The 115,344-nt window shown below is 46.5% G+C and overlaps 3 protein-coding genes across 3 annotated transcripts; 1 reads left to right on the forward strand and 2 right to left on the reverse strand.

Moving 5' to 3' along the window:
* Positions 1–12,147: 12,147 nt before the first annotated feature.
* ITM2C (integral membrane protein 2C) lies at positions 12,148–33,317 on the reverse strand (the record flags this gene model as incomplete). Its single annotated transcript, XM_084267447.1, has 6 exons — positions 12,148–12,239; positions 13,469–13,619; positions 16,958–17,068; positions 17,392–17,580; positions 19,317–19,454; positions 33,213–33,317. 6 exons carry the CDS (start codon positions 33,315–33,317, stop codon positions 12,148–12,150), a joined length of 786 nt encoding a protein of 261 aa, XP_084123573.1.
* Positions 33,318–51,833: 18,516 nt separating this feature from the next.
* Positions 51,834–94,473, reverse strand: CAB39 (calcium binding protein 39). The gene is made up of 9 exons (XM_084267094.1): positions 94,342–94,473; positions 72,793–72,949; positions 64,803–64,967; positions 60,830–60,948; positions 57,710–57,878; positions 56,953–57,012; positions 56,247–56,312; positions 55,280–55,423; positions 51,834–54,433 (listed from the first exon to the last, which is right to left on the reverse strand). Exons 2-9 carry the CDS (start codon positions 72,904–72,906, stop codon positions 54,245–54,247), a joined length of 1,026 nt encoding a protein of 341 aa, XP_084123220.1. The 5' UTR covers positions 72,907–72,949; positions 94,342–94,473; the 3' UTR covers positions 51,834–54,244.
* A 13,567-nt stretch (positions 94,474–108,040) lies between these two features.
* LOC311194199 (transcription cofactor HES-6-like) lies at positions 108,041–109,765 on the forward strand (the record flags this gene model as incomplete). The annotated part of the gene is made up of 4 exons (XM_084267226.1): positions 108,041–108,103; positions 108,551–108,646; positions 108,797–108,875; positions 109,323–109,765. The coding sequence occupies 4 exons, from the start codon at positions 108,041–108,043 to the stop codon at positions 109,763–109,765; spliced, it is 681 nt and encodes a 226-aa protein (XP_084123352.1).
* Positions 109,766–115,344: the final 5,579 nt, after the last annotated feature.

A 115,344-nucleotide genomic window follows, 5' to 3' on the forward strand; every position in this document is an offset into this window, starting at 1 on the left:
CACTTTCTGGCAATCAAAAATCCGATCCTGTAGTCACTCACTTGTAGTCAGTTGGCTTGCTTAACTTGCACCTCACAGCAGCCAGACCCCCAGGCTGAAAACTATTCTGTTTGCATGAGTTGAAGTGTTTGTTTTCCAGAACTCTCTTGTGAATGCCCAAGGATCTTATTGTCAACATTCTTCCTGGTCACACTGAGTTCACAATCCAGCTCCCACCACATGTTTACACATGCTTTAAACACAGATGTAAACACATCCACATTGGTCACCAGCCCCTCTTACCAAAGCTGTGGCAAAACTGTTCAGGGTACAAAATTATTATTATTATTATCTGGCCTAATACAAGATGTCACAGCAGCAAAGCTTGACCATCCCAACAGGGAGCTGAGAGGAAGCCCTTTGCTGCAGTTCAAGGACACCTATGAGAGACTTGTGACGTTTTGAGCACTGTTGAAGACAGCAGAAGGTGCCATTAGGCAAGTCCCTCAAATCCAACAAGATGAAGAAGTGCCACTGCAAGCCTGTGGCAGGTAACACACCAGCCATGGAGCAGAGCTGTGTCATAGGCTCCACTGGAGCAAAGGGGCAGTGGATCCGGCACCTGCAGCTCCAGGATTCACAACCCCAGGGACGAAGTGGGGCTTCAAACATGGCTGGAAACAGCACAGACAAGTTTCAGTTAACAGCTACATTTGCCCCTGGGGGGAGTCCCAGGAAGCATCCCTGTCAGAAAGAGAGTTCACTGAGGCAACTTGGATTTTCTGTACTTCTGCACTCCACTCTCCATTACAACCACGTTCACTCAACTTCTGTTGCATAGTTAATCCACCTGAAGTTGGAAACCCTTTTCTATACCACAGTCAGTTGCTGTGGAAATGAGCCTGGTATCCCAGAGGATTAGAGTCTGAAGGGTCTGATTTAATTGCACTCCCTGGACAGACTCAGACTCCAATGGTCAACGTCCAAATGAGGAATAAGTAATAGGGATGGATCAGCTCCTGACAAACAAAAGGTCCTATTTTCATGCAAATAGCATTCGTTAGGAAGAACAATGAAGGAGAAATAAAGAAAAGTCAGAGACAAAGCAGGAATCCTTCTGGCCTGGAGGTTATTTTCAAGAGGCATCAGCTGCTCTTTAATCTGTAAACAAAATTTCAGAGTGTTCTTAGATTTGGTTTTGCATCCCTAGGTGGGAGTTGGGAGATGCAACCAAAACCAAGCGTCCGATTTGCTTTAACTTTCTTTTTGTCACTTGGCTCCTATTCATACCCTTAGATGGGGACCATTTTCAACATCTGTTACCAAATGTTTAAAGGAGAAAGAAGCTTTAAGAAGGAAAGCATTAAAATGGGGGGTAGGTGGGAGCTGGAGAAAATTGCCTGAAAAAGGACAAAAAGAAGACGAATGGCAAACAGCAGCAGCTCTCCTCAGCAGGCATCGGCTGTGAAAATCTCCTTTTGAAGATCTTGCCAACAGCACCCTCGACCCAAGTGAGTGCTGATAAAGGCTAGCAGCAGGAGATCATGGAGGGCTGAGGGAGCATTGGGGGACAGGCACAGCAACAAGCAGTGGGGCAGCCACCAGCAATGCCTGCAGTGCATGGTGGGGAGAGCATCTCACGCTCTATGCAAAGCATTTCTGCATCCATGGGGAAATCACCAGTCCCACAAGGGTAAAATGCCAAGAAAAGGTATATACAGACAGAGACAATTCTCAGAATTAATCATGAGTTTTGCATGTATTTCTCTAAATGGCTTTGCCATTTGTTTCAAACCACACCACTGACATCAGAGCACAGCAAGAACAAGTCATGTCCAACATCCCTGGCAGACAGGGCTTGCTGTTGCCCAGCATCTGACTTCTACTTCTTTAATTGCATTTTTTTTTTTAAATGGCAAAGCAATGATGAACAACAAGGAAATGCCACCCTCATGGTGCTGCACATCCCTGGAGAGCAGGCTGCAGCCCCAGTCCCTTCTCCTCCTGCCACCCTCCCCCTCAGCTGGTTTGCTTTGTTTAACACAAAACCAAACCACCAAACCACCCTCCAAATACTTTACTAAATGCACCACCACACTTGGAATTTCATCTCCATGTGACTGGGGATCCTGGTTTTGTGTGACTGGGGATTCTGGTTTTGTGATGGCCCCTGACAGGAGACCAAGGGACTGTAAGGGAAAGCCCAGCTACGGGCAGGCTGTGCCTCAGCACAGATGGAGAGTTTCTCTTAAATACAAGCAGAAAAGGATTTAATTTCTTTCCCCAAAAAGCTATTTGCCAAATTCAAGAATAGTTTAAGTCAGAAAAGCAATGTTACTTCAAGAAGTTTCCTGTATCCAGGGAGGGTTTTGTGCAGGAGCACTCACAGCTCCAGTGACAAAACGCTGCCCACAAGGCCATGTTTCTATTAGGAAGCAACACGGTTTTCACCATTAAGCTTTCTGTTTAACCTTCCCCCACTCACTTGGGTGAGTGCTGGGATGTTAAAACATGAGTGAATTTAAACCCAAACATAGAAGGATGGAGGAGTGGGGCTGCCTTCCCTCAGCACTACTGTTTTGAGCACATCCTCAGCTCACAGAATCACAGAAGCCTGTTGAATGTGTGTGTGTGTGTGTGTGTGTGTGTGTGTGTGTGTCATTTGATGAGCTAATGACATGCTAATTTACACAAGCAGCCCCATATGCTATGGCACAGGTGCTGAGCAGCCCTCAGCTGCACTTGCTGCCTGGGATGGAAGCCATGGTGGCAGCAGCCACTGAGTCCCCGGAGGCAGGTGCTGAAGAGCCTTCTTCCCAAAACACTTAATTTGGCTGAACTGTTGGGCCCGGGCAGCAGCCCCCTGCCCCGTTACAGCTGCTCGGGGCTAAGGTTGCGCTGCCCGCAGGTTTCACAGCAAACGGACCGAAGGTGCTGAGAGGTGCAAACATTAGAAAGCATGAGCTGATTTTACAGCTTCTGCAAACAGCCCCTCGCGGAGCTGCCCTCCCAGCACTCATCACATAAAAGCAGCGGAGTGCTTGCTGTTAATGACAGACTTGGGGGGAGAGGTGAACCGAGCCTGGGAAGACCCACCAAGTCCCTAGGGGAAAGCACCAAGCGCCGCTCTGGCAGAGCCAGCATTTCAGGGACAGCCATGCTGGATGAATTCAAATTGCCAAGGAGATTGATACCAAATATTTACCTTTTAGTGCAATTAAACAACTTCATCAAAAGCACTGAAGGAAAGCAAAGTGCACTGCCTTTGCAAACCTCATTACAGAGGTGACATGCCTTTCTCTCCCCGCTTAACATTTCCAACAGCCAATTTGATATTTGGTACCTGCTGTTATAAAGGTAACTAGGCGTGACTCTGGTTGTTGTTTGCTCATGCATTTCATGGGCCAATGCCAAAATACTGGGGCACGGAGACAGAGTGAGCATTTATATCCATGACACCTCAACTGAATCTTTTTTTAAAGCTCTTATAAAGTCCACAGAGAGATGGTCCAAAACACTTACTGCAAACCTGCCTCATGTTTTAGAGTGGCCCAAGCTGTCACAGTCACCCATACTTGCACTGCTTGTTTTCCCTGGAAGGGTGCATCAGTTTTAAATGCCCCCATTCCAAATACTGCAAAACACTTCCCAAAGTGTTTTTGTCAGCCAAGTCCTTTTCCATCCGTGCCAAGGCGCAGCCTGCCTGCAGCGACCCAGCCTGCCCCTCCCAGCAGTGCAGGGGACCTAGGCATCCTCAACCAAACAGAGAAGAGTGACCAAAATAGGGTGGGAGAGGGAATATGCTTGATGTGCCCTCATTTCCTGGGCTCAAACAGAGGTGGGACTGATGGCTGTGCCCCCTGTGTATCCCTGAGATAGAACTAAGTGTCTGTAAAAGAGACAGACCGAGTTAAGGGCAAGGTAAGAGACAGACCTCTGCAGCATGCAACCCAGGGAGGGAGCACACAGCCAGCCAAGGCTTGGGGGCTTTGGATGAGCTCAGCGCTTGTTCCCAACAGGTCACCATCTGGCACATTGGAGGCAAATGCGAGTGTCTGCCCCAAAACAGCCTCCATCTCACTGCAGCCATCCACACAGGTCTCAGGGACTAACCGCACTTGCCCCAGGCTCCTGACTTAGGGGATGGCAGGGAAACACAGGTCATTTAAACAGTTCCTGCCAGCAGCAAAGTAGGAAATCACCGTTTGCTGTTGCCAGCCTCATCGGTGCTCGAGGGAGGAGTGGGTGAAGCCTCCTGCTCTGCGCCTGCCTGGTTTACTCTGCGGGGACCTGTGCACAAACTGCTGCGTGCAGTGCCGGGGGATTTTTCCAGCATTGCTCAGTATCTATATGGGTGTGCTGCTAGCCTTTAAGGAGGACGTTGTGCTAGCACCTCAGCAAGATGTGTGCATACTCTGTTGCATCCCAAGGGGCATTTGAAATATATATTAAAAGCTTTTCATAAGGCAGGGAGTCTCCAGCAGCACTGCGAAGGCCAAGGATGGGGAACCAGCATCCAAGCCCCCCCACACCGAGCCCCCTACTCCCTTTGCCATCTGCTAGTCTGACAGCCCAAACTCACTGCAAGATCTTGCTAAAGTCACTGCAAAAGCAAAAACAATCAGCTGCAGAACCTGCGACATGAGCAAGCCGGCAGCATGGGGCTGCCAGCCCACACAGCCTCCCCCGCTTCCCCGCAGGAGCTGGGGCTGCAGGTGGCATTGCAGAGCCAGTCACAGCGAGCTTTAAAGCCACCCCGTAGATACAGGTGTCTGTGCATAGTTTATTCCTCTCTGGAGAACAAACTGAACTTGGGCAGGTCATATAAATGGCTGCCTGAAGTGGGCTGCTTTGAGCACTCAAAACCAAACCCACAGGTCTGTCGGGTCCAAACCTTTCCCTAAAAGGTAACTCTGTTGGCCTCTATTTTCCGTTACACCCCCACAGAGAACATTAACATGGTGCTTCTGGTTTAATTACCACAAAGGCCAGGTTCATTAAGACTGAGCTGTAATTTTTTTTTGTTTCTCAAATCCAGCTTGTCAGATTTCTTCACGATGCGCATTGCTAAGCTGCGGCCTGCTCGCCCACCACCAGGCCTCCTGGGTACCAGCAGACCAGCCATGCCAGAAGAAGGTACCCAGGGGGGGAGTGGCAGGCTGCACCCCCCAAACATCTCCAAACATCTGCTTTCAGAAAGCAGCCCCATGAACCCACAGTACCAAAGCAAGTAAGCTTGTGGCCACTGCTTTGAGTTTTAACATGCAACTTCTTGTGAAGAAGGGAGGACAGATCATGAGGAATGACTGTCGTTCAAGTGACCACAAAATCATCTGAAAAGAGCAAGAAATGAGCTGGGGCCTGATCCAAAGCCTTTACTGCTACTTTACTGAGAACAAGCTGCTCCACGAATGACAAATGGACAAGCAGAGCTACATCCCAGAGAGATCTCTTTAAAAGACAACAAACTTCTGTTTGAGGGTTTTTCTTCAACATTAAGCCACCTTCTTTTTTGAAACTTCTTTTCCCCAGTCAGATCATGAGAATATTCCAATCACTGCATAACTTGATTTCAGTTTAATTCAAATACAGATCTAGAAGCTCAAGGATGAAATTACACACTTGGCCTTTTCACATTAATTAATCCAGACTGAAGGAATAACATACTGGCTTCCACTGGAGAACATCTCAGTGTGAGAGTGGTTAATTAGAGCTGGCACAAACACATTCCATGTTCACCACAAATAACAATATTCACAGTGCAAATATTCTCAGCAAACCTAATGCAACATCTGATTCTCCGTTCTTCAATCCCCCTGTTTCTTTTTAAGACTTTAGCCGGAGTGATGGAGCTGAAGAGCTGAGAATTGTAGTACTGGTCCTACACCACAGGCCTGGTGCGCCCAGCTCCAGCCCACCCTCTGACATGACCTGCCCAAGGAAGAGGTGGGTAAGCAGATACCTTCAGGCTCAGTGTTTCTGCCCGGCACTTACCTGCAGGCACAGCAAGTCAGAGCCAGCTGTGCTTCGGAGCAAGCAGGTCTCGTCCTGTCGCAGAGAAGCAGAAGCATCCAATGTCCAAAGGGCCGTGTGGATAGCAGCCAGGCAAAGCAACAGCCCCAGCCTAAAGTTGGTCTTGCTTTTAAAAATACCAGTCATTGCAAATACCTGACATGCAAGTGTGCTCGCAGTAACTCAGGAGACTACGGTGTGCAGCACTCAGGATCATCCTCTAGAGATGTCCTTACGCCCTACGAAGCAAAGGCTCCTCCTAATGCCCGTGTGACAAGTTGTATGGTCCAGACGCTGCTCCAAGCTCCAGTTCCCTTTGCAGCCACGCTGGGCCCTGCCAGCAGTAAGGCTGGGTACTAGATAGAGAATAAGGGGCTCGTCTGGTTGGGATATGGAGCAAATTTTAAAAAGAGATTCAGATCGAAACAAAATTAGGTTATGTCAGGTTTTTCCAGCGCATAAAAAACCCCCCAAAAAACAAGAAGTAATACTTTGTTGATATTTTGGTCAACATTAGATGCTTCTTTTCACAGAAAAGGCAGTGTTTTATTCCCACATTACTTGACCAATTTAATTCCACATGTCTAGATAAAAATTGCTTTGAAATGAGAACAGTAACTTAAGTAGAATCGTAGAATCATTACTGAACTAGTAAAACAAATACTTCATCTTAATATCAGGAAGTTTAGGTGCTTCTACCTACCTTTTCACAGTATGACTTATTTTTCCAGCTGGAAACATTCACGAAAGATCAACTCATATTTATTAGCAACTCTCTCAAACTCTGTTTTCCATTCATTTAATCTAGAAAACATTCCCTCCAACAAACCAGCAGCACCTCCCTGAATTTCACTGACCAAATCAGGAGTTTTACTGGCCAAAAGGACAGGAAACTGGCATTTTCCTGAGACCTGGAGCTATTTTTGGTAGATTATATAGCTTTCTTTTTTCTCTGGGCAGCTGTGACAGCACCCACAATACTTACTTTTATAACGTGGAAATCTGGATGATGGCAGCAAAATGCTCAGGAACAACTTGTGTGTGCAAAGGTAAATACAGATGAATGGCTCAGAGCAAGACCAGGCTCTCCTTAGCTGGGCACCAACATGATGTGTCAGACAGCTGTTGGTGTTGAGCTGAACAGGCGGTAGTCAGTTCCCAGCAAGGACAACAAAAAGCCTTGTACACCAGCATCAAACGGGGACTGCTCAGCTCTCAGATACATGCACTGGGGAGCCATTTCACACTTGACTGGTGTTTTCATTCTTCACAGCATAAAAGCAGCTGTACAACCCTCTTCATCCCCAAAACGGAAAGGGGATTCATGGAGAGCAGCTTCCTGCTGCCCGTACCAATGCAGGGTGGGCAGCACAGCCCTTCAGTCACCCCGGACACGCTGTGGACCAGCCACCCCACATCCATGCTGGCAGTGGGTGGCCAACCCCCAGAAGAGCTACTGTGTGGGATGCCTGTGAGCACAGCGCTTCCCATGCCTCCTGGCATTATCAGGCTGGCAGCGTACAAATGTGCCCACCGCCCATATTTGGCTGCCCCTTCCCAAGGGACCTAGCAGCCCTCCTGCCACCCACCCAATAGCATGCATGACACATCAACAAGATGCAGCCTTTTCCCCCACCAAAACCCAGCTCCCCATCCTGCTGGTGAAAACCCAGGTCCTTCAGCCCCCTTGCTGAAACCCATGTGTTCCATTGCAGCCACAACATTCCTGTCCTGGTTTCGGTCAGGATGGAGTTAATTTCTTGTGTAGCAGCAGATGGAATGCTGTGTTTGAGAGTTAAAATGAAAGCAGTGCTGATAACACCCTGATGGTTTTAGTTGTGGTCAAGCAGTCAAGGACTTTCTCAGCTCTTCATATTTCTCTATTAATGAGAAAGGAGGGGCGAAGCCAGGACAAGTGACCCAACTGGCCGAAGAGAGTATTCCATGCCAATTCTGTCCTGCTCAGTATAAAGGGGGCTGATGGGAGAGGGAGGGGCCAGCCCCAAGACGCGCAGTTTTTGGGGGACGGTCAGGTTCTGGGACGGCTCTGGGTGGCACGGCCTAAGCTGTGGGTTTGGTGAGAAACTGCATTGTGTATCAACAGTTTCATGTATTTTTCACTCTAAAGTCCTGTTGGCATTGTTAGATTTTATCTTTCTGCTATTTTAGTAAACTATCCTTATCCCAACCCATGGGCTTTCGGTTTCTTGGTTTTGGGGTTGTTATTTGCCCCTTCCTTTTCCCTTCCCTTCCCCCCCCCCCCCCCCCCCCCCACTTCTCCCCCTCCTCTTTTCCTTTAAAGAGCAGGCAGCTGCGTGGATCTCAGCTCTCAGCCGGGGTAAAACCATGACAATTCCTCATCCCAAGGCTGCAGAAATCCCAGTGGGCTGCACTTCACGGGCTGGGGCTGGGCTGTAAATGTAGATGCAGAAGACTTGTGACAAGTAAAGAGTTCGTTCACATTTTAGAAGAGCCACTGAGATCCCTCCCCTCAACTGCTAAGTTAATAGGTTTCCAGTACACTTTTAAAAAAAAAAATCTACCAGATTGGATGGTCCTGGAGTTAAACCAAACCCTCGATTCACTGAGCACTGCCTGGCACGGATACGCAGCCACAGAGGCCCGCAGCAGTATGTGGTATTAAAAGGCACAGGACACTGGGTGCTAGCTGCTATCCCAGTGACCCATATCTTGGGGGTTCAACTGCACCTCTGCCCCGCAGATGTCCCAAAGCAGGCTTTATTGCCAAGCTTTTCTGCACAGCACTGTGCAACCCCAGAAGGCAGCCTTCTGCCAGAGCGTGGGCAAAATCAGAACCGACTTACTGGAAGCCTGCTGAGAGCAAGGGGCAATGAACACAAGCTCAGGAAGTGAAAAACTGAACCAAGAGCAAACAAATGCTCAGAAGGAAATGCAGTTTCACATAACAAGCCCGTTTACTTGGCGCTGGACAAGTCTCGAGGTGGGTGACTTACTGGTAACTGGATTTACTGAAATGCATCAGTCATGCTGTTAATACCAGCATTTCAGCCTTCAAAAGGTGAATGTGTCTGAAGGGGTTGGGTTTCCCATGGGGTGATAAAGACTAGCTTCCTCAGCCCAGTGCCAATGCCAAGCCCAGCCTGGGAGAAGAGGCTTTGGCAAAAATAACTGCTGTAAAACACAGTTTTCCTTCACAGAACCCCCAAAATGTAACAAGCATCCAGATGCAGAAGAGGTACATGCAAAATGCAGCAAAAATGTGAACCTACTTGCTGGTTGACCAGAGACTAATTGGGGAAAGAGCAACAGTCGAGTTCAGGAACAATATTCTGGCACTTCCGTACCAAAAGAATGACAGAAGCAGAGCACAAGCTCAGGAGAGCACAAGCTCAGGAGAGCACTAAGGGACCACATCACCACCTGCAGTGAGGAGAGGAGGGAAGCCCTCTGAGGGGTTTCCCCGCAGAGCCACCCAGAAGGAAACAGCAAGCCTAAGCCACACGCAAACAGACCAATTTCTACCTAGAAATCACGCAGCTGGAGAAGCAAGAGCAAGCGTGAAGATCAGACACCCACTGGCCACCCAAGCAGCAGTTACCTTCCTCCTTCACAGACCTCAGCTTGGCTGGGACTTTCCCAGCATGATCTGCCCTCAGATCTCCCAGGGAAGGGCAACTACAAGGGAAAAGCCCTTCAGAGCCCACAGGTGTGGGGAGGCTCCGTGCCTCACGCCAGTTCTCCCATCACCCTCCCACTGCCTGGCAGCCCTGGCAGTCCCAGTCCCTCCAGGGCAACAGCTTCCGGGAGGGCACGCGGTGTTCATTCCAAACACACACAGGCTTTACGGATCAGAGGTAAAAGGTTTTATTATCCCATGGATTTTTCCTAAGAAGTAAGAGTCCTACCAGACAAAATATACAAAGCATCTTATGTTTTCTTTCTAGACAACTGCATTCTCATCCTATGAAGCAATGACCACATTAGTTCACCTTTAAGAGCCAAGGTTTGCCCTTACAGCTGCGGGGATGGCACAGAGTTAGCATATTCAGTGACCAGTTAATTCATGCAGAATTGGAAGGAAGGGGAGAAAGGTCTGTGTGCTCACCTGAGTGCAGGCTTAGGCTCCTAGAAACCAAGAGAAACGCAGGGCTTAAATTTACCAGTTCACAGCACTCCTGTGAAGCGAACCAATTCTCTGACCCACTTCTTGCCACCCGCTCTGCGCTGAAAGGGGAGGGCTGGCAGCAAGCTACCGCCGGGAAAGACACGACGCTAGAAAAGCAAATACCCCTCTGGCAGCGGGAAGCTTTCCTTAACAGGCTGCGTGAAGCACCTGTAATTCTTCATTTTACACCAAGCTTAGAGCAGAAGGAAACCAAAGTGCCCTCCTCTACTTGTGACAATTTAACATTTATAGTTGAGTGTGTTAATATAATGGGAAAAATCTCAGGACATACCAATTCCTACTGTAAAAACCTAATTCCTATTGACCATGTTGAGACCTTGCCTTGTTTTCACATAATTAAATCCCAGTATTGTTGCTTAAAAAGTTTAATTCTAAAATACATTCACCTTTTTTTTGGTTCTGCTGAGTTAAGGATTGTACTCACATGTACTTTATCTTCCCTCTTATAAACCAACAAGCTCATTTCAACAGATGGTGAACAAGTCCAGATTTGCTGGAAACCAATTAACAAGAACGTGCCAAGTTGAAACTCACCCCATTCTTTCAAGCCAAAAAACCGCCTGCATTTCAAGAACCTAATTAGTTTTAGCTATATTTATGGTACAGAGGGAAGAATATTTAATTACTCTGCAATTTTTTCTGCCTGATGATCAATAGAAATGCAGTTTTGTTCACACAGTTTGTCTGCAGTGTATTGATTGTTCTTGCCTTGTATCAATACCTGTACGACAACGGTGCCTGTGGATAATGTGATACACGGCTGGACTACAACAACTACTATCAAAACAGTTTTCCTCAGAGGAGTTGTACAAGAATGCACACTCTGTTTAAAAAAAAAAAGAAATTAAAAAAAAAAAATCTGCTTCTGTGCCTGCCAGTAAGTACCAGTTGTGCTGCCAGTAAGTACCAGTTGTGCTGCTTGCTACTTTGACACCCCGTCCGCACGCAGATGGAATCTCGACAACTGAGGCAGACAGACGCTGCAAACATAACTCATCTTTCCAGGCAAGCAGAGCTGGCCAGGACAGACACAGAGTTGAAGGGACCCATGCTGCCCCATCCGCTGCCATGGCCTACAGATGGGACATCAGTGGAGCTCTGGCACCTTGCATCAGCGATTCCCCTCATTATTTACTTGAGCAAAGCAGCAGCAGGTCTGTCCAGCCGCAACTGTGTGTTAGTGAACAGGACACACCACCTTGCGCTTCATCCTCTGCTTTGCACCCAGGGAGCAGGGACACACCATGTCATTGGTGTCACTCCCACCCACCTCACTGCCCCTTGCCCCGGCCTCCTGAACACCCATCAGGACACCCTGCATTGCTCAGCGGGTCACGCCGAGCCCTGCCGTGTTCAGGAGACGGGATGAAGGGTGAGTCCAGGAGCCAGGCATAAAACCAACATGCAGTGATTGCTTTCAATGTTTGAAAACAGCACACAGCAAGGTGGGACCACCACAGCACAGCTGTGCTGGAACCCTCCTGCTGAGCTTTCTGAATCACCCCATCCATCTGCGGCCTCACAACCATTCTTTTCCAAACTGCACCTGGGTACGTGGTCAATACATCAGCACGAACATGGTAACCCTTCTCTCATGCACACACCTACCAACCCGGCGCCACAGCAGCCTCAAAGCACCATATAAGCCTGAAATCGCACCCATTTCCAGCACTCCTATTTCTCCGACACCCCTTCTAGCCCAAGCCTGCTCCCAAAAAGAGCTGCCCGTCCCATAGTGTAGAAGCAGCCGATCTACTCCCAGCTTACCTCTGACCACTGTGTAAATTTAAGCCCAAACGTCTCGGGTAGGTAGCAGGGAGAGCAGAGAATTTACTGTGCGGCCCTGACGGGCCCAAGAGGTTAGAGCTGCACAAGCGGGGAGGGAGTAGAAAAAGTAAGACAGATTATCATGTCTACAGAGAGGGCTGAGAGCGCGTGTGCATGGGTGTGCAAGCAAAGCCAAGGAAGGTAATGTCTGGAGGGTGGCTTCATGACTTTTTGCAGATAACAGTTTCAACCACAAAAGTGTTTTCGAAGTGACGAATACGATGACAGTTTCCAGCCTCGCGCCGACTGATACCTAGAAGTGATTGAAAGAGAGGAGAGGGGAAATTCAGCACGTAATAAGCTGTGAGAGCTGCAGTGAGCGGGGGAAGGAGAGCAGCTGAGGCACGACCGCTGAACACTGAAACACAGGGACACCGCAGCCCATATGAAAAGCAGCATTAACCTGGACTTTGGAAGAAAGGCCACGTTCTTTAGGCCACCGTCCTGCAGCAACCATGAGCTGGGGGAGTGCCTGGAAACAGCTGGTTTCAGCTGGCAGCATCTCAGTGTTATCTTGGAGACCAGAAAGCCTCACAAAACAGGCACAAGTCACGGGCTGGTACAGAGCACAGCTCTGAATGCAGCTGAGGAGGACTGAGAGCTGCCACTGCTCTGGCTGTTGGTATCCTCAAGGGCTTGGCCTCTCTGGGAAACACATAATGCCCCTCACGCCCTTAAACCGCAAGACCTCAACTCTGGGCAGCTCTGCCAGGCAGCTGCTCCCCTCTTAGGGCAGACCTGGTGGGGCCTGGATGATGAACGGCGCAGGACCAGGGCTCCAGGAGAGCAGCAGCCAGCGTGCCAGCAGCCCCTTTGCCTTGGGAAAGCAACCACAGACTATAGCCATGGTGATTTCAGCACCCGAACGCTCTCGGCAGCCTGCAGCTTCCCCAGAGATCCAAACCCAAACTGGCTATAGGTTCATGTTCCAGGTAAGCCTTTAAGCACACTGATATCTAAAAACAAATACGTGCAAATACTGAAATTAAGGATCTTTTTTCAGGAATATTAACATTTATATACAGGACATATATTGCTGGTTTTCCTTAAATCAAATTAAGGGAGTCTAATGTTCCCTCTCCACAAGTTTTCTTCCATATTATTCAGCACTTAATTAATTAAAAGCAATTTTCAGATGTAATCTGTTATGAATAGCTGCCACTGAAGTGGGTGTCTCTATTAGGAAAAGTTTCCAAACAGTTCCCAAGAGCGCTGCAGGTAGCTGAGCCCCAGGAGTCCCACACGTGGATGAACCACTGGCTTCCTCTACGCTTTCATTAGGCTGACAGACCCAGCAACAGACAGACCCAGCACCCTTTCACAGCAGCATGACCCCAGATTTGGGTTTAGATGAATTTAGATGGGAAGCACCTCAAAAGATCCCCTGTGTGTGCTCACACCACCAGGGAAACCTCCCCTGAAGAGGCCACCAAATGACCCATGAGGCAGGGGGAAAGCGACTGAACACAGCAAGGCTCTTACGTCTCCTCGCACTCCTCCGCTTCAGCCTGTAGGTCTCCTTGCCGCTGCAGAGGCGGTAGATGAAGGAGCCGAGCTGCTCCATGTCACTGACGTGCTCGGTGGCGATCATCTCCTCTTGGATTATGTACGTCTGAGGCAGGTATGTCCCTTTCTGAAACGACAGTTTCCACCAAACTAGAACACAAATGGTGCCATGATCTCTCCTGAAACAGATCTGCCTCATGCAGAGCACCAAGGACAGGCAAACTGCAGGGAATCCACTGTTCAAAGGCTCAAACTCCACCTACCGAGGCCGGTTAGCATGCTTTCCTCTCCTTGCAGTAAAATATCCCATGAGACTAGCACGGGACACACAAAACAGTTTAGATCCAAAAACTGAAGCTTCATGTAGGGGATGAAGCCAGTGTAGGACCAGCCCAGCTATAAAGTAACCCCCATTATAAAGGAAGGTGTGTGAAGCTGTAACTCTGAGAGCACCATCTGAAGGCATCAAGGCTCAACCAAAATGCCAGGAACCCCACTGAAAATGTGCATTTCACATTTACTTCAAAAGGCAAACCCAAAAAAATGCCAGCCCTGCTCAGATCCTGTGGCCAATATAAATATAACTGGGGGAAGGCAACCAACAGCAGCACAATTTTAAGTATCACCTCTTCAGTTTCCACCATAGAACTGGTTATCTCCATAGAGATGTACCTGGAAACGTACTATCTCAACTTAGCACCATGCCGTTGGGCTGGCATAGCTTCCTGGATCGATAAAGCTCTCCTCTGATGCTGAAGGACTAGCCTATTAGTGGGAGTTTGTACTACGCTAACACAACAGTTCTGGAAGAAATTCAATTATGGATTCTCAGTGGGAGACATCAGGAGCAGGCATGTGATACGTGCCATTCCTGGCAGGGCTGTCACGTTAACACCCGGGGCTGGGGCTCGGGATCTGCCGTATCCCTGACACTGCAAGGACAGACCCACGCCCCCAGTCCTGTCTCCTCATTGTTTCAGATTTAAATAGCAGCTGAAGTAGTCAGGAGCCATCGCTCCTCCACTGCAGGACTGTGCAACGAGCACGTTATCTTCAATTCTTCACCAGGAGTTTTAAGAAAACTAGAGCATGGAGTGTCTTGGGTCACCTCCCACTGCCTGCAGCTGCATGGGGAGGAGCACCCCTCCATCCATCCCTCTCGGATACTGATACAGCCCTGGTCACTCATCTTATGCCCATACAGAACAAAGTCTGCAACAGGTAGAAGAGCTGCCATCCACAGGTGTGAAAACACACACGAGGCCTGGCAACAAGTACATCACGATGAGAGCGGGGTGTGGCATAGCCCCCATGGCAGAGCCAGTACAGGGCGTGCAGCAGCCACACTGCCAAGGTGCTCCCTGGTACCAGCTGGCCAGGGAGGAGACAGCAAAGGAGCCTCTCTCACTCCTTGTGCTGCCACCATCTGCTGCAGCAAACAGCTCCCATGCTAGGCTGGGGTTTGGTCCCAGGCTCAGGACTGAAGCCACTGAACATCTTCAAAACTAAACTTTCAGCTGGAAACTAGTCACATTCATTAGGGACACTGGAACATTGTGTCTGGTTCTGGGCCCCTCAGCTCAAGAGGGACATAGAACTCTTTTAAGGAGTCCTATGCAGGGCCACCAAGATGATGAAGGGAGTGGAACACCTTCCTTATGAGGACAGTCTGAGGGAGCTGGGCCTCTTTAGTTTGAAGAGCAGGAGACTGAGGGGTGATCTTATTAATGTTTATAAACATGCAAAGGGTGAGAGTCAGGAGGACGGAGCCAGGCTTTTCTCAGAGATGGCCGCGACAGGACAAGGGGCAGCGGGTGCAGCTGGAGCAGAGGAAGTTCCATATGAATATAAGGAGGAACTTCTTCATTGTGAGGGTGACAGAGCACTGGGTCAGGCTGCCCAGAGAGGTTGTGGAATCTCCTTCTCTGAAGACATTCAAGCCCCGCTTGGATGCATTTCTGTGTGATTTAGTCTAGGTGATCCTGCTCTGGCAAGGGTGTTGGACTAGATGATCTTTCGAGGTCCCTTCCAACTCCTAATGTTCTGTGGTTCTGTGACTTGACTGGGCTCAGAAGAGGGGAGAAGGCAAAAGAAGTGCAAGAGGCACAGTCTCCAAGTTCAAGGACCAATGCAGCTCATCCAGCATTCGAGGCAGGGACAGCTTTATCCAGTCTGGTCTTGAAAACCTCCAAGAATTACAAGGAGGCAGCACAGCCTCCCTGAGTAACCTGCTCCACCACTCCTGTCTGTTTTAACTGTATTTTTGTCCCCTTTTTATTTCAATTTCTGATAGAGAGAGCACTGCTTTCATTAGCTGTGATTTTTTATTTCTTATTTCAGGACGTGACCAGCATTCCCAATCTCAGCATTTTTTTTCTGGGGCTGGGCTGTCAGCTTGTGCAATCCTGCCCTTTCCATTTCCCTCTGCCCCAGGGACTGGTCACCTGCCCCAGTCAGAAGCTACAGTGGGTTTGGAACAAGTTGTAAGCAAACATGCTGTACCCCAGGAGGTTTCCCAGCACATTCACGAGACGGTGGCAGGGCATGGAATTGGGAGAACCGGTAGGAAACAAACTGGGAGCTTGACAAGGACTGGAGATCTGGTATCTCTCAAGACACAACCTTTTGCCTCTGAGCTTAACCCCTACAAAATTCATCACACCACATGTAGCCACAAGCGAGCAACAGGAATTGAAGAACGAATAAGCCTTGGATTGCTTTTTTTCTTTTCAATAGACCCCCACGGAAGGGAGCAAGAGTCCCAGGCTCAGTGTTCTGCTTTGCCTGCAAGGGGCCGAGCGAGATTTGTGCCTTCTGCAGTCTTAAAAACCCCAGTTTTTCCCCTGCTGCTACGATGAAATAACTCTCTCTACTCTCTATTTTAGGCAGACTGTTTTCAGTCACCACAATGGCAGCATGGGCTTCTGAACTGAACAAATCTCCTGGTACCAAACCTAGTTTAATGCCTCCTGTGAGCAAAACTGTGTGAGCCCAACTCCAGCGTTGCAACTCGCAGCGGAGCGGGGAGGGCAACACAGATTCCACCCCCCTACTGCCCCCCTCCCCCCCAAAAAAGAAGGGTGAAAGCTGAAGTCCCCCCAAGGGACATGAAGCTTTACAAATGGCAAAGCACAGCAGTAACCACAAGAGCAAAAAGAGGGAAAAACTTCTATATTTTTTTTCCTCTCCTCAATTTCTACAGGCAGACACTGGAGGGAAGGAACCTGCTGCTTCTCTGTGTCACCCTGCTAAGACCAACCCATCACACCAGCGTTACCACGCTTCCTGCAAAGCTGGTATTTCACCTAAACCCCCCAAAGCCTTTGCTCTGCATGAAGGCTCCGCTCTGTCAGGGCTGAGGCTGACTTACACACACATATGGCAGTGCTGGTTTCCTACCAGCTTCAAGCCAGCGCTTGGGAGCGCTGGAAAAGCACCACAAAATAAGCAGGATTGCAGCTGTACCTTCACGTTAACCAGCAGCTCCCACAGGTTGCGAGGGGGCATCACGATAGTGGTGTTCAGCTCGATGACGTAGCACTTATCCAGCGTTATGTCATGGTAAGCTGTCAGGCCCTGCATTCCAAGCACAGAAATTAAGGAATTGAGCCCCCTGCAATGAAATATGACTGCAAAGATGGGAAAAGAGGGAATTCGGGGCAGGCAGAAAACTGCTGCAAAGCAACAAACCCATCCAAGGACCTCCCTACCAAGCAAGATGAGCAGGTTGGAAAAAATCTCAGCTAGGGCTTTGGGAAGGGGGACAGCTCAGTAACAAGATCATCGAGATCATCGCAGATGTACATGACAACAGTGGTAGTGCTAGGCCACCAGCACCATGCCGGTGCAGCCCAGCTCAGCCCCGTGCTAAGCCAGCAATGGCCCCAAGAGCTCCTTACCCGCTGGAAATCATGGATGATATCTGCAGGGTCACTCCCGCCAAACTGGGGCACTGGGACGTTGATTTGCTCATAGTTCTCCTCAATGTAGATCTTGACATCTTCGTGCAACTCCAGCTGCCCTTTGAACGGCGAATACAGCGAGTCTTCGTAAAGGACGCCGCAGTGAAACACACTCTCGCGGGGCAGCTGTGGGGGCGAGACCCAGGTAGAGGAACAAGCACTCGAACATGGCACTAACAGCTACAGCAAACATGGGAAGAAACCTACCCACAGTGGGTAAAAATGCTCTACACTTGAGAATATTTCAAGATCAGCCTTTTTGTCAGAAACCATTCCAGGTGACGGTGGTGCGGAACACCCCTGTGAAGTGACCGCGTCTCACTCCCTGCTAGCCAGGTCCAAAAGGAGTGAAGAATTCCCTGTGGGACTGCACAAGGGGTTATTGGGAAAGGAAAACCAACTGCCTGTAGGCTCTTAAATTTCATAACCAGGCTCCTCACATCCCTCCACAGGTTCCAGCGACTGCACTTCTCTACACAAGCATACAAACTGGGGGCAAGCAGAGTATCATTTCTAAAGGCACATGCAGCTTGTAAGTGCATCAAAACAAAGCGGCTTCGCCTCACTGCAAAACAGGAGCTGCTGCTCTCCAGACTCCAGAAGCATAAGCTACAGGCAAGAGAGCCAACACAGAGCCAAGTCTGAGCATGAAGATCACAGGGACAAACTGCAGCCAAACATTGGAGACATAAAGTCCTCATCACTGCCCTGGTCCCCAGAGCGTGTCTGGCCATGTTGAAGTGGGGGTGACAATGGGTGGCCCCAAACGGGCCAGCAAGCATTTCCCAGCTCTGTTCAGCACATACTGAGAGTAGGTTATTGACCCAGTGATGGACTGAATGCTGTTCATAACCCAGTCGATAACATTCCCTCAATACCAGGGGCTGCTTCTCATAAGGAAACTCTGCAACAGGGTCCCACCCCACCAACACAGCTGTGTGTGGAAGGGCTCAGCACCTCAGTGGTTGTCACAGGGTTTCCAGAGGAACATGGGTACAAAAGTACTAACGTACCTTAAAACAAATCTTTGCAAATTAATTTCACAGCAAGAAAATTTATGGAGCAAGGGAGTGTGTAAAAAGCAGGTAAGTACCGGCTGCAGAGTCAAAGGCAGCCAGTGCTCCTAGGAGGAATGAGGGTTTTGGCACAGATTGATGCTTTGGGGTTTCTTGGCTAAACACTCCACAAGCCACATAGCTCAGCAGTTTCCTCCTTAACATGCAGTTCTGCTCTGTCTTACTCCCTGTGCTCTGACCTGCCACAGCGCTGCCAGCCCAGCGCCCCAGGTAGGCCGGGCTCTGCAAAACTGCCCAGAAGAAAAGGTGCCAAATTTAATGGTGGTTGAGGGTTCACCTTCTACACCATCTCCTCCTTTGCACTTCTTCGCTTGCTTTATTAATGGAAGCACCTATTTTTGTTACATCTACAGAGTTCTGCTGTGCTAGGCACCATAAAATCCTACTGCAAGAATCCTTTCCCTCGCCTGCACCTCCCCGCTCCCTCCAGGCCTTGCTCTGCCCTCACAAGCCATGCTTGCAGGCTGCCCTGCTCCTGACAGCAGCAACTCTGGGTGTAAGAGGTAGAACCTGCAGGATGGTTTTATGGAGTTTAAAAATGAAAAGAAAAAGGCAAAGCAAAGCCACCAAGGGAGGGAAAGAAGTGGGCTTCTGGGGAGCCCTTCCTGGCAGTCGGGGCAGAAGCAAGCTTGAGCCTACTGCTTACGCCATGCCTGGCCTGCAGTGCCCAGAGGACTGGCTCCCATGTCACCACAGCACAGGGCACTAACACCACCACTGCCGATTTGAAAGGCTGAAGCAGTTTATGTGGCCACGAGTCAGTGGTCCTTCCCGACGAGCCCCTACCTGGGTGATGAAGAAGTATCTGTACACATACATGGATGCAAAGACCAGGCCCAGGAGCAGTACGAGCAGCCCCATGGTCAGGTAGCACACCCCGCTGAGCGATGACCTCCGGCCCTGCACCGCAGGAGCCGGTTCTTCCTGTGGGAAGAAAAGTAGAGCATGGGTCAGTTGCTGCTGCAAGGGGACAGAAGCACAACAGTATTTCAAGCAAAGGCCACGCACAAGTTTTTGTTGTGTGTCCGAGGCGGCAGCACCAGCCTGCAAAGCAGACCTCAGGCCCAGTAACATCCTGGCAAAGCACTTGTGCACATTTTCCCCTCCTGCACCCCAAATACATGGGTTTTTTGGGGGGTTTTTTATGTATGTGAACACATATATATCGATCATAGAATCACAGCAGACACCACGTCAGAAGGGATCCGTAAGGATCATTGAGTCCAGCTCCATGTACATACGTCTACCCAGCAGCTGCTCAGAACAAAGCAAGCTTTGTGTCAGTGGGTGGCACAGAGGAGTCAAAAGAGAGGAAATGAGGAACTAACAGTTCCTGCTACTGAATGTGACAGCATTTATGCATTTATACTCATTTATGTATTTATACTCAAAGGGTTTCGATGAAGTGCTGCCACTCTCAGTGTTTTTCAGGGGGAATTTCTGAGGTGGGAATGACTGGTCTTGGAGAGGCACCTCTTGGCCACACCAAGCTGAGCCTTCCCAGGCAGCTTTGCAGATCTCAACTCCGTTTTCAAGCAGATTCCTGTGGGCCTTCCAGGAACGTGGTCAGAGCATCAAAAGAAAACCCATCTGCCATTTCTAGAGTGCTGCCCGTCTCTAGAGAGAGAGAAGCCGACTCACCTCATTACAGCCCTCGAAAAGGAGGGCAGCGCAAAGGCAGCGTTACCTCCTGGGGACCACTCATCTCAGCTGATGACATTCTCGTTTCTACTATCAAAATACCCTCCAAAATGTTAAGCAGGAGGCTGTGAGGCCTTTCAGAAGCAGATGAAAGAAGTGGTACAGTGATGCCCCAGTTTCTGTGCAGAAGAGCTGAAAGCTGCCCTCAGCCACGCAGGCAGCAGGGGAGAAGGGCACCTGGGAGCGCTCCTGCAGATTATCTCCCACTCCACAGTACGTGTTCCAATGTGTTTGATTAGAAAGACGCTCTCTCCACAACCAGCCAGAAACCTGTACCAGCTGGAGGAACAGATTTAATAGGTCTTTCCTGCCCCTGAGGCAAGGGCTGCCCAGCATCCCTGGGGCACCTACGAGCAGCTCTCCAGGAGGGGATCCCTCTGCACCTCCCTGGCCCCTGACTCCACCAAGGTGCACACAGAGGCAGAGCCAGGATCCCGCAACCCCTCTGCTCCCCGCACCCCACCCTGCTGACACAGACTGCTCCAGCTATCGACTTTTTCCTTTCCAGCCACAGACTGATAACCACGAAGACCAAATTGCTTTGGGAGAGATACAATTCCAGCACAGCTCCAGGAGAAATTAATCTATATTTATTTCTCCTTCATCCCAGATGCTGAAAGGTCTGCAGCACCTCTATTTACCGCCAGCTCCCTATGCTGAAGGAGCAGTGTTTGATCAATTTGCAACTGCTCCTCCAGCAAATGGAAGGATAAACAAACTGGAAAATATCACATTTTAAAGTTCACTTCCAGTATTCCCTTTCTCCTCCTTCTACAGATAGGGGCAGCAACTGTGACAAGCCACAAAGAAAAGACAAAATAAATAAAAAATAAATTTCCCATTGCCAGAGGACGTGTAAAGGCTCTCTGACATGAACTGCTAGGACAGGAAAGTTGTGCTACGTGTCAAGTGTCCCACAAAACAAGATTTCCCCAGATACTTGTTATCAGAGAGACAGTGCAGACAGCAGGGGTGAAGAGGAATGAGCAGCTCTCCCACAGCTGACACTGAAGCATGGCTGAGAAAACGTTTAATGCTCTGCCAGTGAATTTCACCCAAAAAGTGACAGGGCTCTTGTGACGGATAACGCAATGCTCATCTCCTCGGTGAGCTGCGAGTGTTAGCTCCATGGAGGGCCTGGGGAGGGGGCTCAGAAGGACACAGCAGCTCAAATAGAAAAAAATTGCTCCTGGTAAAAAGAAAAACCGTGTGGGAAGGACAAATAAATCCTTGCTGGGCTGCTCTCTGATGAGCAGGTCTCTGCTCTTCACACAACAATGCAGTGAGATACCCCACCCCTCATTGCCACAGGAGATGAACTGGGTTCCCTACAGAGCATTCCTGGCTTTGGGAAAGACACCCGAGCTTTGTGTTTCAGGAGAAGGTTGGGGAAGCAAAGCAGAGCTTTCCCTGGGAGAAATAACAGAACACCAGGAAAACCTGAAGCAACCCTCAAATTCTGGGGGAGCAAAGAAAACCTCCACAGTAGCCATTCTGATGGAGAAGAGGTTAAGGCAGCAATGTTAAAAGTGCTGCCAGGCAGCCCACGGGGAGCTATTGACCGCTGGCTGGCGAAACACTGCATAAAGATCACCGGCGCAAACCCGCACCGAGACACACATCTCCTTCCCCAGCCCGGCAGATTAAAAGGCCACCAGCCTTTGTCACGAGGAATGAATTGCAATTTAAGAGCAACCACACTTTAGCCAGCACCCGAGCTTTGGGCTGGAGGAATCCTGCATGCTGACAGCCCGTGGACAGAGCCGTGAAGGACCTGCCTTAACAGCATCTCACCCAAGACAATGACTCCTCTCTGGGCTGGAAAAACCCAGGCCGTTTCTCCACAGGCTGCTGCCCTGCTCACGCCGCAGCGTGCCTCCTTCCCCACAGGACTGTCATTCCCTGCAGTAGAAACGTGGGCATTTTAAAAGAAATGGGCACTCCCTTGCAGCTGATTTCCATCTGTTCTTGCCATAAGAATGCCTGGCTCCCCAGCAGGAGAGCAGTTTTCCCTGAGCTGACCTTACCATAACGGGAACCAGGCAGCAAGCTGCAGGAAAACCATCCCCACCAGAAAGACCCCCAGGACCAACCAGCAAATCAAACCACACACTGTGCTCATGCCACACAGCACACTGCAGTTCTGGCAGCATTCCCGAACCTCCAGGAATTTTGGTGGTGGGGAGAAGAATTCGACTTGGCAGCGGGGTGGATCGTGCCTTTTGAGACACGTGTTTCCACCGAAGGCAAAAATCAAACCGTTAACATGCAGAAATGCTGCATGTTCACCAGATGTTTCACAACATTCCCTAAGAATTCATGAGCCAGACAATCTCCTCACAACAAGCCACATGGCTAATTTTCAGCCTCCTCCAAGGGTTTTTTTGGCCAAAAGAAACGATAAAGGTTGGGGTCAAAACAATCCCCGGGCAGATGCAGGGACAGGTGTTTCAGTTCAGCAAATGGGATATTCTTTTCCTTTTTCATCAATTTAGACACAATATTCCAACAGATGGGCATATTTTACACAAAAATCAACATAAAGCCTCTCCTCCCCTCCCTGGGCTGTGCAGAGGACAAACATTCATTTGCTTCTCCATGAAAGAACACATGGAAAAGCAACAGCAGCAGAGCACAATGTCCAGGCACTACAGATGCACACGTGAGGAAGATGCACAGACAGACCCACAGCTCTGCAGGGCACCCACTGCCATCTTTAAGGTCTTTTCCAACCTTAATGATTCTGTGATTTCAGGGCAGAAAACCCTGCCTCTCCACATGACAATCCTTTCTTTGCTGCAGCACTGGACAGGGCCGGGCCAGCTCCCTTTCCAGGGAGAAAATGGGAAGAGGCAACAGGTAGAGCTCCTTCCCTGGCACAACCCCAGGGGAAGGCACAGCTCGCTCCTCCTCTGCACAGGCAGTGGGGAAAAGGACCCATCTCAAGCAGAGCATCTTCACGTCTCTGCTTTCTGCCAGGCTTCATCCTGCTCATACCCCACCCCACTGGGCAAGAGACAGAGGCAGCACCTGAGCCCAAAGAACCAGACATGCTGACTCAGCTCCAGCTCGCAGGCACAACTGCTCTGCAGACACTCAACCCAGTGCCCAAGAGCAGACAGGATAATGGAATATAGAAAGGAATTCCTTTCCTTGGATAAAACGGGCTCTTCTATATGCCTCAGCACCCTGTCTGCTCCTGGGGACAGTGCACGTACTGCACAGGCAACAGATGCCCAGATGGGAGAGAATGAAGTTATGGTAAAGAATATTTGGTAGAGGAGACTTGGAGTTAGCTTGGGGACAGGGGAATAATCCTAATTCAGTCTTTGGGGATTTTCTTCAGAATTCAGGTCTCGCTGGGGACACAATGAAAACGGCTGGTGTCCTGTTATCCCGTGTTACTCACTGTCACTCACTCTCCTACAAGTGGGTGTGTGGGACAGAAGCCTGGCTGTGCTTTACAGGTGCAACGTCTGGCCCACAGAAAACCAAGTCCAAAAGCAAGGGGAAGAGAGAGCAGGGAAACCATCAATGCCTGCCTAGCACAGCCGATGGCTGAGCAAACCACCCACACACTCCCCCCTGCCTGGCTTCACAGCACTGCAGATATGGGGGCAAGAGGAGTTTGCAGCCTGGAGTTGGGATCCCCAGTCCCAGGTCAGAAGCTCCAGCCCTGCGAGGCCAGGGAAGACGACAGCCTGAGAGCATTTGCTCCCCACTGGAGACTTCACTCCCCAGTGCCAGGAGCTGGGCTTCTGCAGCACCTCGCTCTCCCTCTGCATCCTCCCCCAGCCTGCACACAGGATCAATGCCCATGTGAGGGCTCCATGTAGGTTCCCAGTAGGACTGCCATGCCCCAGTGTACTCTGTCTTTCTGAAGAGCTTCACCTTTTAAAAAATCCACAGAAGCCCTTGGAGGTCCCAAGCCTTAGGACACACACCGCCAGCACAAGCTCTAGCAAGAACCACACCCAGTGAGGTGGTGCCTGTGGTAGGTCTCACTAGTACAGTACAGGCTTATAAAAAATAGATGTTTGATTCTATCACTTATCACCAAAGTCTTCCTGAAGATGACAGAAGCAAGGAAATTAAAGGTGTCATGTCATGCCCTGCTCCCTGCTGAATCTCATACCATCTTGGCAGAGAGGGGCTCGGCTCATGCCCTTTTCCAGCTTCTTCAGCTTTGGAAACACCTCCCATTTCACCACCATTTTTCCTGCATTTCCACAACACACAGGTCTGGAATCTTTAATTTTAGGTGTTGCAGGAGCTGATGAATAGCGGACACAGCTCGCTAAGTGCCTAAATATACACACACACACACCCCCCAAGCAGGCAAAGATGCTCCAGGCCACTAAAAACAGAAGTGATTTTGATGACTGAGAAGTGGGGAGCGAAGTGCGATGCAGACTAAATACTCCCAGGGCTGCAGCTTGGAGGGGAGTGCTATCTGAAAAGCAGCAAAACGTGTCAGCCCTCTCTGGGAGGGGGAGTTGCTTGTTTCAAGGGAGCAGCAGCCAGAGCTCTCAACATGGAAGATGCACCGATGTAACTACAGCCCCTGCCACAGGCAGCCACGGCTTTATCAAAGGAAGCAAGCTCGAAACCCGAGAAACCCACATCAGAAAAATCTAACTGATCTCACCGTTGACTCATTTCTGGTAACCAAAGGCCAATATGGACTATGGGAAGAGAAAAAAAATCAGTTCAAGGGCTCTACCTCCAGCACATCAAGTCTCCTCTTCACAGAGTCCATTACCGCTTTACAAAGCCTAAGGACGCGCGGCAGCAACACCTCAAGCCTTCATATGGAAAAACCCCACAGCCGACTGTGGGCAAGCTGTAGTTCTACCGCAGTGGGCGAAAGCCGGTACAGTCTGACCTCTCCTCTGATGCACTGGGCTTGGATTGGAGAGTCACCTCTCCAGAGAGCGACCTCCACGTCCACACAGATGCAGCCTGCTCTTCCCGCACACGAAGCCAAGCCCTCTGGTCCATCCACTCTGCAGACAGCATCCCTGCTACCTGCAGGCACTGCTGGCACTGACTGCTGCTGCTCTGCATGAGAAAAAGCAATGGAGAGTCTGAGGGGTAAGTGATAGGGCAAGGAGATCCAGACCTGCCTCCCAGAGACAGCTTCTCCAGTATTTAGGCATTCAGACCCAGGGGAGCGTGGTGATTCCCCTGGGTCTGAATGCCATTGCCACCCCCAGGGATGGCCGACCAGGGTCTGGGACTGGAGTGATTGCCAAGCTACAGCTCTGGAGAAAGGAAAAGCGAGAGGCTACAGACAGGGAAAGGGAGGAGAAGGAAGACAGGAAAGGAAAGGGGATCGGAGAGAGATCAAAGGCGGTTCATCCGTGCACCCACTGAAGCATCGCCCAAGCTCCAAAAGAGGCTCCTCTGCCAGAGCAATGGAAGAAAATAAATGTGCCCTGCTCTCAAGAGCAGTCATGCTTGGAGGGAGGAGAAATGCCAGGTGACACCAGAAGGGAACTGTGCCTGCGCCACAGCCCTGGCAGGGAGGCCAGGGGTCAGTGCTCAGCATTGGTGAGAAGCCCCTGAATGAGCCTGTCACCTGGAAGGGGTGTCCTTCTGGGCTGAAGGGTTTTAAATCAGAAAACAATGTGAGGATGCATGATGATATATATACACATACACACATATATATGGCCCTTGGTTTCCAAGGCAACTGAACTCGCAGCACTTGAGCGATGCTTGTGCAAGGCACGCAGCAGCATTTCCAAGGAGAACATGGTGGCTTCTGGACTCAAAATGTCTGAGAGCCAAAAGAGAAAAAAAAAAGGGGTGTGTGTGTGTGTGCAGAGGCTGTAATTAAGAGACTATCACAGCTGAAGGCAAAAAGGTTGCAATAAATGAATCTAATCACATCTTTAAATGACACTACCACACGTGACTAGCAACAAAGCCACCTGCCTCAGGAGTCACTTCTCAGCACTGGAAATTAGAATATCAAAACCAGCCACCGGCTAATTAAACCCCCAGCTTTGTTACTGTATGACAAAGGCAGCAGGATGTTAAAAATGCAACCTAGCATGTGGGAGCTCCTCAGCACTCAGGGATCATATTTTCTTTCTCCCCCGTCAGCAAGAGAGATATAACCCCCCCCCTCTCCTTTTTCCATCTCTTTCTGGAACAAAGGGGCTGTTTCTCCTCCCTCTTCGCACAGGGGTGAGGAATTCATTTCCATACATTTTTTTAAATTTTATTTTTTGGCAGAGGCACAACAACTTCCAGCTGGAGTTTTTCCAGCCTCCCTCTCCTCTTTCCCAGGAGTAAAACCATTCGGAGCATTAGCAGAGCCAACAGAGCCCCTTGTAAAAATAAGGCTGTTCTTACCAGCACATCGCCAGAGCCCCAAGCGTCACACTGAACAGACAGGCAGGCGGAGAGAAGACAAACAGCTGTGAGAAAGAGGCAAAAAACGTCCCAACCTGGGTGTTTAACAGCCTGACTGCCAAAACACAGCCCGGTTTCCAGAAACCAACAGGGGCTGCAGCAAGTCACCGTGAGGATGGGCAGCTCCACCACGTCTGAAGGGCTCCGGAGTGCCCGTACTGCCCTCACCTGGGGAAGGGAAGGAGCAAGCACGGCCAAGTGAAGGCCAGGGGTAGGTCTGCAACCCTGAAGTGGGACATGGCATTAGAAGAATGGGGATTTTCCCCAGAAGAAGAAAAGAGGTGAAGCGTTGGCACTGGTCTCAAAACCTACCTGGAGCGATTAAAGACAAAAGGCAGCTGAAGCAAGAGGGAAGCAGAGCAGCTGCTCTGAGAACAGGGGATGTTCTTACACTGAGGGGCTGGAAAAGTTAGAGATGCTTCTTTCAAAGGTAAAGACACATGAGGGGGCTGACACACGAGTCCTTATAAGATTTTTGACCAATGCCAAAAATATTCAAGAACACTGAGGAACTGATGCGAGGAAATGCCAACAGCTTTCAGCTTGTTCTCGGCATAGCGTCTCCCTTCTCCGCCCAGCTGAAGTGAGAGAAGCTGCTACCAGCTGCCCACAGAAACCATCCTGCTTGCTTCCCCCTTCATGTGTGGCTTCTGAAGAAGGAAGCCACAAGCCTGACTGCCCACCAAAGTGACAAGCTGGACCATGGCAGGACAATGGGACCGCACGCTTGGGAAGGAGCTGGACAGACTTCCCTTCCAACAGCCACGCATTCCCATTTCCCAGACTAAAACCACAGAGTTGCTCCAACATAAACCAAAAACCACCCACGGGCCTGTGCCAGAGGCCCAGGGAGTCCCAAGCACAAACCACGAGAGCTACCGCTTGATTCTGCAAAGGAGAGAAGGAAGGTGAGCTGTCCCAACACATTTGAAAGCAGAAAACATGCCAAGGAGAAGACCTCCGCAGACATCAAAAGGTTTCACATGATTTCACCTGAAGTTGTTCATCATCAGTGATGCCTTTGGATCCTGATGAGGCACCAGAGCAACTGTGGGGGAAGCCAGGGCACACCTGAACACTGTTCCTGGGCTCTAACCACTGCTTCCCCCAGGGAGCTCCACATACAGATAGTTTTGGGGTCAAAAAAAATGTACAACTGAAAACTACAGCACCCACGTATATGAGCTTCTATAGTCAGGCAGACAGAGATGGTCAAGAGCAAGTCACTCATCTGGGATGCCACCAAGAGCAAGCCAAGCACTGCTCCTCTGGTTGTGCCAGTTTAGCCATTGCTGTCCCACCTCACTCTTCCACTAGAGGCGACCGATTCCCAAACGGGCGGTGGAAAGGAGGACACGGCCATGTCCAAGCTGCTTGGTAGCTGGAACAGCACAGGTAGTGCCTTCTCCTGGCTCTTCAGACAAGAGAGAGCATCAGAGATATAAACCCTTACTGCTCTCTCCGAGCAGAGGGGCCGGAGTCCAGCCTTTCCTGGAGTTCACACTGAAGCATCTTAACAAGGACCCAGATTTCAGGTTATAACATCTGCCTTTTTCCTAAAAATGAGGGCTTAGTGTCACGCCATTAAATGAAGTCACTGCTCCCTTTCAGAAACGCTGGCAGTGATTACCTCTGCTCGCAGCAGCACAGGAAAATCCCAACACTTGGAAATTCACCACCAAGAAATGGTGTCTAGTTTAACAACAGCACGACAGAAAAGGTGAACTTACCCCCTCAGCTCTGCTGTTCAAACTGACTTCAGCCATGGGGGTGCAGCAGCGGGGAGGGAACTCTGCTAAGACAGAGGGATGGACCAAAAAATCCAACCCCCTCACTGTCCTCCCTCAAACGACAGTTGGGAAAAAAGCCTGGAACAACAAAACCAAAACCCAACACACCCACATTCCCACACATCACCTGGGAAGAAGACACCCACCCAGAAGTGAAAGTGCCCCTTCCATCTCCTGCGAACACATGAAGAGTGAAGCTGGGTAGCGCAAAAAGCAGGAGCTGCAGACCCACACACAATCACAACTCATCTTCCCTAGACGCTCCATCTATCCAGATCTGGAAGCGGTGCTCTGCGGCGTGGGAACTGCCCTCCCTCCTCCATGGAGACCCCTGCCAGCCACCTCTCCCCCAACATCAGGGTGCAACAATGGGGAGAAACCCAGCGTGGTGCTTATCACCACACAGCGCCGGGCTTCTTACACCCGAGCAAGGAGGGCGCCTGTCCTGCGGACGCACTGACAGTGCTGCAGTTGCAGTCTTCATATACGGAGTGCAGGCAGCAGCGCTTCTGCCTCGTAGGTACGTTTGGTTCACCTGTACCCTTTAAAACCCTCTTTGTGAAGATATTCCTTGGTTTCCTTGTTGTGCCAAAGAACTTGCTGTGCCCAAAGCAGGCAAGAACAACAGGTTCTTCCCATGCAAAGAGCATGTATGTGCAAAAGCTGCACTGGCTTCGGCTCTCCCCAGTGCAGGAAGGACGCACACCTCCAGACAGACACCACAGGTTTCTCTGTCTCCAGCTCTTCATCTCTTTGGTGAATGGGAGCTCTGCATTTCTGAATTCGGTCGCATTTATAACATATCTCCTAGAAATAGTTGCTCCCTCTCTTAATCCCCTTGCCAGTTTTAGCCAGATCTTTTGTCATACTCAGCTGGAATATCAAATATTCATGTCCAGATCCCAGCATAATGCTCAAGTCTACCATTTCACTAGAGCAGATGCCATAAGAATGTGGAGACAATTTACTGATTCAGTCCCTTCCCCCGCTTCCAGGGCTTTCCCAAACCACAGAGAACCGAGAACCAGCGACAACGCTTCCTTTGACGCTGATGACTCCATACAGAACACAAGAAGTAGTCATCACTTCAGGCCGTGCAGGATACAGGAGGGTTGGGCAAAGACCAGGAATAACCTTCTGTTACAGGACACAGCTTCCTCAAATTACTGTCTGCTGTGTTTACATCCCTACATTGAGACCTAAACACAACAAAAATACCCTCAGCTCAGGAGCATCATCAAGCCCAGACTCAAGCACGCAAACACGTCGCAGCACAATCAATCCACATGGCTGTCAGCTAGCTTTCCTGCCTCTCCGGAGTTACAGCTCGCTTTGTGGAAGACCTTGTTTAAAAGACTTTTCCTCACATCCCCTTCCCTCACTGTATTCCACCTCGGAGCATCCCACAAGGCCGGTCACTCGCAAAACCCAGCAGCAGCACAGCAGCTGCCACCAAGCTTTAGAGGGCTGGCAGAGACAACTGCACAGCCAGCACTACCACACGTGCCAGCCTGGCATGGCCTTTCCTAGGCACAGGACCACAGGTTTTTGCCTTCCGCTTCCTCTCCCCAAAGGTTTCTGTGAAAGCACCTCCTGATGCATGCAGATGTCTTCCCATCCTCTGCAAGTCCCCCCGGCCCCCACGGACACCCAATCTGCGCTGCAGCCTTTGCTGTAAGGCATGAGGAGCCTTCAGCAGAGCCCCTGGTCCCAGCAGCCAGTCCCCGATACACTTGGAGCAGAAAGGACGAGGCACCTCTTCCCCCTGGTTCTCATCATTTACCCCTCGTGAAGCAGATGTTAATGAAACCCCTTCTCAGGCTCCTGTGCTGCCTCTGCAGAACAATGAGCTGCTGGTATTAGAAGGGTTTAACAAGGCCTCAGCCAAAAGAAAAACAAGCCCAAACCAAATTGTGACTGGAGAGCTCCAGCATCAGTTTGACTTGGTTCCTGTGGATCTCAACACGCACTGCAAGCGCAGGGAGGGTATTTCACAGGGCAGCTGGAGACACGGCACACGCGTTTGCTGCCGTTTCAGACCGTACGTCTGGAGTTCAATTAAAACTCACTGAACATTATTTCACATCTGAGAAAATATTTTCCAACGAATACAACAACTTATTTTACTGCCTGTGTAACCTCAAACCACGTTCTGCTCGAGGCTGCTACATCCTCCCAGCTCCTACTAACAACCACAAGATTGTTTCTTTTATAAGCTCTTGAAATGTTGCAATTGCCTCAAAACTACGTGGATTTTTCTGACCAGAGTCCAAGCTGCATATTCCTTCCAACTCAAGCTGAGCTGCACAGGGGAGAAACACGGCTCGGCACACGTGAGCTTCCCGTCAGGACTCCTCACCTACTACTTTCGGGGACACATTAGCATCGCAGACACCTTCCTGCCTGCCACATCTTCGCGTTCATGGAGCACCTGCCAAAATTCACAGGCTGCGGAAGCTGCCGCTGAATCATTTCCCAACTCCTATCGCTGGGATTGAAGTTCTGAGATCAAAGAGGAAAGGAATGCAGAGCATCTTGTTTGCATGTCACCGATGCCATTTTGCTGCAAGGCAGCCAGAGCCAGACACACACAGACAGGAATTATTGGCAGCAGGAGCGAGCACATGGCAGGAAAGCCTGGCTCCGGAATGGCCAACCCCACCACTAGGCATTTTACAGAGCCACATGCCCCCTCAGTCCCCACCGAGCACAAACCACACCAGAGAATCCAGTCTCAGGGGTACCCTGAAAAGCAGCATCGGGATGGGGCTGCCTTCTTGTCAGGGGGTGCGCTGCTCCCTGACACCCACCTGCTGCACCCACTCAAGACCTTCTGGCAAGGGTCTTACGCTGCTTTTCTTATGTCTGCTGCAATTAACAGATGGTTGAAGGGTCTTTGTTCTAAATTCATAGGTTTAATGAAATTTGTAGCTCACGTGGGCTTAAAAGAACAACGCTGTGCCCCCCAAGGAGTCAGAGAAAGGCCCAAGGCAACATAAAGAACCCAAAATTTGTTTGCTACCTAAGCCAATTTCATTCATCTGTCAGGACATGAATCAGAGTAATTTTGATTGCTGGGATCTGGCAGCACTAGTGATGGAAATAACCTCCTGTTACTTTTTATTTTGTTGGGTTTTTAACTCCTTTTCTCACAGTGCTCATAAGAAGCAGCCAGATCCTGCCCAATCTCATGCAGGATCAGCAGAACATCCAACTTCCCGGCTGCAGAAGAACGCTGGTTTTATGGCAGCACAAGCTGCAAGTCCAGTGTCACTGTCAGCTTTCAGGGTTGGACATCAAAGGTGAGAAGAAACCTACTGCCTTCTTTTGCTCAAAATTAGGAAAGGTGAAGTCTGGAAACCACCAAGAGATCATGGTTGGCCACATCCCCCTGTTAACAGGTTTCTGCACAGCTCCTCAGCATTAGATTAATAGATGCAATGATGACAGGCTGAGCACATTCAGACACTGACAGCACAGCTGACAGCGCAAGCACACCCGTGTGTGATGCCAGAGATCATTACAACATTAGCAACTCCCCGAACTCTCTGCAAAGCCAAGCCATTTCCTAAAGCCCCTACTGCAGAGCAAGTCTCCAGGGCAGGTAATATCCATTCATTTGGTAAGGCTCGTGAGGAGGGATGCTCCTCACCGCTGCGGGAACAGAGTGGGACCACAGCTCCCTGTGGGTTTTTGAGTTGGGAGATATTAGGCTTCCATAAATGATCAAACTGCTCACACAGTCTGAAGCATTTAAGAGAAATGCAGAAATACCATTTGAGTCTCCTGCTCTGGCGCAGAAGCACAGTAACGAGGCAGACTTGGTGCTGTGGGTCAAGCCCACCTCCCCAGACAACACTCTCCCACTCACTATGCAACACCAGATTTACCCCAGCAGCTCCTCCCTCGCAGAGGAGCTTGCAAGCTGGGGCTTCTCTAACAGGAGATTTCAGATGCACCCAGCTCCTGGCCAAATACCACAGCACTATGAAATCACCTTCCCCTCCTCAGGAGGGACACCAGCGCTGCCTGCCAGTGACTCGGACGGCCAGGTGGGACTCATCGTAACTCTACCCCAGGGCCCCGTGTGCATCTGCCAGGACTGCCCCAACGCCTTCATTCATCTTGTGCCTGGCAGCCCCAAGCTCTGCAGGCACAACCACTTGCTCCCCTCTGACAGCCATCACCTGAAGCCATCACAGCATGTCAACTCCAATCTTGACACCCACAAAGCACCCAGAGCTGCGTGTGCTCCTATCCCCCTCACTTCTTGTCTTGCTCCAGCACCAGTCGCCTTGTTCCTCTCGCCTCTCTGCCATGCCAGCCCTAAGCCTTCAGAGATGCTACAATTTGAAAGCCACCCGTGAATGATCAATCCCAAATTACGCTGCCCCACACAATGCCACCCAGTCCAAAGAGATGGGTTCCGACACCGCTCGCCCGTGCTGCCAATTTTCTTCAGTGCCCAGGGACGGTCACTCCCCGCAACGGCACCAGCACCCCGTAACCCCGGCTTGTCCCCCCTACTTCTCCCAACTCCGAGTGCGACGCAGCCTCAGGGCCAGAGCTACCCCTCCGTACAACCAGGCACCTTCCCCCTGCCCAGGGCGCAGCTCGGGGCGGGCGCCCAGCCCCATGCCCGCCGCCCTCAGCCCTAACTTCGCGGGTAGCGGTACGCCCGGTGCCAAGGGCTCTCCCGCCGACGGCACCCGGGTCGCGCAGCCCGGGCCGCGGCGCCCGCCCGCCCCCGCCCCAGCCCCGCACTCACAGCGCCCGGGGGCAGCGGCACAGCGCCCGCCACCCCATCGCCCCCCGCCTTCTCCTTCTCCGGCTTGAGCGCCGACGACGGCTGCTGGACGCCGATCTTCACCATGGCCCCGCGCCGCCGCCGCTGCCCCGCGCCGCCGCCGGCACCGCCCCGGGGAGGGGCCGCCGCCGCCCCCGCCCCCGGCGGAGCCTCGGGGCGCTCCGCTTCCCCCGCCCGCCGGTGGTGGGAGCAGGGAGGGGATGACCACCACGTTCCCTCCCCAGCCCCGCCGAGGGCTGCGGCTGAAGGGCTGCGCCCGGCGTCGGGGGCGCGGTGCCCGGGTGGGACCGGCCGCCCCGCCCGAGGCTCGGGCGATTAAACGTGCCCTTAGGGCTCTGCGGGCCAACACCGCCCGGGGCCGCCGGGCCCGCTCGGCCCAAAGCTGGCTGCTCCCCCTGCAGCCCTGCCTCGACAGCTTTCAGCTGGAGCACCGCGCGGGTTCGGGGTGCAGCGGCAGCCCCAGGAGAGCCAGGCTGTGTGCGCTGCTAACTATCGGGTACTGCCAGTGGCACTGCTGAAATCGGGTCAGCAAATGGGACCAACACAAACAAAGCCAAAATCCAAAACACCACCAGAGCAAACTCCCCCCCAGCCTGAGGATGCACGTGTCAGCCGGCAGCTGATGCACGCAGAGGGAAGAGGTTACCGTAGGGAGGGCTGGGAAAAGCCTGGCTGCCATTTGATTCAAGGCCCAAGAGCAGAATGAGCAACCATGTGGCCTCTCCCCCAGGATCAGCTCTGGGCAGAACAGAAGGGATTACCTTCATCACAGGGACAACAAATATAGAAAAAAGCCCTCCCTGACAAAAGCAGAGCGTGGTGTGCAGAAGAGAATTGGGGAGGTGGGAGGGGGGGGAGGTGCTTTTCCGCCCCTGATTGTGGTGTTTGTGCCCCTGGATGCTGGCTGGGGCGCAGCGGGTAACAGAGCTGCCTGCAAGAGGCTGCAGACACAAACAGCAGGGCATGGCCTGGCTGCACGTGGGACTCACTGAAGCACCTGCCCAGCAAGGAGTAAAGGACACACATTGACAGCTCTGTTAAGGTAACAAAATGGAAAAAAAAAACCATTAACAAAACCCTCTCTGCCATCCCCGGGTTGTGAGGAAAGTAGCAAACTGTTAGTGGAGAAACACAGCAATACCCTTAGCATTGATTCGGTCCACTTAAACATAATATTTATTTATAATAAAGTTCTTATGAGCATTTTCTTTCGATCCAGAAGGATTCAGTATGTACTGAGTGCTTTACATCATATTATCAGCTAACTCATTGATAAATTAGTGCTAAATTTTATTTGCAAAAGGCATCTTTGGCAGGGATTCAACGTTGACTCACAACAATTGCTCATAGTGCTGACTTGCCATTGTTCAGTATCTAGAGCCGCTCAGTCCTCCTGGCGTCCCACCGTGTGGGTATAAGTTACATTGGGATTGCAAGTTTTCTCTCACACAGAGATATGGAAAAACAGCCTCTAATTTTAGGAGCTCAAACTGAGACAAGATGGTCCTGAGCTTCTGACATGAGGAGCACTTACAGCCACATCCGATGATCTCACACTCAAGTATGCAAACCAAGAGACAGAAGAGCTCGAAGGCAACTGCTCACTACTCTAATAACATTTGTCCTAAATGACACATAGGAACTGTCCAGAACAGGAGCAGAAATCCCTGAGTCCAGCCTACTCAATCCACCAGGTTATCCCACTTTCCATCCCCTTATTCACTCTTAGGCACAGATTTGGCCCTGCCCTTTTGCTCTGTATGAGAAGCACTACATTACCTCCTCCGTCTCCAGTCCAATGCCCACTGGGCAGCTCTCGCCACAGAGGAGAAATCTAAAGCCAGGATGCTAGCTGGGGAAAAGCGATATGAAATCTCTCTGTACATCTGATAAAGGGCAGGCAAAGCTTCACACAAAAACCTTCAGTTTAAGGACACAAGTTGTAAACAATAGGGGTTTGTTCTTTCCATTGTGGCCAACATGCCTCTGCCCCCCATACCCTGTTAGCCTGCGGGACTGGTGGGACACACCTGCTTTCAGCAGAGCAAAGCATCCTCTTCAAATATTTAGGTCATTTGTGCAAGATAAGGATGAGGCTCCTGATGTTCATCAGGACTCCCTGCAGAATTAGTCTATTGATTTTGTGAGCGGCCAGCAGCTCAAAAGGCAGCGTCACACCGTGCCGCGGCAGCAGCAACCTGCCAGCTACCGTCATCCCAGGGCTGCACTGGAATCCAATGGCCAACTTCCCCTTGTAAGCAGAAAGTTGCATTGATCAAATATGCGACAGTTGACATCAAATCACGTGTGCTGGGGGTGTCAGAAGCAGCTTGCTTGGATCAGTCTGGCTTTTCTCCCTCAGAAGCCCCACCTGATGGCTCACCGCCCCATCCATGCTGGTTCTACAGCTTGCACCCAGGCACGGCTTAAACAACGTCACCCTGTAAAACCTGGCCCCTAAGAGCACCCGTGGAACACAGGCTGGCCCCCAAGAGCTGGGGAATCCTGCAGGACACAGTTTGACATCGATATGCACTTTTAAAAAAGTGTGCTTTTTAAAATTACTGTGGTGGGGGTTTTTTTACCAGAAACATGCACTTGTGCCTTGAGCGACTGAATACAACTGGAATACCTGTATTAATTTTACTGTACCACAAAGTTTGCAGGACTGGGAGGAAGGCAAGTTATTCTCAGCGTAACAATGAACCCAAAACATGTATTCAAGACTTACAGGAAAACATCCAAATTATTATAAAATGGGTCAACATTACCAGTCTAAAGTTTTACACATCTTCACTTAACGTTTCACAATTTAGCATCAGTCACAGCCATGTCACTCCGAGGTATCTTCTGATTTCAATTACGTATCTGGATAAAGGGCTTTGCAAGCATTAAGAAAAATCACCCCAGTCATCATGCACCAAGTTTCAGACTAAAAGATTTTTTCCAATAAGAAATCTCCTCCAGACACAGGCCCTTTAGTCCAAGGCTTAGAGGATAAACACTGACAATGAACTTAATGTTTCTTGCTAACGCAGCTTAAAAATTGTCTCTTGCCTTGCAGCAGAGAAGCGACGGGCTGCTTATAAAACACCTTGCTCAAATCTAACATCCTTTCCATTACTAAGCAAGCAGGTTTCAGTTCAAACTTCCATCTTAACGGGTTCATTAAGCCACCCGATATTTCCCAGTCTTTGATAAGAAAGTTTCCATCTCTTGCATGTAATTAAGTTGAAACCCAGGAACAATTTACAAGACCGATCTGCCCTTATGCTTAGCAGCACCATGGCACTGCTGAAGCGATGGGTTAGACAAACTGCCTGATACTTCACCACTTTGCACCTTTCAAAAAGGTACAGCTTTATCTAGAACCTCCTCTAAATTATTAAAGGGAGAACACAAGAAAGCCGCCTTAATATATTCTGAGTCAACCAAAATGTGTTTGTCAGTCACTGAGCTGCAGCTATTTCAGCGGTCTGCCTGGTGTATTAATAGCCCCTCACTGTATCAGGCTGGGAGAAAATGTGAATTTCAGAGCCCTTAAATCATCCTGCTTTTCCGCTGCAGTTCCACTAAGGGCCTGTACCAGACAGCTGGCTGTAAAAATGAGCAGGACTCAGGAACGTGCTGAAAGTGTATTTTTATTTCCCCTTCTAATGCCACACTGGTCAGCTGGGTAGAAAGCACGAGACAGGCTGGGCTTAAAAAAAAGTTAATATAAAGTAGAAAACCAAAAAATCATAATCACTCTTAAAGGAACAGACCACAGGCACTGAGGATGCACTGATGGGGTTTGCTATTCCTTGTATCATCTACTCCTAATTACCCCAGATGATTGCACGAGGCAAAGCAATTACCTGCAGCCAAAGGTTCAGAATCAATCTGGGGGTTTCTCCACGGGAAGTTTCAGCGTTCCTCTGCAGCTGAACTGAGCTGGATCTCTTGCTGCTCCTGGGCACGCTTGCAGCACCGGCCAGGGCAACATGGCCATCCCTGCTAGAGCTACCACAGGTCGAGGCTTTTACTCCTCTGCACTTCTTTGAAACAGAACTGACAGTCGGGCAGCAGCAGGAAGTCCTGGGCCACCTAGGAAGGTAAATGGAAATCTATTACCATTATGTCCTTCAGAAATAACAAGGGAGTAATTTTCTTCTAATAGTAAGAATTATCCAGGATTAGTCTCACTCCTGGAAACTGGTGAGCTCCAGGTATCTCAGTTATCTCTGTTTTATCAACTGTCGTTATTAAAGGCCAACACCAAGCATCCTTCAGCCAGGGTTAAAAAGCATCCACATTTCAAAGCTGAGGTACAATGGATTGGACCTGACCCACAGCGTTCTGTTAACCACCGCTGGCAGGACTGCTGAAAGCCAGAGCCAGACGCTCATTCACAGCTGGCTGCCCACCGTGGCACCAAAACCCCTACAGGGGTGTGTGAAAAAAGTGGGGAGGGGCAGTGAGAAAGGGAAAGGAAACAGTGGCTTGGAGACAGCACCCCAACTACCCAATCTGTATTTTTATGTCATAGACTAAGCAGGGAGCAGACCAGAGGTGACAAAATTACCAGAACTGCTGTACAGTTTATATTTTTTATGTTGGGAACACGTTGGGGGGTCCACAAATCAAAAAACTTTTGACAGGTGCAGGCCAGGGTTCCCTGACCACAAGCTCTGCCAAAGCAGTGTCACCACCCCAAATTACTTGGTGCAGATGCTGCATAACATCAGTCTGGGATGTGGGGAGTGAAACACCCAAGAAAACATGGCTCCACTCACAGTTCTGAGCATAATGTATACTTTACTCACTGACAGAAAGGCTGAGTAGTTTCAAGAGGTGTGTATTAGCTTGTACCAGCAGCCCTCAGCAGCTCATGCCCTCCATCGTGCAAGTAACATACTGCGAGCAAATGCAGCCTCACCTTTCTCTGTATCTGTTTCCCTCTTCTCCAGGGCTTGCTAAGAGCGAGCAAGCACGCTCAGCCTCAGGAAAACGCTTTCTGGCAAGAGCAGCACACCAGCAGAGAATGGACACTGAATACCAGCATCAGTTCTCCAGCAGGTTTTATGCAGGGAGGGAGGAAAGAAAGTCTGGTCACTCTCCAAGAGTTTGACTGTCAAAGAACTGGTTTTCAAAGCTCAGAGATAATTGCTGTGGTGTTTCATGACAGCCACATCCTCTAAACAAGTCTGCTCTGTCTCTTTAATTAGCACATCTTGATGAACATCTCGGGTTTATGTAACATGCTTAGAAAACTACCATTGGCTTGAACCTGTGAGGGAAGTATGATCACAGGACACAATACTGCTACTAATCATCCTCAGGAGATGGAGAATTCAATGTTAACTGGCTGTAGGACTGATCAAAAAAGAGCCTGAAGGTCCTCCATCCCCCTCTTCTGTCTTTATTGACATTTTTGTCTGATGCTCAGTCATTGCCCAGACTGTCTGCACAGCAGGCACCCTTCCTTCTTGCCCTGGTTCCTTAGATTTGGTACTTCTTTTTGGTGCCTTGCCTTTGAACCCAGCACTGAGAACACACACCAAAAAGATGAGGAAAAAATAACAACAACAAAACCACAGCCAGCACATCAGAGAGACATGCAGACACAAATGTCCAGCTGAGAACTCAAACAACTGCTTGGACATCCTCAGTTTTGCCTTGCCTTCTTTTTGGGAGGGTGACTCAGTGAACAAGCCTTTTCTTTTGTTCAGACACTTTGTCATACCCAAACCTACTGCAAACTGGGTCACACAGAAGGAATCTGCCATCCCTCCCAGCAACACCAGGCATTCTACACATACCTGGAACTCAATTAGCACCCAACAGAATCTCAGTATCTGTAGGGCTGACAGAGTTTTCAGCGCAGGAGACAGGACAGCTTTGGTTTGTAGCATCAGCACAGAGTACACAAGTATTCAAGCAAGCTCGGTGTCAGCAACTGGCAGAAACCAACCTGGCCTTTGCTGTGTAGCTCTCCTCTGCTTTGCAACACACATGAAGTAAAAGCCAAAGCAAGTGAATTCAACCAGAGGTCCTAAATGGCATGTTCCTGCCCAGAAGATCCCAGGGACAAGGGTGGGAGGGCGGGGGGGAAATGGCATCTAAGACCACCTTCACCAAAAATTGTCTCTGTTCAAACCCTGGCCATAGGCATCTCTATCTAGGACATCTACTTCTCCACACTGGGAAGCCTCTTTCACTCCAAGGCCAGAGCCCTTACCAGCACTGAGCATGGCCTGATCGGCTCCATCTTCACACTCAGCTTCTCCCACCAGTGTGGCTGGGCTTGACCCACTCACCCATCAGCCTTTCTGGTAACCAAATGAAACTGCTTTGTGGGCAGATCTGCCACTACTCCTCAACCCTGGGAGGAAACTCAGAGAGGGAAAAGGATGCTGGTGAGTAGTGCATTTAAAGAGTTGCATTTAATGCCCACAGTGTTTTCAGGTTTCTGTTACAGCTGGAGCACTGTGAACAAACACTCTTCTCAGCCATATTCAAAATATTTGACACAACATCCTTTTGGCCAGTTTGGGTCAGCTGTTCTGCCCATGTCCCCTCCCAGCACCTTGCCCATCCCCAGTCTAGAGCTGGCGGGGGAATATTGGTGAGATGGCCCCAATACCAGCCCCCCCAGCAGCAGCCACAGCACAGGGGCCATCAGTACCTTGCTGGCTGCTGATACAGCACAGCACTGAGAGCTGCTACGGGGAGCATTAATTCCATCTCAGCCAGGTCCCACACTGCAGGACAGGAAGTTGTCAGACTCATTTTTAATCAGTCATCATCTTGATTTCATTAGTGGTTTTCCAGATTTTTATTCATCCCCTGTAAAAATTCCCAAGCAGCAGAAAGCCTAGCCAGCCAGGTCAGACTGTGAAGGATGTACCAGTTTGTGACTCCAAGAGCCATCAGGACAAATTCCCTTTGTCCTGTCCTGCTCTGCCTAGAGGAACCTAAAAACCTCTCTGGTATTAAGTATCACCATATAGGAGTTCAAAAGATCTCCTACTACCTTCACTGTCCAAGTGAGAAACCTGAGGCAGTGGGTAACGGAGGGCATGTGCTGTGGAACTCTGGAAAACACAGTCATCAAAAAGAAAAAAAAACCTTATCAGCTGATCTGCCACGCTGTGTTCATGACTTCTGAATCATCTCTCCTAGATCCTGGTGATACACACCAAAACACACTGGTGTTTGAATCCAAGAAAAACCTCTTACCCAGCAGTATGTAAGAATGTATCCCTGAATGAACGCACTACGCTGCTGATGGGATGAAAAGACCCTCAAGTACTAAAATCACTTATTTTCACAAAAAGAGAAGTTGGTGTCCCAGAAGCCAGCACAAGCCATAGACAGAATCTCCACGTGCCAGATGTGACCCTGGAACAGCAAGTGGCTGCAGGAACACCTGACAGCACAAGTGTATGAAAAGTCCATGTGGGTGCCGAACGCTACGTACTGAGATGGCTCAAACTCCTCTGGATGCAAGTCCAGATTTCAGCTTCCCCTGCGAGGCACAGTCCCAAGAGGCAAGAGTTCAGGAGGTCACAAGTAATAGCATTAATTTTCTTTAAAAATCCCCTCTATCTTAAGTTTGGTACTTGGGCATAAATATCACGTCTTTTCCAGGACACAATTTGAAAGAAAAAAATGTGGAATAAAACCTTTACCTAGAAGTCTCATTTTACAATTCCTGTAAATATTTTAAAAGGGCAACAGAGGACACAAGATACAAACACCTAAAAACCTTCCTGTTTGTTAAAATTCATGTTTGATGAGTAATGTAGCCTCCAGGTTACTATAGCAGCAAGATCCATCACCTAGGTGACCAAGTACCAATGCTGTCAACATTAACCCATCCCCACAGGCGCTCGCACGTTATCAGACTTTCATTTCTTGCAAGATGTCTTCATGGCACCAGCTGGACAGAAACAGACCATATGGGCAGTCCCCATCCTGTGTGAGCTTGCCTGACCGCATCAGCCTGCCGTGTTAAGGAGGACATCACCTGCCTGTGAGCAGGCACCTTTGGCATCCAATACGCGCCACGTGATTTACTACCAGAGTAACAAATAGTAATGGAACTTGCATAAAAGCTCTTTGGAAAAGCTGATAGCCAAAGAGGTCACTTAACATACTGCAGGGTCTGAAGGATGAAGTGGCACAAAACAGCAGGAATCTCTTGGAAAACACATTGGCAAGGTCTTCCCCCAAATCAACATTACTTTTGGGAAGTCAAACTCTCACTACAGACCACCAAACCCAATAAAATAAATACCCAATTCCATACATTTTTTATTACATGGGGACACTCTATTCCAAATAAACCTGGGCTTTCTGTCTGTGTAAGGCCTTGTAAGGACATCTTTGCTGCACCACGCAGAGAGGAGCAGCTCAGGAGCCTGTCCTGAACCAGGAGCTGGGTGAGAGACAGTAATGCAGGGTCTGGATGCCCCATAGAGCACTGTGTGGGGTGGAGGCACATGCCCACAACTGCCTGCTTTCACTGGTGCTGTTTGGCCCTGGGTATCCATGGTGTGCTCACGAGGACAGATGCTTGCTTACAACCCAGCAACGTACCACTTTGATTACAACGAAAGATTAAACCCCGGGGCAAAATCTACCGCATGTGGGTGGCTTTTATTGTTGGTAACATTACATAACTGGCAACTGCCATAGTCTAAAGGGGTTTTGGGATGGTTGGATTGACAGGAACATAATGAAATTGAGATTTGCTCCCCTTTTGTTCAAGCCTGTCTTTATATCCCATAGAGAAACTAACTGAGGCAGAAATCTCTTTCCCTACATTTCACCAAACAGAGATGACTGTTTCCTCATTTTGCTTTAAATACCTTGTCATCCTTGTGGTTTGCTTTGTTCAGCTCTTCTCTCAGCTTCACACAGCACCTGCTGCAATGATGCAGGAAGTCCTCTGTGGTGGTGGTTCTGCCCTTTCAATACATCTCTCCACAGAGCGCTCTGACTTCTAAACATCACTTACTTCACTTGCCCAGGAGATGCTTGCAACCCTCAAAGAGAGTCTGTCTTTGATCACACGTTCCTAGACAGTGAGAGATCACATTGTCTTGACAGAACCAAAAAATACACCATTACCCTTTCAAGCCTTTGCCCTTACCAAAGCAGACTTGGATTCTCAGTCTGAATTTTCACAGGTGGAGTGAGCTCTTCCAGCTTCGCTCACACGTTGGTGGGTATGGAAACCTCTTGAATCAAATTTATTTGTCTGACACCCGAGTGCTTGCATCCTTACCTTCTGACCACCTTCCACTGCCTGTTGATCCATGTTCCTATGTCCAGTAAAGACCACGGTGCCTTTTACCTGCTTATCAACACACAGGTTGAGCAAAGACTGTTGGAAGCCCAGCCCTTTGTAATTCTGCAGAGCAGGAGTAACTCTGCCCCTGATAAAGCCAGTTTTCTTGTCTGTCTCTCACTGGCTGACGATGGGATAACACCAGCAGAGGAAAACAAGATCAAACTCGTGCTGGATCTGAGAAGGGAAAAGGAAGGACAAATTTCAGAGAGAAAGGAATCTCAGGCAGAGCACAGAAACAGAAAACACATTTCTACAGCAAAGGATATTTTACACTGAAGCTAGACAGGGGCAAAAGATGCTGGGAGAACACAGGACCTCTCTGTTTCAGGAAAGAAGACATCTGCTGGCAGAGGACTACTGGGCCCTAAAAGATTCAACCTCAACACAGAAAACACTTGAACAGTGGAAAACAAAAAATAAGAGCACAAAAATGAATAAAGGTTTTATTGTTTACTGAGAACTGTACATGCTTTGTTGTAGATAAACGCAGATTAATTTTTGCAAAGCTTTTGTATCTGCTTGCCTCCAGCATGAAAACGCCCTTCAGAGATGAGGCTCTAACCAGGAATTCCCAAGGGCTCCCATCATGGTCAAAGGAGACACCAGAGCTGTCTGGGGCAGATGAGCTTCAGACGTGGTTTTTTTGCAGGTGAGTTATAAGAAACACTGTTTTCCTAGTTCATCTTCCTAACAGTCCTCTTCAGAGGGCTGTACATCCAAGGGCACTGTGTTTTTCTGGACAACTGGGTACCTTTAATGAATAACTGAACTTTAAATAGTGAATTTAATTAAAATGCATCACTTCACTAGAGAAAACAGCACTTGTGACATTATGCAACCCTGCACTCAGTGCAAAGATAAGAAATAAACAAGGAACGTTTGGGGCTTGTGTATCACCCTGAATGACTTCACTTCCTATTACTTTCTATCTTTTTCTTTGTAAATATATATTTATATATTTAGAAGAGATAACAGGCTAACTGGACATCTGCTCAGGTGGAAATCTTGCTATTATCAGATCGGAACCATGCTCAACTCTTCAGAAACAAGACTTCCTCATTAAGCGTCTGGTTGGTCTCACCTACGGGAGCAGTGAAACACCGAGTGCTTCTAACTCTGAGAAATTAAATGGGTCCTAAATCTGTGATCCTGGTCTGACTTTCAGTTTTAATTACTCTGAAAACCAAGATGCAGCAACAGGGAAAGCTAGTAGGATTTCGTCTGTTGTTTCCATGTGCAAGAGCAGCTCACAATGGCACCTGAAAGGCAGTAAAGCTTCGTATCTGACATAATGAGAAGCATTATTCATCTGTTTCTTTGTGGGGAAAGTTGACAGTAGAGAAACTCCAGAACTGGGATAGGACTGCTTGAACAAATCATGAAAGGAGACCTTCAAAGGAAGGGGCACAGACCCTTTAGACCGGTTTTTCCCTCTTTGCAATGCATAGAGGATGTGAAAGGGTAAGGGGTTTTTTAATTCTTTCTTATTCTAACAGGATTTTTTTCCCTCCTGCTTCTCTTTTAGATTACAAATTCAAGTCCTGCCTTGAATAGAAGGCTCTGAGCAAACAGCAAAGGCATACACAAGTCAGGATGAAGCACACTGGTAAGGACACCCAGTTAGTCACCAACTTGAACTGGATTCTTAATGCTGCAGCTAAAAGTCAACAAATCTGAAGATTCCAAAACCAAATATAGTTCAGCTGCAACAAATAATTTTAAAAGTGCACAAAGTTAACATCTTTAAGTGGCTAAGAATTTAGCTTTTTAAAAAAATAATGCCCTCCAAAAATTCACAGCGATCTTTGGGCAGAGGAAACCTGTCCTTCGTGCTGGAAGGGAAGTTAGTGATAACTAAAAGCCGCCTCACTGCCTTTGACAACAATTTATATTGATGGACCCTGGCTGGGTAGTTACTGCAGCTTGGTCTGCAGACAGTCTCTCTAAGTGTGCCTGGAATAGGCCCTCAAAGAAAAAGTCATCCATCTGTTCAGCCAGTAAGGCCTCCTGTGCTACCGGGACTCTGAGCAAGCAGCAGGGGGGCAGTGAGTGTAACAGCTCGGTCTCTTCTCAGGCTCCTAGAAATGCTTTAGGTTCACTTGTGCCCACATACCTTTCAGAACAGAAGCTCTGCCCCTTGTGCTGCCAGAGCAGTGTTGGGGCTGATGGCAAAGACCATGTGCTGGCCCATGACACCACATCCCCAAACCTGAACCACAGATGCCCCTTTGGCTCAGCAAAGGCAGGCAGGCACACCAGCTGTTTGCACTGGAGCTAGAAAAGCACTCCAATGTCTGGACAGGCTTAACATACACTAAAGTCCACCTCTGGGACACAAGTATTGAGATCCTTGATCACAGCCCTGAAAGATGAGCCGCAGTCATCCACACAAAACCAGAGACACCCCCATGAACACACCGTGGAAGGAGACTAAAGCCCTGCCACATCTCAAAGCACTTCACCTTTCTCCCCCCTTTTCCCTTCCCAACATGACAGTGTCTTGCACTGCTAAGCCATGCTTCCTGTCTGGAAGCCAGCTTCTTTCCCCAAGATGTGTGCTGAACTGGGCAATGCTTCCATGAATAGGCTTAAGTTACCTCCTGAGACTGGCTTGAATCCCAAATCCTTTTTCTGCTGAAGGAGACAGCATCCAGTTGGCCGGTCTCTTTTCTGAGTTAAAAGCAGCAGTAGAGCTGTGGGAGAAGGACTGGAGACTGTTCCTTCTTGGGCATCAACAGAACCAAATTCAACATTCAAGCCTGTGGTTCCTGCAAACATGGCAGATAATTTTCTCCCCTGCATATTTCTTATAGGAGGAGGAAATTTTTCTCTCAGATCGGTTGTTGTTGGAACTACCTGCTAAAAAATGCACCACCTTCTTTGTAAAGTGAACTCTTTGGGTTTGGAAGTCAGTAAAAGAAGGCAGGTATGGCACATCTGATGACATTTTGCCAGTTTATTTCTCAGGGTAGAACTGAGCTTTCAAAACTGAAAAATGATTATAACTCATTTTCCCTGTTCCTCATGTGTGTTTTTGGTGGCTTTGTCTACTGCCTGCTGAGCACCTGCTCATGTTCTCAGACTCATGTGGCTACATTGCCCCAGTTTGGATTAAATGATACATTACACCTGAGTCACCCTCTGCTAATGCCTGCTAGATGTTGGCTGGCATCAAGTTATAGCATTGGAGCTGGTTGGGAATTTTCCATTGGGAAGATCTTCTGAAAGAGAATTCTGTTTCTGAGAAAACAGGAATTTTCCATGAAGGGAAAAGAGGTTGTTTCTGCCAAAAAATTTGTTCAAAAAGGTTGGTTTGCAAAGAAGATCGAAACAGTGTTTATATGTGAATTGGCTTGGTCTAACTATAAAGCGTGCAGTGCCCCAGAGGATCTGCATCCATTTGGGATACTTTCAGGTGGAGATGGTCCTGCCAGAGAGCCCAGCCTCAGACAAAGCCGGTGGCTGTGACTTCTATTTTCAGATGTCCCTGCCTGACTGCCTCATTTTTGGTGCCTGCTGTGCAGAGCAGGGGGCAGTGTGCAATAACCCACCCCACTTACAGAGCCCTCCTTCATGGAGAGGAAAGCATCCTGATCTCTCCCATCCCTGCCCTCTCAGTTCCCATCCCTGCTCCCTCACACCTCTCATGCCCAGACTCCCACTCCAAAGTAACATACCAGCTGGCCACTGCCTCACAGCAGCTCCCTGTTGACACTGGGAATAGCTGTAGCTGTGTCCTCCTCCCCGTCCCACCTCCTTTGCTGGCTGCCTTTGCCCTACACAGGGGCACGAGCTTTGCTTAGCACCAGTAAACCAGGCAATGCCCACAGTGGTCACCTCCTCCATGCAGCTTCCCACCTGTAAGCCTGGCACAGGGAATGCGAATTGGACACAAATCCACTGAATACAGTTTCCCCCCTCCAGTCCTTTGCTCATAGAACAGACGTTTCTCTGGCAGCTGGGAGTGCTCCCAAGGCTTGGTTTTCCTTCATTTGTTTTTGCATTATAAATACCAGCACCCAACCTCCTGTACTTGGCTAAAACGCAGCTCTCTGCTGCCCACCCAGTACTCATCAGGAACACCTTGAGACCTGGACTGTCTCTGAGGCCAGCTCCAAAGCCCTCCACCAAGCCACACTAATCTTCTATATTTCAGTGAGCTCTGGATCAGGACACAATACACACAGAAACCGCCAGACCCAAAACCTGAGCCTGGTGTAACCATGATCAACCGGCATCTGGGCCTAGATCTGCTGCAGTGGCCTCTGCTGCTGTGGAGGCAAAAAGAGATAGAGAAGTATTGGCTTTGACACAGTTTTCTTTGAAGGGTCAAGAACCTCTGATCTGAACTGCCAGTACTCTGTCCGGGTAGAGATACCTTCTCACTGACCTTCTGTTTCTAGTTAAAGGCCACACTATAAGATAAGGACAATCAAATCCATCTTCTGGCTGTCACAGGACTTTTGACCACTGATCTGTTGACTTCCCCTCTGCCCTTCCTTCCACAGAAAGCAAAACTTCCCCACATGGTGAATGCAAACCTGTAGACAGTGCAGACCTCTCAGAAGCAGACCAGATGCGTCCAGAAGTTCAGCAGCTAAGGGCTGAAGGACCTCACTCCAGCAGATTGCTCCAGACAGAATTGTTTCCTTCAAACAGCTCTAAACTGCACCAGAAGATAAGGGTTTTGCACAGAAGCAGTTTCACTCAAGCAACAAGTACCAGTGAGATGGGTATCATCACCCAAGGCTCAGCAGAAGAGGCTGCAGGCCCGTCCCTTCACGTCAGGCCATGAAGCCCAACTCTAGGCAATGCTTTGAGCCCCCCCTGTCCCTTTGGTGTACCAATTTGAACATTGTTTGATTCACAATTGCCTTTCCTTATCCTGAGAATGCTAATGAACGACACACTGCAGTGGAGGGGAAAAGGATCTGGTTGGGATATTTACCCTGCGTGGAAAGCACAAGGGTCAGTCTGAACTGGGCACTAGAGGCATGGATCAGTCCTTAACCCTGTCACTTCTGGTAGCAACACAGCAAATCAGACTGCTGCAGCAGAAAAAGGACTAATGGACTGAGAGAGTAAGAAATCAAAGATCTGATCTCTGCTGAGTTCAGAAGATTCAGTGCAGACTGCTGTCTAGTCACAGAATGATACACATACCACTCGACTGTTTGGAGAGCAAGGTTCACCTGTTTCAACAACCTGCCTGAGATCAGAAGGAGCCTGTCCCAGTCACCCACCTACAGCACACAAGTGATAGGAAAGATTGCAAAAGCTCCCTAACTGCCAGAGCCCACCCTGGACACCAGAAACCCAAGCCTAAGAGCTTATACAGACAGGACAATGTTTTGAAAGCAGAGGTAAAACACCGGCTGCTTTATAAAACACCTCCAGGTATTAGGCCCAATTATTAGGCCCAAATAACTGCACTTCCTACGTGATATTTAGTAATTGCAGAATGTTTCCCAAAATATTTAGAAGAACCCCTTGTGAAAAGGACTGAAAAGACAAGCAGCAGGAGTTGGAAGGTAAGGGCAAGATAGAAACAAGGGATTTGCCAAGAGGATTGGGAGTTTCTAAGTGAAGAATCAGACTTGGTAACAGGGATTAACTAACAGAGCTGCAGAAAATACCCTTTATGGGCCTGCAAGTTCTGGAACAAGGAGCAGAAGGAAAAAAGACTTACAAGCCATCGTATCCCTGAAACAGTTCAGCTGGTGTGGCTGACTAAACCCAGTTAGCTGAGTCAAAGGCAGGTGACACAAAAGTACTGTTCACACGAATGCTGACAGCACAGCTTGCAAAACTGAGTCTTTTCTGACCCTTTGCTCCACCACCATATCTTGCTCCATGTTCTTCTTCCTGGAGGTTTTAGCTACTTTGAGAGAAATCTGTGGGGTAAGTCTCAGCCAGGAGAAGATCAGGAAGCTGATCCGCAGCAAGGGGCAGCTGTCCAGCAGCAGTGCCAGCTCTCTCCTGTGCAGGAGCTGGCAGCAGAGCCTATACAGCTGGTGGAAACCAGCTGAAACAAACCACAAGCCACACAGTAGTAGTTCACCTTGGGTGTTAACCGGCCTTAGCAGATGTTTTTCGTAACGAGTTTGCAGTTTACTAGGCCCTCTGAAGAGCCATCAGCCAGCATAAACATCAATACAATTATTAGCAATTCCTAGGTTTATTAGCAAAATAAGAAGGACTCTCTTTTTGGAACCAGGATGGCTAACACTGGGGTCAATCACTCCCCACACTCATGCATTCAGCCTACTCACTTCACACTCTGGACTCTATCACCACCCATGCACAGCTGTCAAGTGTTACCACTGACCTACTGTAACATGCACTCAAGGGAAATTTAATTTACACCAGTCAAGGCTCAAAGAAGAACCACTGCTCAGAAGAGACATTCAGCTCCGAGAAATGAACTCGTAACTTAATGCTGTAGGGAGGCTGGAATTTCTCCATGCTAGCTTTCAGTTTATTCTTGTACCAAAGCTATAAAGGAGAAGTTTTAAAACTTTAAAGCAGCAGTAAGGAATGAGATGTGCTTTTCTCTGCTATTTTAGTAGTTCCGGTTGTGTCACCATGCCTCTCCCACCTGTGGCTTTCCCCAAACTGGGTGAATACCCAAGAGAAGTGGAGACTGGCATTAGAAACTGGAGAGCCAGCCTCCAGCTTCCCAAATACCACCAAGAAGCAAGAATACGCTACTGTCCATCTTAGCTTTCGCTCTTTGTTCTTTGTAAAATTCCTGTTTCCTACACCAGGTAAACCCTATTCCTGTCTGTATAGAGTGTACTGTAACCATTCATTGCACTGAAATTATTCCTGAAATTAAATGCAAACCTAATTCTCTCCTGCAGGTCTCCAAGTAACACTAACCAATATTAAATTCAGTTCAACATCTGCTTTAATAGCAGAACCTTGTTAAGCTACGCTCACGTTTCCATCACCCTGAGTTTCTCCACAGTGGGATGCAAGGCATTCCCCCAGGTTGCCAACAAAAGGAAGAAACAAGAACTGCAATGGGATCCTCCATGGCAGCTTTGTGCAAGGAATTTGTTAGGGAAGAAATAGAAAAACACCTACTGTTGATTTAATTTTAGCCAAGAAGAGCAGACAACTCCAGTGATAATCATTTATCTCAAATAGCATATGAACAGCTCTTCCAACAGATATATATTTATCACTTGTTTTTTTTCAGAATGATACCCTCAAACAGTATCTAAACCATATCTTTATATTACAGCACATACATTTATCTTCCTGCCTGCCCTCTTGCTGCATCCGTTAGACTTACCCTTAGGAAGAACTCATAAAGCAATCCGGCTAGTGTCGCCTCCAGACGCGCGACATGTTCCCACGTACCAGAATCATCCTCAGCCCTGTGACACAGCTGGAAAACTCCTGGACAGAGTGAGGAAACCCTTAGCATGAAGGGTCCATTTACGGTGGGAGAAAAACAGTTCTGGTCAGGACATTTCTGAGCAAGAAATGCAAATATCTATGCTTCTGTTGTGCAAACCAGGATCTTCAGTACAAGCTCTCTGAAAAAAAGAGCTTGGCTTTGTATTTTGTTGTGAATACAGCACACAATGAATCTAATTATATCCTGGCTGTACTACTCCGGGCTTTCTGGTGGGCTTTTTTTAATACAGCGATGAATCAGCAGATATCTTTAAGTGGAAAGCAGAACAGGTCTCTTCTCCGATCACACAGCCAATTCCCTTCAAAGAATGCAACCTACTCAAGTGTCCCTCTCCTTCCCCCTTTCAACCTCTTTCCATAGTTTAAGTGTTTGATAGTTTGACCTGCCACCACTCACATGGGATTTAGACTGGATCTACACAGGATCACACAAAGTGGAAACCACTCTTCACAAGTTCAATATGCTCAGATTAAATCAGCGTTCAACTTAAAGGGATAGCATGCAAAATCCTCATTAGGGTACTAACCACCAACTTGAATCAGAATATGCTGAAGAGATTAAAACCAAAACCCAGCACTTTAAACAGTCTCAGAAAGCCAGGATTTTTGGAGAAAGGAATAAGGCTATGTTGTGAGAAATAACCAAAATGCCTGAAAGTAAAGGTACTGCACCCAACAAGATGGCACCAGATGAAGAGAACAGCCCTGTAAGAAAAAATTAAACAATGAAGCAGCAAAAGGCTGGAATAAAGGTGCAGAGAAAGAGGAAGAGCAATGAAGTTGCCTCCTCAGGGTGACTTAGCAGGCCACAGAGGGAAACTTACTGAAAGCAGCTTTACCATGACTTGCTTCCACGGACTCCGAGGGCAGCTCCTGGAGGTGGCAGCTCCTAAGGCAGGTCCTGCTGATCAACTGCAAGGGAAACAAATGTGAAGAAGTCAGTGCAACATTTCCCTGCCGTTTCCCATCCCTCTTCCCTGCCAGGGCCGTTTCATCCAAACACCCTGCCAAGTATCCAACTAGTCCATTCTTTAGTTAAAATTTGTGATTTCTTTGATTAGAAGTATAAATTACTCCTTCCCCTTGTAGCCTGTGATCTTACTGACAGCGAGGGAGAGAACTGCTAACATTTCACCTAAAGGCTTGGACAGGTGGGGCCTCACTGGGGGCTACAAAAGATCAAGTATTTGTGTCTGCAAGGTAAGTGGGTTCCTGGCAGGAAACCAGATTTTTCAATAGTTTTGCTGAACAAAACCAGCAGAAGAATCTGCAGCAAAACCTCCCACATTTTTTGTGTTTGTTAACTGTAACCTGCTCTCTTGATGTTTGCCACCCTGCATAATTTGGGGTGTTACCTGTTAAGAACAAACAGAGGCAGACAGCTTCAAAGGCAGGGAGACCAAAGGAAGAGTTCCCAGCTGCACATGCTTTGAACTCCTGAAATCTAGAGAAAAGGGAAGGACCAACAATTATCCAGGACTCACTTCCACTTATGCCATTGGGTCCCATCTCCAGATGTGACACAGGAAAGAACATCTCCTCCCTCTGCCCTCAGTCATGCAAAAAAGGAATTGAATCAGCAAATGTTCCTAGCAAACAGGCAAGAGAGGCTAGCAACAATTAATTAAAATTGATTACATCTCTAATACGTAATTCTCTCCAAGTCTTAAAAATGTTTTTGCAAGCTTGTTTTTCATGATTTAAAATTATTTCACATTTAAAAGTGAGAAAGCTGAACCCATCTAAGGCTGTAAAGGAGAAAAGATTCACATCCATGAGAAACTCATCTTCAGTGACACAGTAAAAAACACACATTTTTTCTTCAAAATTTTATTTCAATTTAAATTATGGGGCCAGCCAGATTTTTTGGATAAGAAATGCATTTTCCTCAGGAGAAATTAAATGCTACCACGCAAGTAGAATTACAATTGTATACATCTCTTATTTAAAAAAAAAAAAAAGAAAAAACCAAAAACCACTCACATTTAAATAACTTTTAGTAATACCCTTAAGCCCTCAAGCAGATAAGAAACGACTTCCAGAACAATAGGGTTTTTTAATACGAAGAGCACATCAAATGAGCTTTAATTTAAATACAACTTCTTCTCGAAAGTCAACATTCAAATGTTTCCACATATTAAAAAAGTCACCATAGCCATTGTTTCCAAGGCCTAATATAGAGTAACCTCTATCCCAGTCCAAATGTTTTTGCTTCTTTACATATATAAATCTTTAACACATCTACGTTTTTCTAAAGAGGAAGCCTTATATGTTATGGTGAGTAACTTGGCAAATAATGTTTTCCTCCGCTCGGCTATGATAAACCAAAATACAATAGACTGTTAGTACAGAACTACAATACCACCTCATGGCCAATTCTGCCTGCCTAAGTGATCTTCCCTAAAAGTAAGCTATTTCCTTCCCTGTAGGCAAAATGAATCGGTTTGCAAAGGACACATTAAGAACCTTCCAAAGACCAATTATAATGTTAAGAGCAATTTTAAACAACTGAGTGAAAAGGCTCAGTTTTCTGGAGCTGACTTCCCTGGTGAAGGCTTTCAAATCAGCTAAAACCTCACTTAGGAGTTTCATCTTGCTGACTGTGAAATATTTCAATTAGGAAGAGGATGGGAAGCCACAAACACGTTCTATAGCATTCTCCATCAGATTCAGCCATGCAGAATTTGAACTTTCAGACTCCAATCCGCCCGTCTGCTCGGGTGTGATCTTAGCGTTACCACGCGATGGACAGCCACGCTCTTAATAGCGTCATTCAGCTAGATTTAGTAGGCTCCTTTTGTATGGTCACAGTAACAAAAACATGGTGCAATATCAGTTGGGTGTTTTGTTTTTATAAATACTGATAGTTTGCAGCATTAAAGAACAAAAATCAACAGAATTAAATCCTTTTGTTACCCTAGGACATCTACACAATTTTTTCTTGACGTTGGAGGGAATTAATTCACTTTCACAACTACTGTACTGAGTTATTTACTATAGGAAAGAAACAATGCACTGCAGGCTCCCAGAAGTAAAAGGAATCGATATTATTTGAGCATAATCTTTGCCACTTGCAAAGCTGGTGAGCACAATGCTAGTTTAATTGAATAAGGCCAATACTATCCAGTAAGAACGTAGTATAAAGGGTTCCAGTTCTCTATTTCAGCCTACCCTAATTGATGGCACCCCATTAGATAAGTGAATACAAAGAATGTTTGGGTTTTTTTCCTTTTAATGCTGCAGTACTTAAGATTGTTAAATCAGCATTTCCATGTGATCCGAAGTATTCAATTACACATGAGCATTCATTTTGCAAAACTCAATATTAGGTAATAGTTACAGACTAATACAATAACATTCCTCTGCTGTACAAATTAAATCATATTTTAAAGAAATGAGCAGCCTAGGAGTTATATACAAAAGAAACCAGCAAGCATTGTTGAAATGAAATGCAAAATGTCACTGCTAGGTCTACTGTCTGACATACCCTTAAAGTAAAATTAACAAAACCCCTTAGAACATATTTCCAAGTTTACAAGTCAATTCTCAGAAAAAAAATCAATTCATGTCAAAAAAAAACCCCTATAAAGCAGTGAAAGGCATATATACATTTTTCCTTATGACCCTTGAGATTTCACTCTTTTAAAAGTTGCTAAGTTTCAGTATCAGTTTTATTTGCAAGACAACTGTATCCCAATAAGCTCACATCTTAGATACATTTCCCCTTTGATTACAAATAAAGCACTGCACATTATTTATTTTTTTGTTTTAAATCAAGGCATATAATCTTATACTATGGTGCCAGGTATGCACAGGTCACATTGTGCTCATATCTCAAACAAGGTAAGTGCAAACATACAGATTTATTCAGATTTGCAAGCATGCAACCTGTTGCTTAACTACATTAATACCTTCACTCCTAAACCAAACTAGTATCTATATGTTTGCTTTCACGAACCTAGAATCTTTCTTTTCAGGACTCCTAAAACAAGCAGTGTCTTTGAATTCTGAAATGACACAAATATCAAGAAAGTCCACATTGTGCAAGAAAGCAGCAGCTATGTTTTTCAACTTGGACTAAAAAAGAAAAAAAGAAAAACAAAAACCGTTCACTGAACAGCAGATTAGCAGTAATGTTCCTCATGAATCGATAAGAGTGCCTGATGCTGAATATCTAACAGCAAATGCTGAATTTGGGTTTAATATTTTAAGGGTTTATTGGAGATTAAGCTTCTTGCTGTGCTGGTCTCTTCAAATCCCTGATCTGTTTAACTAAATAGGTCTTCTCATCATTAAATTGTTCATCCTCGGTCCTGTCATTCTGAAACTTGCTGAGGAACTCAATAAGTTTGGTCTGGTTCTTTAGAAGGATGTCTAATATAGGCTGTGTCTTGTTAGGATTGGCTACAAACACCTGCAAGAAAATAAAAGGCATTTAATGTAACAGCAGGAACCAAAAGGCTAACTTAAAACCAAACCAACAGAACAGTGATGAAAAGAACCTAAAATGTGGTTTTAACTATTCCATAGTCCAGTATCTCTACAGAAAAATTGATGGGAGTAAATGCAAGTTTTAAAATAAAATCATTCCCTCTCTTCTACTAGAGTAGCTGCTGAACACCAATACCAAAGTAAATTCAATTTGTGTGAGGTGATCAGCCACAACAGCCTCTGCAGAAACCACTGAAGAAATTGATTTTGTATCAAATGCGCAGTCTCGCATTATATACAGCGTCAGAGAGGTACCTTAAAGTTCACTGAACACTTAAACCTCAAATGGTTTGTCCAAACTCTTTGCTATTTAATTGTCTTCTGCAAAGTCAGAAAGCAGCTGTTCTAACGTGCAAACAACTGAGGCACTGAAATTTAGATGACAACTAAACTACTGCTCTCCTTCATGGATCACGCAGCACGATGAAAACACTTGTGAACTCCAAGATGCTTCATCATTTCATGTGAGATCATGCATCCCTCCTTATCTCACTGCACTTCATCTTCTGAATTCCACATATTTCTAGGAGACTACACCAACAATCATAGGGAAGTCCCTTTATGATTTCTGAACAGTTTTCAAAAGGCTCAAAGACAGCTGTTTGTAAAGATGGATCATAATAAAGCCAAGCATTAGCTCTTTTTTTATTTAACCACTTAGCAGACGTTAAGATCAGCTTCGTTTAGGCTCAACTAAGTGGTTTACTCAACTAAACTTCTGGTAGGGTTCTAGTGTTGTTTGTTTCATCGTGGGCTTTTTTAAACATACCTTAAACACATGGAAGGCCTCAAACTGAATGTTACGACTCTTGTCTCGTAGAAGGTTCATCATTAGTTTGAGATTTTCAGGTTTACTGATGTACTTTGTCATAATTGTGAAGTTGTGTCTGTCCAATAACAATTCACCAAGAAGCTAAAAGTGGAAAAGAAGAGTGAATGAAAAAATGAGAGACTGGACATAAAAAACCCAACTTTTCCCCCAAGTGCTTTCAAACATACAGAGTAGTTGACACCAGTCTGCAAAGAGAGTGCCAACAGAACTCAAATGTCCTGAATTTCTAAGTGCAGAGTGCCTTCTCCTTTTGTTTCAATCATGCAGTTACTCCTTTTTCCCCAACAAGGGGATAACGGGGGGGGGGGGGGGGGGAAATCCCCTTTTGTTCCCCCTTGTTATGAACTAGAATAGAAAGAAATTTTTTTCCTTCTTACAGAAACTATACATCACCAGCAAGAATGTGGGGTGTTTTATTGTAAAAAAAACGAAAGAAAAAGTTAGGACTTCAGATGAGTTCTTCTTTTGGTACCTTCATTGTCCAGAAGGGAATAAAATTGTATTTCCCACATCCTTGCTGCAAGTTCTGCATTATATTTATAGTGACTGTTTCTGACCTAATTGAAATTAAGGTTAGTACTGGTTTAGTCACACCATGTGAATCATTATTAAAATTATGTAAATCTGTCCAGATTTGTTGAAGGAAAAAGCCCAACAACAATAAACATGCCTGTGTGTAGCCATTTCTGCTTAGGGAGAGAAATTACTTGGTGTGTGCTGGACACTAAGTAATGGAAGGAGTGGACTAAAGAAAACCAGCTTATTCCAAGAATGGAAACATATGAAACATTAAAATAAATATTATCCACAGCAGTTACTGAAGCCATTTCAATTTAAGTTAACCTACCTTGAAGTTAAAGGGCTTCTCTAACTTTGCATTTAAGAAAAAACACGACTGCCTTACCTTAAGTGACTGTCGCTTTGTCACATAGTTTTCTGAATGAAGTAACTTCTCATATTCACTGAAGAACTAAACACAGGTAAAGAGAAGGGTTAGGACCTTTCTGAATCACACGCACTCCCCTCACAAATGATTGTAACAGACTGGAGGAAATGGAAATCCAGAACAACAATGTAAACATGACCTGAAGTCCCATGAATAAGTCACTACTGTTTAAACCATCTACGTGCTTTTAAAACAAACAAAACTCTTTACTTATTTAGGTACCTTTAATATTTAGATCAGTGTTGTGGAAGTCGTTATCTCTTTTTTTTCTTAAACTACAGTAGTTCCTGGTACTGAACACTGTTCACTTATTTCAGGAGGCCCCAGCAGGCAGAAGGCTGCTGGTCTCACGTTCTTTGGTGCTTATGGGTTCATACAGAGGTAAGAAAAAGGAAAGGGTTCCCTCTAGTGGAAAAGTCTGATCTGGTTTTCACAGAACTAAATTTCTGCTGCCTTCTCTTACTTTTACACCTTTCTACATTCAACAACAAGGTCTTGATCTTGATTTTACTGCATGGCAGGAATTACTGTACATTCAGTTGGTTTAATATTGTAAATAAGTTTCCAAAAACAAAGCTAAGCAAGGAACAGAGACACCAATTTCCTCAAACAAGATAGATATGCAGCACTAGAAAATTCTGAGTATTAAAATGTATCTGCTCACCCTATCATAATGTTGCTCCAAAAATTCTGCACTTAGCAACTTGTGTCTTGTGAGCAAGTCCTGTAAAAGAACACAAACCAAGTATTTTCACTAAGATCTTTAAACAGCATATATACATTCCCCATAAACAGTGAGTACACAAAACATCCAATAGAACATTTTGGCAGTTCATTAAATGAAGACATTCAGGACACAAATGCAGTTACCTCAATGCTGCTAAGGATTCTGGCATCACTCAGGAAATCTCTGCTATGTGTTAATTCACACAGGTAAACAGCCTGTGGAACTAACGCTGAAAAAAGCCATTTAAGAATCAAGGTTGTGGTCTGCACAGAACTATCTGCAACCAAGGTTAAGAACAGCTATTTAATAATCAATATTACGCTTACAGTTCCTAAATATGTTTTAGGACCAAAAAAAAGTTTCCCCTGACAAAGCATCAGCACCAAATATACTCAGGTTTGTGAAGGAGTTTCCTCAGTTGAGGAGTTGCAGCCACAGATTTGAAAGCCCTATGCATTCAGCTAATGCAGGGTAATGTAAATCTTGCTTTCCAGACTAAAAGTGCTCAGGAGCACCGTATATTTATTTAAAAGAATCTTGCATGGTGAGAAATAAGAAGAGTGTCCAGCTTACCCATGTGCACTGCAGATTTTTTTCCCCTCTCCCTAGGCACTGCCCAAGAATATGACACACACCATCTGGGTGCACAGAGCAGAGAACTACAGGAATAATTCAAATGGTGCATGAAAATTACCTTAAACGTGGCAAACGCATCCGAAGCGATGTCAAACGTTGACATTTCCACATATCTGAAGAAATCATAGAATTGTTCTGACCACAAGATTATTTTAGCAAGTGGTTCATGCCTGATGCATTCTCTAAGCATTATTCCACAATTTAGAGCAATTTCTGGAGATTCGTACCTATTCAAAAAACAGAAACAAACCCAAAGATACTTATGAATACTTCTGCACATTAGCACTGCAGCACCACACTGCTAGTTAGTTTTCAGTGTTACCAAGTCACCAAAAATTCAAAAACTTACAGGTCCCTATTTTGTACATTGAGCTCCACTTTTAATTACTTCTAGGAAATATTACTGAAATCACTGCCAGTTAAATGCCAAATTATAGCCCATACAAATGGCTTTCACAAACTGAGAAAACAAGACTAAATAAAAGTATTTTCTTCACACAAAATCATGGTGCTTTTAGTACTGGCAGGAGCATAGTCATCTGGAAAAGCACCAAGTGATTTTTGCCTCGGAAGCTGTTTGCTTAAACATGGCAGCAGTTTAATTAAAGTTATCTATAACATAAACAAGAGGGGTTAACAGCACTGGACATAAATTCACATCTTCTCTTTCATTCAATCATTTTTCAGCATCCCTGCCTGCTCTATGCATCACAGGCTTCAAGTGTGAAACGCTGGGAACAGCGTCCTCTGCCTGCACAGACAGTATTGAACACCCCTGTGCCCGAGCCTTTACTGCCTCCAGCAAAGCATCTGCACCTACAAGAGACCCCTGGAACAAGCCCGTCACCAATCTGAGGGAAGTGATGAAGCCACCCAGGAACTGTTGCTGCACTTCCTCAGCAGGCTTTCTTGCTCAAAGACTACAAAGTTCTCTCAGCTGATTTTAGCATACAGCTGATTTTAGCAGCTGCCAGAATCTCACACCAGTGTGTTTAAGACATATGTGACAGAAATGCACCTTTGCACTTGCTACCAGCCCCTTGTTTTCCTAAGCAAGCTAAAAATAGGATTAAGATGGGGCTGCCTTTCCAAACCAAGAACTTCTCTCAACATGTTACAGTGTAAGCTATCCCCCTCTACAGAAAACTTACATCTGTTGTTCCTATCTGGTTCTGGGGCAGTCAAAGCTTCTTATACACTCTCCTCCCTCCCACCTACAGAACCCTTCATCCTATGCCACTGGAAGCTAATTTAAATTCACCAGAGTAATTTGGGAGCAAAGCACCATTATGCATACTAAGCACTAGCCATATTATCATACAAAACCACTTTCTCATGAATTAATTTTCATGTTAAATCCTGCAATACTTTCCTATTTAATCTGTCACAGCAATTGGAGGTCTACTGAACTTTCTGCGACTTACCCCATAGTTTAAATTTATATAAATTTGCCTCAGTTGGATACCAGATGTAACATTTAAGTGATTAAAGCTAACTAAATGCCCATTTCACACATTCTGACTTATATGTTTCCACAATCCCTGTCAGAATAATGCTCTCTTCAGGGTGACAACACAGGACTAAAAATTAGGACGAGTGCGTTGCAGCCCTCAATTCAGCCACAGGGCAACAGGAGCACTCTGGGAACAAAGTTTCATCTCTCTGCACCCCAAATGTCTTTGCCTTCTTTTGGAAATTATTTTGAAGAAGTACTGAGTCAACATTTTCTTTTGCACTATGCCACAATTAATAACCTTTTTGTCCCTCTAATGTCATAATCTCACTTCCCCCCAAAATGAAGGCTGTAATGCCAGGAGAAACCCCCCTGAAGCCCTTCTGGCAGACGAGTGCACATCTTACACACATACAAACCTAAGCAAATGCTCCATACAGCTTCTGGTGCTAAACCTTTGGAGTCAGCATGAAACTAGACAACGTAAAACACCTTCACCACAGAGAAAGTTTCTTGTTTGAACTAGTTTCCAGTGGCTTACAGAAGTGACCAAGATTAGGTAAACGTAGAGATGTTACAATAAAATACCCTAATTCACCCAGTGTGTAGTACGTTAGGCAGCATCTCTAATTACTACCATGAACAAGGAGGAGGGAAAAGGAAAAGCACAGTAAAACTTACTGCTTCAATGTTAAAAATGTAATTGAATGGTCCTCACACCTCAATGCAGCCAACATAACACAGGCATGTATGTTGCTGAGAAGTGGGGCCTTTTCAATGCAGCCCCTGGCTATCCCAGTAGGTGGAATAAATACTCATCAACCACAGTAAGCTTACCCAGCAGCTTTAACACTAATTATAAAACTAGTTCTTGAAACAGCTGCATTTCTAAAATGGTTTATTAATATCTGATGAACTTTTCTATCCCAAAGAAACACTCAAGAGTTAAAATTTTCTGAACTTTGAGAAAGTTCTCAGAAATGTAAGCTATACTTTTTGAACAGAAAGAGCACATGATCTCTTTTTTTTAAAAAAAAAAAAAACCCAACCCTTATTTTAACATGAAAATGTTAAAAACACCTTTCTGCTTTCAAGCTTGAGACGCACAGCTCTGCATGTGCAGCCATATATTCACTATGGCACGATTCTCCAATATCCAGCACACCAGATAATACAAGAATAGAGGAAGAAGCAGATGTGTAGCACACACCATATACCCCAAATCACTAATCATTTGGTCAAGTTTGAGTTGGTGCATTTGTGTCACCACAGAGGAATATTAATCACTATGAATAAAAAGTCTAACACCAAATGAAGACCGGGGATAGGACTGCAAACTTGAAATGACAGTTGTTAAAGGGAAAAAAAAAGTGCCTTGAACTCTTGATGAATGAGTAAGTTCACAAAGAACTAGTCTGTATACGATCAAACAGTATTCTGAAAGGAAAAGATCTGCAGTACCCCACTAAGAATATTTTAAATTACTAACAGTTCTCAATTTGCAGTCACATTTAATGCAAAGGCATATTTTTGGCATTATATTACTCAAATTTTCTCTCACATAGGGGAATTACAGGCCCCAAGACAAAAATAAAAATTAAAAGAAAAAAGAAATCATCAAGTATACTGCAAAGGAAGATAAAACATTTCAGAGCTTGCTACTTCTCCATGAATTTAAAAACTTACTTCATGTAGAAGCTTATTTATGCTTCACAATGTACATACCCTTTTAATAGCATGAACAATATATTCTGTTGAGTGCAGATGTATTCAACTGTGGGAGTTCTTGTACCAATTTGCCTTCTGAGAATGTTGTTGAAGATTTGCGCAACATCTTTTTTGCCCTGTCAAAAACATCAGTGGTTAAACACATAAAATATTCAAGTCCACTGGGCAAGTGACAATTAAGCATTATCACTACCTCGTACATCCATACCACGTCACTGCTGCTGTTCAGTCAGCCTGTGTACTCTGATCTTAAACAGATCAAATACTCTGTTTCTTTGTACCCATTTCAAACACACCAAAGCACTCCAAACATTACACCGTGTTGCAGCCACATCATGGGTAATTTACATTAAGTAGTAAAGCCAGTTGATGTTTCACTAGATACTTCTATGTAGCATCAATCTCCCGGGCTTGTTTTATACTTGTTTTTAGTAATAACATAGAAGCTTTTAACTATGCTCCAGCCTGAAAATGTGTTTCTTCAATATCCCATTATCTGCCCCCATTGTCTGGGAACACGTAATGCCACACGAGGGCACAGAGCATTTCTGACCGCAGTGTTCACATCCTACTTAAAAAGGTAACTTATGGAAATTAAATAAATGAATGACAACTACACAGAGAAGTTCTCCACTGACCTCAAATGCAAGTCTCACATTTTTCAATACAGAAAAGTATGAGTAAGATCAGGATGTTGGAATTCAGCATAGATTATTCGTCAAAAAAAATGCACAAGTCAGTATAAAAGGAACTGGGAATGTTCTCTGTTGAATAAATATATACATCTCCTATTTATTTCTTTGGTAAGATCATAGCTAAAGATGACAAATGGGTACGGACATCTAACAAAAAGTTGATTGCAAATATAAGCACTTTTCACTGTCATTCACATGTGCCATCTAAAAGCCAGATTCCTGTAATTTGCTTTCTATTTTGGATAGCCATAAAGACATCTTCAGGACTAGTACCATCACAAATAATCCAGAAAAAGCTTAGCCAAACTTGTACTAAGCCCAGACTTGCAAATAAAGGTCTGTCAAGCAACATTACCTGAAGGTTCCCTGAATGTCACACACAACAACCATACGTAGATAATGTTGCTTGACTATAAATGCCCTGTGTAACATAAGCAAGCTTTTGATTAAAATGCAGGCCATATTTAATTAGCAGGGATTTTAAAAGCCAACAGCAATTATTCAAAATTATTTCAGTTTTCTAATCAAGAAAACTGTATAAGAAAAAACCCTCAGATATTTACAAAAACGTAGGAGGGCTGCAAGTTTAACAAATGGCATGTTTGCGAATTGCCAGGGACAGCTTTGTTAGTGTTGTTTTCAGGATATAAGCGTTTGTTTGTAAACGCTTGTTTTCTCAATTACAATTCCATTGAAAGCCAGCCCAAAGCAACACCAGAACTCTTTGTTCTGGAATGAGTAGAGCAGTGTTTCCAGAAATTGCTTTACTCAAACTCCACATAATATAGTCATCAACTCTCATTCACCAGCATTGCCAATTCCGCACTGGATCTCACAATTTGCTTTGGATTCCCCAGCAAGAACAGCATTTCCTTATTCCGCACGTAACGGGACTGACGGTGGTACGCAGTAATACCAAAGCTGGGCATTGTGAGAGGGATGGATTACTAAGTGATCTCATGGCCTGACCTTGTGCCAGTAGTCACGACTGGGAGAGGTGAGAGGGAGACTGTGCTAGCATTGTCTTCCGAGCAGAAGGATTCGGGCTCCCTTATGCAAAAGGCGTTTTGTTGGGGTTTTTTCTTCCTCGTTTGAAAAACAAGGAAAGATAAAACCAACCAAACCACAGTTCCACAAGGGATATCATCACTCCTACAGACAGACTACTGCAAATGAGCAGGGAGGCAGCTGGTAAGTTTCTAAGACTGGTAAGTAGATGGTTGACTGCTTTACCTGGAAAGGAAGCTTCCAGACAGGGACATCATTTTAACCAGGCTTTTACAGAGCCTGGACAGTCAGACAGTTTCTTCACTAAAACTTCAAATTCATTACTTTTCTGGGGTTTTTTAACCATACTTTTCAGATTCAAATACATTTGTAATAGTTTTAAGTGTCAGAGTGAACAGCCTGTGTCTATTAATTAGCTGTCCATTCCTGTTTCACAAGGAAGCCTTTTTCAGGAACGACAAAAAAAACGACTGACACACAAAACAAAAGCCACAAACAAAACAAAACAAACAAAAAAAACCCCAAAACATTTACTTCCTCATTGAGTGATCTCAAACTGTGGTGGGGCACCAGAAGGAATAAATGCTAGACCTATACTTCAAGTTTAAGACACTACAGGAAATCAAGTTTGTATCTCCATCAGAGATGGAGAAATCCTTGCAAACGCAGTAAAGCCCCAACCACAGAGATCTGGGTATCAAAACTGACTTTGTAAAAGCTGTGAAGCCACTGCACATTTAGAGTACAGGTGTACTGTCATTAATGCTGGGTAACAACAATAGCTGGACAACCTGCCAGATCCCACCCTCTACAACCAGAGAGAGTCTAGCCTAGAAAGTACTGCTAATGACTTGTTCTTGCTCAAGGGGACAGAGTCATATCCTTGGGTAACAAAGCAGCAGAAAGTCCACAGGCAGGAAACTACTCGCAATCTTTTCAAGTCCCCTTAGAATAAAATGAATAGTTTCCCTTAATAAGAGCAAGCCTGTACAAATTGTTATCATTCTTCATTACCAGGAGATAACAAAGTTTCCTTCGCTAATAACAGGGCTAAATAAACACCAAGCTGATAAGAATCTAGAGGTCAGCAGAATCCTGATGACGTTTCATGATTTCCTTTCTTTAGCAATTAAAGGCCATCACATCTCAGCATTCCCTCTCAGCTTTCCCAGGTCTCCTTGCTTATTTAACAACCTGAATGTTTCATGTTTGGTATAAACAGTTGCGTGGGTAGGGGAAAAAATACCACCACGTTACCATTAACCACAAATCAGAGGGAGTTTTGGGTGGGGTGGCTAGGAGGGAAGAAGGAACAGGGAAGAAAGCCATTGTTTTTGGCATGTCATACCACAATAGGAACTTTAAGCTGTTGTGTTTGCATTGTGAACAACTTCTGAACAATCCTCTTTTTAAGTAACCTTAAGTGGGTTAAGTGACCGTCTTTACAGTCAAGACTGTGGGGTGAGATACAAGGGGTTTGGCTCCTTTCCAAGGCAGCCACGCACTTCTTGTAGGACCTCTGGGAAAAAGAGGAAAATCCAATTGTACTGCCATTTCTTAGAACTGAAGAGGGTGATTTTTCACTACCGCACTGGGAAGTTACGTTATTCCACGTGACGTGATGATAAATGTCAGAGAGAGGTTTGTATAGAGATGTTTGAATACAAGTAAGTGTTACTGGTTTGAAGTAATCAAAAATGTGGGGGTTGTTTTGGTTTTCATAAACAAAAGAAAGAAATGAGGAAAACGGAAAAGGATGCATCACTTGTTTCTAAAATGAGAGAGAATTACTGGACTGTTAATAAAGCTAAGGACTTTAAACTTAAATATTCAAAATTCTTCATAATGTTATGACAATTCTCTTATTTTTCAAAGTCATTTATTTTAATGAGATAAGAACACAGACATGCCTTGCAGTAGTATAGCTTGTGTTCACAATGGTATTACTAAGAGATTACTACCTTCCTGGGTAAGCAATAATTAAGAAATATTCCATAATTTTAAAAGAACTGTATTATCAGAATTAGAGGTTTACCTCCTTCAATTTTGTGATTTATAGGCTTAAATTCACAGATTTAATATATTTGCTTCATTTTCTAGGTAGTTTGGAACAACCAAGTTCGCCTTCTAGCAGTTTTGTCCCAGCCAGGGAAAAAACACCAAACAGCTGAAGACCAAAAGATGTCTTAACCAAATAAAGTGGCAGGAATTCAGATGGGTTCACTGTAACATACACAGCAGAAGAAATGTCAGACTTTTTTTCTTACCTCGAAATCAATTAGCTGCAAGTCGGCTACTAGGGTACTAAGAAGACCACTGTTGTACAGCTCCTGAGCAAGCTGCGCCACCGCTTCTGTCTGCGGTTCTTTTTCATTTGTGCCATACAAGATTTCTTTCATGGCAACAAGGTTTTTTGAGACCTCCTCAGTGGCCTAAAAAAAAAATAAAAAATAAAAGGGTAAAAAAAAAAACAGTTAGAGCACATTGTCTTTATAACTGCACACTCTTATTCTTAACATCTGCATACTTCCTTGAGGAAAAAGTCTGGAAATGACAAACTGTTACGAACCAGTATATAATCCTTCTGCAAATAAGACTGTTATATGTTAATTTTTGGAAAAAATGGAAGGCAAGGCACACAAAATTAATTTGACAAGTTACCAAATGTAAAAATCTCTTCCTTTTTACTGCCTTTAAACTTCCCGTTCAAAAATCCCCTAGAGAACAGCAACAGGACGAAAAGAACACGACAAACTTTCCATGCTGTAAAACAGAGGGACACAGGATCAGCTCGGAAAACATGACACAGCAACACATGCCTGTCTCTAGTTATCTGCTGACCGACCAAATACGTCCCTCCTACAGATTTTGCACTCACTGGGTCTGGTAAAGTATTAGACTTCCCACTCCAGTCAGCAGGGATGAAAACCTCAAAGAGAACCTCCTTTAGTATCTCCGAATACAAGAATAAACTAGCAAATAGTCCCAGAAAGAGGTGCATTCAAACAGTGACCTTCCTGCTGAGGTCTATCTTAGAGAAGAGAGACAGATCTGACATCTCACTTAGGGAAGCCAGCATGAGGAAATACTAAGTTGTCATGATGCACTGGAGCAACATTTAGCAGTGGAAGCAGAGTTACCTTGTGAGTAAAACAAACAAAAAACCCTAAAAAAAACCTTTAAAAAAAAATCCATGAGAACACTTCTAAAAACCCTATTCTGAATCTTAACACACAGGTTTGTTTTGTTGTTTTTTTTTTCCTCAAGATAACTACTTCCCATATATATGTTTAGATACGTCAGGGGCAATATGCTGAAAATTTTCACCCTAAATTAATTATATTGTATTAGATCTTCATATGCCCAAGAAGCATGAATGGTCTGTAAGTGCACTAATTTTCAGTAATTAGAGGAACCTGCCAACAAGGTATGCATACACCTTACTGTAAAGAATTTATGTGTGGTAGCCATGGAAAATTAATGAAGGGAAAACAAGGATCACTTTCTGGATATTACCTGTCTTATAAGGCGTACGTAAAAGGATTTCTCATTTGCGTGTTGTATCTAGAGAGGCTTAAGATCAGCATGACCTACTCAAGCCGAAGCCATTCCAGCTTTGCTAGGCATGCAACTAAGGATTCTGTGACCTTTAAGGAGGCTCCACGTCATTTTTAGCTCCTCCACAACTTTACGCTCCCCACTGCCTCCCTTTCCTTGCTAACTGCAGTTCCTAGTCCCGGTTGCCGCCTCCTTAATCGAAATTCCAAAGGCTTTTCTGTGCCCCATTAGTAAGACAGCAAGAAGCAGGTGCTCGGTATGCCGGCTTCGATTCCTGACAGCTCCTCAAGACGTGAAATGAGAGCGCCAGCTCACCATACTGTAGCAGTATTATGCCACACAACTGCTGTAGTTCTTTAAAATTCAGAAGAAATACCTCTTTACCAGCAAAACAGGAACATGTGTCAAATGTAGATATGGAGAGATGCCTTTGAAGCATGGCTACCAAGAAAAGAGGAAGAAGCAATAAAAATTCTATTGCAGTTTGTCCCTGCACACTCATTTAGAAAGCAAGATGGAAGGAGGGCAGAGGTTCAAGTACGTACCTATTTTAAGACAGGCGCTAGCAATACTGAGGACACGCCTGCTATCAGGAAGACCATCAACGGTGAATTCTGCATGCCAAAACCCCAGAAAACAGAAAAAAACCCCGCCCAAAACTTTAATCAGCACACTCAAAGGCTCTCCCTCACCACCACTCCAAAGACAGACACTTGTAATGGAACTGCTTACAAAGGAGACGGAAAAAAATACAGTTTCCAAACACTGAATGCATTTTGCTTTTAAGTAAGGTTTTTTTTTAATTTTTAAAAAAGCACACCTTCTGACCTAATATAAATATAGAACTCAGTAAATTCAAGAAGAGACTTCAACTTATTTCTCATACTCTTCACAACTGTCAAGACCATCTAAATATGTGTCACTTGAAGAGCTCCACAGACAGTCCACAACCTCTCTGGACAAACTGTAGCAATGTCTGACCACTTTCATCATAGAGAGAGAGTCGCTTATATCACTTCCCTTTAGGCCAAGCTATCAGATCTGGATACACACTGCAGATACAAAAATATTAAGTTTTCTGAAAGTATTGTATCAATAACCAAGGTCTTTTGATGCGCTACACTTCCACAAAACATGACATTTCTACATTCCTTCCTCTCTTACTCTAAAAACTCAACACTGAAAGGACCAGAAAACCTCTTACAAACATTTCTAGAATCTCTGTCCTCTTCCATATTCCATGAGCTCTCCCAGTCCAAATACACAATGTGTGGATCTACTTTTGCTATTTCAGATGAGGAATGGAATTTAGGTAACTATACTGAAAAATAATGCTACACTGAATATCAATGTTAAGAGCCAAAGGAAAAATTAGTTAAAATCAAGACAGACGACAAGGCAGGTAGCTGGCATTACCTGCAAGACCTCCTAAGACAGAGATCTAAATAATTATCTAAATACAATGTTATAACAGGAAAAAAATCTCTACAGAAAAAGAAATCGAAATGAACAATGAAGTTCATCCATAAAGAACAATTACATCCATAAAAAAAAATTAACAATCAGACACTACATATATTTATGAATATATCTATTCAAATATAACACATAAGCAAGGTATATTTTATATAAACAGAATATATGCATATAGATGGAATATATATTTTTATATTCTGTATTATAGTGTAGTATATTTCATATCCAAGACTAAAAAACATATAATTTATACTTATATATGCATTTGTGTTTTATGTATCTCTACATTAATGTATTCTATTTGCAGTGCATATACAAATACACCTTATATGTTTCTGCAGATACTGAAAAAATCATATATTCCCAACACTGAGAAGGAGCAACTAGAGTTTTAGAGAAAAATTCTGTGACAAGTCACATGTGAAACGCAATGGTGCCAGACAATCAATACTGTTCGAAGACTTTTAAAACTAGAAAAGTAAAATTGTGAAGGAAAAAAGAAAGGACTTTTTTTCCATTTTTATCAAAGACAAGAAGATATTATTTACAAATAAAAACAGACACCATGAAGTCACATGCAGGACTGTCACACCGGAGTCAGCTGCATGCCTTTATAATTACCTATGAACCACCATTCCAGTCCCCAGGGCATTTCACAAATATTTCCAAAATATACTACTTCCTTAAATGCTGAGCAGTGTAAATACAAAGGGTTTTATGACACAACACTTGCTTTTACTTCAAGAAACAGTAGGAAAAGGCACAGTATACATGATGGTTCCTGAAGCATTTGAGGTGAGCTCAGCAGGCTCCAGGGCTATTATGTTAGGGTTCCAGCCACATCAATAAAGCAATTTACATGAATTGCACTGTTAATGAGAACATCAATGGAAAAGATAAACTAGCCATAGTTTTGAGCCTGTGCTTGGTGAATAATTTACGAGTCTAGAGCAGTATCTGTCATCACTAACAAACACCATTCTAATAATTCTGATTAAATTATTTGGATTTCAAAACACTTACAGAAACATGTAATTCTGTAAATAAGTTATCTGTATCAGTACCACCAGCTTATTTTAAATGCCCAACATTATTACATTACTTTCCAGCAGACATCCAGCATGAAGATATCACTAAAGAGCTAAGTTCAACTGGAAGAGAAGCATGTCTCCTCACCCATTACCTCCAGAAGCAGCTCCATCTTCACCCTTTGCGTAACAGCCCCATGCAGTAGGCAAGGCAGATTACTTAACCTTTAGCCTTCTTTCAACCATGAATTAATTATAGACATGTGCATAACAAATTTTAAATTTTACTGCTTTATAAATGACAGCATTAACTCCCTAAATGAAATCTGATCTGTGCCTATGGCAACAGGACATAATCTTACACTCAGACAGCTGAATCAAGTAAATGGCATAATGCGCTGGCCCACACATTTATTACACTGCCCACTGTATAGATCTAGTAACTTAAAGAAGAGAGACTGACCATGCTGGCAACAGTCAACCCACACGGGTTAACAACATAGCTGGAAAGTATCTGAAAGCCAAAACCGGGTCTGTTACTAACAGGTTAACCCAAGGTCAGAGGGTAGGGAAGAACAAGTTTATTACATGAGTAAATATTTACCTTCACAACAGTAAACGTGTGCCACACAGCAAGTGAACTGATAGTATAAAATTAAATGCTGAGGTCAGCCAAAGAGGAGGAAGAGATGCGAATAAATAAAAGACTAACTAATGGGCTAGATCAAGGGTAACTCCTGTTTATATGAAGGGAGTTTTTCTTTCCCTTCCCTTTAGCCCCATTCTGAAAAACACAAGTAATGGAAAATTAACTGCATGTGTGATGAACGCATTTTGAGTTACAAAGCACTTGTCATTTCAAGTTTCCCTTCCAAAAGACTGACAGACAGCAAGCTATTGCTTCTATCCCAAGTAAAAGGCTGCAGCCAAGAAACACCCAGAGTCGCAGTACCTGAGGCAGGCTGTCAGCAGCGAGACACAGTCCAGCTTCTACAGCCACTTCAGGTCTCTGTTCCTAAGCAGGTACCACAAACTTAAGAGAACATTTCAAAATGAACTGGAGAACTACCTGGTTAATTTTTATCCAGCATTCACAGAGCTCAAGAAAAGGTAGATTAACATGCAACTGGAATTCATCTTGTGAATTTCAGATTCTTAGTTATAAAAACAATCCAGTATTAGAGGGCAGAACATTTCATAACTGAACAAAATGCAGTGTGACCACTACTGCTGCTTTACATCTTTTGCTTTGAAGAATATCTCCCATTCTGATTATAAAGAACATAAAGCTTGGACAACATGTGTTGGTGTAAAACCTCTTTTTTTTACAGTGTTTTTTCTTCCACTCACAAAACATTAAAGGGTTACAATTTCAGTCCCAGCACTGAAAAATCTGGAAGCGTTCTGTTCAAATGTAATTAATTACACTTTTATTCTGGAGAAAATTGTCTTAGGTTTCTTAGAAATCTGTATTTCCAAGTGTGTTAGGAAACTATCAAAAAGCATTCTCTACATAGCAGCAAACTCAGTATTTTCATAACAGCATTGTGCTGCTACCACATGGCAGAAACTAGGGCAAACTACACATTAAAAACAAACCCACTGTGACGCGGCAGTAGGAAATGCTGCAGTTTGTCTTCGGAACCTCAGGCAGGCGTAAGGTATAAAACAAAAGGGCATTTACACTTCATTTCATTTTGAAGAAGGAGTATTTAAAACAGCTAGGAAAAGCAAGTATCCCCTACACCCAAATGGGTGTCTTTACCACAAGCAGTAATCGACAATGAGCATGTGTGCCACGCTGCTTAGCCTTGGAAGTTCATTGCTGTTACCTGACAGGCTAAGAAAACACACCCCTGGATGACATGGCAACAATGAAGCAGAGATTACTGCACGAGATGGTATTTGATACAAGCCTAATCACTAATAAAAAGGAGTTACAAAAAACCCCCAAACTCTTAGTGTTCTCCTTTTTTCCCCAAAGAGTAGTATTTTCTGTAGGTTATGTACAGTGAGTTTTTCTGTTTCTGTTCCACTGCCAGCCACAGAGCTCACCCTCTCATCATCAGCACAGAATTCCTCTCCAAAGGAGACAGAAAATGGATAGTGAACAATGAAAAGATACCTAAACAGTGAGATATAGGCATGTAGAAATAATTCTTAATTATGGCTACTGCTCAGACCCTTGCTGTCTTTTAACTCAAGTTAATCCAGTTATTTCTACAGACTGGACAGGAAGAGGGCACAAATTCAGGGCGTTTCATCAGAGCTGTACCCTCATCAGATGTGACTGGTTCATAAGACGATAAAGAACTTTATCAAACCAGTGACAATCCAAGAACCTGAGATAAACTGCCACAACCACAATCACCTTCACGGAACTCTTGGCTTACCAATGACACGACTGTTTCCTGAACAACCTTGGTGAGGAAGAACAGACACTGATGTTTTGAATGTTCAGATTCATCAACTGGTCTCCTTTGTGAATATCGAGGATGACAGAGGCCAGCACTGCCATACCCAGCTCAGTCTTGTGAATGTCAGTATTGAATCCTCCTCACATTTAACCTAGTGAACATGGGCTGCCTTATCATCTCCTTCAAGCAGAATGTGTTGTTTTCTATATGATACAGGAGAAACAACTCCTCAGGCTTAGCATATTATTTCTCATCAAAGCAGCAGCCTTACATAAATGAGGTCTTTAAAGAAGATGGAGTATGAGATTAAAGGCCAGCACCAAGAAGCAAATGGTACATAATAACCTTCAGCTACAGCATCGAGAACACAGGCACGTGATAAAGCACACAGCTATGCACAATGGAATGAAGTTGGTCTGCTCCCCATTAGAGGTCTAAGCAAAAAGAAAAAATGACACAAAAGACCACAGGTTTTAATAGCAAGCCGCATGTCTAGGAAATAGTAATGAGGCTGAGATGAAGGAGGCAGTGCCGTGCCTCACCACAGACTTCAGAATGCACCTATCCCTCTTCTCCTCACAGATGTCTTTATTAGAGAAAGAAGAAAAGCAGCAGAAAACAAAAATCCTCCTGGCCTACACAGAGGCCTACATAACTGGCCATGGCATTCTCCTCTCCAGCAAGAAAGGAAAAGCATCAGGGAAAAATACTATGGTGTACTGCAAGAGACCTGGAACATACGCCATGCTGGCACTGGGGTAGAAGATTCTGAATTAAACAGTATCAGGATAAAGACGGCAGTTCAGTTATGACCCAGATTCACCTGCACTTACAGAAGTAGTGCCAAATCTAGGTGAATCTACATGTAAAGAAGCTGGCCACGCTCTGCTTAAAAATACTGGTGAACGTGAAAAAGACTGTGACTAAGTCTGACACGTGACTCTGCAAGGATGCCAAGAATGGCACAGAACAGTTAAATAATGCTGGGAGAGATCCAAGGAGGATATCATAGCCTGCTTCAAAAGCTGGTAGATCAGAGAGGGAGATGTTTTGTTTGCTTGTTTTTCCGGTTTGGTTTTCAGCTTTTTTTTTTCCCCTTTTTTTTTTTAGCTCTGAAATCTATGCCCTTGTGCTGAGTTTATCTGGAAAAACTTCATCTAAACAGGAAGTACCCCTGCCATACGAGTCACTCGATGTGATGCAGCTGCACACAGGCTGGAATTGTAATAGAGCTGTCAAGACTACCTGTTGGCTAAGTAAATGACTGTCGACTAGTACAAATCCTGAAGTAGCAAGCCATCCCATCTAAAGGAAACTGCACAACAGGAACTTTTCACCACACCCTCCTGTGGGGTGAAGAAAAGGCAAGGAGAGGTAGAAGTATATCCTCTAGTGACGTGTATGGACACATGAGGTTCCGCGGTTTCACTAACAGACACTCTGTAAACACTGTCATGGACAAGCAGACAGAACTACTGTACTGCAGTAACACCACTACGGTGGACACAAGCACCAGACCACTATGTGGCTGCAAGCAGCTTACTAAAGGATATCATGTCCTACCATTCGAAACCAAATTAAGTATCAGATATGGGGCCAGTAGAATAAGAAAACAAAGCTGGCTAACACGAAACACGCCTGTTAAAAGGTACATAATAACTTACCTTGTATCACAGTAGAAAACCTGAAAATAAATTCTAATTGATTCAGTTTGAACAGCTGTGAATTTCTCCCCACCACCACCTTCAAGTTAGGCAACTGGAAAGCCCCAAATGTACCTTTTCTGCCTTTTTGTCAGAGATATCTTGCTTTTCTAGAACTGCCATACTTTCCTTCAGGTTCTTCACTATGTCTGCAGGAGACTTGTGGGACTTGCCAAAAGGGAATGGCATGATTGCGAACCACACGGTCTTCCTTCTACAGCTCCTGCTTCACCTGGAAAAGGAGGGAAAAAAAAACCATGTCAAAAATAGAAACACATATGAAGATCAATAGAAAGTAGCAAAGGTGTTCATATGTGGAATTGCCATCCTTGACAGCTGAACTAGAGGTTGCCATGACTAACTTAAACACTTGTGTTTCTAACTTTTATACCACAAGACAGAATCTAAGAACTCAAGATCGTTATCTTATGGTGCAGGAACAAGTTAAACAGTATATTAATTATTTTCAAATCCATGTACTGTACAAATACCACATACAGTCAAGACTAACAAGGATAAATTTTTCCAATTAATGTTGTCAAGCAAAATGCTTCTTATATTAGATCTTTGGCAGACAAGTCGCCATGTCTCAGCAGCTCTGCAATGACTGGCCAGCTGCACGCCTTTATCCATACTCATTCCATAGCTACTAATGCAAAGCAGACCGCAAAGCCCGTGCCTTCATGCACGAGCGACAAGCGTGATGCAGACAAGACCAGGGACGGCAGCATATTCCTATATCAAAACATTTGGTACACCCTAGCTAATTTCATATCAATATTACTGTAACTTCATATTGAAATATGGTCTCACCCCCACCTGTTTTACAGGAAACAGTTTCTCACCAACAGGGACATAGATAAGGCACTTAAAAACCTTAAAACCAAACACTTGGTATGAAACTTTTTCAAAAAGATAAAGCTTCCCTTACAGAAGCAATTTTCCTTCCCTAAAATACATGGCTCTCGAATCAAAATACATTCATTCTTCTGTATGTTTACATATATTTGCTTTTACACACAGACATATACATATATTCACTTCTGTGTGCAAAACAGACAAGATTTACTAGTATAAATGGGTATGCAACCACTTTTGTTACAAAACACATACACACCCATTTAAACAATAATAAAAACCTACACGTTCCATAAGGCATACTTCTAGAACTCTAGACTGAAAAGAGCAGGAAATCCTGCATTAAAAAGGCTGACAGTGCTACTTCTGCTAGACAGAAAAGACAGCTGAAGCTGACAGAGCAGAGATTACAGTCATTACAAAGAAGGGATACTACCCTGAAAGTTAAGGTCTGTCTCCAAACAATGTCCATGAAGTTTGTAACAAGTGTATAAATCACTGCATGTTAGTTTCTAACCTAGTTCTGTGCACTCTAAGCTTTGATTAAAATACCAGCTCATTCACCACAAACTCCAAAATGTTAATCCTGATGTTATTCAATCATGTTTTGGTCAAGGATTAAAACACGCAAGCATGCAGATCTCTAGCCAAGAAAAAATTCCATAAATAGGTATTTCAGGTAACCAGCTACAGAAGAGACACCTTCACTTTTCCATGCCTGCAACTGACTGACAAAAATCATCATTAGGTGGGTAGTTTTTAATCAGATTACTTTCAGATAAAAGTACCAGAGTGAAGGCTGAAAAAAGACCTTCCACCAGCCACTTCCATTCTTTAACAGATCATAAGGACTTTCAGATACTTTTATGTTGTACTCCAGTTATTGTCTCATAGCAATCTCTCATTCATAATCTGCACAAAGAAGAGGTTGTAACACTGAAATTACAAGCACAGGACTGGTGTCCTGAGATCAAAATGTGCCCACAGCTCATTCCTTAGACAAGGGAATTCTACTCCTCCTTCGCCACAGGCAGTGGAAGGGAAGCCTACCTTTAAGAAAAGCTGGACTGTTCATTGCTATTTAATGAAAAGCATGGGAGCATTTAAAATAATGTTTAATGAAATTATTTCTTTAAGAAATGGGTGTGAAACCGAGTAGAATTTCCCCACAACGTAAATTACATTCTTTGAGCATCACAGCAACATTTGAAATGTTCCCTTTATCTCCCACTTTGATTACTACCCCTGCCAAATTAAGATGAGCCCTGAAAACAAAGCTGGATTCTTTCGTGCTTGCATATCATCACTGATAACAGCAGCATTTAACAACTACTCAGCATAGTCACTGGAGAAGATGGCTATGTCCACATAACAGAGCACAACTAGCTAAAAAAAATCACACTGGTCTTAATTCTTTGGATTATATGTTTAAACAGAATAATTTATTAGGAATCGAAACAGTTCTTTGAGAGACTAAAAATATATGGAATCACAAAATCTGGTATTACAGCAATACACAAAGAAATCAAACCCAAGAACATAACTCTACACACGTGTTTTCTGGATCACAGCTAAAAGACTACCTGGGTAACATAGACACCATATAGGAATACAGAACAGCGACAAGTAACAGTCCTCATGGTGTGCCCAACATCTAGGTTGGCAAAACCTGATTTCCCTCCACTTCATGCTCAATTTCCTCTCTAATTAAAAACAGCCTACCACTTTCACTTACTCACGAAACCTTCCAGGTTCTGCATAAATCAGATACAACTACATGCACACAGAGGCCTACACAAGTTTTATTGTATGTATCAGCATATCTAATAGAAATCAATTAGTAACAGTTCACTAGCATAAGTTAGTACTAAGTATTTTTCCCCAATTCAGGTAACTTCCTGCACGCATTTCTCAGAAGCAATTTAGAAAAAACAGGAAAGCCTGCCAGCACCAGTAAGAAGGAAATCCACATCCTTGATTACTGAAGGTGACATTTTGCTTCAAGGTATTTCATTTATTATATCAATTGGAATAAATGCATTGTTTCTGCCATTTCAATTTTATTACTGGAAGAAATGCAGTGGCACTGCCAGGAACATCATCTGGGGCCTCAAGCCTGAAGACCCCACCGCCTCTGCAGCAGAACTCTATTCCTGAAGAACCTGTGTCACATCCTGCCAGAAAACAAACAAAAAAAAAAAGCAAAAAAAAAAGCAGGAGCAGTCCTTTGTCTCTCAGAGCTGTACTTCATGCAGCAAGGAGAACATAGACAGGCTGTTCCCTTTTCAGCCCGGCAAAACTATCCCCAGCAGCACTCTGTGCACAATAGACAATGACAACATCTGTGTGAGATCGGAAAGAACTGCAACCACCCACATCTGCAGAGCGAGAAAAAAAGGAAACAACATCAAATGACATTTTCTGTAAATAAGAACAGACCTTACATCATGTCAAATGATAACTGTTTCACATTACTAGCACCTGGCTGCCTTGCAAATTCATGATAAAATGCTGATTGTGGCTTAAGAAAGGGATCGACAGACTCTTGACAAGTTGAACTGCAACAAGTACATGGACAGCTCTCTGCTCTGCTTTGCTTTATCTTACCTTCCCAGAAACCTTGCTGCTTTTTTCCATTTGTTAAGAGAGACCATGAATGACATTGTACAAAACTCAGGCTTTCTTAGGCATACGTTTTATTTTACCAATGCTCATGCCTGCCAAATGTAGCAAAATTTAAGGTCCTTAAAGCATTGGTGTCACAGCCCCATTTAGAAATCTCCAATGATGTTATAACACAAATGGACCCATCAAACAACAACATGGCATGCAGCCAAAAACCCAGAGATTTAAGCTCAACTGACACAGAGTGACTGACATACTCGGGCGCACTGGGACATTTGGGCTTTTGTGATAACAAGAGATAGTAGTCCCACTGTTTCAGATAGTATATCATTCCCAGCTCTGTCAATGCCGCATGCATCCGTGCGCAGTTTGCTTTGTGTATAAGGCTTTACATTTTATATTCCCTGCATCGACCATGCAATCAATTCATGTCCGATTCAAAACCAACATGTTCCATATGTAAGATTTTTAACTAAGCAGCAACACTCAAAAGCATCTCTCTGCCAGGACACAGCTCTTGCAGAAAAGGAAAAGGAAAAAAAAAAGAAAGTGAAAAGGAAAAAAAAAAAGAGAAAAGAAAAAAAGAAAGAAAATTAAAAAAAGGGAAAAGAAGAAAAAAAAGAAGCAGCTTCAAGAACAAACACAGAAGCACAATAAATAATCTACTCTCTTTTAGTAAATTTATTCTTTAAAGAATAGATTCACTAGCCTGGTGTATGGTCTCTCTTACAATTGTTATTTTTTTCTTATTTGAAGGGTCAGAAAATATGCCACCTAAGTGAAAAGTGTGCTACAGTTCAAACTCCAATTACTTAACAGGAAGTTTTCTTAAATAAAGCATCTTGTAAGATGCCCACACGACTATCTTGAAGAAAAATACCAGTACAAGAAATAGTACATTAACACTTATGACTGCAGTGACATGTGCAAAGAGTTACTCCTCAAGCGCTGGTGGCTCATCTAAGTCTTCCTGATCCAGGCTTTTCCAGTTACAAAGGCAGCAAAGGAACACTAGCTGGGTAAGACAGGAAAGCAAACTCAGCCTTTCTTCCCAGGGCATGAATTGCCACAGTATTAAAAAGTTATCACTGGTTTTCTCTGCATAGAAGTACAGTCCATAAACAAAGTATCAGAGTAATTCCAGTATTTACCCTACTCAGGCTCAGGACACGCGTTTCTCCCATGGTAAGTGCTACCTCAACCCCACGCAAGACCAGTCTACATTCCCGATGTGGTGAAACAATCGGGTACAATAATAGTCTTCAGCTAAGTCTCGCTGCCTTGTTCACACCCCAAGACGCTAAGGGGAGTGCTTCTAGTAAGCTTCTAATGGGAAAGAGAGGAAGAAAAATCCCTTCAGACACTTCCTGGCTACAACTGCAGAGGTTTAAAAAATCCACCAAGATGATGAAGGGAGGGGAACACCTTCCTTTTGAGGAGAGGCTGAGGGAGCTGGGGCTCTTTAGCCTGGAGAGGAGGAGACTGAGGGTTGACCTTAATAATGTTTATAAATACATAGAGGGCGAGAATCAGGACAGAGCCAGGCTCTTCTCAGTGATGGCACTGACAGCACAAGGAGCAGCTGGTGCAAGATGGAGCAGAGGAAGTTCCATGGAAATAAAAGGAGGAACTTTTTCACTGTGAGGGCGACAGAGCACTGGGACAGGCTGCCGAGAGAGGTTGTGGAGTCTCCTTCTCTGGAGACATTCAAGCCCTGCCTGGATGCGTTCCTGTGCGATTTAGTTTAGGTGATCCTGCTCTGGCAGGGGGGGTTGGACTAGATGATCTTCCAAGGTCCCTTCCAACTCCTAATATTCTGTGATTCTGTGAAAAGCACATGTATCATTCAGTTAATTTATACATAAAAAGAAAACTGCTAAAGATCAAACAAAATCAACATAGTTTTATGCAAGATCAAATAGTTAATGGTAAGATTCCCCAGGACAAACCATCCTAATAGCTGACCTACAGTAATGAGGTCTCATTCCACCTCTGCTCCCAGCACCACCCAACTTTTACACCATCCACATGCTGATTCAACTCACTAAGGTATTGGAAAGCTAGGACATAAAAGGAAAGTAAGCAAGAAGTACCATAAGGAATGTAAAAAAAGCATCCTTTTGACCGACAAGTAGTTGTGAATCAGGTCCCTCACCTCAGCATCTCACTGTAAGGCCACTTCACAGTAAGGCTGGAGCTGAATCAACAGCAACACTGAAGGGGAAGGTCACTCTCCATCAGTTGAGTGATATGAGCTTTATCCGAATGCCCAGTGTTGCGCTCGCCACAATGGAAGGAGAAAAACCTAACAAAAATGGGCGGGGGGGGAGAAGAAAACCAACCACAAAGAAGTTCTTAGGACAAGAAGATGGTGCTCTGAACTGTGAGCCAGCCCAGCCCAGGAAAGGGAGGAGAGGGCTGGGCAGACAGGAGGGAAGGGCACCTTGCCTCCTCCTCCAGGTAGAGGGAGCCTGCCAACCTCTATCCTGAAACTGTATCATGTGTCATTAGGGTTGAACTATCGACACATATGAGATCAACTTAAGCAAATACAATTAAATAGGTTAATGAGTCTACACAGGCAAAATATCTAGATGCACTAAGAAACAGTTGGGTCTAACTCCACACACAGGTTTTTAACTGACAATTTATCAATCTCTGACAAAGGATGCTGTATCTTGCTAAAGTGAATTATGCTTGTTTTAAAAATATATCCTGACAACCACGTTTGTCCTGACAGAACTCATTTCCCCTCAGAACTTGTTCTTTTGTTCTATGCCTCCTGGATTAACAAGGATCGTTAAGCCAGTATTGAAAACAATAACGTAGATCAGTTCTCATCAGGTCTTATTGTTATAAGTGGCCGTTAGTTCAGCTAGAATTCACCACTGTCAAGTCTGGTTGAAATGATAAAACCAGAAATAGATCAAGGAATTATGCATTTTTTAAAGCACTGCCTCTCTCTCAGACATGCCCAACATCCAGAAGGAAGACTGACAGCCATTCCTTTGATCCAAGAACCACTTTTTATGCAAGCTACCATGCTCCTTGTGAAAAGAATGTACACATACTTCAAAGCCAGAAGCAGACACTGTATTAGCTATTCCGCCCTCTTGTACAAGATTACAGAATTTTACTGGTTATCAGAGTATTTAGCCAGACTTAAGTTCCTGACTGTACTTTCTGTAAGCACCATTGAGGAGCAGAGCAGCAGCTGCCCTGTGCTGCACCGCGGCACGTGTGGCAGCTGGCACGGCAGGACAGCAGCCAGGTGCCACTGAAGCATCTGAAATACCACTGCCAGCTCATCACAGAGAATTCCTGGCCACAGCACGGTCTTCCCAAAAGGCCATACCGCTTCTAATCGCACGAGTGTAGCTGACCAAAGGCAGCATCCAGCATTTCCTCTGGCATATTATTTCAATTGAGTACCCACATTCGTCATTAAAACATTCTATATTTTTCAGGTGCTGTTGCCTACACCTTTCAGTACCCTCATTCTGGGTGTGCAGTTTCCCACCAGAATAAACTATTTTCTAGAGGCTCAGCATTGCAAGAAAACAATTTTTCAAATTTCTTTTTGATATGCTAAACAACCTGCAACATGACAGCCTCTCATCCAAAATACATGTCTAGTTTTTTAATACGACCTTACAAGCAAAACCTTCCTATCATGGAGGAACTGAGCCTGATAAAGAGCAGAAGCCACACCCCAAACTATTTCAGGGCTCCAGCACCAACTACTTAGTATAACCATGGCTTTACCTGTACAAGCATGCCATTAACAGAATGGCTATGGTTGTAAGTGGTAATTACTGGCACTACCAGCTGGCAAAATTTAAGAGCATATGCCAGCTCTGAGGTATTTTTGCTATCCTCTTCACATCTTTCCAGCATTTCTTTCACTTAACTTTAAAATGTGAATAGAAGGACTGCACCAACTGTCTCACACGTAAGAAGTAAAACTTCTGACATACTAAATGACTAAAGCAATTAATGATCTGTTTGGATCTGTTATGGTATTTTGTGACTAATTGGATCTGGTATGATATTTTATGACTAACAATTTATACATACACATTTTCTGCAAGACAGGCATGTTCATCTCATACCTGGCATGTCCCACCTGCCACTGAACACTAGCATCTTCCTTAAAATTCACCATTAACTTGTTCTATCAAGTCTGCAGCACACAAAAGCGTCAATCTAGTTCAAAAGCAGTTTCACAACTCTGCACTACGTAATTATTTGTGGTGTGACCCACTTAAAGATTACAACTGAAAAAAAAATCTAAGAATGATAACTTAATTCAGAGAAAAAAATGAAAATAATGAAGGAAAAAAATTCTTCGCTGCAGCACAGATGAACAATTAGGTGAACAAAAAAGATCAATTCAATGGATTCAGGGAAAAAGGAAAATTGGAAAATAGATTTCTATGTAATAATGAAATACATAATACGAGATAGCTTTCCATAGTCTGAAAAATTCAAAGCAATTAAGTCTCCAGCAGTTCACAGCCCTGCTTGTTTCTTTAGCACCAAGTGCCAGCTGATTCCTTTCATTAAGCAGGCTTCTTTCTTACCATTCAATTACTTCACTGATCCTTCTTCCCCTTGAAGAGCCTACGTCTCCAGCAGACACCTGCACCATGCTGGGGGAGGAGAAGGGCAGCTATGGCTAATAAACTACTAACTCACTGCAGCCTCCTAAAACTACATTGTACTTTGTGACTCTCACATTATTTTATGTGTTGCAGTTTAAAGCACAGCTAATGAGCTGCTGCAGAAATTTAAGTAGAAATCGGTTTCATATAAGTCTCCTGCATTTAAGGGTCTTCAGAAATACAGCATAAGCACAAAAGCTTGTTAATACTAATGCTTAGTATCTGACATCTCCATATTCAAGGAAATCTTATGACTCAGCTTCTTTCCCTGGTGTACAGTTCAGCGTTACCCCACCCATTCACTTCCCCACAAACCTTGCTGCTCTACTGCAATACAGTATACAGGCGAGCATGTCAACGCCTCACCCATTTCTTGGTAAACATATTAAAAAAAATAATCACAAGTTTCACTACAAAAAGCAACTGGTACCTCTAACACGCTGCACACAAAAAACCCACTTACTTTAAGCTCTAAAACCAGCTGTCAGGATTCTGATATGCCCACTTCTGGCCAGGCTGAAGCTCAGTTCTCCGCAGCCTGGCACACCGTGGATCCCCTGTTGGCTCAGATGCCTTTACCACATCATCACAAACACCAAAATATTTGTTACATGACAGAAAACACTGCAATTATGTATGTGCCATTCTACCCACCCTTGGAACCAAAAATGCAAAGCAAAAGAGGCTCCTCTAACTATTTCTATTCCTTACTATATATCATTCCTGTTCCTTCCCATAGGTTCTATCTTTGCATCAGATTTCTGATACACATCTTCACACTCAAAACTGACCCTTAGACATGGTAAAAGGACAGGGAGAAGTAGTACACAGCAGTTTAATCTCTGACTTCACATCCTGCAATACAGTCTGGAGTGCACATGTCCCAGTCACTGACAGCGGCTGTGCAAGTATCAGTAACCACAAAGGCGAAGCACAGGAAACCCTGTGAGCACCACATCAGCATTTAGTTTTTAACCAGAAAGCCAAGGCAATGGACACAGGAGAAAGATTACCTAAAACATAAATTAATTACATAAGAAAGGAGGATGAGATTCATAAATACTAACACAAGAGGAAGAGAAAAGTACACGTGCTTTTTGGGTTTTTTGTTTTGAAGAGAAGTTGAGAACAATCAAACTGCGAAAACGGTCCCGGGATTCCTCCAGACACAATCCTCTAAGGTGCAATTTTCCTTACAGAACACTCCTGCAATAAACAAAACCTACACTCTGTAAAGCCATTCTCTAGAAGCACAAATCACACACACAAAAGAGTCTTTACCCAAACAGAGTTTCATTAAGAACTGTGGTTTAGTACTACTTCAAGAAATAACATTAAGAACATCAACATTTTTCCCAGGGTTCCTTTACTTCTTTTGGAGCCTGAATTCCATGACCTGCTAGAAACTTCTAATGTTCCGCACAAATTTAAGTTTAACACATCATGGCTCAATCTCATCTTTATAAATGTAACATACAAAAACCCAAAATCACTTAAGGAAGGACAACATTAACACATTAAGTTAATAGGCTGTTAAACAATGACATCGATGTAACTCGGAAACATCCTAAAAATCTTGACTTAAGGCCTGGAAAGATCTATCAAGGACCATCCACTTCTGTATCTGATTACTACTACCACTGCCACAGGCAGACTATAACAAATGACAGTCTCTGCACTTTGACCTATTAGACCTGTTAAGACTTCCAAAATTATCAATTTGGGACTTCACAATTAAAGACTATTTATGTTAGACTGTTGTACAACTCACTTCAGTCCCAACAGCCCCGTAGAAACCAGCTGAGATGATGTACAATCAAGCATAGCCTCATGCCTCTGGGTTTACTTGTGTGCATTAGCTTGACATAACTAGGGCAGAAATCCAAAACCAAGAAAGGTACAGCAAGCTGCCCTGGAAAAAGATGTCACGTCAATTGGTCAAATTCCTGAGACTGCGGATGACTCCTCAATTCCACAGCTATTGAGAGATCTCATTGGTGTAACACAATGATTAAAACGTAAATTATTCTGAGATCAACTCTCAGAATCTACACTGATTCTTGAGAACTTGGCACATTATTTAATGATTACATACCTCCTCTGCAAATGGGAGTTCCTGACAAATAACCTATGGGAGTTATGCACTGAGTCATGGAGAAAGCAGGAGAGGGTAGTCAATACACGACTCAGAATCATGACCCACCATTACTGTGGATCCTTTCCTTCTAGTTCATTTCACCCTCATTCAGCAAAGGGAAAGAGTTCATTATTTTCCCTTAAGTTATCTCTAACCCAGTACTAGGCACTGGCGTACAGGCTATCTTTGAGCTGATCCACAGGTCATTATCCATTTGACACATTTGCTTTCAATCAAACTGGGGTTTTTGCCATTGGTCCCTAGCACTTAAAACACAGTTCTGGTGACAACACAAAGGGTTTACTGACACAGCTCTGTTGGTAAATCCTGCTAGTGCAGATACAGCTTACTTTAGTAAAAAGTGAACCTCTGACCGTGATAACTGAGCAAGTGCTTTCCTGGTATAAGTACCTTTGTAAGAATCTTCTTCACACTGCCAACTAACACTGGGACCACCATAAATCAATTTTCCCCAAGCTAGCTGTGGGGAGGTATCTTTTCGTATGGACCTTTCTCCCAGCTTACTCTCATATGAAAATCCCTGCTACCTCCTGCCCACACTGTAGCAAGGACAATGTGGCAGATGGGAAAGCAGCGCAGAGATCAGAGGCTAGACAGGAGATACTTCTCTTTTTCCTAAATACTCAAGATTAAGAATTAGTTTCATGGGCATCACTTGAAACAGAAAAAAAAATAAAAATCAATACACATTATAGGCTAGAACAGATGTACATCTCATTGCTACCAAGGCACCAGTGTGTGTGTAAGAAATGAACATACGAGAAGTGGCTGAAATCTGGCTTGAACAAATCTGTCATGGGTTTAGGAAAGAGAAGATGCACCAATAATATTTTAATAAAATCAAAAAACTATTTACAAATTGATGGTCAAACTGTATGACATGATACAAAACAAGCAAGCAAACAACCAGACAAGGTGATAAATTCCACATAAATTTCAAGATCACAATATACCTAAAGCAGCTGTTAAAAGAAGTGTCCTTTATACAGCTCCCTCAAATCACCTCTGTTTCTCCTGCCAGCTCACACACACATTTGGTCTGAACCTTCGAAGTCACTAGTGGATTCAATTTCTGATATATAAACCACATCACACCTCCACTGCCAAGACAGGTGTGTTCCTTTGGGGCAAGGCAGATCACAGAAAGATACAGTTAAGGGCAGAGATGCTGCATACCAGAGTTCGGAGAATTATCCATGGCACAAACCCTTCAGGAGAGATGAGGCAAGAGCCAGAACTTCTAACATCATGCCACTGTAGTTTTCCTTTTGTAGCAAACATTTTGAGACAGAGAATTTTCAATGTATTCCTGAATGCCATTTCATGCTATGAAGTGCTCTGCAGCACAGGAATCAAGAAGGGGGAATGATCTAGACTGGCCCAGAAACACGTCCAAGCTCTTGCCATGCCAACCTAAAGAGTCTTTCAAATAACCTGAAGATGCCAGGACAAAGATGTAAGGTACAGAAGGATACATCAGCACACACACTGTGAAAAGGCAGAAACTCCTGAAAAAAATACACATGAAGGTCCTTTTTCCCCCGACACCATCAGAGAGTTCCAGTTACTGAAAGTCACTTGTACATGAAATGGAAATAGAGCAGAAACAACATGCCAGGTGCCTATGGTGATCCATCAGATATACATACGTGCTGCATTTAATCTGGCTTTTACCTTTCGGGACACTTGAGTTATCTTTCCACATAGACCCCATCACAGCAAGCAAACCTCTCTGCTTCTAACAGAGTAACAAATACAGGAAAACAATCACATCGGGGTAGATGGGTAGAAGGTCCTTGTAAGAAGTTTAACATTTAACTTTATTCCATCCAAAACTCAGAGCAAAACACCTCACAGTTCCTGCTTGCTAAGAACTAGGCATTTTTGCACTGGAGGGTGGGCAGGGGGAATACTGTAACAGAAATGTCCCCTTCCAAAAGGAAGGCTTCCCAATTGATTTTATTTCAAGGCAGCTAGGAATAGGTGGTGTAGATGTGATTCTCCAAGGCACCAGTGGGTTCATGAAATAGAACTAAAATCATCACTGTTGATCTTTTCTATACAGGAGTTAGTATCTCTCCTATAGACACACTCCAGAGGTCCACAAACCAAAAATGTTTGAGAGTGACACGTTTTATGCTTCTAACAAAAAACAACTAATATTAGGCCAACTGACACAGTGGAAAAACTGAAGCATCTCTGAGGGACAGTTCCCTTATTTGATCTGCTCTGAAGAGTGGGACTCAAAAAAGGAACATCAAATTGTTTTGCAATACTAAAATAACAGCTCCCGGCTCTCCTCTAATGCAATTTCTCTGTAACACCACCAAGGGAAACTTGAACACTACTACATGAAGTTATCATCTCTACAAGTTTGCGCAAGGAATGATCACACGCTATCTCCCTAACTACTGAAAACATCGTTCCACAGGGCAGCAGATCTTTCAAAGAGCCAACACTCTGATACTTACACCTCTGCACGGCACATCATTATTTCAGTAGCCCTTCTCTTCCCTAGGGCTATGTGGAAAAAAACAAAGGCAAAGCAACCTTTAAAAATGTTAATTGGTGCACCAGCCTAGCAATAATTTTATTTAAATACAGGATTATAAATATAATTTTGATGAGTTTACAACACTATAATGTCATTGCTTTCTACATCCCCAAGAGGCTTCAAACAAAAGCTCTTAAGCCAAACAAATACTCTAGAAATAACATACTGTAGCTATCAAAATTTACAGCCTCGGTAAACTCTGAAGTTATTCAAAACCTTTAATGGTTTCAAAAAAAAAAGAGAAAACATCCAACAACCAAAATCCAACCACTTTTCTATGTTAAAAGACTTGCTCCAGTTACAAAGGCAAGCCAAAAGAAATTCTAATTCTCAAAAACATTTTCTATACTTTAGTTCTATCTTCAACAACATGGAAGCAATATATTCCAAAAAATGTCAAACTTGAGGAGCAGTGGGCCAGGTTATGCTTTCAAGACTCTGGTTTAAAACTATAACCTAAAGTTTGACCACACCCAAAACGTACTACTGGTTATACTTTCTGTAAGATAATTTACAATGGTATCTTTAAAATTTCTGAAAATAACAGAAAAAAAACCCATATGCAGCGACAATTTTGGAACACGACAAGCTATCCATCAGAGAGAGAAGCAATTCCGGGGACTCCATGGAACTCAGGTGGCTATTAAGAGAATATTTCACCACCAAGTCAAACAAGATTTACATAAGCGATGTGAAAGACTATACTTCATAGCTTTTCAAGCTACCCAGATTTCCTTTTCAGGTCCTAAAATATAGATTTTCATTTTCCCATTCATAACAACTTTAGAAATATAGTTATCTAATTTAGGGACTTAATGAAAGGCGAGATTTTCTCTGTTGTGACCTCAAAGCTATGAATCCACAACACTGACAGTACCATAATAAAGAGAAAACTTGCAGAAAATTCTGCTGTGCTTACTAAGACTTTTCAAGGCTTGTAAGTAATTCTGCAAGTTAAAAATAACCCATTTAGAGAGGAAAAAAATCTGTATTTCTGGCCAACAATCCTTTTCCTTGTTCGCTAAAGAGCTCAAGAACAGCTAATTCTGAAGCACAGATTTGACGTTTCTTCCTAGATTTGATCCTGTTAAGTCCTCAACCTGCGTAATACATGAGAGGCAACTGCCAATGCCAGAGGGAGAGCAGAACTACACTTCAGGTTCCACTGCGACAACTTGACCATAGCAATGCTGAGACCTTATCCAGTGCAATTCCTAAGGGAAGCAAAAAGCCCTGCATGGTTAGTCTCAAAGGAAAAAAATGTAATCCATCTTTTGTTGGACGTACACTATAAATCTGTGCCTCTCTGGCTGTCGAAATGCTTTTTATACATACACACACATGCAGATATACTTCCAAGTTCCCAACCAAGAATGAAAGCTCACTGAACAGATTTCATGTCTCCATAGATAAAAATGTATATACGCAGATCGGAAGAAGCAACTACAGTCACCAGTTAGAAAGCTGAGGGTTGGGGCCTGAGGGCTGTTTGTTTTTTCCAAGTTAAAGGAATGAAGACTACCAACATGCAATTCTTTCACGGGATTTAAAACTTCAATACATGCATTAGTTTGTCATCACACACAAACGCCCAGAGGTTTGTATTACTTTTTTGGGAAATATTTCATAACCCTGAAATAAAGAGGCTCTCTTGGGTCCAAGGACGTTAACCCTCACCATAGCACACGGTGTAAGAGTAACACCAGTGTCAGACTGCACAGCTATGCCAGGACTCTGCCCAAAATACTCCTAACAGAAAAACTGTTTACTCCAGCTCCACCCTATTACAGAGTTAGCAGAGTTCAAATATTGCTCAATGTCAATTATAGATGTAAAACGGAACTATGTTAGTCAATACTGATGAGTTAATATATTGCCTTTCTTAGAGATTACAAATCAAAATAACCACATCCAAACCAGCACTTGTTTAGAAAACTTAGAATACTTTCAAATAAGCTTCCTTCACTGCTGATCACTATCCGTGAAAGCCATGGAAAAAGACCATTTGACCTGGCCACTGGAGCTGGTGTTTGCTTTCAGACCATCTCTCAGGACAAGCTGAGTTTCTCATGTTCAAGTACAGAGGCACTCAAGTCCAACACCCAAGAACACTTTGAGATTGAAGGTTGTTAATTACCTTGATTACTTTTGTTTTCCTCAGTTGTAGGTTTAAGAGAAGCCTTCATTCGTTACACTCACAAGCTATACCAGACTACAAAAAAAAGACAGATTTTTCCATAGGAACTTTTCCTTACTTGATTTTGAAGTCGGAAAGCATGCAACAAGGCAGATGATAGCAAAACTCAAGACCTTCAAGCACTGCCCAGACAGCAGATTTCTACCCTGTAACTTCCTTTATTAGGCACAGACAGCCCAAGTACCTAACATATGGTCACTACTTAAGTACCCATTCTCTTCTGGGAGCCCAAAATGAGATTCTGAGACTATCAGCTAATACTATGGCTGTAGTTCAGGTGCCTGGATGACAAATGCCACTGCAAATGAACTAGAACAGCACAGCTGGCCTCCATCTTCCCCTTCAGAAAAATCACAAACCTCCTACCTGTCTTTGGCAGATGCCTTGGAGCACCTAAAATCATACCACATAGCTTATGTTTAGGCAACTGAATCTCCCATCTCGTATGGATACCACTGGGAAAAAACAACTTTGGAAGCATAAGCCCTCAAGAGCTCCACCAGACACACACAACCTTACTGACAGACTCAAGCCCAGGAGAAAATTCTCTGTGCTTCAGCATTGTTACCTGAAAAAGAGGGAGAATCACCATGCTGCTGAAGAACACTGCGAAATGTACTGTCTTTAGCATCTGTGAACCAATGAAAAAAACCACAAGGACCTGAGTCCTTCTGTCTTCAGAGAACTGAGTTTTATGCAATACAGCCTAAATAAAGGCCAAATACTACATTGTGACTAAACAAGGACATGCAACCGATGCCCCTTCAGCCCCTTGTGGGCTGACAGAACAAAAGCTCCTGCTGAAAAAAAAACCTTGGAAACAATCAGGTAATTGAAATTTTTTGTACCAAATCAGTATAGGCAAAGTGAGATTCTGAATATTTGTTAACTTTTGAGAGATGAACTTTGCTTTCAGAACATTTTTCTGAATTAGTATTAAGCACACACAAGGTCTTTATCAAGAGCTTTGCCTCAGCTCCCTCTCCTATGAGGTACCTCTTTAAATTCCCCCATAAAAAGTTTCTCCATCACTACCAACCTCCAGTCAGAAGAAACTTAGGACTTGACTAGCAGGTGTTACAGGTTAGAAGAACAAGGCATGAACTGTGTGGGAGAGGTTCTCAGTGTTCACCTGCGTTACGCTCCGTGCATGTCTGCATCACTAAGGTCTCTTTAAGGCAGAATAAAATCCCCTACATTTTCTTCCCTAAACGCTTGATTCTCTGTGAACAAACTGTGTTTGTTGCTTTTTGTCTATACAGAATATTCAACAAAGTCAAAATGTTATGTGCTGGTTAATTTCATAACCATTACAATATAATACAAAAAAATCTTTTCACTTATGTTAAAAGGAATTATCACCTGCCAAAGCAGCATAGGGCATACTGCACAGGTAACAGGGAAAGCAAAATACAATGACACAAATAACTTTTGCTTCATTTCTACAACTCTAGCAAGAACTCTTGAAACTGCTTGCAGAGGAAGGGATGAGAGACTGTTGCAGCAGGATGCTCTGAGCACGAGCTATCAGCACACGTATCTGCCACACCATACAAGATGCTACCTGGCAATTCACTGTCCACAGATCTTTTTTTAAAGCAACTTCCTCAGCAGATGAGCCGGGAAGAAGCTGACACGGCTCTGAACGAGTACTTGGAATAAAGGTATCCATCCATGGTAAGCCTTCCCAGGTGAGCTCCAGGAGAGTAAAGAGAGAAAAACGACAAGTTGCAGGGTCGGCTTCTGCCTGGAAAAACCCAAAGCAGCACCAGCCACAGGCGCTGGCTGGTGAGACAAGGGGCATCCCACAACTGTCTGCTCAGCAGGCTTTCTTCCTATTTCTGTGCACTAGTGGGTGTTACTTACAAGTCAGTAACTGAAACAATACACTTCTCAAAGGCATTTCTTCAGATGTCAGCTGTTTGCCCGGGCACCTCTAGCAGCCAGAAACAACGATGACAGATTCCATATTTGTGAGAACGCTTCTCAGTTTTTTCATTTGAAGTTTTAGCATAGATAACTTCAAAGGAGGTAAGACATTTCACACACACGAGTGACCAAACATAAGTACCCCTCTCACACTCACATAAATTCAACTCCCTTAAAATTTGATAATTCATTAATTTATAGCCAAGTTCAATCTTTGCTGTCTTTAAGAGTCACATTTGCAGTTAAACTTGTAGTTACATTCTTTTACTAAAAAATTGAATTTGTTATCAATACAAATTGAAGAACAAACCAAACCCACAACAGGAGAAGGATCAAAAGCAGCACACTGTGATTTGTTCACTGGTGCTGCCATTTCACTGTGAAACACTCAACAGCATACCTGAGCACTTACTTAAAATAACTCCAAGTAGTAACTCCTAAATAACTTCATCTGAAGATGTTTCTGAAAAACATGCTACACCAATAGTATTGTTCTGCACTAATGATAACTTCTCAATTTTTGAACTCTGTTGTTGTTTAACTTTTTAGCAATGAATTCTCTGAGTGTGTTTGAAGGGGAAGGAAAAATTACACAGCAAACATTTTTAGAAAGGAACCAGGTACTTTAGTACCACTGGCAGATTTTCAATAAACGTTAAGATTAGCTACAAGAATCAGTGATTTCCCCCATAACTTTACACCCTTGTGGACAGGCTTAAAATTTGCTTTCTTTCAGCATATTTGAAGTCCACAGCCAGGAACTTTTTATAGTGTCTTTTGACTAAATGAAGTATTAGCCTGAATACTCAAAACAAAGGATTTAAAAAGCAAATCATTTATTTTAACCTAAGCATTTTACCTGCTAAATTAACGTTGTCTGAAAAGCCTGTGAAGGCTACTGAGGAACAACTGCAGTTATTCCTGTAAAGACACATTATTTTGGCGGCTTCCAGTGTGGCTCTCAAACCTGAATTCAATCCTTTATAAAGAATATTTAAATAGGGACAAATTAACGTGCCATTTTATCATGAGACAGAATAACAAAAGCACGTAAATCTGCTCAGTCTAAAGACAGACCAAACTCACACAGTACCAGCTTAAGCCTTAGGTACTCCTGAAACATGCTTTTAAAAGCCTAGCTCAAGTCCACTAAAATAATTCAAGACAACCTCATCTTCTAATTTAACCTTTGTGTTTGCACTTGGGGGATGGGGAAGGATCTGAGCATAAAGTTCCACCTTCTAACTGAAGACTGTTCTGTTTCCTACCAGCTCACGACTCTACATCTTGAGGTGCAAGAAGCACAATACAGGGGAAAAAGAAACCCGGGGAAAGGGAGAGCCTAGACAGAAGGAATGAGAGCTGAACTCGCAAACAAACGCCTCAAATCAGACAACAAATTGGGGAAGTAACATTTCAGAAGTTCTGCTGTTAGGACAGCACATCCCTGAGCACTAATAGCAAAGGGAATCATCTTGCTTGAGGTTTATCTACAGCTACAAAAATACAGTTACAGTGAACACTATGACTTGGGATCACTGAACCACTAAAAAGGGTTTGGTCCAATGTGATATCTGGCTTTAACTTGCAGTGAAGAGGAAGTGGTAAAAGCTCACGTTGCCCACTGTTTCCTTACCAGAAATTGCTAAATTTACAAGAGTTCAACGGTATGATGTAGAAAATATGATAGTCAAAATTCAACTCTCATGTACATCATTCACACGAATAGCTGCAGGCTGTTGTGGTACTGTTAATTTTGAAGGAGCGGATGAGTCAAATCTTATTTTTGATAGAAACCTGCAAGAGGCCTCCAATTAGACAAAGGTAATCATACTTTAACAGCTGCTCTTGTAATTAAACCATATTATAAAGTGTCAGAAAAGCGGGGCGAGAAGGGAATTCAAAAATGTCATCTATGTTCCTTCCTGCCCCCCACTTCAAACCAGCGTCACCTACCAGAGCACCACTCCAAACCTCTACATGCAGTAAAAAAACCCCAACAAACTTCATTTTAGCAAGTGCCTGAAGACTCTAAGCATATTACAGAAATTATTGAAGCTTTAAGACTTCACACAAAAACTAAGACTGCAAATGTCTCATTAAAAAAAAAAATGTGCAAAAACTCAATGAGAGGACACTGCTTAGTAATTCATATATTCATAAAAACACCATTAAAAAACCCTAGAAAGTGTAGCACGTACAGCACAACAGTAAGGTCTCATTCAACTACCATCCAGTAATGAGACTAATGTATTAGCTTCCACTGTAGAATGCAAAACAGATGCCATTCCCTCCTGAATAAATGTTTCATAAAAGCAATCAAGGAATTCCAAGAGGTGGAGTTTTCTTAATATTATCACACCCCAGTGGGAATATGTATTTGCCTGTGCTTGATAATACCCAAGGCACACAATTATCTCTCACAGACATATTGTCACTAAGCATTACTTAACTGGCACTTTTGTTTAGAACTTGTATTTTTAGAGATATGTGTATTTATAAACATAAAGGAGACTGTTTTATAACTCTCCATCCATAACAATGTGCCAAATGCCTACAGAACATACCAAAGTTTCAGAACTCTGCATCAACATAAACAATTAAAGCTACCAATATTTTGGATATGTTAACGTGCCACTGAGTAATGTAAGTTTGGGCTCACTCCCAGTGCCAGAAGACAATTCTCCACTGGTACTAAGGTACTTTTTCCATCCAAGGAAAGTCCCCAAGAACACATGTATCACACTCCCATCGAGATGACAGCTTAAACACAAGTATATTTAAGCCAAGCTGACTGTTGGCTGACTGAATAGTTTCTCACATCACAAGGCAACCATGAACCTAATTATAAAATACAACATTCTTACAACAGCAAGACCAGGACAGACAGAATCCTACCAAGATGCAGTGCCACCGGGCATCACATCGCACTTCAGAGATCAGATAAGCTGCCAATTCACACCGGATACATGAAAAGAGGAACTGTTATTTCTGACACCAAAACAAGCATCATGCTTATTCTAAACCACAGAATATTTATTTCTTGGTCTGTCTTTTTTTTTTCCTCTCCTCAGTTAAAGGTGTGTGCCACATCAACAGGTAACAGGTATTAACTAAAGATACACAGCAGTTTAAATAGTAAACATCTATTATTTAAAAGTTTAGATGCTGAGGCGCAAGCTCAGGCTGTTAAATTTCCTCTGGTGGTGTATGATTTCACGAGTTCTTCGCTACACTACTGAAAGGAAAACATAGGGCCTTGCATTACAGATTCTGACAGGTAAGTTTAAAGGCACACACACACACAACTTTAGCATATTTTGATGCTCATCATATTTCCCTTCTGATCTACATTCAAAGCCTTCTTCCAAAGCATTGTCACTTGCCTCGCTGAAACTAAAGAGCCTAGGCCACGTAATTTAATCTTTGACTCATCATGCAAAGTAAATCACACCGGTCTCATAAGGCAGCACATAGGCTTTAAATAAATCCCACGCACCCTGATGACCACTTAACAAAAGTTCTTTTTCTTTTAAAAAAAGAAAAAGAAAAAGAAAAAGATTCTTTAAGCAAAGCCTGAAGACATCCTAGTTTCAACACTAGTACTGTTCACTGAATTCTGGGGAGAAACCACAGAGACCGTGCAGTGTTACCTTTCCGTAGGGTGGTTTGCCAAAAAAATTAGGACCTTAAGAGCCCTCACATACACAGAGTCACTTCTGCACAGGGGCCTGCTCGGGCTACGAAGGCAAATAACAATTGTAGGAAGAGGCCTCGGACCTGGAGGCCGAGCAGAGCGTGTAAGGTAGTGCCCGCTCCACACCTCCCACCGACCCGCGCAGCAAGGGCCGTAACAAAGAAGAGCTTTTACCTGCGGGCTCTCCTGACCCACGGGCTGGCTGAGGTGACGCCCGCCCGCACTCCGCCCCGCCGCTGCCCCGCACCGAGAATTCCTTCCCCCCCTAAGCCCCCCCAACCCGCCCCAGCGCCCGTCCCAGGAGGTGCGGTGTGGCGGCTGCCTACAACCCCGGCCGCAGCCCCGCTGCCCCGGACTGAGGTAAACCCCACGTACTTTTGCATATTAACTCGTTACCAGGGCTCGGCGCTTGAGGAACTTGGGGATAAAAGGCGCTGCCGCACCGCGAAACACAGAGGCCGGTCCGCACCCTTCCCCGCGGATCGCGCCCGGCTCCGACACGCGAGCACAGAGATCCCCCCGGGGAGCCAGTACCGGCCGGGCACTGCCCCCGTCCTCAGACCGGCGGCGAGCCCCGGTGAGGGAGGCAGCGACGCCGCCGAAAGAGACCAATCTGGCCGGCAGAACTCGGCCGGTCCCTCCCAGCGCCGGCCGCCGCTGAGCGGGGAGACGGTGGCCGGAAAGCGGCGGGCGCCGGCCGGGGCAGGCCGCGCTCCCCGGCGGCCTCCGTGAGGCACGGCCCGGCCCTGCCCCGAGCGGCCGCCCCGCACGCACCGGCCGCGGCGCCGCCGCCCGGGCCGACCCGGCCCCGAACCGGGGGTCAGCGGTGGACAATGCGCGTCGGGCCTGGCGGCCTTCGCCGCCGCCCCCCCCCCGCCTCCACCGCCCGCCGCGCCAGGCCCGACCCCCCGCCGGCCTGCCCCCCGCCCCGCATCTCGGTACCTCGGTGGGGAGCGCGGCCTGGCGCCTCCTCGGCGGCGTGTCCGGCGGGGCCTGCCCCTGGCGGCCCGACCGCCCCGGCTCCGGCGGCTGGCGGCGCGGCTCCGGCGGTTGCAGGCAGAGGCGCGGCGCGGCCCCGGCTCGCCCGGCCCCCTCCCCCCCCCCCCGCCCCGCGCGCTGTGCTGCGTCGCAGCGGCCCTTCCCTCGCCCGGCGGCGGAGCGCGGCGGCGGCGGCAGCAGCGGGCGGCGGAGCGCAGCGACGCTTCCGCCCGCCGCCGCACGCCACTGCCCCCTGCCGGCGTGGAGGGCGAGCGGCGCACTGAGGCGGGAGGGCGCCGGGCGTGGCAGTGCCTGAGCGCGGCGCTGCGGCCCGGCCGCTCTTACCGGGCAGCGCCCCGCGCTCTCGGGGCTGTGGGGCTCGGCTCTCCGCGCTCTCCGCGCTGCGGGGCAGAGCTTTTCGGATTCGTTGCCGTTCCTTTTATCTCTGCCGATGCGCTTCCCGTTACCGCGTGTTCTTAAACTGCATCATTTCTTACTGATTTCTGCACACACCCCCTCTCCGCCCCGGCCTCCCGCACGGCCCTTCGCGCCCCCTCCCCGCACCTTCCCCGCGGCCGGGGCGCGGCCGTTCGCCGGCGCGGGGCTCTGACGCCGCCCCGTGCCTTGGCCTCGGACTTGAGCCGGCCCCGCGCGTCGGGCCGCCCCGCTGAATCACAGTCCAAAGGTGTTCGGCTCGTTCCCATGGCGGCAGGGAAGGGCTCCGGCCCGCCCCCGTGCCCCGGCGGGACACGCTCCCCTGGTACTCCCGTGACAAACGCGGGTTGGCCTGAGTCAAAGGAAAAGCGGCCCCGCATCTGTCCCAGCGTAGATCCCGCCGGTACCGCCCATTGCTGCCGTGTGATGCACGGCGCCACTTTAAGGCAGAACAAGGTGTTTTTGGGGAACAAGCCATGCGTGTCCTACACGGCGTGAGGTGAATGAAGCCTTGCCCACCGCGGGTTCTGGTGTGTCGCTGCCGTGCAGCAGCGTGGGACTTGCTGGCCTGGTTTCCCGAAGCGTCCCCGGCCCCGCTGCACCACACAGCTCCAGCTTCGGTCCTCAGCTTCTCTTGCACTGTGTGCCTCTGCAGCCCTTCCCTGCGCGTCGCCCTCACATCGCAGGGGAGGGTTTGGGTCAGGCTTCTCGATGCCGTCATTTTTCCCTGCTCAGAACTTGACGTGCCACGGTCGCCTTGTCCGCCATACAAACGGCAAGTGGCGGCGGGTGGGCAAAGCTGCCTCTGGGACACGGGGTGGCTGAACACGGCAGCTCTTGCTGGGTGGCATGGGGAGGGCCTGAAGCTCCTCTCACCTAGACTGCACTCGCAGCTAAGCACACTGGTGTTTTGGAGGGAGGCTTTACACTGGCAGTGGTGAGGTGACTGGGTGGGTGAAAAGCAAAAGCAGCCCCTGCACCAACACCTGGAACGGTGCAACGGGGCTGCTGGGCCTACGTACTCCTCTGGGGACTGCAGGGTCTCCTCTCTGCCCCCCACTCCTGCTGGGCATTCCCTTCCCCTCAGCTGGAAGGTTACCGAATTAAAGAAAAAAAAGTCTTTATACACAGAGCACACATTGGTCCCCATCTGTCTGAGAAAACCCAGCGGTGTGGCTGGCATACCCATGCAGCGTGCCCGGCCGCTGTGCTCAGCTGTTGTGTTGCATTTCTGGATGCACATTCCATGTACTCTGTGCTAACTCTGTCTTTTAGCAGCCTGGCAGCAACCTGCAGTATTTCACAGTCCAACTTCTCACCCCTGTGAGATTGATTTTCACTTCTGGACCCTTCGCACGTCTCTGCCTGCAACTTCCCTGTACAAGATCCCCTTGTTCTCCTCCACTTTCCACACTGGTACCTCCTTGGGCTCAACTCTGATCTGCTGCAGGAAACAACTCCTAACAGCAGAAGAAAAGCAATTCCCCGTGACATCTCCACTGGGGAAAGATTTCACAGAACACGCAAAATGCTCAGCTAAGAGGTCTTCCTGAACCAGCCTGCTTGGTCAGCTGTGTGCTACTTGAACACGGAAAAATGTTTCTGACCACACTTGGATCCACCCCTGTGTCTGACAGCATGGAAGCACAGAGGAGTTTGCACTGGGCGGCGTGGGCAGCTGCAGCAGCACTGGTTTGGTGGGGATGCTTCCCTGGACAGGACCTCCCGTTCCAGGTCCAGCCTGGCAGCGTGCTGGTGCCACTGGGGGCTACCCCAGCCAGCCTTGCTATGCTCAGCACCTTATGGGACAGGACATGGGAGTATAATATATACATTACATATATATATATATGAGAGATAGATAAAGATATATATACACATACAAAAAGATGTAAGAGCAAGTGTATATATCTTTTCATATATATATATTTATGTATATTTACTTATATCCCTCAAATATATACTTGTCCTATAAAAAATACAAAAAGATGAAGCAGCTCTGGAGCCGGAGCAGGCAGGGGGGACACGCTGCCAGTGTGAGCTGATGGGATGCTGGGGAACAGCTTGCCCAGCTTGCCTGTGGTCAGCAAAGCACTGGCAGTTCGCATATCCTGCTTGTGAGCTGGGAATCACTGTTCTCAAAGCCAACGTGGAAAGGGCGTGTATGTCTGACTTCAAATTGTTAACCTGTAATTATGCTAAAAGCATTCAAGTTTAAACAGATAATATTCAGGGTACTGACAGAGAGAAGAGGGAATTAAAGGCTAGCGCTGGTACGGGGATTTGACACTGGCTTTTGCAATATGGATGCTACTGCTGCTTTACTAATGACCACTGGAAGAAAGATCACTGGAGTAATGGGTTCACTGCAGTTACCATGCCCATGTAGCATACAGCAGGGAAACCCCTCAGCAAAGACAGCATGGCTTTCATAAGCTCTTAGAAACTGGAATTAAGTTCAACATGTGAGAGGGCTCTTGGTACACTAACAATTCACTAATTCGCAGCTGTGACGGAGACATCCGCTGTGCATTAATTAGTCCCCCAGCAGCCCCGGGGGTCTCTGTCCCACTCCATCCCCAGTGACCAAGGCACATGTCTTAATCCCTCTGCTATGCCCTTCTCTTCCTCAAGACTTCCCACAGGAGAAGTAACTCATTGCCTGGTTTATCTCTTCTCTTTTCCGTGGCTGTAATACAGCAGGACATGAACGCCCCTTCCTTTTGGAGGGTGGTTCCTCCTCTCTCCAACCACCTCACTGCAGGGGCAGGTCCTGAGTGCCCTCATCCTGTCCCGCACAGCATCCCCCCAGCAATTTCAGCCTGCCATGCACTTTTGGACATCACTCCCATGGCCCAAATGGGCACGGTCCCACACAAGAAGCCCCACGGCAAGTTTCACTGGCCATGGCACACGTGAGAGCTCCCGGCACAAGCCCCTTTGCGCAGAGCCCAGATCCTCACAGGAAATCGGGGCCGGCTCAGGAAGGTGGAAATAACTGGTCGTGCCTCGTGCACGTCACCACCTCGCCCTGCGATGGGTATGGAGACACTCTGGCCAACCCCTCAGCCAGCTCAACAGGCATGGCACGGGCCATTTGAAAAAATAACCTGGGTCTTCTTGCCAACTGCCCTGACAAATATGCAGACCTGAGCCCGGGCTTCCCATCCCAGGCAATGTGTTTCAGGGAAAAGGCTTTGGGGAGGAAATACTTGGCATAGGGACAACTGCAGTTATGCTCAATATCTTCTACTTAAACTTCAGAAGAACAAGAGTCCTCAGTCTTTCCACGGGCCTTGGACCAAGCTGAAGTGGCTGAATTTAATCACCCAAGTTTCACACGTGCCTGTGACTGTTCCTGAAGCTGCATTTCACCCATTACTGGCTGGGGCAGACCACAGACTACTGCAGCTGTTCTCAAAGAAACATCTCTGTGTGAACATTTTGTTACCTTTCAGCTCGTTCAATTAATACATAACAAACAGACTCCTGTCTGCCCCCCCAACTTTTTACAGTAAAAGCACAAATAAATGTAATTATCATCCATATCAGTTGGGTGAGTTCTTTCACACTGGGACGCAATGATTTACCCTCGATTCAAGGTGCCATTTCAGAATTAAAACATGATTGGAAATCACAAGAACTAAGGGCAGCATCTAAAGATTGTCAGAAAACAACTGCCAGAAGAACCACAGGGGAAAAAAAATCTGTTGTGAATCCCTTTTCTGGACACTAAGAAGAGCAGTATGTCATTCTGCAGAACCATGTCCTTTTAATAAACTTTTTATTACTGTGGAACAATTGAAAATTATCTATAAAAAGTGCAACATCCATTCCAGTGAGAATCAGCTACTAAAGCCAAAACCAGATTTCTATCAGCGTGATAAACATGAAATAACAGAAGTCACCCTGCAGAACAACACTGTAAAAGAAAGTATTTCCTGAGGGGGTTTTTTATATATATAAAAAAAGAAATTAAAACTCAGCTAAATACAGCTTAATTCACTAGAACAGGAAACAAATATTATCTACGAATCCCAAATCACACATGAGGCTCTGAACACTGGTGAAACGGTTAAAAAGGATATTCCATATGTTGGCTGGAGCCTGTAGTTTTCATCCTTTTAACGCTTGTGCTGTAAGCAATGGCAGAAGACAGCCCAGGTCCGGACAGGCAGCCTGCCTGAGTGTTCCCACTGGGGGATGTTCTCTCCACTGGCCATCCCCACCATGCCTGATGACCATCATCCCTGTGAGCCAGCCTCGATTCACAGGTCTGTGCAAGGGCTAGCTGCCACATCACAGGGCTTTGGGAAAAGAGAGGCAGAGCTCCCACGGCGGTACCGCAGGCACTTTCTCTACCAACCTGAATTTACCCATCGCTCTTTCAGTAAGAGCTGCTTTGCTTCTGGTGTTTTCTCAGCGCTTTTATTTTCCCCGTTTTACCAAATCAAGTGCAAAATAGAAAATTACTGAAGGAGGAAGGGTTTTCCTGGTTGTGCTGGTAGGTTAAGGCTGAAAGCATGGGGAGGGGAAATGGAAGCCTCATCCCCCGGGGAGCTGCCTTGTTCTGGTGACTCTCCCTCAGACTCAGCACTACCAAAACTACTGGAAGGTTTGGGCTTTTTTCAGATCTTTCCCCATTCTTTAACATTTAAAGAAATTATGAACCGAGGTTACTAGCTCAGTTCATATTTCAGTCGTACCCTTTAAGCTTTGAAGCCCACACCCTCTGCTACGCACTTACTTACTGCTTTTACCCTTTCAAAGGACTTTGCAGAAACTAATTAATTAGCTTGTACAGCAGAAAACTGCTGCAGTGAACGGGATGGGCTTTGTGCTGCTGTTCAGCTGGGGTAGGTCTCGGCTGCTGTGGGGCTGAGTGAACGCAGAAGCCATTGCTGTGTCGCTTGACTCGTAAATCTGTGTCGAGCCACTCCAGCAAATAGGTGTAGGGACCCTTCCTGAGACTCTCCAAAGCTTTTATGTGCCGTTCCTCCTCCTCCTGATGGGACTCCTGGCTCAGGAGGAGGAGGGCACTGCAGAGCTACGACCTTCAAAGTCAGGCACTGGTTTGGGGAACAGCTGAGCCTCTTTTCCCCAGCTCAGCAGGGTTCCTCTTCAACAGTGAGTTATTTAACCTTCAGCAGTGAAACCTTTACCTTCTGAAAATCTTCTGTGAACAGGCATGCACGTGAACTGCTGTCTGCACGTGTGTGTGTGTGCCCACGAGGAACAGGGAGACAAGGAGAAAGATCACCTCGGAAACACAACACCCAGCTGATCACAGGTCTTCTGGAAAACTCCTCGGGCAGCTCATGTGTGTCATGCCCTCTTTTGCTTTCTGACAGAGCAAACCCAGGGCACAGCTCCTGATGTTAAAAATAGACTGGAAAGTAAAACAGGGCTGTGACAGCGGGGTGTTTGGGTATTATTTTTACAGAGAAGCTGAAACAAGTCCAGGGCTCTGCTTTTCCCCTTCACAGATCAGCCCAGGGAGCATCACCCACCTTCTCGCAGTTCCTGGGTGCTCTTCACCCCATCAGGGCTCTGGTCTTCTTCCAACCGAATGACTGTGCCCCAAAAGCTAGAGGGACTTCCTACACCCTTTAGTTTTGCCAGAGGAATAAGAAGTCCTCATCCATGTAAAGAAGGATAGTCTCAAAATTAAAGAGGAGAGCTGGTTAAAACTAGACAGGATTTATAAAACAAAAAGCAGCATAAAACTTCTTGCTTGATTTGTAAAAAATAGGTATAAAAAAATAGGGACTAATAAAAAATAGGGACTAATAAAATCACCTTAGAGAGCAGGATGTGATTTTATGTACAATCCAGGATAGATTTGGCTCAGAAAGACCAGAAACCCCACGGCTCTTGCCCTCCCATCCTAAACCCTCGTGTTTTCTGCTGTCCCAGCAGCCGCCGGGCTGTGCCCACGAATGCAAAAACCCCAGCGAGCGTTTCTCCCTGCGGAGCACTCATGGTGACTGGCCTCGTTGCCTCATTCATGCTGACAAGGTATTTTGTGTCAGGGGGTCAGGATGTGGTGTCAGTACACGTATACACGTGTACTATAAAAAGCAAGCTGCTCTTGGCACGTGGCCGAGCCAGGACAAGAGGCACGTTTACTCACTGTCACAGAAGAGATGCTTGTCTCACAAAGGTGAAACGCAGCCCAGGTCCTCCTGCGGCCTCGGGAACCAAGAAGCTGAGAAGAAACAGGCTGTGCAGGATGTGCAGGGGCTGGGATGCAGAATGTGCCAGGGCTGGGTGTGGGGCACAGAGCCCCACTTAGGAGCCAGGCACGAATGCTGCCGTGAAAGTGAAGCCTACTGAATAAACCAAGCACCTGCTGTCTTATAGATGAGGTTTGTTACCGGGTGACATCTGGCAACATCACACACACACAGAGTGCAAGAAAGCCCAGTGCTGCCCTCCTGAATGAAACTGCACCGTGAGGCATCAAGAACCCCCCCGAATGCCCCCCCAAAGTTCCCCTACGCCCTCCCCACCAGACTTGGCTCTTCCCCCTCGCCCCACCATTCCAGCACAGGCAAGAGGCTGACCTTAGCAGCCTGTCACCACCCATGAAGCTCACCTGATTTTCCTCTTCCTACAAGGCTCTCTTGGCCTAGGAGCTGTGTTGCAGGCAGCAGCTTTCTGACTGCAGAGCAGCAGATAAGACTTCCTCCAGGCCCGGGAGCACTGCTAACCTGACAGGCAGGAGACAGCTTGGGCAACGGCAGGAGCATCAGCTGATCCGTAACACCGAGCTGCATGGGGGTGTGTGAAAGAGAAGCTGGGAATTACTCAGCCCGTACTAGCCTTGTAATTATTTCCTATCCCAGGAGTCCACTCCCGAAGACAGCTGGCTCCAAGGAAGCCACACTGGTGCTAGCGAGGTTTGGGGCGCTTGGTAAAGGAACTGGATCAAGAGACATCAGCAGAATTTACAGGTGCCCAGTGCTACTTCTGGAGCTGGGCTTCTCCTATGACAAAAACACTGCGTGTATCACTGCCCAGGGCCATGCACGTCCTCTCGCTCTCCACCTATAAATGTTTTTGGGGTAGGTGAACCTCCAACTCTGCTCCTACCCCTGTCTACACCCTGATGAATTGCACAGAACATTGCCTCAACAGGCCACAAAACTTGACCATAGACATCAAGACTTCTCTCCTGGATACCTTCTGCCTCTTCCACTCCCACCGCACAACTCTCATTCCGCCACAAACACCATCGCCTCCCAGCCCTCTGCCAAAGATTTCTACCCAGGACAGGCAGTGCCAACCCAGCCACGAGAATAATGTAACCAATAGAGCCTCCCAACACAAAGGGTGCCCGGAGCAGCCTTCCCCAGCACAGGCACAGGTCCCCTCACTGCAAACTCTGATGGCACCTTCGCTCCCGTGTCCCACCATGGATGGTGACTGCTGCGTCAGGGCACTGCTCTCAGCTGGCTATCCTTACCACCGCGAACGACTGCGAAAGCTCTTCTCCACACCATGCAGGTAAATCATCCCTTGCTCTTCTGCCCCGGCTCATTTCCAGCACCATCCTGCCCTGGCTGTGGGACACACAGTCCCTTGCAGACCCTGCTGCACCAGCCTGAGATGGGGCACGGCAGGTACAATGTACTGAACTGAGCCAGCCTGGAGATGTAGCCCTGGTCCCCCCAGGCCATCCAGCAGTGAGTAATCTCCGAGCAGCTGCGGTCTGTGCGCCTGTGTGCCAGGAGACAGCCTGCCTGCCCAGGCACCACCAGCACCCTCCAGACCCGGTGCGTCCAGTCACCACACCGGCATGTCCTGCTGCTCCTCACATTCCTCTCTTGCTGTAACGTTTCGGGAGCAAACCACCCCTGGGCAACGCTGGGCTTCAGGAAAAGCTGCTCGGGATTTACGGCTATCAAGAAACCTTTGGATTTAAACCCTTTAAAGGGGACCTTTGCCCCTTCTCTTTAAACCTCAACCTTGAACCAGAGCTGACCCTCTGAAAAGCCCTGACAAAACCCTCTTTATTCATCAGAACTAAAGCCCATGTCAAAACAGCCGCTCCTCTGTGAGTATTTGCTTATGGCAAGGCGGGTCCAGAGCCCGTCCCTGAGGGAGGGTGCGCTGAGGTTGCCCATCAGGGCCAACCCACTCCCCACACTGGCAGCACACCCGCTGCCCACATCTCACCTTGCCTGCTGCCCGCCCAGGACTGCAGCTCTCACACCCACGCTTTGCCCCTCACCTCATGAGCCCCAGGTACTACATGTGCCAAAGGGAAAGCTGCTATGGCAAAAGGAGACCCAGCAAAGCATATGGAGCTGGGAGCACTGGATGGGGCAGGACACCTGGAACACGCTGTCTGTCCCTCTGCAGCTCTGGCCACCCATGGGCACCTCCTGCGGGCCAGGGACCCACAGTCCCACTCTCAGCCGGCAGAGACGCCACGGAACAGGGGCAAGTGGTCACTTAGCCGAGGACAAACCCAGCCCAGGCTGGAAAGGAGAGGGGATGGAGTGTGCCTGCTGTGAGCCACACCTGCAGCAGTCCGGGCAGCTCTCAGAAGCACCATCTCACCTCTCCTCCCACTCTCCCATGGCAAATCCATCCCAGCAAAAGGCTCAGCCACATCAGCAAGACCATTTCATTACCCAGACAGGGGCCTGGATTGAGCTCAGGGACCCCTCCAGTGCTACACAGGCCTCCTGGTTAGTCCTGCCCGGTTGGGAGCTGGTGTCCACAGCATCACCCCAGGTCACGAGAGGTAGGAGGGACTGGCCCAGGTGGGCACACATCTCCAGTGACCTGCAGCATCCTTCCTGCAGCATGGGGCTCCTCAGCCCGGCTGAGATGGCTCCTGCTTCCAACTGCTATGCAGGGAGAGCTTTGCTCATAGCAGGAACATGGGGATGCCCACAGCCAGGGTTTGGGCCCACTGGCTGGCCCCAGCACCTGACTGCCAAGAATACAAGAGGGCTCCATCTCACCCGGATTTCCCCACTAGCCCAAGAGGGACGAGGCACAGCTGCCCCCCACCATGCAGCCTCACCAGCCCTGTCCAGACAAAATGATCCAGGACAGAGATGACGCAGAACAAAACCTGGAGGAACTAGAGGGACAATCTCAGAGCCCAGCTTTAACAGCAAGCCAGAATTAATTACTTTCATAAGGGAGTTTTCTTGGCTCTGCTCCCTTTTCTCTAGGCTTCTCACTTTTTTCCTATGAAGTGCCTGCACTGAAATACTGCCAGCTTTCAGGGCAAAAACTTATCTTAAATCACATTATTTTACCCAGTATAGAGAAGGAAGGGGAGGTGTGTGAATAGAGCTTCACCAGAAATACATTTTTCTTTCAATATTTTTGTTTCCCATTCAAAAAATCTTCTTTCCTCAAAATCAGATCTTTGAACTCATCCTAATTAATGGGATCAGAGGGGGGCGTACGATTATTTTCTTGGCAGAACCTCTTATTTAAAAGCTTAACTAAAGGCATAGGCATCCCTTCTGTCCCATAGTCGCCCCCTCTCCTGACGCCTTGAGCGGAGGGGAGCTCACCAGTGCCCCGGCCGGTGCCCGTGGGCCGGGCCAGCCCAGGTATCTGCACTCAATCTCCTCTGCTGCCGCCATGGGGCAGCCAGCTCCAGCACAGCCGGGTGTGCAGCCCAGCCAAGCCCAATCTAGCACCTCGAGAAGGACGGTCCTTGGCCAAAGCCGCACGCAGATGCCCCAGAAGGAGCAAGCAGGGGGTGAGGAGGGGACACCCCTGCTTGCAGTGCTGGGGGCACAGCTAAACTCCCTTGTCCCGTGGCCCCCAGTTGCCCCGAACCCCTCCCCGGCGGGGCCAGGGGCCGCTGACCATTTCTCTGCTGGTTATTAGATTGTTCACGGCTCTCAGGTTTGTTTGAATAAGCCCTTTTGTTCAGCAGCGCTTTCCCACGTCCCTTCCTTCGCCAGGCAGTCGCGTGTCCCAAGTCAAAGAGGAGCCCTGGCTGCCGGTCCCGAAAGAAAGTTTGCTTCAGAGCAAGACATCTGCGTCGGAGGGAACCTGCCAACATCTGCCACACTTGCTCTCTTTTCAAGAGCCTTTCTTTCTCTCTCAAAAAGTGCAGGAACAGATGTTAAAAGTTGTTTTCTTTCTCCAGGGTGTGAAATGTAGACAAATAGCAAAAAAGAAAACTCGAAGCAGTGCCGACCCCTTTCTCTTTCTTTCTTTTTCTTCTTTTTTTTTTTTTTTTGGAAAGCCCAGGAAAAAAAAGGAGCCTTTGTTTATGAAGGAGAATCCCCTTTTCAGTGAAACCTGGCAGTGGGCAATGAAAAAGGAAAGCGGGAGTTTGCAGAAAGCTCCCTTTAATGCTCATTTGCATTGGCCTGTCGGGTCCCTACAATCCCCCACAGGCACAGATGTCAGCCTTCCCCCAAAGCCTGGGCAGCTCTCCCACCCCTACCCCCCCCCCCCCCCCCCCACACACACACACACCCTGGCCTCTGAAATAAAGGCCTTTGCCCTGGCTGAGGAGTGTAAAATAACTGCTCACAGCAAAAGCTGCTCCTCTTTTTCACTGCAGCCCTGTCTTACAAATGAACCTTGAAATGAGCTCGCTTGGAGCAGGCGCCCGCAGGCAAGCCAAGGGCCTCACCCGCTGAGGCTGGGGTGTCACGGGCACAGGCCGTGCCTGGGCACCAGCCACCACCGTGCTGTTCTTGGCCCACCATCACACCCAGCTGTCCCCAGCATCCACCACCCAGCTGCCAGCACCCCCCTGCCTCCTCGGTTCATGGAAGCTGCTTTGCCGGGGAAGCCTGTGTACAGCCGCATCCCAAGAGCATCCCACTCACCTTGCAGGGCGAGGCAAGGGGGAGGAGGGCAAGGCAGAAACAGCAAGTCCAGGCCGGGAAGGAAAGGGAGGGCGAGGTGGTGCCACCACCTCAGAGATGAGAGACACCTTTTCCTGGGGCTCTGAGGGCTGGCCAGCCCCTGGGCCATGACCGTGAGGGGCATGCACCAAACTCTGCAGCTGAGCATGGCCAGGGAGGGATGCCAGGGGCACAGGACATCCTTTTCAAAGCTTTTAGGCAATTCCACGTTTGATGACTCCTCTGTCATGCTCAACCAGGCCAGCAGCCTGGTGGTCTTAGGCTTCCCCTGCCTTGGGAAGCTGCCTCTTTCTGCATGCGCTGGTGGAGGGCTGGGAGGGTGGGAGGGTGTTCCCCGCCCGAGCAAACCCCAGCTAGAAGGTGTGTGCCCAGGCGATGTTTCCAGACTCATGCACCCTAGCAAACTGCACAGAGCTAGGGGTGTCCCTGCTCAATGCCCCCCTACCCCAGCCCACCTGCTGCCCCTCCCATGCTGAGCTGCTGGAGTTGCGTGGTGATACGGATGCCTCTGCTACACCATTCACAAGTACTGGCCACACTCCACTTCCCTGGGTGGACTGGAAAAAGCTTGAAAAACCAAAGGAGTCTTCAGCCATGAGCAGGCAGGGCTGGCTGCCATGAGGGGCTCCCACAGGGTGGTGGGACTTCCTTTTGCTGTCTGTGTCAGCACCTGAGATAAGGGGCCCATCCCTGCTCCCTGTACCTGGCACAAAGACAGGTAATTAACCTTCCCCTCCCCTCCTGAGCTCTCCTCTCCTAGTGCAACAACCGCACCAGCCCGCCTCAGGCCCTTGCCAAGTAGGGCGCTTATAAAACCCGGTAACTTCACCCCAGCTCTGTGCCTGACTGACAGCCAGCCTCTGCCTGCAAGATGCCACGTCTGGAGATAGGATTTCACGGTGAGCCCCAGCAGCAGGGCGTACAGACGTGCTGCAAGGATGTTTGCATTCACACAGGCAAACACACACCCACGCGGCGTTTTAAGTAAGGGACATGATGTCCTCGCTTTTATCCCTGGGGTACATCCCCACCCATGGCTGGAGGTGGGGAGAGGGCTGTGCAGCCGCCGCGCTATGCTGGGTGCTGGGAATCCCACCAGTGGAGGGGTGGGGGGGGGTGGGGGGGGTGGGGGGGCTGTGTGGTGCTTCTGAACTGCTGTGGCCGCTTCATCTGCATTTCAATAAGGTGACACATTTGACACCGACCCAAAGGGCTTCACCTGCGGGACTCAACAGGACACCGCCAAATCCTGCTCATTAGCAAAGCCACCCTCAGAAAGCAAAAGCACGGTCAGGGAAAACGCCTTCGTACTCCCCCCCACCCCCAGATCAGGCAGAAGTGAGGAAGCATAAAAGTGTGTTCTCATCCTGTGCCAAGTCTCTCCAAAGGCCCCTCTGCTTCTGCACTAGCATTTCAGAGGAGCAAACCGAAAAACACCCTTCCCCCCAAAGCAGCCCAAGCCTCCATGCGGTATGGGGGGAGGGAGAAAAACCCACAACCCTCAAAGAAGTAAAAATCCCCAGTCCTAACTCACCTCTAGGTTTGTTTGCATCTGCAATGGCCTGTAAGTTTAACATTAAATTCTACACAGCAGCCAAAAGACAGAAGAGATGCCTATTTCCTACATCCAGCCATGTGCAACAGAGAATTTGGGCTCCCAGGAGGTAAATAAAGTTCCCAGATTTTTCCCAGAGGATTTCTGTGATGGACACAATGTTCCTACAGGCATCAGCTGTCAACAGTTTTCAATCTATCATCATTACCTCGTAATAGTAACTCCTGGGAGCAGGAACTCCTAGCTCAAGCACTCTATTATTAATTTAAGAGGCTGCTTCAAAGATGTAAAATGGCCAGGGCCTGGGTTAGTAGGTAAAGAGAGGCATCGCTTCAAGGGCACGGATGGGGAGAAAGATGGGTAGAAGGCATTTTCCCAGGTGTAACTCAACCGCTTCCCGGCTATTGTTTCCCTCCCTGGGAATCTGTGCAAATTGAGCAAGGAGCCATGCAAGCTGCTCAGAGCGCGCCCATTTTTTCCCTTCTTCCCTAACAAAAGAGCCCTCCAAAGCCCGGCGTCGGAGGCTGGACATCTGTCGCCGTTTGGGGGGGCCAGCGTGGTCATTGAAAAGAAGCAGTGACCTGTCAGCTTTGATTGATGGCCACAAACCTCCAGGCTCGACCCCTCGTGTGGGAAAAGAAGTCCCGCCAAGGAAAGTGGCCTTTCACATGCTAATTCTGGGTTATAAATACGGCAGAGGAGCAGCAGAGCAGCAAAGAGCCCATCGGGGAAGGAAGCGACCTACTGCCTGTCTGTTTCCTTCCCATCCCTGTCCTCCCGGCGCCCAGGGCAGGCAGGCTGGATTACAATGACCGCCGCAGCCCCCGCCAGCAGCACCCACAAGCTCGCCAGCACCAAGGAGGAGAGGAAGGTAGGTCCCCTCTGCGCTGCTGCACCCACCCACGCTCAATGGCAGCCCCGTGAATGGCACAGGAGTGACAAGTGCCAGGGCCGTGGGCTTCTAGCACAGAGAAAGGGTGACAATATTTTTCCCTCGTGATTAAAACGATGCTTACCCCGAATATACACCACGTGGGTGTGTTTTTTTCTTCCTTTCTCTGGCTTAGAAAGGGTTCTCTCTCTTTCATTTGGGTACACTCTGCCTTAAAGGAGTGGAAGCAGGAGACTTGAGAGCTGATACCATCCAAGATACAGGCCATGGCTGGAGGCAGTGCACTCTCCATCCTCATCTTGTCCCCGAAGAGCATCCGGCTTCACATAAGGCACGGGGCGCTCTGCCCTCCCTGAGCTGCAGCAGGGAGGGGAAGGAAAACATATCAACTACAACTTTTTCTCCTCCTTTTCTTTTCCCTCCCAGCTAAGAAAACCCCTCATTGAGCGGAAGCGCAGGGAAAGGATTAATAACTGCTTGGACCAGCTGAAGGAGACCGTTGTGGGCGCCTTTCACCTGGATGTAAGTGCTCACTTTTATGCTGGTTGTTGTTCGTTTGCGGGTGGGGGACTGTTTGGGGGGGTGGGAGGTGTTGGGGGGGGGGGGGGGTGCCTCTTCTTTAAGGCCACAAACCCTTCCTTGCCTCTGATCGCTGCACTCTCTCCTCACCAGCAGTCTAAGCTGGAGAAAGCAGACATCCTGGAAATGACGGTGAAGCACCTCCAGAACATCCAGAGCAGCAAGCTGCTGGGTGAGTGCCGGGCCCCGCACCCTGCGGGCGCGGGCAGGCTCCGGCCCGGGCACCGAGCCCGCGGCGCGGCTGCGCTCCGGCTGCCTCCGCTAGATGGGGAGATGGAGCTGGGCACAGAGGAGCCCGCGGGTGGGGCTCGTCCTTCCCGGAGCCGATCGCTGCTCTTCTGCTCGAGTTTCGCCCTTGGCGGGGTCAGCAGAACGCGGGAAACGGGTCCCACCGGCCCACCCCAGCGGAACGCGGGAGGGGGGAGGGGTCCCCACCGGGTCCTACACTGCGCTACCTCCCCTCTGCAAACGTTTCACCTCACAGCAAAGGCCAGTGGGCTTCAGGAACGAGCCCCCAGGACCCTGCGCACACGGGAAACCCAGCCCAGGCCTCGAAGGAGGACCATGTAGGGGTGCTCTTTCTCACTCCCCAACTCTCCTTGTCTCCTCTCCCTCGTAGCAGACTCCAAGGTGGGCCTGGAAGCGCAGCAGAGGTACAGCACCGGCTACATTCAGTGCATGCATGAGGTGCACAACCTCCTCCTCACCTGCGAGTGGATGGACAAGACCCTTGGGGCACGTCTCTTGAACCACCTGCTGAAATCCTTACCCAGGTCTGGAGAAGACACCTGCAAAGCGGCGTTACGGTCTTCAAGCCCATCCCAGCAGCCTCTGCTGACGCCAAAAAGCCCCTTGAGCCCTAAGGGGAGCGCTCGGGGCACAAGCCCATCACAGGAGCGCTTCTACCCTGCGGAGAACAAGCAGGCTTCGAAGAACTTCCAGCTGCCACCGCCATCGGTTTTCAGCCAGGCTGGTGCTGCGCCTCCTAGACAGGTCCTGCAGCCAAATTTTTCCCATAACAACCCTAGAATGGGATCATTAGATATGTGGAGACCATGGTAAAGTGTGCTTTAAAATGTTTATCCTAACCTTAGACACTCGCGTATGTATCTTATAGATATGTTTCTTTAAAACACTTGAGGAGCAAGTCTGTTCCTGTAGGTGTACTAAAGACCAGGGTACTTCAAGACGAAGTAAACCTATGTGTAGCCTGCATTGTAGAAGGCTGCTATTATTGTTTATTTATTTAAGACATCTAAATTATTGTATAGAATCCTCTCATGCTCTTTTGTGTATATTATTATATAGCTTTCTTGCCTTACATTCTTAAAGTAATAACCTTCCTATTAATAAAACTACAAGACAACAGCAAGGACCCTCTCTGGCATCAGGTTTTACCTCTCAGATCTCACATAAGCCACTGAGATCTCTTCGTTGGATAATGGAGTGAACAGCTTCTATCTTCTGCTTTTTATTTTTATTATTAGCCCTGTGCAGCTGTGGGAGATTCCAGATCTGACTCCTGTAAAAATGATGCAGTGATCAGGGAAAGAAAAAAAAGAGACAAGGGTTTGGAGCTCATACGCTGTTTAGAAAAACTCTGGATTGTCTGCTCCGGCTGTGCCATTCCCAGCCACCCAGGCATCCTGACCTTACTGTTAAACTAGTGAGCTATGTGTGTGTATATATGAATATATATAATGTTACTTATAGCTTTATTTAGGGATTATCTTTTTGTTTCTAAAACTAAAAGTTCTAAATAAACTTTTGGAAGATAATGACTGGTATTTCTCCCAGCCTCGTCCTGTCTGCTCTGAATAACCAGTACTTGGGGACCTGCTTTGGTTTGCTTCTTTCACAAACTGTTTTTCCTAAATCTGGTTGAAGGAGATAGTTTGGTTTTCACCCCTCTGCTGTATAGAAACAGCAGTGTGCATCACACACACACACACACACACACACAGCATCACCTGGATCACAGCGCCACTTAGAAAGTTATGAAGGAGATCAGAAGTTGTGGTTTTATCACCCTGGAGAGTGCTTTAGCTTTTACTCATGAGGGAATGATGAAGGTAAGTTAAAGGTCAGAAGGCAAAATTCCCCATGCAGATTGGACCAGGGAGACTGGGACAAATCTGCTGGGCTTGTTGGCAACATTTGGTCCCAGCTTTTCATCTCAAAGGCAGTTACGAGTTCCTAACAATTAAAATAAAAGAGCAAGGAGCTCTTAAACAAACACCATGCATGCTAATTAGTGGACCTGCAGTTCAGAGGGGCTCATTATGCAGCGAGATCTATTTGATGATGTGCAGGAGGAGTGAAAACCATCACCTCTGGGTTTAGCATCTCTTTCTGTGAAACTCTCCCTTTCATCCAGCCCTCATGAAAAGCTATTAGGAGCGGTGACATAGGGGTGGTAGGAGAAACAACTGGCCTACACATGGCTGCGCAGAGGCATGGCAGGTTTCGTCAACCATGGGGTCAGAAGGCAGGTACAAGCGCAGAACTGTACAGCTCTTACTGCAACCTCAGCTTTCACCCTCTGTCTGGAAGTTAGGACCCACTCTTTACTGATGGGAGCCTCCAGAGTGAGCACCAATACAGAAAATCCATCCAATTCATCCCACCACAAAAATCCAGGTGAGGGTGGGAGCTGGGGGCAGCCCGAGCGCCCAGCTGCAGCGAAGCACGCCTGGTACTCACAGGCAGGGAGAAGGTTCAGGTGAAGGAAACCGCAAAATCCTGGGAGAGGGCAGGCGCTACACAAGCCTGCCTGGCTGCACCCATGAGAGGAACTCCCACTGCCCAGTGCTCAGGTCTGCGCACTGGTGGGGTGGGCAAGAGGGGCAGATGGGGCCTGAAGTTTCCCTTTCCTTCTAGGTGGTGTCAGTAACGCATCTCACGGCACTTGCGGCCACCTTATTGTTCTGCTGGGGGAGGCTGCCATGAAAATATTTTCCTATGCTTTGACAGCATCAACTTAAAAACCTACTTCCCCCCTAGAAGCTGTAAATCCCCACTGACTGTAATTACCAGCTATGGTTACTGAGCTGAAAGGCGATCAGTGGGAAACACGTGTTTCTCACCATCTCTGCTTGTTTACTTTGCGCATTTGAAAAATACTCTGTGGTTAGTGAATTTTATTATTTCCTGTTTCGAGTCAGTAAGTTGCTGGGTTTTTTCTGTTGTGGGTGTGGAGGGAAGGGTCACATCGCAGCTGCTGAGAGACTTTTAAAAATAGAAAAAAACGAGACTGCAACACTTGGCCAACAATCTCCAGTTTTAGTACAAGACAGTAATTTTTCAGAGCCTGCACTCCAAACCAACAGTAACCTTTCATATGATCCCCCCCCCGTCACGTAGCCGACTGATGCTGCAGGAATCCACTGGAAGGAAACTTTTCTGCCGACAGGCAGAAGGTTACTCACAGCACTTCATACCCACTGATCTCAGCTGTTAGTGCGGCTGACCAAGGCACTCTCCATTTACTTCAAGCCCATCTGTTTTACCAACACTGGGACTGTGTAAGAGCAGTAATACTTCACTCTTTGATACAGGGACATCTCCTCTGACAACCAAAAAACACATCACCAACTACCACCATCCTCAGGGAAAAGGAGACAGAGAGCAGCTCTCCCAGCCAGCTGGCTTACGCAGAGCAGACAGCACTGGGCTCCGAAGTCGGTGGTTGCAGCTACACCACCACACATGCTCTGGACACAGTACCAGGATCCAGGCAGATGCTATTTTCTTGTCTGCAGCAGGCACCAGTAGTTGTGTGTCATGGCTGCTGGATGCGCCACAGTGCAGCCCGAGACCAGTCACCACACACCCAGATGAGACACCTTCTTCGGTCCCCAGCACCCAGATGAGACACCTTCAAGACTTCACCATCGTTCCCACCCAGGACTGTGTGCCCCAGGCACCAGGGGCTTTAAAGGAGCAGGCGGTAGGGATACTGCACCCCAGGTCTTCACCTTATATAGACTGGACATGGCCGAGACAAGCACCCAGACCAGGTTCTTCGTCACGGGCATGGCCAGACTGACCTGTGTGCAAGACACAGTTACCAAAAGGCTTCACATCCCACCCAGCACTCACAGGGCCAGGACAGCTCTGGTGCAGGTCTGGGCTTTGCTTGCCCCTTGCCGAGGTGCTGTTTCACACCCTCTTTGCGAAGGGAGTGTTAAGAAGCCGATTGCTACGTACACAGGGATGTGGGGAAGGCTGGACCCACGGCTCAGGACCCACATGTGTATTTAACACAAAGCCATCACACATTTATCTAATAAACTCAGTCCAGGTTTTCAAAGGACCCACGCACACAGCAGCTCCCTTCATACAATCTGCACTCCCAGAGTGGCCCTCGTGGGAACCAACAGGAAAACTCCCGCTTACTTCTCAGATAACGAGACCAAATCATTTTCCACAAGGAAAGTACAGAGGTTCATGAGTACATAAGAGAAGTTACAGTCCTGCCACACTGAGTGCTCCCAGACACACACAACCCCCAGGGGCTCTGAGCACCCTGGCCTTTTCCCTTGCCCCTCATCCACCCTGAGTGCAGCGGAGAATCCTCCTTCTGACCCACAGCCCCAGTCACCCACAGCAGCCAGGCCAAAATGCTCTAGGGATTTAGGAGTGGTGCTAAACCCCTGCGAATCCCTACCTGGGAGGGCTGAGCACTCAGCTTAAAAGGGAGCACAAGCCAAATTTTCAGCTGACCTCTTCCTTGAGTGCTTGCTTTGGCAAAGAGGAGACTCCAGGCTGCTGGTGTGACCTCTCTGGGGGCTGCGGAGGGACTCACAAACAGGTCACTTTGCTAAACCCCATGTGAAAGCAATTCTGGGGCAAAACACTTTCAACCTGATGTGCACCACACTGCCGTGGCTGTGAGTGCTTGTCGCTCACCAGCAACCTGCTCCTCTTGGGAGGTGAAAACAAACCCAGGAGAGCAGAACACCAAACACGTCACTTCCCCTTTATATGTGCCATTATCTCACAGCATCCAGTGTACACATTCCTGCCTTAACAGGGACCCGCTCCTATTTCATCTCAGGAGAAGTAATGTTGCGTGGAGAACCTAACCCAGAGTCTGTCACGTTTTGCAGAGCTTTCACCTACTCACAAGTAAGGCAGCAGAAGCTGAAGCCAGCCCTGAATCCGAGGGCACTGCTGAGACGTTTCCCCTTTGAATCACAGCCGGGCAAGAGCCTGGCTTGCTGCCCAAGGCACCGCTGCAGGTATGGCAGAGCCCAGGAACTCGCCCCGCTTCTGGGACTCTCCCATGGCCCCTCCATTAGGTACGGCAAATCCTAGTGCACATTTGGAGTTAAAAAGCATGTTAGAGCATTCTCAGCAAGCTTTCTGGGACTAGCACCACCAAGCAAATGGACTCCTTCAATCCATCCCACATGTGCTGCCACAGAACGATCTGGTCCTCCAGAAGCAGCACAAAGGGCACAGCCCACACCTCTGAAGCCTGCTCTGTGCAGCAGGCCTAGACAGCTCAGCCATAAATTTGTCTGCAGAGAGGAAAAGCCAGCATCCAGCTTCACTTTCCCATCAGAAGTGCTGCCCTATGCTGCAAGGTGCTGGTTCCCTGCCTTCCGCAGGCAGCTAATGAAGCGCTCGCCTCTGCGCTGCTCTCCTCTGTTGGCAGCGACGCTTCCGGCGGCTCTCGCACGCTCCTGGCCTGGCCCATGTGTTTGAAAGCACAGGGCTTAGTCAGCTCTATAAAAACAAGGCTTTACACAAGCCATGTGGGCATTTCCACGGCCCTGGTGTGACGTGGCGCTCACTTCGCCCTCCAGTACGGGCTCCATCAGGACCTTGCTCGCCCCTGCAGCCCAGCCACCAGCAGCCAAGCTTTGCACAGCACCCTGACAGGATTATTTAGGGAGCTGGACCCCAAAGATCTATCTGTCACAGCCCCAGCACCCTGACCCTCAGCCAGCACACTGCAGCTCCCCCTTTAGCTGAGATGCTGGTGCTGCCCAAGACCCAGGTGCTCACCAGGAGATGCATTCCCATGGGAGGTGGATGGAGTTCAGACTGATCTGGGCCATGAGCACCCTTTTTGGTTTCTGCCAAAGGGAGCACAGCAAACCCCACCAGAAACATCTTCCTGCCCCTGTATGTCCCTCACCCTTTGCTCCAGGCTGCTCTGCTAAAAATGTTTTTCAGTTGAACAAAGCTGTAAAGCTCGAGACAAGCCCTACACCACCACAGAACTACAATGGGAGGAAAAAGCCCAGAGTGGCTCTGGAATGCCTTTCTCTCCCAGACAGCTGGCAGATGGGCTGCAGATCATGGCAGGGAGCAGGTGACTTTCTGCAACACAAGCCAGGTGCAAACCCGAGCTGAGCAAACAGCTGAGCTTTCCCCCAGCAACCTCTCCACATGGTCACACCATCTCCTCAAGCTATTTCTGCCTACCTCCTATGTACTGAGAAGGGGCAAAGAGAGAAACGAGCACTTCCACCCAGTTCAGAAGAGCAGATGTTGAGCAGGACAGCGAAGAGAGCCAGGAGGGCTCGGCCATGGCTGAGCTCCTCTGGACAGAGCTGCTCCCATAGCAAAGGTGAGAGCTGGGACTTTCCTGGGTCCCTCTGGGGCTGTGGGCAGGACGGCTCAGGAGC

The sequence above is a fragment of the Gallinula chloropus genome (genome assembly GCF_964237585.1).
Source record: "Gallinula chloropus genome assembly, chromosome: 8".
NCBI lineage: Eukaryota > Metazoa > Chordata > Aves > Gruiformes > Rallidae > Gallinula > Gallinula chloropus.

Bases quoted from the DNA above. Each gene is read 5' to 3' on its own strand.
- CAB39 (XM_084267094.1), bottom strand. From the start codon at position 72,906: ATGCCATTCCCTTTTGGCAAGTCCCACAAGTCTCCTGCAGACATAGTG. The intron at 57,013-57,709 runs GTAATTTTCATG...GTTCTTTTACAG, and splicing joins ATGCGTTTGCCACGTTTAAG to GACTTGCTCACAAGACACAA. The intron at 54,434-55,279 runs GTATGTTTAAAA...ATTTTCTTGCAG, and splicing joins AGGCCTTCCATGTGTTTAAG to GTGTTTGTAGCCAATCCTAA.